The sequence below is a fragment of the Lonchura striata genome, chromosome 25, assembly GCF_046129695.1.
Source record: "Lonchura striata isolate bLonStr1 chromosome 25, bLonStr1.mat, whole genome shotgun sequence".
NCBI lineage: Eukaryota > Metazoa > Chordata > Aves > Passeriformes > Estrildidae > Lonchura > Lonchura striata.
This window is the reverse complement of record NC_134627.1, coordinates 8733762-8855123: the sequence shown is the minus strand read 5'-3', so window position 1 is coordinate 8855123 and position 121362 is coordinate 8733762. Positions and strand designations below refer to the sequence as shown.

Here is a 121362-nt window from a genome sequence, read left to right as displayed (position 1 = left end):
TGCTCTGTGTGGATCAGGATCCAAACACACTTTGAGAGTGTGTTTGGAGCATCTCAAACTTCCTTCCAGTCCTGAATGGGGCTTAGAAAAAAAGAGGGAGAGTAACCTTGTACACAGGTAGATAGAACAAGAAGGGGAACCACTTCAACCTGGGAGAGAATTAGATTAGATATTAGGAGGAAATTCTTTACTCAGAGTTTGGCAAGGCCCTGGCACAGGTGCCCAGAGCAGCCCCTGGATCCCTGGAATGTCCCAGGCCAGGCTGGATGGGTTTGGAGCAGCCTGGGCCAGTGGAAGGTGTCCCTGCCATGGCAGGGTGGCGCTGGATGGGCTCCGAGGTCCCTTCCCAGCCAAACCATTCCAGGATTCCATGATCCTCTCCCAGCCCTGCTGTCCCAAGAGTGAGCAGTGAAGGAGCTCACCTGCATTTTGGCCTGTGGGACATGGATCAAGTCTTTTATTGGAGTTATACCTGGCCCGTGACTGGATAAAAACTAAAAGACGAATTGAAAAGGCAAGAGTGGCAGCAGCTGGAGGGCTGTGCCCACAGCAGCGCTCAGGAGCAGCCATTGGGGAGTTTTCTGTGTCTAGAGGAGATGGCAGTGCGACGGCCCCGGGGTCACCGGGGACCGGGGGGCGTCCCGTGCCTCGGGGACAGGGCGAGCGGTGCCACGGCCCCGCTGCCCCGTGGGACAGGGACACGGGCCCGGTGCCACCCGCGGCCAGGGCCCGGCGGGACCGCAGCCCTCGCCACCCGTGCCGGGGCTCGCCGTCCCGGCGGGGCCTCCCGGGCCCCCGGCCGGTCCCTCCCCGCTGCGGGACCCGCGCCCCCCGGCTCCCGCCCCGGTGCCACCCGCGGGACACCGGCTCCCCGTGTCCCCCCGCCCGGTGCTCCCGCGGCCTGGCCGGACCCGCGGCCGCCCCGGGCGGGGTGGCGCGCCCGGGTCCGCCCGTGGGGGCCGGGCCCGGGGCCGGTGGCCCGGGGGGCGCGGGCGGGGGGGGCGCGGGGCAGGGGCCGAGCGGCGGCACCGCATCAATCACCGCCCGCCCCGCCCCCCGCGCTGATTGACGCGGCCGCAGCCAATGGGGCGCGCCCATGCCCCGCGCGCAGCCAATGGGCGCGGGGGAGGGCGGAAGGTGCCCGCTTGAAGGCGGCGGAGCGGCGCAGGTAGGAGCGGGCGGGGGGCGCGCGGCGGCCGCGGGCCGGGGGCGCGCACGGCCCGGGGGTCGCGGCCCCGGCCCCGCCCCGGCCCCGCCCCGGCCCCGCCGTCCCGCGACTTGGCTGCGGGGGCCGGGCCGCGGCGGGGCCGGGAGGGGCGGGCGGCTGCTCCCGCCCGGGAGCCGGGGGTCGCGGGCAGGGTCGCGGCGGGCCCGGGGCGCCGGGAGCGCTCCGCCCCGCCGCGCTGCCCCGCGGGACCGGGCCCGGTCGGCTCCGAGCGGAGCGGGGTCCCCCCGCCCGCCCCGCGCCTCCATTTTAGCCCGGGGAAGCGAGGCCGGGCCCGGGGGGCTTCTGGAAGGATCGGGGGTGGCGGCGGCCCCGGGCCCGCGCCCCGAGCGCTGCCGGGCCCGGCCCGAGCCCGCGGCGGGATGGAGCTGACGGCGGGAGGGGGCGGCGGGCCCCTTGTGACAGCCCTCTCTGTCCCCAGCTCCCGCACTTCCCCACCTCCTCGAGTAAATCGGTAAGAAACTTGCATCCCGCCGGCGGCGGCTGGAAGGATCCGGAGGCCGTCCCGGGCTGCCCACCTGGAGCGCAGGTGTGAGCGAGGATGGGCCTGGCCAGGATGCCCAGCAAGGTACGTCCCGCCTGCCCCGCTCCCCGGCTGCCCGGGGCTCCGCTCCCGGCGCCGGCCCGCTCGGTGTGCCCAGCTGCCCTGCCGGGTGCTGCCTGGGCTCCTGACCCTGCAGGGTGACGCTGGAGCCCTGCACGTAGTTTCTTGGCTGATGCACAACTTTAAAATGGAGGTTTGGTATGATGGCTGGAAGTGTGGATTCATCCTGTGCGTGCACAGGGTGCTTCTCTCTCCAAAGCCATTCCAGTGCCTGTAGTGAAGAGATGTGGAGGCTCCTCTCAGGAGCATGTGTGTGTATTTTCAGGTGTTACCTGTCCTTGTGTGCCGCAGCATCGAGACATCAAGGCATGACTTGCCCAGAAAAAGAAAGATCTCCTGCTTTTTTTTCCCCTCTCTTTATTGTTTTCATCCTTAAACCCCAGGTTTACACTCTAAGGTCCTTTATACTTCCTGATTTGATCTGGTTTATGTATGTATTTATAGTATCAAAAGAGTTTTGTGTACACCTGTCAGAGGGGCTTTGTCCTGTGGAAACCAAAGGTCTAAAGCTGGAGTTTCCTGCTCACATTTCTGTTTCTCTGGTTTCCCGGTGTGTGAAGCAGCCGTGGTGCTCCTGGGTCCAGAGTGGAGCCTGGCGAGGCTTTGCTGGTGCTTCTTCAGAAAATTGGCCTCTTGCCTTGCCGATGTTATTGCACATTACAAATGTGTCCTAAACACTCAGGTACAGGAATTGAGCTCTGTGCAGCTGAATAAAACCTGAAGAGAAGTGCTAAAGGGAAGGATATTTCCCTCTTTTCATAAATCTACAAGTCAAAGCAGCCTGACTTTAGGCCAATTATTGAGGCTGAATTTAGACAAATTCTCTTGTAATGGGAAAACCAAAAATCTTATTTCAATCCGTTCACACTGACCCTACCCAAATCTGCTGTGGTATCTGATCTTCAGTCGGCCAACACAGCAGCAAAGCTCTTGCTCTTTGTACACGGAATAACACTGAGTTGTTTTATGGGCTTTAAAAGTGGAATTAAATCTCCCTGTTGTGGGTTTTGGCAGGAAGGGCCCCGGGAGGGTGCCCTGGATCCTCTGTGCCTCCCGTGAGCTGGCAGGAGCTGGGAGAAGGAGCAGTGCCTGCGTGTGCTGCTGGGGCACTCGGCGTGTCCGGCCACCACATCCCTCGGCAGCTCTGCTGCTGAGGGGTGTTTGCTTCTGGAGGGCAGATCTTGCTGGACCTTGATTTTTGGAGTGTGTTGAGCGTGTCACAAGTTGAATTGCTTTACTGCTCTGCTAGGATCTGTCTGAGGGCCTTTCTCACTGTGACCCCCACTTGTGCTCAAGCTCCTGGCACCTGGCATTGCCACAGTCTGCAGTGTTTTACTGTCACAGTTTGCAGTGTTCTATTGCCACAGTTTGCAGTGCTTTACTGTCACAGGAGAGACCAGCTCCGTTCCAGCCCTTGAGTTCTGTGAAGCCTCCTCAGAGGGGCAGGAGGTCTGTGGGAGCAGAGGAGCAGGAAGCCCTGCCTGCTCCTTCCCAGGGGATGTGCTGCTCCAGCTCTGCCTGTGCCCTGCTCACACAACGGGGACTCGCTGCCTTCTCCGCCCCATTGCCATTCCCCTGTGGTTGCCTGGGCTCCGATTCTCCCATGCTGGACTTGTGATAGGAAGTATTGGTATTAAGAGCAGGTAGAGTCTTGTTGTTGTGTTTTTTAGTGGCCATCCATTTTTCCCACATTCAGGATGTTTCCCAAACAGAAATAGCATGGGTTTAGGCTCAAAAGTCATAAATAATAACACTTAAGAGTTATTTTATGTACTGATATGCATATAGTTACTGTATAGAGACTATTAAATTTCTGAGGCAGGTCCAATCAGAGGAAGTGAGGAGGATTAATAGGTGGAAAGATGAGGTAACAATTAGGTGTGCATAGCTGGGTACACAGCCCTCACCAGATATTGTGTTTTGGGTGTTCTGGATGCTTGGCAGAACAGGACAGTTCGAAGGATGTAAAAATGGGGCTTCACTGGGGAGAGCTGCTCTTGTTCATGGGGGCATCTCCAGATCAGGAACATCCTGTGTGAGGGACAGGTAGGTGGCTGGCCCTGGAGTGGCCAGGTGACCAGTTGTAGCACAGTTTTGAGTGGGAAACAGACTGGCAGGACCATAGAAGGTACATGTGTAATTTTACACTGCACAGCAATTTCTGCTACTCATCTCCAGGTCAGGCTGGACGATGGAAGCTGCAGCTGTGTCTGTGCTGCAGGAAGATCCAGACCTGTACTGGAATGTCAAGCTGGAATCTGGGCTCTTGGTCTGTGCCTCAGCAGAAAGTCCTGCACTGCACAGTGAACAAAAGATCAGAAGCTTTATTGCACAGGAATTTCTTTTAACTTCCTCCACAACAGATTGTCCTCACTCTTCTGTTCCAGTATAAAACCACATTTGTTGCTACTTCTGCTTTTTAGCTGAGCCCTAATTCAAGGTAGATTAAAAAAACCAATAACACCAGAGGTTCGCACGCCATCGTAGGGTCCTGTGTCCCTAAAATTCTCTCTAAGCGGGGCGAGGAGATCAGGACAGAGTGTGCAGCTGCTGAGTTCCTCATGCTGTTGTCTTTCAGAAAAGGTATTTTTGTTACCCTTAAGAATAGCTAGTGTTCACTGTGTGACCCCGCTGGGTGCTGGACGTGGGGTGCTGATAACACACTGCCCGGCTGTCCTCCTTGCCACTGTTCCATCACTGACTTAAACCCACGTTCAAGGTCTCAACACCCATTTTCTTAAGGTACTGCATGAGAGTGCTGAGCCTGGGGAGTGACCAGCACTGAGGAGACAGCTGGGACTGCAAGGGACAGCCCAGGAGTGGAGCTGGTTGTCTGCAGTTCCCTGCTAGGGCATAAAAACCCTGCATTGGTCTCACTGCTGTCCTTAGGTGAATATTTTTCTTGGAAAAACACTTGGGTATAAGCTGCGTTTTGAACATTGTTGGTCAGCAGAGACCTCTGGGGTGGCTCTGGCTGCCCTTAGAGAAATGATGAAATGTGAATTTCCCGGCCCAGAAAACCCAGCTGTAATGAGAGTGCCATGGTGTGGTTTGTTGAGCAATATACTGGATTTTAAAGAGTAACAGTAGTGCATTGACTCTGTATCTCCAAATGGTTTTTAGAGGAGGGATGCATTACTGAGGCACGTGGTGGGATTCCTGTGCAGGGCCAGGAGTGGACTCTGATCCCTCCCAGCTCTGGGTATTTTGCAGTTGCTTTTGTGGTATTGAACCGCCATGTGTGGTGCTGGGACTTGGATCACGAGGAGGAAATAATAAACTTGTGTGTGCTGCATAATCCAGTTCTGGAAAGAGGATTCCTCCTTACCTAGCTCTGCAGTCGAGCAGGACAGGTTTTGTTTTCGCTCAGCACAGCTCCCCGGGGCCGGTTCTCTCGGTGAGCACAGCTGGCACTGCTGTAGCTCCTTCCCTTTGCAGGCAAACCATGGTATAAAGCACTTTTTTCTTGCCAGAGCTGCGTTCCTGCTGTGGAGGCAGCAGAGCAGGGAAGAGCCTTCGCTGCAGGAATTTCCAGCGGGTTTGTGGCACGCCGGGCGTGCCGGGCTCTGTGCTGGGCACAGTCAGCGTCACCCGCCTGCAAGCGGCCGGGCTGAAGGTCAGAGAGGTGAAGCGGTTTCTGCGCTCCCCATGGAATGCTTCGGTGCCGCCGGCCTGGCCCGAGTGGCGGAGCTGGCCAGGAGGGGCCGGGGCAGGAGCCCCGCTGCCGGGCTGCCGGCCCTGCGTGTCCCCGGAGCCCGCAGCCCGGGCCGCGGGAGCCGGCGCGGAGCCCGGCTGGGGCTGCGGGCAGCTTTCCAGCTGGGACCGCGCAGCGAGCTCCGGGGCTGCGGGTGGGAGAGCGTGACGTGCAGTATGGCGGGGAAACGCTTAAACCGCGAGAGTTGGGGGTTTTCTTGTGTTTCCCGGGAGCTTGCGGTGGCAGAGCGGGCAGTGCCGCACATTTTGGGCAGGAATCGGTTAAAGCAGCGCCGCTCCCGCAGCGCCGCGTCCTGCGCGTCCCGGCCGCGGGGGCGGGCGGACTACAACTCCCGGCGTGCCCCGCGCGCCGCCGCGGGCTCCCCCTGGCGGCGTCCGGCAGCGGCGGGGCCGCGGCGGGCGGACAAAAGGCGGAGGGCCCGCCCCTCCCTCCCCTTCCCCGGCGGCGGTGCCGGTGCCCGCCCTCCCTCTCCCCTCCCTCTCCCCTCCCTCCCCTCCCGTTCCCCTCCCCTCCCGCACTGCAGCTCCTCCGCGCGGCCGCGGCGGGCGCTCGGCGGGGCCCCCCGGCTGCGGGAGGGCGCGGGTTGCGCTGCGCGGCGCGGCCGCCGGGGGCGCTGCGGCGGCGCCCCCCGCCCCCCCGCCTCCTCGCCGTCCTCCTCCTCCTTCCCCCCGGTGCATTCTCCGGCTGACGGGAGGGGGAGGGCAGGGAAGGAGCCCGGCCGCCATTTTCGAGCCGCGCCGCCGCCGCGCTCGCCCGGAGCAGGGGGGGACCGGGCGCGCCGACGAGAAGCGCCGCAGCGCCCGCTCCGCCCCAGCGCTCCGACCCGGGGGCGGGGGGGCCCCGCTCCCCCCCTCCCCCCCCACCCCCAGCGCTGCGGCCGCCGAGGGACACGGGCGAGCCCATCCCCCGTTCCGCCGGGGCGGGCGGGGGGGGCGCCGGGGGTGGCGGCGCCGCGGCTGCCGCCGCTCGTCCCGGGGGGGCCCGCCCGGTTTGTTTGCGAACTGCGCCCGTTTCGCCGCGGCCGAGCCCGCCCGGACCGCGCTCGCCGCTCGTCACGTGGTAGGTGCCGCTCGCCCCGCGCCCGCCGCCCCGCGCCCGCCGCGCCTCCCCCGCCGCCCCTTTGTTAGAGCCGCCGCGCCCGCCGGGCCCCGCCGCCGCCGCGCCCCAACTTCTCCGAGCCCCCCCGAGCCTGCCCTCCCCCTCCCCGGTGCGGCGGGAAGTGCGGGGGTCGCGGCAGGAGAGCCGCCCCGCACCCCCCCCCCCCCGCCCGCCGCCCCCGGTGCTGCGTCTCCCCGGGGCGGGGGGGGTTCGCCGCGGGCGGGGGGCGGCGGCGCCGCTCCACATCGAAATTCCGGCCCCGGGGGTCCCGCAGGGTCGGGCCGGGGCCTCTCACGTGGCCGCTGCCCCCGGGGAGGGGACGGGACGGACGGGAGGGAGGGAGGGGGGCCACCGTTCCCTAACCTGGTGGGAAAGGGGGGCTGCGGTGGGGGGGCACACGCGAAGTTTTAAAAGTAAACAGAAAAAAAATTAAATTGCATAACCTCAAAGCTTGCAAAACGCGTGGAGGGAGCAGGTCCCGCGGCCCCAAATCCGCCTGGAAAATAGGAGCGGAGCGGTGCCGGTAATCCCGGTGGGCTGTCACCGGCGGGAGCCGTGTCACCGGGCGGTCTCCCTGCTCCCGGCGTGCACAATAGCGTCTTTTTCCAGGTGGCTTCCAGCTCCAAAACCATTTCCCTCTATTTACTTTCCAGACGCATATTTTGTATTTTATTTATTTCGAGCTGGCCCTGCCGATCCCGGATTATTTTCCCCAAAACAAGCTGGAAGGGTCCAGCTATCCTGAAATGCTTTCCGTGATCCTTACGTGTGTTTACTTCCATCACGGGATCAGCATCTTCCAGCGCTTGGTTACGGAGAAATTTCCATCATTTTCGGTATAAGTGGGGGTTATGTAGGAGGAAAAATAAAGCAGCTAAATATATTGGGAACTAAACTTATTTTCCCCCCAAAAATCAGACCCACCTTCCAAACCGAGGTGTCATCTCTCCTCTCCTTGAATTTGTGTCCAGGTGGAGCAGAAGGCAGGCACTCCATAGATTATATTCCCTGTTATGTAAAATGCACTTGAATGACAAACTGTAGTTTTCCATGAAACCGGTCAGGATATGGGAGGAACTGCAGGTTTTTTATTTGTTTTGACTGACCATTATATTTTGAACTGGTTTGGGCCACGGCCGCGTTGGTGGTTACATCATGTCATGTGTTGTGTACAGGGTGCTTTGTGCCTGTGAAAATAAGGTGAGGAAGAAGCCCGATTCTGGGGTGGGAAGTCGGGCAGGACTCGCTGGGGGGATAAAACATTCTGGGTCTGGCTGAGGTGTGAGTGTGGCTGTGTGTGCCTCTGAACCTCTGCCGGGGCTGGCAGTCCAGGGATCTGTCTGCAATACAGACGTTTTCTCTTTAAAACCATATTTGTCCTTTTTATAGCCTTTGTTTTCATGGAGGAACCTCTGATGCTCTTCCCTGCTTTAGCGTATCCTCTTGGATTTCCATTCTGGCACGGGAACAGCGACGCTCGTCAAGCTGATTATATATTTTTTCTTTAATTGAGAAGTCAGCAGCGTTTTAAATCGGCGGAGGGGCCAGGGCAGCGGGGAGAGCCGGGGGAGCCCCGGGCCACCTGGAGCCCGGTTCCGTTGCCCGGTTCCCCTGCCCGGTTCTCCCCTGGTTCCCCTGCCCGGTTCTCCCCTGGTTCCCCTGCCCGGTTCTCCCCTGGTTCCCCTGCCCGGTTCTCCCCTGGTTCCCCTGCCCGGTTCCCCGCCCGCCCCCGGCCTGGCTTTGGCGCGGCGGGGATGGGGACGGTGTTTTTTTCCCTGTAGCCGCACTGCCAAGGTAGCACAGCTGTGTGGGGCTTAATGGATTGATATGCTGCAGGAGCAGTTAATTGTGGAACTTGGTTGTGGTACTGTTATAGCTGATTTGTAATGATTTAGCAATGAGGAATGACTTGTGTTCCCTCGTCAGAGGTGATAAAGCAGCAGATGACCAGGCAGATGTGGCTGTGGCTTTCTCTTACGCCTTTTTTCCCCTCTTTTGCCTTTAATTTATTTTTTTTTAATGCTGTATTTCAGTCCCATTTGGTCTCGCAGATCATCCGGTAACCGGAGAGCTGGTGAGAGTGTGACATCATGCAAGGCAGGGGTGAAAACTGAGCGGTGCTGTGACCAAAGTCACTTCCTTTTGCCCTGTTTATAACTCGTGTTTTGGTGAAGGCCACTGCCATTATCTAATGAACGCCTGGAACAAAGACTGTCTCTGGAGTTCAGCACTCCACCCTTCCCTGCTCGGGCTTCACTTGCTGCCTGTCCTCAGGAACCTCAAAAGGCTTTTCCAGAGAGGATGAGACTCAGTGGACAGCGAGGTAAAGATAAGGCCTGAGGATTCCCAGGTCCAGCCCAAGGGAAAGGGTAAAGCTTGGGGAGTGGGAGGAAGGGCAAGCAGTACATATTTTTATTTCTGGGCCTTTCCCCCAGCCCCTTCCATTCCATTTTCCTCTACTGGAAAATTGCTTTTTTCTGGGACCATTTTTTTAAAGTAGGTCAGTGGTATCTCAGCCTGAACCCAAACAGCACCTGATTTTGCATTTTTCTGTTAGTTTTTTTTTTTTTTTTTTTTACTGGACTGTGAGAGAAACAGGTGGGTCAACTTAGGCCTAAATGGGAATTTAATTCCTGGAAGGGTCTCAGGTGAATCACACAGTGATGAGACCAAATAATGAGTAAGTTCTGCATGCCTGCCTCTCTTCCCAGTGTTTATCCTTCCATTAAAAAGAGCTCTGAGCACTGGGCAGTTGCAGTGGCAGGTGATCTGAGAAGCAGCGTTTCCGTTGCTGCATTTTATAAATACCATGTCCCTGCTCATGACTTCCAGGAATACAATGTCTATCTGGAATGAAAAGCAGCAAAGACTCGGTTTGAAAATCCTTCCCTGTAAACAGGAGTTTAGCTGCATGTTTGAGGATGTAGTTTTCTGTGACAAATCATTTAAATTGGAATAAAAGCTTTCTGTTCTTTCTCAGCTGGGCCAGGAGTTGTCATACCCAAATCACAAGAGTCTGGGTGATGCAGAACTTGAGTAGACATAATTCCATTAAACCCTGCACATGTCCTCATCGGCCCGAGTTCAGAGCTGTGTTTTTGGAAGAGGAGAGTTTGGATAAGGTCTTGTTCAGGTTTTTTAAAGAAAGTTAGAGAACCAGTCTGGATCTCCCCTGCCACGAGGTGCAGCCAGCAGGTGACTACCAGAGTTTGGAGAGTGAGACAAGTGGAGAAATGGGAGATGTTAATAGTTGGGAAGACTTAATTCTGGAGATCTGACTGAGTATCTGAATTTAGTGATGAAACTGTGCTGTTTATCTGATAAAATGAGGGAGAAAGGTAACAAAATGGAATCTCAAGAGGGGAAATGGGGGTAGCTGTCAGCCTGAACAGGCCTCATCCTCATCTGTGCCTGAGTTAATCTCTTGCTGCAAACTTATTTTTTTCAGATTTGATGGAAAGAAAAGTTTAATTGAAATACATATTTCTGTACTGGGAGCTGCTTCAGAGGCCTTAGCAGAAGGTGGACCTTAAAGATTTCTAATTTTCAGCTCCCAAACGTTAGGAAACATCTCTCTGAAATCTTTATAACTTCCTGTCAAGGTCTGCAGCGACAGAGGGTGTGATGGGAAGGTTGCTTTGCACTAAATGAGGAAGAGCAAGCCCAGCTCAGGCTGTAATTACGGCTGAAAAAGAACCTGTGATGTGTGAGTGAACATCGCCTTTGACGAAACGAGTGTCTCTGCTCTGGAGCTGTTGTCGCCGTGTTCTGGTTGCTCGTGGGGGGCTGTGCTCTCTCCTCAGATCAGGAGCTGAGCATCCAACCTCTGAACTCCAGTCCGAATAAAGTCCTAAAACTTGTCTGCCAGCTTGGGCAGGGGTCTGGTGGTGTGGGGCACTTCGCTCTGCTCCTCTCTGGGCTGCCATTTCCTCTTGAGGACATGGCCAGTTATCCCAGGGCACTCCAAAGGACTTTTTGTAGGGACAGCCACTGCCTTCTTCTAAAATACTGAGTATAAAATATGAAGCATTAAGGTGGTGCCATTTTATGGGGTAGGGGGGTGTTAAGAGTTTTGGAAACACTTATGTACTTTTGAGCAAAGGTGGGTATGACTGTACCTAGTGAATGAAAATGTGTCTTTAAAATTAAAAGGCAATTCTGTTTTTTGTTTAACTTGCTCCCTGAGTCCTGAGTTCAGTTTTTCATATTTCCTGGGCAACTTGCCCAGATTATGTGAAAGAAAAACAAAATCTTTCTGATACTGGATGGGGGAGACCTGGATTTCACAATTACAGCTTTCTAAAATTTTATTTTATTTTTTATTTTTTGTCTCTGACAGGCTGCTGCTTTCTGCAGATGTCCCATTATTATTTTTGAACCATATATCTTGTGATTTGACTCTAAACTGCAGCTTTGTTCTGAAGAGTAGGTTAACAGCAATGTCTTTTTTTATCTCCCTCCACTTAATTTTCCAGGTGAAGGCATTCTTGCTTTTAATTATTCACTTTTCCAGATTTTTTTTGGCAGTGATGACAGTTAATCTTGCTTTGTGGCTTCTGTTTTTCTTTCTGACATCATATTGATGAAATCTCTTTTACCTCAGATGATGCAATTGGTTTGGTTTATTTCTATCCAATGAGAGTTCACAGGTGTAAGAGAGAATTATTCTTGCAGAAGGAGGTCTCAGAGTTGACCAGACCCTGCCACTCATGTGGACATGGAAACAGCAGCTTTTTGTTTAATCTTGAGGGCTTCTCTTTGGAAACAAACCAAAGTGGAGCTCAGTAATACTTCTGGTATGTTCTTACTACTAAAATTCTTACTTTCCCCTGAGAGATTAGGTGCAAGTCTGTAGTGTTAATAGCTGTGGAATGTACTCATGTGTCTGTTGTAAAAATCTCTGATTCTTCTGTATGTTCTTAACGTTTTTTTAATTAATATTTTTTTAAAAAGCGTGTTTCCGAAATGTGGGTCATTGCAAGCACACAGTCTGCACGTGATAACTGGCTTATCAATAAGGTGATCGTCCTGTACGTGCCTGTCACGTTTCCTTAATTAAAGCTTTGAGAGTTGCTTCTCATGTAAATCCCTTTCTAAATTGGTAAACACTTGTCTTACAACTACAAAACGTTGAGAGGTGATAACAAAAGGCATGTAGAGAATCTGTTGTATACAATTGTAATTTTGGTAGATGGACATTGTGGATGTGGAAAATATTTGTAGGGCTCAGGGAGTTGCTGTGTGTTGTTGCCTGCTGAGATTAGCACAGATTATGTGTTTTACTTGTAAAATGAAGTGTAGAAGGATTTTATTTTACCAAGTTTGGGGATTTTTTTGTGTGCTTTGTTTTGGTTTTTTGACTGAAACATATTTGTAACCACACGGACTCAGAGCTGGCTGCACTGTAGATTTGTAGCGGGGGAGGAGAGGGGAAGTGGGAATTGGTAAAATACTCACTTCCTTCAGGGTAACTTTGCTTCTATTGCTTCTAACAGCACCTCTGTGTTTGTCAGGAAATGGGCGTTGGGGAGGACAGAGCTTGGGGTGAAGGGGTTTTGGGGTGCAGAAGTGCAGGAATTTGGGATCATGTCAGGGAGGTAAGCCATAATCCAGGGACATAAATGGGTGAGGCAGATGTGTGTGGCCAAGCAGTGCAGGGAGGGATGGAGGGCACAGGGCATGGATCCAGGTGGGTGCCAGGGTGGGACTGATGCCTGGGAGGAGAGCAGCTGGTGGGAGAGCACGGACAGCCCTTCCAGGGGCAAACTGGAGTGAGTTCAGACATGTGCCTCCTGTGTCCAGCGCTTGGAGCTCCCCGTGTTTCTCATGACCCTCACTGGAAGCACGGTGCCTGCTTTCTCCCCAAGAAATTCCTTCCACAAAGAATTCAGAGAGCCAAAACTTCCTGTGTTTGTTTTGGGCTTATTTTCTGGGGTACTGCACAAAATCATGTGCTTGGAAACCCGGTTCTCCTTTCAATGTCTGATTGTAAAATTGGGTTTTAGAAGCAGAGGGTGTTGAATAAGTCAGCAGGCCAGGGGATTGTTTTCAGGGGTGTCATGACCCAGTGCTGCTCCGGGGTGTAGTGTGACTGGGTGTGTTCCTTAGCCCCTCTGACTTCCCAGTGCTGCCCTGGCCGTGTCCCACTGCTCCCACTGTTCCAGGGGCTGGGCTGGTGGTGAAGCCCCCTGAGGAGCCCTGGTGGCTCTGCTGCCTGGTGGCCTCCCGTGCACTCCTGGGGACCGAGGGAAGATGGGCGAGTTACGGTTACCCTGGTTTTACCTGCTCGCTGCAGCCTTTCATCTTGGCTCTGTTAATTACTGCTAAGTGCTCTGGCAGTGCTCTACTTCTGAAGGGAAAATGAAGAGCATTCATTCAGAATCAGCTTAAGACACGCCGTAAACACCAGGTTGGCCTTGCAGAGGCTGCTCCTCTTGGGTCTTCCCAAGCCAAGTCCAGCGCAGGGGTTGTGCCCTGGCTGCTGAAGGCTGGGCTGGGGCTGAGCTGTGCTGCTGGAGCTGGGACAGTGTCCAGTCACTCTGGCAGATCTCTGTCAGCAGGGCTTGTGCCAGAGCAGCGTGTGTCACCTTGAGTGCTGGGAATGAAAGACCCTTGGCGGGGAAACTGCGAAAAGAGGGACCTGGGGGTGCTCACATGGATGTGTTCATGCTGGTGGGTGACAGCAGTTTCAGTAGAACTTGCCAGCACAGTTTGGGTCCCAGGAGCAGGCAATAGATTGGGGATAATTCTTGGAATTATTGTGAGACTTAGCAGAATGCTCTGAAAGTTCCTCAGACTGTGTGAATGACCTTTCCTTTCCGTTGTGTGACCTTTTTTTTTTTCCTTTATTCTCCTTCCTCAAAGATGCCTTAACTCCTTCTCCCCTCCAATTTCCTGTTAGGAAGAAATTCCTGATAAGTGTAATACAGCTTTAATAACAACCCACGCTTATAAACAGAGGGAGGGAACATGCTTACAAGTGTTCCTTAATGTCTTTTCCAGGGGTTGCTCATAAAAGTTGAGCTCTAATTCAGTATTAGAGAAGCCAGTGCTGTCCAGCACACAGAGTTTATAAGGACTTAAATAAAATACAAAAAATAGACCAAATAATTTTTGGAGGTCATCTTTAAGCTGCTAGAACAAAGCCTTATTCTTAGGGGAGGCTTTCCCAGCTTCCAAAGTATTCTAAATGCTGTCCACTCAATGAAAGTGGAGCCAAGGTTTGTAGTAGCTTTGCAGGAGGATTTGCTGTTTTCAAGTGGGTTTGCTAACCCAGAGGAAAAAGCAGTATCAAAGTTTTGCTTCCGTTTCCCACTTCTGTTAATTTAAGTTGATGACCTACAAATTAACTCACTTCAGCCTGCATCTCCTGCGAAGTCCTGACTGGCTGCAGTGCAGTGCAGCTATGTTCATGAGGAGTCATTCAGCATCAAAGGGAGGAGTTTCTGCCCTTGTTGCAGTTGGGTGTTTCCAAAGCCACTGTAGATGTCTCGTGGTAGCTGTGGTGAGAGCCCTGAGCCAGAGTTCCCGCTGGAAGGGAAACCCACATGTTTCTGCAGAACTGGGAACCTGTTAGGGCCAGTCATTCCGAGTGTGTGTGTCTCTAGTGAAGGTCTTGGAAGGAGGCTGGAGTGGAGGAAGTCTTTATTCTGACAGTCTTCCTCCCTCCTCTCCCAAGGGTGTCTTAGTTACAAGTGGAAAGTTCCCTGCAAATTTCTTTTTCTTTCTTCCCTGAATAGGCATGTTCAGTTTTTATTTATGGACCCAAATGGTGACTAAAAGCCGTTTTCAGTGAGTGTGGCCTAAACTTTCAGCCATGCAGATCTGTTTTTAGTAAGGATAAAGTCAATGACAGAGTCCCCTAAGTTCTGTGAGTCAGGGACTTGGGAAGCCTGAACCCACCTCCTGCATCTCGATATTTCTGCTGCAGCAGCTTTTTAAAGTCAGTTCCTCTGGGGGTGTGTTCTTCCTTCCCCGTCTCCTCCGTGTGTGTCACCTAACTGGATTTTATGGAGAGCGAGTTAGAAGGACACTCAGCCAGCAGCGTGCTGTTGCTGAGTGGGGACAGCCCTCAGACCAGCACGGGTTGGAGGATGAACAGATGGAGAGCAGCCTGGGGAGAAGGACATGGGACACGACTGATCCCAGAAACACCCCTGCCCTGTGCTGGTCCCCAGGGTGGGCAGCAGGGGAGTGGGGGTGGAACAGGACGAGCTTTAGGGTGCCTTCCAACCCAAATAATTCTGGGATTCTAGCACTGCGGAGGGTTTGTATTTTGGACTAGGCAAGGGGCTGGACACTTGACCAATGTATGTACTCACCAGAAACCACACAGAGCAAATAATCTTGAGCCTTCCCTCCATAGGAATGTGGGTTTGTTTCTCTACCTCCTCCTCTCTGATGTCACAAAAATTTAGGTTCTTAGTACTTTGATTTTCAGCCTTGATGTCTTTCTGGTCCCTGTTACAGAGAAGCATCTAAATCTGATGTTGGTAGCAACTGGATGAGCCCAGAAACAAAACTGGCTGTGGAATTTTCTATGTTAAACATATTAAAACTTCAGATAGTCCTTGCTTTTCCTGTAAAGTGGTGCATTAATTTGGTCATTGGAGTGTGTTAATGAACAGCTACAACAAGCTTATGCAAATTTATGTTAAATTAGAGGATTGGCATATCAGGGAAGAGATCAGGGCAACTTTTTTTTTATTATTAAGTTGATGTGAAATATCTTATGAAGATGCTAAATAACTTCAGCAGTAAAAGGAAAATCAAGTAACTGTTTCACTAGCAGCACAGCCAGTTCTGTGGGTTATTTGAATGTAATTTAAAAAGACATTTAAAAACACTGACACTTTTAGTGGTAAGGAAAGTGGCTGAATGACCAGAGACCTGAATGTGGATGGGAAGAGGCTGCAATGTAGAGAAACGAACAGTCTTTAGTTATTTCTTATAATTTGTTTGCTGTAGTTGAATTAAACCCAGGCTTACTCCGACAATCAGTGTAGAACTCCTCCGTGCATGTGTGGGTTAATCTTTATCCATGCTCTTGAAAGAGAAATGGGAATTGCTACCACTGGAAATCACCTGGCTCATTCGGAAATGTACTTCTGGGAAAGCAGGTTTCATATACACCAGAGAAGCAACTTTCTTGAAATCCAGGTTTCAGGGAAGCAGTGGGGTTTCTTCAGCCTCTGGGAGTTTAAGCATATGGAGATTTGTTCCCCTCAAGCCCTGTCTGTGTTACATGTTATAGTCAAATCTGTCATTTTTAAGACCCCCTGAGCTGGCAGTAGAAGCACTGAAAACTGTCTCATAGGTGTAGCTCAGGATTTTAATGATGAAGTTGGTGAGCTGCTGGCATTGAAGAATAGGAGCATCCAGTGCTGGAGCTTTCCCGGAGGCCTGGTGCGCTCATGGATAAACCGAAAGATGGGGAGCAGCAGTTACAGGCAGGCACTAACTGTGGGAGATGCTGGGGTTTGGAGGGTCGTGTGTCCTGTTTCTGTTCCCTGGTGCCCGCCTGGCTCTGCTGGGGCTCCCGGGGGCAGGAGGCCGCGCTCAGCGTGGCCAAGCGCAAGCGTCGCGTCCGCACCTCGCTGCCCTTGTGCAAAGTGTTTGATTTACTTCCTCCAAGTGCAGCGCCTGACTGTGTCTTTGCCTTCCCTGTGCAGGCTGCCCTCGGGAGCGGCAGTGGGAGGCAGTGGAGCTGGCCTCGGCAGCGGGAGAGGCTGGACTTCCCGTGTCTCTGTGCTGAATGGCTGCGATGGCGCCCGCTCTCACTGACGCAGCAGCCGAAGCTCACCACATCCGATTCAAGCTGGCTCCCCCGTCCTCCACCTTGTCGCCTGGCAGTGCCGAGAGCAACGGCAACGCCAACAACATCCTCCTGGCTGCCAACGGCACCAAAAGGAAAGCCATTGCTCCGGAGGATCCCAGTCTAGATTTCCGAAGCAACGCCACGAAGGAAGAGCTGGGCAAGCTGCAGCCGCTAGTGGCCTCTTATCTCTGCTCAGATGTAACATCTGTCTCTTCAAAAGAGCCTCTGAAGCTGCAAGGAGTCTTCAACAAGCAGACAGTCCTTAAATCTCACTCTCTCTTGTCTCAGTCCTTTTTGAAAACAAGTGATCTGTTGGGGAGGCAACCAGTGTTGGAATTCACTTTGGAGAATCTAAAAACAATGAGTACTAATAGCCAGCCACCTCTCCCACAAGCGCCTGTGAATGGCTTGGCCAAGAAATTGGCCAAAAGTACCAATTCAGACCATGAAAACTCTAGTTCTCTGAATGGTGGGAAGTGTGCTTCTCCTTCTGCTGCCCTCCAGACTGTTGACTATAATACAGGAGGTTCTGAATTGGGGGACTTGAAGACCGGGTTGACCAATTGCACTCTTCCACATAGAAGCCTTGATGCAGAGCACGCAGCTCCCTTTAGCAATAATAGCACTGCAAATAAATCCTCCCTTCCCTCCGCAGAGCAGCAGTGGGTGCTCGAGGGCGGCGCTGGGGACACGCGGGTGCCCGGGGTCGCGAGCCGCTCCGACCTGGGCAGCGGTAAGCTGGAGGAGCAGAAACCTTCTGTGCTGGCTGGTCACCACAGCGCTCTGGACTCCGAGATGAGGACGAGGGCCCTGCTGCGGCGTCAGGCAGACATCGAGAGCCGAGCCCGGCGGCTGCAGAAGCGCTTGCAGGTGGTGCAGGCGAAGCAGGTGGAGAGACACATCCAGCAGCAGCTGGGCGGCTTCTTGGAGAAAACGCTGAGCAAGCTTCCAGCCTTGGACCCCCTGAGGCATCGGAGCCAGCTGATGTTGACCAGAAAAGCAGAAGCAGCCTTGAGGAAAGCTGCGAGCGAGACAGCTACTTCAGAAGGCCTGAGCAACTTCCTGAAGAGTGATTCAATATCAGAGGAACTGGAGAGATTCACGGCCAGTGGCATGGCCAATTTGAGATGCAGCGAGCAGGCCTTTGACTCGGATGTCACTGACAGCAGCTCGGGGGGAGAGTCGGACGTTGAAGAAGAGGAACTGACCAAAGCAGACCCAGAACAACCCCATGTACCACTGTAAGTAGCACTCACTTGTTTCCTTTTGGTGGTGGGGAGCAAGGTGGAAGGTGGCAGATAGAAATATGGTTTTTGTAGGAACACTAAATTTTGGATGGTCTTAGGTCAAAGAATTGTTAAAACTAGTGTGGTGTGGTTTGCAGCATGTACAGCGCTGAAGATAAAATTCCTCATGCTTACTGGAAATAATCTTTGGTGGTTTTGGAGCAGCAAGCTGTGGAAATAATGGCTGGCTGGAGTAGTGTGAACTGCAGATAGAAACCAGGAACGTCATTAGCAGTTCCCTCCAAGATGCTTTGGTCCTTTCTCCTGAAAGGAAATGCTTGTTGTTTTACAATGGGAATATTTGTAATAAACCTGTTGTGTAAAGTAAGGCCAGTCTGAATCTGTGTAGCTAACAGCATATTTATGATTGGGGAATTACTTTATTTGTTAAATGGACTGCCTGGAAAAAAGTACTCAGAAAGGATTTGGTTCAAGTGCCAGCGGAAGTGTGAAACAAGTGTGTTTTCTTCTTGAATCTGGGAAATTACTGCTGGGAATTTTCTTGTCTGTGAGTTGCATTAAATGATGACAACAGCTTCATAATTATGTTGTTAACTGGATGCTGTTTGCATAAGTATTAGGTGTCAGTTTGTGTGTGGAGGAGGAAGATCCTTCTCAAGGCAAAAGGTCTTGAGACAGGTCAGGGAAGAAGGAAAATTTTTTGTTCCAAACACAGAATTTTCCCTGGGAGTGCATACCACAGTATTTTGCAAAAATCTCTTGAAAGGCCATATTCTCTGTCTAGTCTGTGTGAAATCTTGCTTGCATCAGTAGATGGTCTCTTCTCCCCTGATGGATGTCTTGAACCTCAGTCTGTGAAGTATCACTATGGTCGACAAAAAGGTCCCTGCAGGGCCACAGGGGTCCTGGCTGGAATGCCAATGTCTTTCCCATCCAGGCTGGAAATAATCACCAGGACTTCTGCATTCCTGCACTGGCCTGGGATTCTTCAGATCTCTCTGGAGAAATCACTGTATGGATTTGGCTACCTGTCTGGACTGTGTTAGTGACCGGTCGAGGGCTGTGTGACACAGATTTTACTGAGCTGGGTGGATGTGAACATTGGGCACTTGGTAACCTCAGCATCCTCCGAGAAGATGCTCACGAGTGAGTGCTGATAACCAGATGTCACAGCTTTTGGAGACCAGATTCCAGTTAAATGTCACATTATGTTTTGGGATGGTGGCTCAGGTTGAATTTCTGCACATGAAGTTGTAAAGGTGGCTTGAGATTGGGTTTCTCCCAGTGTAAAGCTGGTAGCTAGCTGGTCATGTGATCTCTCCTGGGTGGACATAAAGGGGTTCTTGTGCTGTTAGAAAGAGGAGTTTAGTAACTTTATCCCTGTTTTATAGCATCCACAAACCTACTGTTGGGATTAGTAGTAGAATTGTATTTCTAAGTCTTGTAGTTATTGGAGGAGACATTTGATTAAAAATCTGTCCAAAATAATATTAAATTTCCCATATTGTGGGTTTCATGGCTTCACGTGTTCTCTAGCAAAGCGAAATTTTTTGCCACGCCTCTGAATCCCAAGAGGAAGTGTGGCATTCAGAGACACGGTGTGTGAAATTCTTTGCCGACTTTTCCGCCCTTTGCGTTAGTCATGCCTTCACGTTCTCAGGATACTCTTAAAAAGCCAAAGGTTCAAAAGCTAATAAAAAGGCTGATCCCTCTATTGTCTCTGGGTTCAGAAGCTGGTGTGTATGCACACTGGCATCTCGGCCAGGCCCACCAAGCCCCGTGTAAAGTTGGTGCCTGCGGGTATTCAGTAATGAGCCGCGGCGGCGCTGACTGGCCTGTTGGATGGGTGCTGTGGCACAGCCGGGGCTCAGTGCGTGTTGCTGCTTGTTAGTGGAGCTCCTCAGGTAACCCTGGGAGCTGGTACAAGCTTCTGAGCACATCTAAATACCGTTCTTGTCCAGCAGTGCTAGCAGGCAGGAAGGGAAGAGCCGAGTTTTCCGCTGGGAAGTTGCCTTGGGCCAGCTGATGGTACGAAATTGTTGTTCTACATTAGTGTGAGTGCAGAGCCTGCTCAAGGAGGGTTGGATTTTTTGTCTTTCTGAATTTACTTCTTTAGAAGGAAGACATGAACTCTGATTATTTTAACTTTGATAGTGAGACAGAATATCTGAGTGTATAATGGAGACATTCCAAACTCACCTGGATGTGTTCCTGTGTAACCTGCTCTAGGGGACCCTGCCTTGGGTGATCTCCAGAGGTCCCTTCCAACCTCAGCAATTCTGTGATTCTGTACACTTCTCATTGCTTGGTCACCATCCCTTGGTTCTGCATTGCTTCTGGATGTCCCTGCTTTTCCCCCCGGAAAATCTGCTGTTTGCTTCTAGACCTTTAGTGAGAGTTGTGCCAGTAACAGCATCTCAGAGCCTGCTGGCCCTGAGTGGCCATGTCACCGGCCACCTTGGAGATTCAAGCAGGAGCACCCAAAAGAGACTAAGACATGTTTACATCATGCTTAGATAAGAGCTGACCTTTGGGTTTTTCTGGTGTGGTGACATTCCAGAACCAGTATCTGGTCAAGGACAGACTTTGAAGCATTTGTACTATTCTGAGCTGCCTGTTCTCTGCTAAGGAGCACCATCTCCCTGAGAAATTCTTCATTCCAGTAGTGTTGGGGATGTATCAGAGCTTGGTAGGTCCTTTTAAAACACTCCCAGAGCTGCTGCCCGGCAAGGTGCTGTGATTCAGGTGCATAACCAGGCCATCGTGTAATGCATAAACAAAGCAGAGAGGGAGTTGTTACACCTTTGGGAAGGCCTGCCAGCCATGGGCTTGGTTTAACAAGGTGCTCCTTGTTCTCAGGCTGCTGATGGGGAAGGCAGGTGTGTGCAGGCGGGGTTGGGTTGTGCTGAGTCCTTTGCTTTGTGTGCATCAAGGACCACCGTGTTGGATTGGGTCTGCTGCCAGGTTAGCAATGCACAGGCCTGCTTCTCAGCTGAGATTCTCTACAGGTATGAGCAGCGCAGGGTGAGGATCAGGAGAGAGCAGCTTTGCCTTTGCTAGGAGGTGAGGAAGGCAGGTGGGAGTCTCCCCTGTGGAGAATCCAAACTTCCTTGGCTGGGTGTGACTGGAGGCAGCAGCACCTGAGAAACCTGTGTGGCTGTGAAAGGGCCCAGGTGCCCTTTGGGGGTGGGCAGGCCCTGGCACAGGTGCCCAGAGCAGCTCTGGCTGCTCCTGGGTCCCTGGAAATGCCCAAGGCCAGGCTGGATGGGGCTTGGAGCAGCCTGGGAGAGTGGAAGGTGTCCCTGCCGTGGCAAGGTGGAACTGGATGAGCTGTAAGGTCCCTTCCAACCCAAACCATTCCATGGTTTTATGTTGCTGTCAGCATGCTGGGATCAGGAACTGCTTGTGAAATGTGGTTCAGAGAAGGGCATGGAATTCATCCCAGTGCTGGAGGGCTGCTGGCTGAAATCGTTTGTGTGGCTGAGGGACGGTTTAGAAAGTCACCAAAGTCCTGTTGTTTCTGTGTCCCTGTGCTAATATATACAAATAGGAAATACTTCATGTGGCTTGTGCATCTTTATTGTAGTGTTACTGTAGCTCTTCTCAGAATGGTGGTTTCTTTGGTTGTGTTGGATTTGCCTGCAGACAGAATTTGTCAATTATTTTTGGCTGGTTGGTGAGCTATGCTATGCAGTAATGTAGACATGAGCTGGTGAGTGGTAGGTGATTTAGGGTTCTGTACCATGGAAAAATTTTCTGAAAAGGTAATGAAACCAAATATTTAACTGGGACTTATCTTTTAGCTCAGGTTTTCTTATCTGGAAAGTCACTGTTTGGTTGGCAGTTGCATTGAGCTGCTGAGAGGGAACTGAAGTTCCTAGTGACCAACTTCTCACAACGCTGGCTTCCCACAGAACCTTTCCAAGGGTCAGAGAGTCCCTACAGTATGCAGTTGTGGTTGTTAAAATGCCTATGGCCACGATGCCTGAGCACACTTTAATTATTCCCATTTACTGAAGGGAAAGCCCAGCACTTCTGCACTTTGGTGTTGCAGTGAATCATTTCACAGCCTGTGTGTGTTGTCTCCTCCCTGCACTGTGTCACATTGTGCTGCTGGGAGTTCTGAGTTGCTGGGCTTGGAGTAGTAATTAAGATTTCGCACAGCTGCTTTTCCCAGCACTGATTTCCAAGTCCTGTTGGAGATGAATGCATGGGGCACTTGGGTGGGAGGTTGCTTGAGGAGTGGCCACAGTTGGTGCATTAGCTGACTGAGAAATGGGATTTAGAGATTCTCATTTTTTTCCCTTATGCTTTTCAAGTGAGAACATGATCATGAAGCCTGTATCTCAAGGCCCATTAAATAATATTTGTCAAATCCATGACTTCATGGAACTGTGGCTCAGATTGCAGATCGCACATGTAATTCAGAAATCAAATCCCACACCATGGGGACTAAGGAAACTTTTCCTACTGGTCACAAACATATTTCACTAAATGATTTGTGCAGAACAATCCTAAAACTTTGTCTCTTACTCTTTATCACTTTTGCAGTCACCTACTTGACATTTTGGAGGGCGTTTTTTGTTGAATTTTAGCTGTGCTTGTAGGTACTGATGTCAGCAAGGTGCTTAACCATATTTTTTAGCTGTTTATGAGAACTTGCTTATGTGTTATCTGAGTTGTTAGTCTCAGCATTGATGTGTTGGTCAGGAGAGAAGTCCTGTAAGCTCTTTCAGAAAGAGAGAGCAAATCCTGAAGTGTTCTTGCTTAGCATTTGAAAGCAGAACAATAGAGCAGCTGATTGTTTAAAAATGCTTAATCAGGTATCTGAAGTAAGTAGGACACTCCAAGTCCCTCTTGCTTTTAAGGAAAGAGGGCAAACGAGAATAGTCAGTTATTTCTCAAAGAGATGCTGGTCCTAGTACACTTTTTATAGATATTACGGGTGTCTGATAAGTTATTTCTGACTTTTATTAGAAGCTTGATCCTCGCACAGGTCTCGCTGGAGGATGGCAGGGAGGTTTGGTGTGGGTCGGTGGCCATCCACAGCCCTGAGATAAGGCAGCGTGGTTGTCTTCCATCTGAGAGGGAGTTTGGTGCTTTGGTTTAAATTCACCCCTCGAGGCTGAAAGCCCCTTCCACCCCAGAGCAATCTGGGATTCTGTGAAGCAGCGCTCAGAGTTGGGTCACACGTGAGAGGAGTAGCACTTGGATCGGTGCTGTGTGGAGTTGGAATTTGGTGTGTGGGGCGTTGCATGCAGACAAAGCATTTGTGTGGCACATGCCTTTAGTGCCCCTGCAGCGTTTTGGGTTGTTCTGTTCAGAGCCAGGTCTTCTCTCCCTGTTTGTCAGGCTGGGCTGGCCTGGTGTAGGGAAGATAATGCAGAGGACTGGGAATGATTTGGTGTCTGGTACTGCCAATAAGCTGCTCTTTGTCTCTGTGGCCCTTACTCAGTGGGGCAGCGAGTAAGAACAGGCTGTAGTTCAGATATTCTAGGAGTTGTGGGTGACACTGTGAATAGGGTTATATAAATATTTACTTTACTTTTCATTGGAAAAAGCCTGTAACAACATCTGAAGCAGCAGAAAAAAATTTTTAGAAGTTTGTGAATGTGAACTGCTGTTAGAAACCCAGGGTGGTACTTATCTGCTTTGCTGCAGTCTCCTCTGAAATTGAAGTCAGTGTTTGAGTGAGGGAAAGGGGTCCTGTTTAGAGCTAATCTCCAATATTGAAGTCTAATATACCTCTGTGGTGGATGGGGATGGGGGAAGGATTTTTACACTGTGTTACACCAGCATCTGCAAGCTGACCCAGCTCAGAGCTGCGTTTCTATTCATGCTGCTGCTGACAGAAGGCAACAAATGACTGTATGGCTGAGATTACGAGTGGAACAAGGGTGAACATGGAATTCCTTAAGGAAGAGATTGTAAAGGTACTCCCAGGTGTCTTCCTCAAAGATCTGGGGTTTCATTCTGCAGTGACGTGGCTTCCCCCCCTCTTCTGTTGTCTCCTGCATATCCGTTCTGGTTCCACTCGATCAGCAGTGCCAGACTTCCAGCTGGGGGAAAATGCTTTTCTTGCTAAACTGGCACTACCCCAAGAGATTTTTCCATGGAGTATGTTTTGGGCACACCCTGGATATGGGGCGTTTTGCAAGTGTCTCGTTTCAAAGGCTTGGAGAGCTCAGTGTCTTTGCTGGGCCGTCCTCAGATAAAACGCTTTAGGTAGGAGAGAATTTAAAAAATTGACTTAGGTTTTATTTGCTGGGTTTTGAAATGAAAGGAAGGACTTAAAAATATAAATAGGTGAGGGCCTGTGCATTGACTAGGAATTCAGATGGGAAGTGGGAAGAGAAGCTTGAATTGCCGTTGGATTTGTTGCAATTGCCCTTCTCATCTCTGGAGCCAGCTGGGACTGATTCAACTCTCCAGTGCATTTGGAGTTGTCTCTGATTGTGGCTCTCTGCATTTGAAAGATTTGCTTTCACTTGAAGTACTGGAATGGTTTGCTTAAGTAAGATCCAGCTCCTTCTTTTCTTTACCTTTTCTTTTTTTTCTGTCCTATTTCTTTTCACCCCCGTCTGACCTTCCCTGGGATAAGGTTACTTTCTGGAATGCCTGCTCCAGGTTTGACCTCAGCACTGAACAAGCTATTTATGGGAAGGGTACCTGGCACAGGCATGCCGAGTTAGGGATTTGCTAAAGATGCCTGGGATTTTCCTGTAAAATGTGCTGTTTCATTGCATTGCATCAGCAGTGAGGGGCATGATGTGTTGGTGAAGAAGAATGTTTAACGGGGGACAGTCAGAGTCTTGTGCTGTTGAGACTTTCTGTTCACTGCTTTTGTTACTGGCTCAAAAATTCTGTGGCAAATTGGTCACGTGGAGGGTGTTTTCCCTTTTCCTGCTCCTCCCCAAACCAGCCTGAGCCCCGTGTGCCAGAGCGTGCTCCCCGTGTGTCAGACCGTGTCCCCCAGCGTGCCCCCCGTGTGCCAGACCGTGTCCCCCAGCGTGCCCCCCGTGTGCCAGAGCGTGCCCGCTGTGTGCCAGACCGTGTCCCCTTCTATGCCAGAGCGTGTCCCCCAGCGTGCCCTCCGTGTGCCAGAGTGTGCCCGCTGTGTGCCAGACCGTGTCCCCTTCTATGCCAGAGCATGTCCCCCAGCGTGCCCCCCGTGTGCCAGAGCATGCTCGCCATGTGCCAGAGCGTGTCCCCTTCTATGCCAGAGCGTGTCCCCCAGTGTGCCCTCCGTGTGTCAGAGCGTGCTCCCCGTGTGCCAGACCGTGTCCCCCAGCGTGCCCCCCGTGTGCCAGAGCGTGCCCGCTGTGTGCCAGACTGTCCCCTTCTATGCCAGAGCGTGTCCCCCGGCGTGCCCCCCGTGTGCCAGAGCATGCTCGCCATGTGCCAGCACTGTCCTGGCTGTGCCAGGCAGGGAGGGCAGCCCTGGGTGTGTTTGGGGCCGCCGTGGTGGCCCGGAGCTGTCGGGTTAGTGAGGTGAGCTCCTGGCAGATGGCTGTTCTCCCTCCCGACGCTCCTGTGCGACCACGATGTGTCAGCTGCAAAACGAGATGTTCCCTGCGATAGTGGTGGCCCAGCTCGGCTGGCACATCCCGTGCCGCGCCGGCTGCTGCGGCGCTTTAATTCCTGCTGCCTTATGAATGAGCACAGGGCGCTCTCCACAGCTCCGCGCCTCTCAAAGAGCCTCTGTTTGAAGGAGGTGGAGCTGCTGTCTGTTAAATCTGGGCACTCACAGAATGTTTAGGTGGGAAAGGACCTTAAAGCTCATCCAGTGCCACCCTGCCATGGCAGGGACACCTTCCACTGTCCCAGGCTGCTCCGAGCCCCGTCCAGCCTGGCCTGGGACACTGCCAGGGATGCAGGGGCAGCCCCAGCCGCTCTGCTGAGATTGGAATTCCAGAGGGTTTTGAATGTCATTTTACTGCCTCAGAAGTGTCTCCTTACAGGGTGGATTTGTGAAAAGTGGCTTCATTTGGTTGCTGGCTTAATGAAATATTCAGTAATTTAAAGCAATGCCAAAAAAGAAAAAACAAAACCCCACCACCACTATAATAGTGACTTTTTTTAATATTAGGCCCAAAATATTTGATCATCAAATTATCCAAAGAGGGAACTAAGGATGATCAGGGTTGTCCTCATGCAGCGGAGCTCTAGGCTTTTGTATTTTGTGACATTTTCACAGTTTCCATAGTAACACATAACGATGTTGTAAGAAATGTTGCAAGAATTTTATTTGTGTAAGGGAGGACTTTCAAATATTAATGGGAAGCAGTGTGAATTGGAGGGAAATGTGTATGATGGGAGGCAGAGGGGTTTGATGTAGTGCCTGGAGTGAGCAGCCATCCGTAGATTGAACTGGTCTTGGCCAGCAAACAGGAAAATAAGAGAGCTTCAGTCATCTGGGGAATGTTTGCCACAAAGTCTTTGCTCTCTGGTGCTGTAGGTGAAGCCTGGGAATATCTGCTGCTGCTCATTCTCCTGGTCCAGGTAAAGAACATTTTATCTCCAAAGTGCTTCTCATCCCAGCCCGTCTGCAGTTGGAGCTTCATCTCTTTCCATGATGTTAAAGATTTGGAGCTGTTACCCACTGGCATTTATGGCAGGCTCTAGGCTTAGTTGAGATAAAATTGGATGTCTTCATTTAGAAGCCTTTGAGGCATCTCATAGGCTCAGTCTGCATTTCCTGAATTCCCTGGTGGCTCCCCTTTAATACCCAGTGCTGAGCTATGGCTGTTCCAGGGCTGGTGGTGTTGCATTAGCAAATCCATTCCACTCGTGAGAGGGAACCAGAGAGGTTTTTTGTAGGTACCATAGACAGAAATAAAAAAAAAAAAGGATTCCTGGAGACAAAAGGTTTGGTGGGGTGTATTTGTGTGCACACATGAAGTATGTGGGTATATGTGGAATACATAAATACGGTTGTGGGTCAGCAGCTGTGCTGCCAGGCCTGTGTTTCCATCCAGCTGTGTGCCTTGGGGCAGTGCAGGGCAGTAGTAGTCCCGTAGTGCCTGGATGGAGCTCATGGGAGGCTGGAGCACAGCAGAGCGGCCTGGCCAGCCTGTGCCCGCTCAGAGCGGGCAGCCTGTGCCCGCTGTGCCGTGCCGCAGCCTGGGCAGGAGCAGAGAGCAGAGAGGAGCAGGGCACAGCGCCTGGGAGGTGCTGCAGTGCTCAGATCCTGGCCCTGCTCCGCACAACTGAGCTCTGCTCCCGTGCTGCGCTGGGAGGAGGTGCTGCCTCTTCCTGGTCCTGGTGACTTTTTTCTCCACTGGAGTCCCACAAACCAGTGGCCAGGGGGAGAACATTTCTGTTCAGCAGCCGTTGCTATTCCTAGGCTGGGACAGTTGCATGAATAAAAATCGCAGCAGCTAAATCTGCCTATTTTTGTGTGAATTGGAGCCCTTCTCCATGTGACTTCTGCTATTCCCGTGCTGGCTACTTCAAAAAAATGAGACAATCAGCCTTCTGTAGATCTGCATTTTGAATGCAGAACACTTGCAGGGCTCTTGCTCCATGTATGCAACATTTTGTGGTGTTGGCTTTTGCTGTCTCAGGCTAAAACAAGAAAATTATTCTCTCTGTGCTCCTTTCATGTCCTAGGTAGCTCTCCTGCCATTAGCAGAGATTTCTGAAAGTCAAAGGCAAGGTGCTGTTTATACTGAGACAACAGAAAATAATGTTAAGAAACTAAGCACATTAGGAAATCTCCCAAGGCATTAACCACTTTTGCTACGTCAGGGTGGATTAAATTGATACAAATTAATTTTCAAGTATTTTTCATTGTAATAGACACAGCTGAGTGTCGTGTAATGACTTCTCCAAGGTTCGTTGTGCATATACTGGTCAAAATCATCCCATTTTAAATAAAATAAATTTGCTTGAGTAGTAGCCAGCCACTTAAAGAAAATTCCTCAGTGTGGTGATTCATATTGTGCCTAAAGACAGCTTTCCATATTCAGCCCTCGCTCTCTCCCCCCTACCATCCCCCTCTCCCTGCCTCTGGAAATGGGCAGGAAGCCCAAACCAGCTTAACTCTTAGTTATTTAAGCCTACTTTTAATAAGTAATACTTGTAAAAAGTCTTACCTGAAGGCTCTGATTGACATTGTTTTGTGTATTAGATGTTAACCTGGCTTATGAAGTATGTAACTCCTGGTTTTTCTTTCTTGGCTGCCTTTTTCCTGCATTTTAAATTCTTCTCCTAACAAGCTGGAATTACATCTGTCTCCAGTTACAGAGGTTCTGTGCTGGTTCACTCTTTTGTGTGAATCTTTCACTTGTCAGACCTGCCCCAGTGCCCCTCCTCGAGTATTCATGGCCAGCTCTTTTTAATGGGAAGAGTTCTGTTTCTTTTTGCAGCTGTGTCTCCTGCATGCTACCTGGTGAGATAGTATTTATGTCAAAATGGTATCCTCTGAGGAGAGAAAATTTCATGACCCATCCTAGTTGTCAGTGGCAGAGCTCTGCCTTTGTTTTTCCCCCTTTTCTCTCTGTACCAGTCACGCTTTGGTTATGTTAAACTGAAACCAAACGCCCTTCAGGCTGGGTACAGGTAAGCCCTGATCAGATTAGCTGCTCTGCAGATCAGGTTGGTTATTGGGCCCTGTTTTCTTGTGCTTGAGCAGTGAATTTGTGTGCCAGGACAAGGTTCTTCTCTCTCAAAACTTAAAGGAAAAATTACTTGATTGAGTGTCTCAGTGGCTTTATGAAGAACTAGTGAAAATTATCGCAGAATATCTGGAGTTGGAGGAGACCACAAGGATCACCCAGTCCAACTCCTGGCTTTGCACAGACACCCCAACAATCCCACCTGGTGCTGTTTCGTTCCCAAAATGGAAAAAGATGCTCTGTGGGTGTTTTGTTCGTTGATGTCACGTCTGAGAAGATCCTGGTTGTAAATTCCCAGCTGCTTTTAGCTGTGATGCTTGGGACAAGCGATGCCTACAGGACTCCAGCAGGGAGGGAACCTCTGCAGCCCCTCACAGACTAACGAGGTGGTCCCCACTAATGAGGGTCTGTTCTGGAGCCGAGTGTTACTGGGTGAATCTGCTGGAGGAATCCTCTCTTTATTGTTTTCCTCTGATGCTGTGGCATTCCTCAAAATCCCTTTCATCTACTTCTTGTCTGCTTGTTAACAACCATCTGCATCCAGAGCACTTGGCTACTTTCAATCTTTGCCTTATATAATTGAAGTTTTCTCCCCCTCCTCCTTTTGGAGCTTTCTGGTAGCATTTTTTTTCCTCTCTGAGGTAGGTGTTTGAATTTTTCAACTAGTCAGACTAGTACATAAAGTGATCTTCCTTTTCTGGGCTTGCTGCAGTTGTCACACTGGGCAAAAGTAAAACTGGTTTTACTTAAATTTATTAGGCATGAGAGAAAACTTTGCTGCCCAGAGCAGCTGTGGCTGCCCCTGGATCCCTGGCAGTGTCCCAGGCCAGGCTGGATGGGACTTGGAGCAGTCTGGGACAGTGGAAGGTGTCCCTGCCCAGGGCAGGAGGTGGCACTGGATGGGCTTTAAGGTCCTTCCCAGCCCAAACCATTCTGTGATTCTGTAAAACTGTGTAATTTTCCTTTTTGAGAGACTGCAGCCAAAATTTTCAAGAAAGTATATCTGGAGAAGCCTTTTCTCTTTTTTCCCTTCTTTTTCTATTTCTACTGTTGGGTTCTACAGAGCTCTGCTGGAGTTTTAGAGTGAGTTGGATGCTCATTGCCCAGCGATTGGGGATTTTGTTGGATGAGGAATAGTGGGATGCCCTTGGGAACTGCTGACCTGGTACAAATGGGAGGATTAATTGAAGTAATGGAGCTCCCCTGTGTTTCACTTCATTTCTGAGAGTAGCTTGTTCAAAAGCATCTTGGTTTATTTATTTAGCTGATGGTTGGTGGGATGAAGGGGATTCTGAGAATTTGTGATTATGTTCTTAGCTGTGGCTCATGCTGCTGTCTCAGAAAGGAGACAGGTAGTTCCCCTCCTCCTCCCTGCCACAGAGAGAGCAGCAGCTACCCGCTCCCTCCAGGATTAATCATCTCCATTGAACCCCTGATCGGTTTTTGACCCACACTGGGGCAGAGAGCTGATGGGAGAGTGTTGTCTTCCTTCACAGGGAGGTCTTGGAGAATATAGAAATCCATGCAAAAATCTCTTTTCCAGTCACTGTAATTGCCTGTTAGCTCAGAGCTGGGTAGTGTCACTTCTAAAGCTGTATTTATTGCCCAAGATTGTATGATAATTTCAGAGGGACGTTTTCCCTTTTACCAAGGTTCTTTTTTTTCTTATTTAGATGGAAACATCCCACCCTCTCTAGCAGTCATGAACTCCCTGGCCCTTCAAGGGAGCTGACAGTGCAGAGCAACACTGGCTGATCGCAGTTCTAGTTCTTACCACAGCTCATTCCAGCTCCTCTAATGAAGAAAACAGTCCTGTCTTTTCCAGAGCCGGGAATCCTGTGGATCTGGGGAGGTGCAGATGTGTCATGGTTTGGCTGCAGATCCCGCTCGGCCCTCTGGACTCTTGCAGGCTGTGCAGCAATGGACTCGCAGCCACGGCTCTTTGTTCCTGGTACAATGACTTTTGTGTTGGCTGTAGTTGTGAAACTCTTGGCTTGAGAATTTGTGAATGTGCTTGGAAGCCTCCCTCGTGCTGCGGGGCAGTAAGGCTGGGTGCTCGGGAGGAGGGTGCTGTCCCGGAGCGGGGAGCACTGGGCTCGGGTGCCTGCCACGGGAGCGGCCCCGGGAGGCTCCGGGCCGGCAGCGCTGCCTGCGGCATCTTCTCGAGTCCCGTGCGTTGAGAACCTCTCTGCTCTTCTTTGTGTCAGCCTTCGTAGTTTTACCAAGCATCAAGGTCTGGACGACACCATACTCCAAACTGTTCTCACTTGCTGCCTTTCCTCATGGATTACTTGACTGAAAGTTGCTCCAGTCCAGTTTTTTTGGCTCTTGTGCCGGCTTTTAGAAATGTGAATGTGACATGCTTTGCTTCTGCTTGTAAATAAAAAAACTAAATTAAAAAGAAGGTCTAGTATTCACATCTCTAGAAAAGCCCAGATCCTAGAAAGTGGTGACTGAAGGGTGAGTAATGCTCCATTCACTCCCACTCCCTCTTCCCCCAAAAGAACAGGAAAACCCTCCTGAATACATCTTCGATAAAAAATCCTCCTGATGAGATTGATGTCTTGATTTTTTGAGAGACTGAGGAGATTTGGGATAATGATGGAAGCTCTGCTTCTTAGATGAGATGTTTCAATGGCACCCATCAAGACATCTTCTAAAAATATCCTATCTTCAAGAAGAATCCATTCTTGCAAATTGGAGCCCAGTATTAGAGAACATACTGTCAGTTGCAAAGGGTCCAAATTAAAAAAACAGATCAGTATTCCTTTCTCTTTTCTCCTTTCCCAACTCCTTATAGAATTGCTGGATATTTATGGCAGACTTCACACAGCATGAAAATAAAATTAGAGTAAGAGATGCTCCAAACTGTGGCACTTGAACTTCAGTGGAGTTTGCTCAGAAGGTAGAAAGTGTCCTGACTGCTCTACAGACACTTCTATTCTGTCTCCTGCCTTGTGTCTTGGCATGAAACAAACATTATCTAGTCCTTGTGAAAAGTCCTGGAGTAGAGCGTGTGTCTTGGCTGAACCTGACTGAAAGGGCTGGGGAAAATCTATCCAAGAAAAATAACTTTCTGGTGGAGCAGCCAACAGAGTGTGTGACATGAATCACTTCTGGAGGGATGGGGGTGGTACAGAGAGGTGGTTTTGATTTGGCTCTGGAAAATATGGATGAAATGGGGGGATAAAGACCCTTTTAAGTGTCCTTACAGGCACAATCAAGATATAACCATTTCTTTATAGCCTAAAATAATTCCATTCTTGGTGTTTTCTCAGCACTTTTTGTTCCCATGGCGTCTCTTTCTACCTTGTACCCTGAACTTTCTGATCTTCTCTAGATCTTGCAGAAGAGCTTCTCTCTTTTCTCCTGCTCTGTGGACCACGGAGTTGGGTATCTCAGGGCAGTGTTTGCTTTCATCCCACAGGGAGTTTGATGCATTGGTTTAAATTTACCTTTCTTGGGTGAGGTCTCAGCTGTTTTGGGGCAGAGCCAAAGGTCTCATCCCCAAAGTGCCAGCAGTGACAGGAGCCCCACAGAGGTGCTGTGTGGGGTTCCTGGGGCTGCCCCAACTCTGGGGTTCTTGGTTTGCAGAGGTGCCTCACAGGGGTGTTTATTTAGGGATGGAGAAGAGCTGGGAAAGCACCCCTGGGTGTCAGGGGCAGGGTTCCCCAGCTGCTGTGTGTCCTCTCCCCAGCCCGTGGGGTTGGGGTTGGCTTTCCCAGCCTGTCTGTGGCTGCCTCCTCTCCCTGTCCAGCCCTGGCTCCCGGAGGTGTGCCAGGAGCTCCCCTGTTTGCACTTACAACAGGGAGGAGCCGTGGAGCAGTGGCAAACCTGCCACGTCTGCTTGATACAGACCCGCATTGTCCTTGACAAGGAAAGAGCCTTCCAGTAACTCACCTTGCCAGCAAGAAATAGGATTTATTTTTAATTTTTTTTTATAAAGAGCAGCCGAGTTGCTTGGAATCAGAGTGGTGTTTAGTGACGCCCAAGGAGGGTGTACTTCTGTGTACAGAAAATGCTGCTTAATTGCTCAAGACAGCAGTTTATTCTTTCACGTTATGGAATTCCAGTCTGTGTGAACTCAGCAATGTGGCTCTGAAATCATTATTTTGATTTCTTGCTCGCTGCCTTGACATAGTAGAAAGCAGAATGAAATACTGAATCTTTCTGTTCTAAATGAGATTAATACTGCATTCTGGGGAGCTCTTTTACAAGGAATCAGCAGCATTCTGCTCTTCTGCAGGATTGTGTTAATCATCAGACATGACTTGTAGGACTGTGGCCACATAAAGCTGTGTAACAAACCAGCAAAAAGCTGGAAAATGCTGAAGGGATAACTCAGGTATCTCTGGGAGGAGAGGCAGGCTGCAGGAATCCCGAGTCACAGAAATAAATGTAATTGACTGTATGTTTCCCAAACAGCAGCTGAATCGGACTGTTCTAAAGTAAAAATGGTTTTGTTTTCTCTTTCACATGTGACATACAGTCCTTTTTTTAGCTGCTTGTGTTTTTTTAAGCTATAGGGAATTGTGAATGACTTGTGTTAATTTATAGTGAGTTTTGAAAGGCTTGAAAGCATTTTGGAGTGTGTGTGTACACACTCTGTGCGTGGTATACAACCAACATTTTAAAGAAGCCTCTGTATTTATTTAGATCCCAGCAGTTTGAGGCCCTTGCTCTCATTTCTGTAGTTACAGGTATGGTTTAGTTTGTTGGCTGCAAGGAGGAAATCTGCAGTCTCTTTTTCAATTAAATCTCAATATAACTTCATTAAAGCAGGTTTTAGGGCAAGCAGGAGGTGAGGTGTAGGTCACTAGGTAAAAGCAAGCGTGTTGTGAGAGCTTGAATATGAAATCTTAATGTGTGTGACAAGTTTTCATGGTACAACCACACCACCAAAAATACCACCTGCTTTATTTCATGGAATTACAGAAGGGTTTGGGTGGGAAGGGACCTCAGAGCCCACCCAGTGCCACCCTGCCAGGGCAGAATTTCATAACCTGCCCAAACTCAACTGTGCTCTTCCTCTACATGTCAATAATTTTATTGCACAGAGGATTTTTTGCAGCACAAAACTCTGTTCCTGAAACCACTTCTGTGTGCTTTGGAAGAAAACATACAAACTAAGGAGGAGGATCTGCTCTTTGTGGTAGAGTTCGTTCATGTTGGCCAGAGGTTGTTCTAAATTTTGAAACAAGATGTTTAACCTCTCTTCTAGAATTGTATCTTTATGTGGATAGCAGGATGCAAAATACTTAAATATGGTTAAATTCCTATAGCTTGGTGTCTTGTTTCTGGCTTCTGCACCACTGGTGTTTTATCTTAGTGGCAAAAGCAGAGAGCTGTTAGATAAGGAGCTTTTAAATATGCGCCTTGTCAGTAAGAAAACAGCCTGTAAGCCTTGCTTTAGTCAGCCTTTAGATGAAATTAAGTGGTTGCAAATTAATTTGTTCTTAATAAACTAAACTGAATACAGTTACCAGTTTGTCCATGACTTTGTTCATAAGGTCCAATAGACTTCTTGTAGCTTTTATTTTTGTTGTAAGTTCTATTTTTATAACAAAGGACATAAATCACGAGTTCTTTGTTGTCTTATGAAGGTCAACATCAGGATCCTCCTGTATCAGTCTGGGCTGGTTTCTCTGGGGGAGAAAGTTTCTCCAAAAGCAGCAGCTGCTGCTTTTTACCTCACATCAGCCTTACTCTCTCCTTTTTTCTTCCAAACTGGAGCCTGTGAAGGTGTCTGCTGTCACACTTCTAAATGGAAGAGGATATTTTGAAGTATTGCTTGTGTCTGTTCTGTGTCTCAAGCTGCAGTTGTAACAGCATTGCCCATTACCCCAGCTCTTCAAGGATGAGGCTTTCACAGGCTCTTTAGCGGGAATAGTTGGCATAGTTTGCATGCAAATATGAATTTTTAAAGTAAAATAAATATAAATAATCCTTGACCGAAGCCCAAGTGGGTTTTGCAGCATTTTGTTTTTTTCCTTAGGGAAGTAAGGGGAAAATGCTGCTCTGGGATGTAAGACTTTATCTATGGAGTGTGCCCAAACTTCCTGTTGTAACTCCTCCCTGGTGAACACGAAGCATCTGTGCTGTCTGTAGAGCTGTTCACACTGAGCTGAGGAAGAGCAGGACAGAGCTGGGATCAGAAGGAGCCCTGGTGGTTCTCTGAGGTTCACTGGGTCACTGTGGCCACCTCTGCTGTACTCCCTGAGCTCTCCAGCCCTAACAGGTGTCTCCCTGAAAATATGTGCCAGTGTTTGCTGTCTGCTGGGGAAGAACAGTGTTCCTTTGTTGCTGTTTTGAGAGAGGAGGGAAGCCAGCCAAGTTCAGTGCTGCTTCATGGCAGAACATATCTCAGTGCTTTGAAGTTGTGTGCTTTTTAAAATAAGACCATCTAGACTGCAGCTCTGCAGTTCTTTCTTGCATTCACTGGAATGTGCTCCAGTTAGAGACATGTTCTTCTACTAAGATTTCTTCTGTTAAAATCCTGTCCATTTTTAATCCTCTTTCTGTTACTGCTCTGGTGTCTGGAAGAGAGCTACTAGTTCTCTGTCCTTTTGGGGGACACACAACAAACCCAAAAATTCTGCTAGTCAGTCATCTTGGTCTCAAACAACACCTCTTTAAAATACCTGGGCTTTAACTTTGGGCATAAAGACTGGACATCCCTTTGACTCCTAGGAGATAAAATCAAATATCTTGATGCAAGAAATGATGCCTGTCAAAATAAGTTAATAAGGTCCTGGCAAAGGTTTTATTTCCTGGAGAGTGTTCAACTGAACTTGATAGTTTCCCCATTCCTTTTGTGGAAATCTCTGGACCTGGGTGCAGTTGGTAGTTGAAAAAGATCAGGGTTCAGGGTGTCCTGTGTGGGGCGTTTGGGAGGAGGGTGGCAGTGGCAGTTGAGTGGTTTTGTGAGGTTTTTTGTTATGGACCCTGGGAGACAGAATTCTCAGGAGATGTAACAAAACGTGGCTTCCCTTTATAGCAGTTGAGTTTTCACAGGGGGAAGATTTGTACATGTGTGTCCTGTTAAATCTCCCATTTTCACAGGGAGCTTTACTGTGGAGTTGGGAGAGGGGTACATGGTGCTCTAGGCTGCTGGAGTTGGCAGTGAACTGAATTAACAACCTCCTCCCTGCGAGCTAAAACTCCTGAGAATTGCCAGCACAGATTAAACTCCATTCACTCCATGTTAGGATTCTCTCTTCTGTGCAGCAGGAATTTGTCTCCTGCAGGAAGCACTGAGCACGTGATGGGGATGCTGCCGCTGGGAGGATGATTTCTTATGGCTGAAAGTGCTTGTGATCATTCCTGAAATAAATTGCTTTTATTTCTGCTCTTGCCTTGCCAAATACCCTAAAGCTGTGTGCTCACCTTTCCCCAGCAGTACTGGGAGCTGTTGGGAGCCAGTCCCCTGCTTCTGTTCCAGTTTCTCTGAAAGCAGAGAAAGAAAGCTTAATGGGTCGTTTTTAATTTCCTTATTAGACAGTTCAGAATCCATATGGGAGAAAGACTCTGTGATATCTGCATTCTTACTGCATGGGGAAGATTTTACTTCACATTTCTTTCCCCCTTAAACACTAAAGAGTCTGTAGTGAAGCTGTTTTACAGAGAACCATGTTTAAATTGTACCATGAGCACTTGGATATCTCTTGCATGTGAGAATGTATAAAAGCTGTTACATTCTTTGCTAGTGAACACCTTTCTGGGAAAATCAGTGTTAATCAGTAACTCTTGCAGCTGGGATTTGTGGCCTCAGCAACTATTTCTTTTTGCTGTGATTGCAAATACTTCAGCATCTTTTTATTCTCATTAGGCCAAGGATGCCTCCCGCTTGTCCATAGTAAGGGCTTGAATCGCAAACTTGGGTTTCAGACGTGCAAAACACTTGTGGTGATACAAATTGGAGTCAGGGCTGCAGCCCGCCAGCTGCCCTGGTGCATTTTGCTCGAGGGATAATCCCTTGCTGCCACTTTGGGATGGGGGTGTGAGAGGCAGGGCTGGGTGTCACCCAGCGGGGCTTGGGGCAGCCTGCTCCTGGGGAAGGGCTGGGACTGGGTGGGCTCGGAGGGTCTGGAGAGGCCAGCGGGGAGCAGCTGGGGGAGCTCAGGGGGCCCTTGTGGCTCTCACAGCTCCTGCCGGGAGGGGACAGCTGGGGGGTCGGGCTCTGCTCCAGGAACAGGGACAGGAGGAGAGGGAACGGCCTCAGGGTGGACACCAGGAGGAATTTCCCCATGGAAAGGGGGGTCAGGCCTTGGAAGTGCCCAGGGAGGTTTGGAGAGCCAGTCCCTGGCAGTGTTTGGGGAAGGTCTGGACGTGGCACTCCGTGCTCTGGGCTGGGGACACAGTGGGGATCAGGCACAGGTTAACTCTGTGGTCTTCTCCAGCCCAAATGGTTCTGTGATTCCCACACAAACTATGATCCATATTGAGCTGTTCCAGGATGAGCTCCCCTGTTCCTCTGAGCAGTCCAGAGGCTCTGGCCTGAGCAGTTCAGTTACAAGGCTGAAAGTTGGCAGAGGGATGTGCAGATATTGCTGTTTTCTACTGTTAAATGTAATCTTCCTCATGAACAGATTAATGCACAAAACCACAGGGCAGTTTCACACAGCAGCCTCTTGTGTCCCTGGCACAGATAAATAAATCCTAGTGATGGATTTTGATCTCTTACTCCCAGAAAAGTGTTCCTTCTCAGGAGAGGTTGCTGCTGTGTGGAGGCCTGCAGTCCTCCCATGGTTCTGGAAGGGCTGAAACTGCTCCCAGCTGCCACACTCGGCGTTGTGTGGTGATCAGTTTGAGAGCTGGGAGTGTGCTTAAAAGGTTCTGTAATGCAAGGTATTTATCACCTAAAAATTGGATTTGTATTTTCTGTGTTAAGATGTTTTAACTCGAAATTTAAGGCAGTATTGTTATTTTAGATGTAATTATAAGCTTCAGCAGGGCTCCTGTCTCTTTATAGAGTATTCTATAGTTATTGAAAGTATCTGAGAAGAATAGAGGGAAAGCAAAGCATGGGGAGGTAATTGATTAACACTGCTCCCTGTTGGAACAGGAATGAAGTTAAAGATATTCTAGTTGTTGGTGTTTAGTAAGAAGCTTTCTCTTTAAGGTGGCATTTTCCCATCCTGAATCTTCGCTCCTGGAGCCTGTTCCTGTCTCAGTCTGCCCACCTCTCCTTGTGCTCAGGCTCTACCTGTGGTGCTCTCAGCCCAAGGCTGGCTCTGGGTTCTGGGTTTGGAGGTGCCGGGGTTGTTTGGAGAGCTGGAGGTGTCAGGCAGGGCCAGTTTGGGTCCCCAAGGGTTCCTGCACTGCTGCAGCCCTGCTCCCTGCCTGCCCAGCTGGCCAGCCTTAGTCAGCAAAGGTCTGAGGTCTGATTTCAGCAAAGGTCTGATTTCAGCAAGGGTCTGATGTCTGATTTCAGCAAGGGTCTGATGTCTGATTCCTGCAAAGGTCCGATTCCTGATTTCAGCAAAGGTCTGATTCTTGATTTCACCAAAGCTCTGATTCCTGATTTCAGTAAAGGTCTGATTTCAGCCAAGATCTGATTTCAGCAAAGGTGTGATTTCTGATTTCCACGTGCTGGGCTCTGCCCTGCCACAGGAGCTGCCCAGTGGTGCCCTGATGCTCCTGAGGGCACCCAGAGCAGCAGCCCCATATCCCAAGGTTTGGGAATCACAGTAACAAGGACAATATTCACAACTCCAGCCAGGCTGGTTTTCATTAGGAGTAAGAAAAATGTGAAGCCCTAGGAATTTTGTCAAGGCTTTTGATATGTGAGTACTCAGTGTTCTGCAAGAGGAAAATAAACTTTGATTAAAGACTAAACTCTGTTCCAGAAACTGCCAGCACGATACAGAGAGACTTGTTCAGATAGGAGGAGGGAGACCCGAGCTGGGTGTTTGGTAGAAGCCAGTTGCTGTGGCTTTCCATGAGACTGCCTACTTTCCCTGAAACTTGTAAGTTTGATTGCTTCTTGTGTGAATCTCGTTTTGGAAGTTACTACACATAAATATTTATATAAATATTCAATGTTTATATATAATACTTTGGTAGAACCTTTTAAATCTTTCATTAAAGTTTCTCATTGAAAGGGTTTGGTGTCACACTGTGAAAGTCAAAAAAATTTTATGGGCCGAAAGTTGGGACTTTTTAAGCTGTGTGAGCATCCCATGACAAAAGTGAGGCTGCTTTTTTTTCTTGTTTTGAGGATAATCTTCTGCCATTTAGGAATGACTCTTGATATTATTTGCCTTTAGGAACTTGACTGTGCAGATTTCTGTCCCATGTCTCCAAAAAGCAGACATTTGTGGAGCTGTGTACTGACAAGCAGAAAGACAAAATCGGAGTGATCTGCTCTGGAGAGAATCCAAGTGTTTTAATTTGTGTGTATGTAATTCTAGTATCTCTCCTAGAGCCAAGTCCATCCTTCTTAGACTTGATGATAATGCTTAGCACACAGAGTGTTTTTATCTTGAAAGTACTGCACAGACATGGACTAACCCAGCGGTTAAGGCTTAGACTTTCTTTTACATGATGCTTACTCAGGTGTGCAAGACACTTATGTATTTTATACATAATAATTATATAAGTGTAAAATAGTGTTTCTATCTATCTATATATATAGATATACACACACACACACATACTGACATATATGATATAAGTCCCTCTTGTCTGATACAGAATAAATAGCTGCTGGTGGTTCCTCTGGGTGCTGGAGGAAGACTCAACTCCCTTTTGTGTGTGGATCAGCTGATGTGCTCAGCAGCCCTGTGACCGCTCCGGGCTCAGCACCGATCCATCCTCCTGGAGAGAGGCTTCAGATTTCCACGGAGCTCGGAGCTGATGTCATTGCTGTGAAGTCAGGCAGCAGTGAGCTTCCACTCCCTCCGCTTGGGAACTGGATCCCAAAGCTTTTCTGGCATAATTCCATGTTCCAGAAACCACTGCCTACCATTGCTGCTGTACTGCTGGTAATTACTTAATCTAGTCAGGCAAAGGGCAGAATCAGGTGAGCTAAATGGTTGAAGGAAACACAGTTATAGAAATCAAAAAATTCCAGACAGGTTTGGGCAGGCAGGGACCAGTGCCACCCCCTGCCCTGGGCAGGGACACCTTCCACTAGCCCAGCATGCTCCAAGCCCTGCCCAGCCTGGCATTGGACACTTGCAGGGATGGGGCAGCCACAGCTTTTTTTTTCCTTTTTCTTAATTTTATTTTTTATTATTTTTGTTTTAAAACATTTTAAATTTAAATTACTCTGCAGATACTTCTGTCAGGACCTGCAGAGGCCCTTTGCTGTTTTGTGTGGGGGGATTGGGCAGCTTTGAGCTGCTGTCATTCCCAGGGGCAGGAGGACACATCACGGGGTGTTGAGTCCTTGAGAACCATTCCTGGCTCCCTCTAGATTGAGGTGCAGCTTTAAAAACCTTTATCTTTGAGCTTTTGCTGAGGGTTATTGTTGCTTCCCTTAGTTCCCTTAGCAGAAGAGGTGGCCTTTTTTCTTTCGTGTCTTAGCAGATTTCCTCTTAAGTCTTATTTTAGTGAGTTGAAAGAGGAAGAGAGGGCACAGGGTGCTTTTTGAAGCCATATTCACTGAGGATTTATTCCAACCAGTGTTGTAAAGTCTGGAATAGTTACTCTGGAATTCTTTGCTGTTTTGAAGCAATTAGTTTCTTGGTTTCTCAATTGTGAAGTAGAAGATGTTGTCCTATAAAAGAAGAATATATCCAGGAGAAGCATTGAAACACAGAAAGAAGGGTCCCTGTTTTTTTTTCACTGCCCCAGGATTTATCCACTTTGTCTTGAGACAGGTTTTAGAGGAGCTTGTGAGGGCGTGGAAAGATGAAACAAACATGGTCAGCTCTCTTCATCATGGAATAGTAGGCGATTGAACAGAATTCCTGCGTGATGAATTTTGACATTTATTAAACCTCCCCACCCTTTCCCTCACTTTTGTCCCTTTCTGTAGCTTTGTGAAGTGAAGCCTGACCTGAAGTGCATGGAGAGCAGATGCAGAGATGCTCCACTGCTGCGATTAGATAACATTTCTGCAACATTTTCTGTAAGAACAGCTGAAGATGGGCACAGCCTGTCCTGCCCTGTGAAATCAACAGAGGCCTAATTTTGCTTTAGGGGAAAAAAAAAAAGTTATTACTAAATATGTCTTAAAAGGCTTTGGGTTTTGTCAACAGTGTGAGCAGCAGAAAGGGAGGGAGGCAGATGCTGGTGGGTTGCTCTGCGGGTGCTTGAGGGAGAACTGAGCACTGATTTTGCAGGTCTGGCTGTGTCACCTCTGTCACACTGTGTCTCTTTTTCCATTAGCTGCAGGACAATCTGAGTAATCAGATTCCCTAGTGAATGGAGGCTGGACACTTTCGTTGTTTGCTCTTGTCTCGGTGTGTGATTCAGAGTTTTGACTGGGATGTTGGGAGGGTGACTCGCCTGGAGCTGTGCTGAAGACTGGGATTGCTTATTAGGAGTAGCTGCAAGAAGAGGTGCTTCCTCCAAGTCTGTTCCACCTCCCTGTTTTCTAATTATGTGTTTGAATTTCTCCCTGCTCAGCTCACCTGTAATAAATCAGACACCCGCAGGTTACATGACCCTTATCTCTGTCTCTTCTGATAAAGGTCTTTAAATGATGTTTCCATTAAGATTTTTAGCAAATATGTGATGGAGGATTACTTTTAAGGACCTAGCTGTGTTTGAATTCAGTTTTCTTTCAAGTGTAGCCAGCCCAGATATTTTAGGATGCCCTGTGCAGGTGACTGTAGGGCTGTAACCCTGACCTCCTTGAAGCTCTCCTGGTAACAAATTTGATGCCTTGCTGTAAATAACTAGTGACTTTCCAAACATCATTAATTTCTCTATTGTCCACTGAATAATGTGTGAAGCAGGTGTGAGCTCTACATCCCCTTCCAGCAGGATTTCCAGTGTCAAGGGGCAGGTGCACGTTCTGGCTGTGCCTGAGCATCCCTTGTTTTTAAAAGGTGTTTTGGTCCAGAGCCTCCCTCCTGCCAGGTGTGGGTGCAGAGCTGAGCCCAGACACTGTTGTCACAATGGGGCTGATTCCATGAAGCGATCCAGGCACTTGGCTCTGTCTTTCAGCCCCAGCAAAATCAGCAGGGCTGAGAGTTTGAATGCTGTAAGTACTTGCTGGGTACTGGTGCTTGGGACACTTCGCTGGGACTGAAAAGGTTTTGTGCTTCAGTTCTCCTGAACGAGCACCTGGTGTGTGTGGACAGTGTGTCTTGATCTTCCAGCTGCTGGCCTGGAAGGAGCAGGACACGACTGACATGGATGGAGTGGGGCAGTGCCTTGGGGACAGAAATGCTGCTGGGAGAAGACAGAATGATCCTGAGAGAACTGGCAGGAAAAGAAGGAAAGCAAGCTCAGAGAACTGCTGTCAAGAGTACTTGTTTTTGCCTTGGATCATAAGGCCAGATGAGATCATTTATGCGAGAAGACATCGCTGTGGAGGCTGATTTAGCTGAGTAAAGGCTTGTTTGCTTGAGCTGGAATGGATTTTCAAAACCGTTCTTGTCCTGCTTAGGTTGATCTTGTAGGCATCAATTCTTGTTTCCTCCCTTGCCTGTTGGGTTGGGAAGCCATGGAGAAAATACAGGTACTTTTGGGTGTGATCTTGTAGCCTCTTGCCATCTGAACAGAGCCTGAATTTGAACAGGAGATGTGATGGCTTTTTAAATCTGTTCTCATTTACTTAAAACTCCACTTAAAATTTTCTGGCTTGTTGATGGATCATTTATCACCCTTCCCTTCTTTTTTTAAGAAGGCTTCTTAGTGGTCTAATCCAACAGTGCTTTTTCCTCAGTGATCCAAACTCACTTTTCTCTCCATCTTTTAAAAAAACCATAAATTCCAATACTGTAATTCTGCCCTATATTCTTTGTGTCAGCTGCATACAGTCAGAAGTGTTAAGTATGTTTTCATTCTCTCTTTTGCTGTCAGTATCAGTGAACCATCTTGCTGTCAGTGATGGGTCTCACTACTTTTTGTTCCTTCAATCAAGGTTTATTTAGATTTTTGTTTTGTAGAAACTACTCAAAATGCCTCCTGTTCTGGTCTGTCCTTTCAGTTGCTCGTCATCTGGGACATGGTTTGTGTGCTCTGTGGGTGAGAACCATGCTGATGGCTTGGTCAAGAACCTGTCGAGTACCAAAGATTTTTTCAGAGAGTTATCTTTAAGCATTTAAACACAATTTTTGTTACATATGTGGAGTTTTAGACTTGGAGAAATTTAATGTGTGCAGAAAATACTGAAGTGTGTTGCAGTTCTGACATGTCTGGTTCTGCCATGAGAGGAGTTTATTGTGCTTTGCCCAGAGCAGCTGGGGCTGCTCCTGGATCCCTGGCAGTGCCCAAGGCCAGGCTGGACGGGTTTGGAGCATCCGGGACAGTGGAGGGGTCCTTGCCCATGGCAGGGGTGGCACTGGATGGGCTTTAAGCCTTCCAACCCAAACCATTCTGGGATTCTGTGATTCATCTGGGGATATGTCAGCAGATGAGCTGAAGTCTGAGGCCTCCCTTTTTCTGATGGATCACTAAATGTTCTGGTACAATAATTTCCTTTAACACACACCAGGTGATCGTTTTCTTGTAAAGTTGATACAAAGGTTGTGTTGGTGCCAGTGGGAGCTTTGCTAGCATGGAAGCTGGTGTGCCCAAAATTCATGATGTCCTTTAGACCCTAATTACCAGTGCACTTCTGCTCCATTCCCAGGAATGGCCTGGATTTGAGGTGCTGGAAGGTGAATACATCTGCTGCTCGGAGAAGTGATTTCCAGGTACAGGGGTCCTTGTCCAAAATAAAGTGGACTTCTATTTGTGTTTCACCTCTTGTAAAGTTTGGAGCGTGGAGCTGATTAAACAAGCTGGGATCATTGAAGAATTCCTTGGCTGCTTCTCTCTTGGCTCAGATGTTTTTGCCCCCTTCTTCCTCCTTGTCTCCTTTCGCTGTGCCATCTGTCTGTCATCTGCTTTCTCATTTCTCTGACCTATTTATGAAATGCATTTGCACAACCCCTTTTGCAATGGCTGCAGAGGAGTGTTGGAGTTGTGACCAGACTTACTTCCTGTTCCTCTTTGTTCGGTTTGCCAGCTCCAACCCATTGGAATTGGTGGGTGCCTCTGGTCTTGTCCTAAATGACACCTCAGTTCTTTCAAACCAGGGCTGTGCAGAGAATTTTCTGGTCCTGGCAAGGCAGGACACGGCAGCAGCATAAACTTCAGAGGTTGGGATTTGTCTGAGTCCTGGCAGGAGGTGGAGTCGGGTTTGGGTTGCAGCTCTTGCTTGTCAGAGTTCAACTCTCACAAAGAGGAACTTTATTTCCGAGGCTTTGGACAGAGATTCCATTGTCCCAGAACTGCGGGGCATGAAGGGGCGCATTGAGGCCCTGTCACCAGTCCAGGTTCTGGGTCCACACCTGTCGAGGGCCAGCAGCGGCCTCGGCTCCTGCCGCCGTGGTTCTCTCCTTTCTCATGTGCAAGGATTAAGGCTTGGATTTGCTGCAGCTGCTCTCGAGCTCGGCCCAAGAGCAGGCTCTGGAAGCAGCGGGATGGCTGTTGGCACACACGGGATGAGACACGGCGTGGGTGGCCTCCTTTTGGAGAATTCTGGAATGGTTTGGGCTGAAGGAGCTTAAAGATCATCCCTTCCACCCCCGGCCGTGGCAAGGACACCATCCCCACTAGACCAGGCTGCTCCTGCCCAGCCTCATGTATTTTGCCCAGAATTGAGTGCTCCATAGGCAGAAGTGGCTGTGAAGGGATGGCAGCATTTCGTAAACCTCCTCAACTTCCCTGGTGCCCCTGAGTAGAGGCTTTCTCAGCAGATACATCTAGGAAATTTTGGCACTTCCTTTGGAACTGTTTGTCCAGTCTGAACTGCTGTAAAATCAGAGCTTTGGGGGAAGGGTGGATTTTAAAAACAAAACAATAAAAAGGCAAAATAACGCTTGATGCAGGCTTCTGTAGATCAGGTCATGTTTTCTTTTGTAGGTCAGACATGATAATAAATATATTCAGGATTACTAAAGAGGAGAAATAGCTGTATCTTTTTGACTTTTATTTGTGGTTTTTTTTTTTTTTTTTTGAGACATTGAAGAAAGAAAATGGAGCACAAGGGGACAAAAAAGAGTTGCTGAACACAGTGTGTCCTTTCCCCAGCTTTAGGGAATAGCCAGAGTCTTTGGGAAGAGCCTGAGCTGCAGGGGGAGAAGGATGAAGCATTCAGAAGGGTGTAACAGTTGTAACAGGGGGACAGCTGCTCAGTCCTGCTCCCCAAATTCACGTTGAAGATGCCTCATGTAGCTGAACTAATAAAAAGCCCAAACAACAGAGTTACTACATGAGTGGATTGTTAACCTGCAGCTGACCCCTCCCTTTTAATCTCAAAAAATGAAATTAAGCCCATATAATCACTCCTAAATTTGTGTGTGTATCTGTGACACATATTTTGCTCCAGAAGAGCCTGGCAATGGGAGGGGAGGGCAGTTATAGGATCAGAGATGCCACAAGGTGAAAACCCTCCCTTTGTTCTGCTTTTCTTCACCCACCTCCCCAGTGCCTAGGAGGGAGTGTGGGCCTGATTAGAGGGAGCCTTTTTGGCAAGTGTTTAATTAATTAAAAGAGAGAAGGTAGTAAATTGATGGTTACAGTGGAATGTCTTCTGTGATTCTAAAACCATTCCACTCTGAAGTGATCTTGTGCCTGGGACAATAAATACCCCACAGATAACAGAGCCTCTTGACCGTGAGCCAGAACTCCTCTGGCCATTTAATAGATGAGAAAAAGATGTCAAGTACCATGGCCAGGATCAAACAGCAAATCTGCGATGGAGCACAGAATTAGCAGAGTGGGACTGGGGCCCCAGCTTTGAGCCTTTTAAACTGTAAGAATTTATTCTTCCCCTCCTGCTCTGCCACGTGGCAGAAGATGGATGAGAGCCCTCAATCATGATTCCACCTCAGCAGTGTCCAATTCCCTAAGGGAAAGTCTTCGTTTGTGATGTAGGAAATAAGTATTAGATTCCCACCACAGATACACAAACATGGACTCTGCTGTCAGTTTCTTGCTTTTCTCCCTGGTCAGATGTGGATTTTCTCCTTGGAGCCTACCTGGAGTTAATCCTCAACTCTGCCCTCAGTGATAGTTCCTGTGTTCTCTCTTTCGGTTCTGTGGGAGAAATGCACGTGCACACGTGTGCCTTTATGTATTTGGACTCTGCAGAGTTCACTGTCCAGAGTGGTTGTGTAAGCTGCTCCGCACGGCTCCGTGAGGGCCGGCCGGACCCCAACATTCAGTGCGCCTTCGGCCACCTCAGCTCTGCAGCTCATCCAGACCCGCTTCCTTCCCCTCCAGCGCTCCTGTGCTCTCAGGGTTTCAGTTACTCCCTGCCCTCTTTCAGCAGAGTAAATAGGGTATCTGTAAGTTTAAACATTAAGTCCTTTGTCAGCCCACAGCGAGGAGCAGAGGCCTCCTGTGGCTGCAGCTCTGTTTGGGGAGGCCCTTGTTTCGCAGGGCACCGAGTTGAGCTGAGGGATGGTTTGGCAGCATGGCAGCAGAGCAGGGCCCAGGTGGAGCTCTGGCAGGAGCCAGGCTCCCCTTGTCCTCCCCCAGCCACTCGAAGTGTCCCGTCCTTGTCCCAAAGGCAGCGCCGCTGCCAGGGTGGACGGGAGGATGCGACCCGCAGGACTCAGCCCTCAGAGGAGCTGCCAAGATCCTTTTTGGCTCCTTTTTGTCCCCATCGCTTCCCAAGGTTTGTTGTTAGCTCCAGCCTCCAGTATGTGCCACCTCTGTTGTGTGTTAGGTGAAATACTCCTCCTTTCTACTGTCCAGAAACTGGGGTTTAAAATTGTTTCTGGGAAACATGTTCAGAAGATAGTATGGGCCGAAATAGCAGCTCTTAAACTGTGTTCTGTGGGACCATGCAGAGGGATTTGCAGATTCATTAAATGAGATTCATTAAATGATGGAAAACTTGATAAAGGAGCCAGGAATGCCGAGAAATTCATGGGTGTTGACAGACATGCATTGGTGCCAAAGCTGTGATGAGGGAAGTGACACGATGTGTTGGTGGTTGAATGCAGATGAGATGGGAAGCTCCCTCAAAACCCTTCATTAGTGGCCGGAGTTGCTCTTCTGGAAGATTCTTCGACCTGGTCAGAGCTCAGTCCTTTCTTGGAAAGCAGAGATGCTCTTTTGTGTCTGCCATTTGATGTTTGAATACAGTGTTTCTTCAGTCCTTTGTGTGCCAGAGCATCACTGATAAAAGGGGGTTTCACGTGGCCGAACAATGCAGATTGTTCCTTTCTTCTCATGGAAATACAACTGGATTTTCACAGCCTTATTTTGGCCATCTCCAGCCACCCCAGCACAGCTCTGCCCAGAGCTCCTTTCTCTTGTGCCCTCAGTTTACCTACCCCAAACCAGCAGCTCCCCTTGCATCCCCGGGGATGTTTGTGTCAGATTTGATTCAGTGCCATGAAACCTTTCTGCATCTTTGCTGTGGAGCACAATTGCTAAGTCCATCACTTATGCCTTCTGATGTGCTGCCTGTCCACAGTTGAGTGGCTGGAAGCAGCTGCCCTTCTCCCTGCCCGTGCCATCCCGATGCTCCATGGCCCCTTTCCACCGTGCTTCTCTGGCTTCAGGCAAAACCCAGCACAGCGTGACTCACATCAGTCTCCTGTTCTCCCTCTCCCTTTACATTTCTCTCTGGACTTTTTCCATGTTCCTGTACTATACAGCAGTCCTTCAGCCAGGATTATATTATCCCATTTCTTAGATAAAGGGCTTGGAAGCCAGAAATGTGTTATTTCTGTGTTAACTGGAAGGACTCTTTGGGTTGAGAGAGGAAACTTTCCTTGGATTGGTGCCAGAAATAGCACGCCTGACCCTTCCCTTGTCTAAATGACCTTCAGATTTAATATTGATGTGCAGCTTTATTCTTGCTCTGATACAGACTGAAGAGGTGATTTTTGCTGGGACCAGCGTAGGGTGAGGCCTGGGTAGGGATCTATGCTAGGAGGGGCTGAGCAGAGCACCACAGAGAATATTCTGTGTCCAGTGGGTGTTCTCTTTCCCTAAAAGACATGGTGTTCCTGTTGCTTTGAACAGGGGTCATCTCCCCATGCTTCAGGCCAAAAAAGAAAAGGAAATCTCATTTTTCCTACGACTCTGAAGCTACTGGGACTGAAGGCTTAGAAATCAGGGCAAGCCCCTGAGTGAGAGGGTGTGAGCTGGGATTGCATTCGTGGAACTTGCTCCCAGCTCTCTCCTGAAGGCTGGGAAGCAGGCTGCTGCTGCCCTGGAAGGCAGAGAGCCTTGGGACTGCACCTGCTTGGTGAATTCATACCACTGATGCAGCTCTTTATTGATGCATCTGTGCTGCTTCAGTGTCCTCCAAAATCCAGTGTGTATTCTCGCTCACTCCAAGCCCAGCCCATTCAGCCATGTTTGGCCCTGCTGAGATCTTCTGCTCCTGCTGGAAATCTTCTGGCTTCTACCTTGTTTGTCCTGATGTCATTACATGTTCAAACAAATGTATTTTTTAGAATCATAGGATGGTTTGGGTTGAAAGGAACCTTAAATCTTATCCAGTCTCACCCCCTGCCATGGGCAGGGACACCTCCCACTAGACCAGGTTGCTCCAAGCCCCAGGCCTTGAACATTTCCAGAGATGGGGAGTCAGAAATTCTCCGGACTTCTCAGCTGATGCCTTTGTGTGAGCGTAAAATCTTCCTTGCTCTAATGTACTGTGAGGAAAACTAAAAAAAACCAAAACTTTATAGGAGACTTTTGTGAGGAGGGTTCAGAGCTTTTGTGTTCCAGGTACAGAGCAGAGTGTAGTTTTGTGATCTCAGAGCTGTGTTCAGGAACACGATGTCAGAATTCTGCATTTGGAGACGTGTTTGCAGAGCCCTCTCCTCTTCCTCCCAGGACATGAAAGAGCAGATAAGGAGGGTGAGGTCATCCCAGCAGTGCAGAAATTTCCCAGGCCTCTAGCTGAGCCTGTTTCAGTGTAATCACTTATCCTGAAGTTTCATTTTGATCTTGGGCTGCGGAACCTGTGGAGTTAAACAAAAGCCCCCCTGGTCCCCATGAGCCATGACAAAACACCCTTTGACCTCAGGTTTAACGGCTGCATAATGAGAAGTGAAGAGGCTGAAGCTGCTTTTTCATGCCTGGAGAGATGGGAGTATCCAGTGCTGCTCACTCTGTCAGTGTTTACTGGGTGCACTGGGTGGGGGTGAAGAGGAAGACTATCTCCTGTGAGATAAACCAAGAGGAAAATGAAAGCAGGTTTTATTTGTTGCCCTGCTCATTTCCATCCTGGAGTGACAGGGCTCAGAAGTGGCTGAGTTGAAAACAAGTTTCTGCATCCTGTGTCAGTGTGTAGTGAGCTCTGTCATTGGGAAGTTTGGTAAATACTGAAGGAATGGTCAGTTCCCCTCTTGCAAGAAAGAGTTCTTTGCTTTGAGATTAACTCCACTTTTTTCTTGGGTATCTCATTGTGAGATTGTTTTGCTGGTGCTGCCCAAGTGGGGAAGCTTCAGTACACTGAGACAACTGTAGTGGCACTTGTTCAGATCAAGCTGAGAGCAGCACAGTCAGGAAATGCCTTTGTTGGTGCCATTTGCCTCATGGCATGAGCTGGAAGGTTTTGACATCCTGGAGAATCATTCCATAAATTCTGCCTTCGGGAGCTCTCCTGAACAATGAAAACAGGTCCCAAATAAGTTCTGTTCTGACACGAGGTTGTGTTGGTGCTGCTAACCAAAGCTCAGGGCTGCCGTCCTCACCCTGGCTATAATTTCATGTAGTTTCTGTCTTATGGAGTATTGATTTACTGTGGAGCATAAAAATGTGCCATACTCAGCAGAAGGGCCTCTCCAATTGTTATGCTCCAGGAACACTGCTGCTCAGGAATGTGAAATAAATTTTCCCTTTTAACAATGGATCCTGATTTGCATAGTCTCTATTCTTGTTCCCCGGGGACTGTGGCACTAATGGGCTGCAGCCAGCGCTCCCCCACTTGGACACCAAACCCCTCTCTTGCTGCATACAAAGGGCTTTGCTGTGGAACAAGTGTAATAACTTCTCAAACAGTTTACTCTGTGCCGTAATTGTCTCCTCTCTGTTGTGCTCTCAGTTTTGTTTGAAGAGCTTAGAACACTGAACACCCCCTTCCTTCTCTTCTTTGATGTTTTAACTGCGTTATTCTCAGGGAAGCTTGTTTTCCAGCAATCCAGAAAGTGCCATGCTGCCAAGTGAGGTGATCTCATGGTGCTGCAGGGAGACAGGAGCTAGGAATGGCTGGTTTGCTCTGCTGGGGCTTCAATTTGGCAGCAAGCAGAGCTTTAGGATAGAAGTGCAGTATTCCAGATTATGGCTTGTGGTTGTTGCTGGTTGTGCTCATGATGTGTTAGGGAAGATGTCAAACCTCTGTCATTGCTTGCTGTATCCTCCTAGTGAACAGGAGGCACCAGCCCTCAGCTCTTGAGTTTGCCAGAAGAAAGTTACAAATCTCTTGGTGAGATCCCACCTTTAATGTGAAGAGGAGAAAAAAAACAAAGAACACAATTTCCATTTGCTTTGTGCTTCTGCCACTTCATGCTTTCTTGCAGAAGAATTTTAACTCCTAGTGAAAAATCTGGGTCTAAGAAAGGTAATGATTCTCCTGTGCAACCCAGACCTGCTGGGAAGCTGCTATAAGCAAAATTACAATATTGATAAAAGTCCTTACTCAGCAGAAAGAAGGATATGCTCCTGGAACATGTTTGTTGTAAGCTTGAGGAATTGTATTTTAGGCATTTTGAGGGAAAAGTGGGCATTCTTGTTTCATAGTTTGTAATGTTGAGAATGGCATCTTAACCACAGCTTTAAGGGAAAAATTCCCAATGAATTGAATGTAGTCAGAGCAAACTTTGGTGCCTTGTGTAGTGTCACCTTCTCATTCCTGGATTTAGCTGCAAGGGACTAAGAAACTGCCTTAATTTCTGGAGTGATGGTGATCAGGCAGAATCTGCACACAGACAGTTCAGGCTGCTCTGCTCTGCTTGCCTCAGTGCTCATGAACGTGTGAAGAACTCTACTAAAAAATGGGTCCAATAAATTTCCTTAAAACATGGTATTTTTCAGCTGACTGCTCTGCTGAGCCTCTGGAGAGTTGGATTTCTTTCTTTTTTGGCTGTAACAGGCAGCTTGTGGTGACCACACTTCTGATCCAACCTCCTGTCCTGCGCTTTGCTCCCCCACATTCCCCTTCTCACACCTTTGTCCGTGGGTGCTAAGCAGGGTTCAGACGCAGCCCAAAGTACTCACATTGGCATAGCTAGAAGAATAAAATCCTCCTTTTTGGCTATTGTCACAGAACAATTGTTGCTGCTGAGGGCTCAAGAGCAGCTAGAGCTGGGAATGGCTGTTTTTTGGACAGTCAGCTGAATAAGTGCTTGGGGCAGTGCATAAATGTCCTGGTGTAAAGATCTGGGGCGCTTGGGTTTGAAACAGTGTGGAAGCACTTCTGAGACAGCGTTCTGCCCTTGGCAGGCCCTGGTGGGAGCTGCTGCTGTTCTCTCGAGGTTCCAGGTTTGCACAGGGATGGTGGACGGGCTGGAAGGCCAGCACAGGCAGGAGTGACTCAGTGTCCCCGTGAGTCACCCTTGGTGCTCCAGCAGGATCCCGACCCCGAGGGTGTGAGTTAGGTAGGGATGGGATGCTGTGTCACCAGCCTCTGTAGCACCTGGGGCTGTGGAGTTTCTCCTTCACAGAAGCCTGGAATCCTTTCAGTTAGAAAAGCCCTCTGAGTCCATCCTGGGCAGCCTTGGACAGTGCTCTGGAGCTGCTCTGCTCGGGACTGGAACTCCATCCCTGCAGGGGCCAGAGCTGCGCGGGGAGCGAGGGCTGGTGGCACAGGTCCTGCAGGTGCTGCGGGTGCTGACCCACAGCCAGCACTGCTGCTCTGAGCTAAAAACGGCAGCTAAACACAGCGGTGACTTCCAGTTCACTGCTGAGAAACCGGGCGCTTCGGCCTTGGGGCAGGAGCTTGGTTAGCCCTGCTCATGCTTTAGGATTTGTCCTCCCAAGTTTTCCCTGAGCAGTGGGGGCTTTTTTCAGTGGAAATAAGTCTTTACTCCCAGCCTGTGGAGGTCCTGGGTTTGTGTGAATATGGGAATGAATGAGTCGAGGGGAGCTTGGAAGGAGATTCAGCAGAGTGCCGAGCACATGCTGGGAATAAAGAGCCCTTCAAAGCTGATGGTTCTGTCCAGGGGTGGGGGCGGGTGTTCAGCTGAACAAATTGTTCACTTTGGCTTCTTTGCAGGCAGAAATGTTACGATCAGCTAATGAGATTGTTCTCGAGCCTTGTGGGGTTTTCTCTTCCTCCCTCAGAGTCATCAAGAGAGTGGGTTTGGCAGAGCTTTAACTCTTGCTCTGCACACTGATCTGGTTTTGCATTGATCCAATAATAATAATAATAATAATAATAATAATAATAATAATAATAATAATAATAATAATAATAATAATAATAATAAGGTAAAAGCTTGGTGAGGTGAAGAATGAATGTGAAGAATATACAGGGACAGAAGCAAAGTGGAAAATAGCAACTGAATTGGTTGTCTTACTGAAGAAAAGTCCCATCCTGCATCTCCTGGGCTCTGTCCCAGGGCCATGGTGATGATCCTCTGTGAGAGGGGCTGAAACATTCCCAGTTTTCCTCTGGAAGGTGAGGGAGACTGAGCTGGGTGTCCCTGGAGGAAAGTCTCAAACCCCAGAGCTTTGAATCACTCTGACGTGATTTCTGCTGTCCAAAGCTGTGCAGGAAAGAGGAGAGTCGATCCAGCACTGGAAGGTGACTTCATTCCAGGGGACAGCAAAGCCCCTGGGAATACGCAGAGTGGAGGAGGGGAGCCATATGGAAAGTGCCTGGAAAGCTGGAGCTTATTGCCTCATCTTGTGGCATTAATCTGTGAGCATCCAGGCTCTGGGAGCTGCTGGTGCCCTGGGCTGTGCCGCCTCCTGGCATCAGTGCCAAAGGCATTCTCTGGTTCCCAGTGAACCCCTCCCATGGCTGTTCTAGCTCCCAGCCTGCTTGGCTGCCTGCAGAGCTTCTCAGTGTTTCTGTGTTGTGTTTCTCTTTCTTCTGGCATCGACTCTTTCTTCCAGCGTGACCTGTTATTCCTCATTTAATATCAAGATGGTTTGGGTTTGCTCAAGTGCTTGGAGTGGCAGAAACAATCTCCCTCCAGACCCCAGTGGCTGTTTCTCATTCATTCTGCTGATTCCTAGAAGTGGATCTGATAACGTAGCTCCCCTCCAGCCTGTAACTCTCCGATCTGAAATCAGTTCTAGCTCCATTTTTCTGTGCTGCTCCATGTCATTACCACGCTGCTTTAGCAGCAGCTGGTGGGTCTGCTCTGCTCACTTTGCAGCTGGGCCTTTACTAGGGCAGTCTCCTGGTGAAAAATAAGTCTGCTAATCTCTAATTCCCTCCGTTTGTTGGGGCTGTCTCTGTCTGCCTGGTTGGAATTCAGCTGCACGAACTCAGCAGAAAGCAGAATGGACTGGTGGGTGGATGGGCTGATGGAGGGACTTGAAACTGAGACTGAGATTGGATATTGGGAAGAAATCCTGTCCATGGGGTGCCCAGGGCAGCTGCCCCTGGATCCCTGCAAGTGTCCCGGGCCAGGCTGGGTGGGGCTTGGAGCAGCCTGGGACCGTGGAAGGTGTCCCTGCCCACGGCAGGGGATGGAGCTAAGTCATCCCTGTGTCAGGGCATAACCACCCTCACAGGGAGGAATTTCTTCCCAGTATCCAATCTAACCCTTCCCTCTGTCACGTTGAAGCCGTTCCCCCTTGTCCTGTCGCTCCATACCCTTGTGAAAAGTCCCTCTCCATTTTCCTTGTAGATTCTCTTCAGGTTTTGAAAGAAAGGGGAGGGTTTTCCTCTCCCCCGGAGCAAGTGGAGGTTTCAGATCCCCAGTAGTCACCGCAGGACATCACTCTGTGTTGGGCGTGGTTGCTCCTTTCTAATGCTAGACGAGCAGAGAATCATTTTCACAAAAAGCTTGTGGAGGCATTAAAGCTGAGGAATATCCGTAGGTCCTTGTCCCAGAGCTGATCCCCATGAGGGAACATCCATCCCATGATGTTGCTGCCAGCACCTCGCAGGGAAGGGTGGGACCGAGCTGGGAAAGGCTCAGTTCTAAATATAGGAACGCTACGCTGGTGCTGTTTTGGAAAGTGTGGCTGAGCCATCATTCTGTTCTTCCCCTCCTCCACTGCTGCCGCAGGGTGTCAGAGGATGAAGTGTACATTACCGTGTTTCACTTTCTTGAGTTATTTTTGGTTCAAATCCAGTGGGTTTTTCTGGGGTAGGATGTGTCCTGATTTTAAGGTGAAGAGCAGGTCTGCTGCTGCTTGTGCTGCCATGTTACTTAAAAAACGAAATGGATTGAGAACTATTCTTTCAATACTTAATCTCAGTTTCTTTGTAATCTGAGTGAAAGAATAGGCTGTATTTATCAGCACAGACCAGTGTTCCAGCAGGCAGAGGTGCTTTGTAATGTTGGGAGAGGCAAACTTAGGGAATTGGCACTTCAGATGTACTCTCAACACCATTTGATTATAAAACTTATTTCTAAAAATTCCCAGGGCTCTGTGGCTCCCCAAAGAGCAGACTGCTGAAATCTGGTTTTACACGGGGCAGTATTCCAGAGGGAAGGACCTGAACCCCTGTGTTTTGGAGAAGGCTGGGAGGGCAGAAGGCAGTGGGTGCTTTTGCCTGTTTTGTGGGAACGTGGCCTCATCTACATTGGCTCTGCAGGGACAGCCAGAGGTCCAGCAGGAATATGGATAATGTTTCTTGTTCTAAATGCAGGTGTTTCACTTGCAGTTTGAAGCAGCAACTCCTTCTTTTCAGGGTATTTCTATTAGTTGATTTGAAACTTGTAATAACCCTGGGACTTTTTTGTATTTATTTCATTTTTAGGCAAGTGCATTTGGTAGCAGTTATGCCTAAATCAGGGCAGAGGCCCAAGAGGTGCAGATTTTTTGAAGAACTTGATGATTTCTGCTCCTTCCCATCTCTGCAGCTGGGGCTGCCTCAGTACAGAACCTCATTGACCACGTGCTGCTTCTGCTGTCGTGGCTGGTTTCAGCTCTGAAATGGGTTAATCTCAGCAGAAGACTTTCTGGTTTGATTTTGGAGGAAACATCTGGACATTGCTGTGGCTCCCCTGCCCCACATGCTTTGGCTGGTTCAAAATTCCTACACAGAAGGAGGGGGAGAGAAGGGCATAGGGAATTATTTTGTGATTAATTTCTTAATTGCTAAGCATCCAGATGTGGCAAAGGCTTTGTGCAGAAACACTGGATTTGTCAGCACTTTCTGCTGATGCTTTGTTTGCACACCATGTCAGGGTTTCTTCCTTTCTCGGAAGCCGTAATATTTATCCACAGGAATCAGTATGCTTAGGGTATGTTTTCATGATACTGTGGCTTTTAACGTGGAGAGTGGAGCTGTGGATTTATCCATTCCTTACCATCTCTGTGTTCCTGTCCACCGTGGAGTGCAGCAGTAAGGATTGAGGGTGCTTTGATGACAGTTGATGTTATTTCCTGGCTTCTTTATTTGCTTGGTCCATCCATCAGCTGCAGAAATCAGGTTTGCTTTGCTGTGCCTGCTCTGTCCTGTGCAACACGTCATTGCAGGGGAGCAGCTTGTGCTAAATTGGCCTTGTTGGTCCTCTCCACCTGGCAGTGGTGGTTGTGAAACTTGTCACTGGGGTTTAATTGTGGCCACGTGGTGTCAGCTGCGTTCAGGTGGATTTGGGGACTGATGCCAGAGACTTTTTTTAAAGACTTCAGTCACTGGGTGCCAGCAGATGTTGGAATATTGCTCTGCAGAGACATGGCCCTTGCAGCACATCTGTAATTTCCTTGGTAATTATTAGCAGGGGTGAGATGGTATCAGTCCTGCCATCCAGGATGCAGCTTTTGATCTGTCTTGGATTTCTGTGGCCTGTGTAATGAAAATCACACTGACAATACTGCTGTGTGCCTTGCAGGAGGCGGAGGGCAGAGTGGAGGTGGGCAGCAGACCGCGCCGCCATCGTCAGCCGCTGGAACTGGCTCCAAGCCCACGTGTCGGACCTGGAGTACCGCATCCGGCAGCAGACGGACATCTACAAGCAGATCAGAGCCAACAAGGTGAGGGGCAGCGGGGACAGGAGGGGGCAGGAATGGAGTGGGATGGGGCAGGGATGGGGAAGGATGGGACAGGACGGGGCAAGATGGAGCAGGATGGAGTGTGGTGGAGCAGGATGGGGCAGGGATGGGGCAGGATGGAGCAGGATGCAGCAGATGGAGCAGGATGGAGTGTGGTGGAGCGAGATGGGGCAGGAATCGAGCAGGGATGGGGCAGGATGGGACAGGATGCAGCAGATGGAGCAGGAGGCCTTCGGGCACCATGCTTCTGCTTTGCCTCCTGATGGCTCCCTCTGACACTGGAGAGTGTGGATGTGAAGTCTGATGCTTTTTCCCTCCTGCCTCTCTCCCAGAGCAGATTGCAAAGCTGTGACTAATTGTAATGCAATTTGGCATGGGCTGAGTGTAATTCCTGTCCCTGGTTCAGCATGATAACGTGAAGGGAGCGATACCTTGCTTCAGAGTCAGTCTTTGGTGCTGAGCAGAGCTGGTGCTGTTGCATGTGTAATGCTGTTCCCCATCACTCAAGCCTTTCTCTTTAATATTTTTTTTAAACCTTCCCATTCTTTCTTTTTGGGAGTAGCTGAAGATGGGGGTAAAAACAACTGAGATTTAGTGGAAAAGGGAGTGGTCTGTGGAGGAAGTTAGTTCAGATGCTATCTCAACAGGCTTAAAATTGAGCCTGTTCCGTAAAAAAAGATAATTTTTTTGTGCTGACCTTTCTCTGTGGAAGTAATTTTTTTTTAGCATTGCTCTCAGATGGTGGGAGAATGGGGGTGAGCAGAGAAGGGATGAGGAAGGGATTGTTACGGAGACTTGTTCAGGCATGCACATCTAAATGTCAGGCCTTGGAGGAAGGAATGTCTGGAGTTTGTGGCAAGAAGGTTCCTGGTATTGCATCAACTGAGAGATCCTCAGGAATTCAGTCTGGCAAACGCCTTTCCCAAGATGTGTGCTGCTCTGGGGGTGGTGGGGAGAGGCTTCCAGGGGGTAGAAAGCAGGGGAGGGAGACTGGACTTTGATGCAGCTGTGCAGAAAAAACAGGCTTAATTGAGTGAGTGAGGGCTCTAAATGAGTAGGTGGAAGAGCACGGCTTGTGAGCAGAATCCATTACTGAGATTAGGGCAGAAGGCTTCTGGGAAGTGGGCAAATGAATGATTCTTCAGAAAGAATCATCCTCCTTCTGTCTTAAAGCTGATGGTGCAGCATGGTTTTAAGTACAAAATACAGAATAGCTGAATATTTATATGCTAAAAGTTAAGTAATGGAAGAAACAAGAAAACTCACGTAATGATGTGGAAGGTTCAGGGCTTTCACCAGGTGATGGCAACTTGACAGGCTCATGAAGTGGCATGGTAATGGTCACAAACATCCCTGTGTTTTTATAACATAGCCACAAGCTCTGAAAGGAGGGTCTGGCCAATAGGATCATCCTCTTTGATTTGTTCAAACCAAAACTCAACTGTGATACCCCAGTACATGACTTGAAGATAAAACATGTTGCTTAAGGTGCAGGGCATTCAGAACTTGAGTGTTTTGGGTAGTGGCTGTTCTGCCTGAAGAAGAAAAAACCAGAACCACGAGTTCTCTGATGAGGCTTGCTGGAGATTATTCTTGCACCCAGCTGTCGTTATCTTGATGTCATTGAGCTCTGGGATGGTTGTAAAACAGATTCTGTTTGCACCAGTGAAAAACTAGAGACTGTCTTAAAAGGGCTTGGAACAAGAATAGGAGACTAGAGAAACAACCCTGTGTTTCAGTAACACACGAGCTTGTTGGAATGGATTTGGCTTCAAATTGTACAAGGAAAACAGTTAAAGAATTTGGGAACACCTTGTTTTTTCTATCAATATAACTCTAACTCCAGCTTATTGGGCCACAAGGAGGTTAAAATGTAGCTGCTGCAGGAATTCAGAGTTCTACAAGTTCTAAAGTTCAAAGAAATTTGATTTCATTCTTTTTTAGTTTAATTACCTTTATATGTTAGAGTTTACAGCCCAGTGTACCCTTCAAGAAAGACACATTGCTGTGTCAGATCAAAGCAAGGGAAGGACGAGGCAGTCAAAAATAACCCTGTGTTTTGAGGGTAAACTGCTGCCTGGGAGCCTCAGCAGGAATTGTGCTCTCAGCACATCCGGATCAGCTCAGTGGGAGCCTGCTGAGAAGTGGAGGAAAACACCAAATCAGGGAGCGTGTGCTCGAAGCTGGTTGTAAAATATCCTGTTTGCAGGCACTTAAAAATAGCAGGCTGTTGAGGGAAGCCTTGTGGCTCTGTCCTCTCTCCAGATAATGTGCCCAGGTTCCCTCCAGGCTCACTTTGCTGTGACACACTGTGCAACCTCCAGAATTGTTTTCAGGTGACTGATCTGCTTGTTCCTGATCTGAGCAGCCCCTTCACAGTTCCTTGTTTGACCAAATGCTGCTCACTGGGGCTTGTCTTTGTCCTGAGCTGTGTTCATAGTCTGTAGGTTCCATCAACTCCATAATCCCTTGTATATTTTGCTCTCCTTTGTTATAATATAGCCCAAAATATGCATAATTACGGTGTTTTTATTTCACTTTGCGTTGTTCTGAGAGCAAAGCAGCCCTGCCTTTAGGTTAAGCTCAGTTAAACAGGAACAGGACAGCATATGTTAAACCTGATAAAACAGTGCTCAGCCACTGTGCTAAGTTCATAGCAATGTCTTTCTTTCCTCTCCTGTTGCAGGGCAGGGGGAAATCTCAGAGTAACAAGTTGGTAGATTTTTGTCACCTGCTCAGGACTGCTTGCTTGGCTGTGGTGGTGAGCTCACTGCAGGATTTGGGAGTTCCAAGGGCAGCTGCTGCTGCTCTGTGCTCCTGCAGGAAGCTCCTCTGCCTTGGCTGGCACTGGGGAGGAGGGCAGGGCTGGCAGGTGGCACAGGCAGGGTTCAGAGGCCTGTGAGCTGCTCCAGCTCTGTCCTTCCCTCCCTGAGTTCAGCTGGGGTGTCAGGGAAAGCCAGCCAGCAGGGGCCTGGGTTTGGCGTCGCGTCAGGAAGCCGTGGTGGGAATGCAGGGCCTGCCTGCTGTGCAGCATGGGCTGTGGGGACGGTGGGTGTGCAGTGTCCCTGTGCAGCCCAAAGCATCTGCAGTTAATTCCTGTTCTCTCTTCCAGGGGCTGATAGTTCTTGGTGAAGCGTCGCCCCCTGACCCTGCAGTAGATGATTCGTCCCGTCCCGTTAGAGCTGAAGTTAAGCTGGAGCCTGGGGCCGACCGGCTGGTGAGTGCCAGTGTGGGAGTGACTGCTCCAGGGAGTTTTGGGGAGGAAAGGCTCATCCCTGAAGCTGGGAGCAGAGGGATGCTCAGACCATGGGAATGGGACTGGCCTCGTGGAGCAGCTCCTCGCTGTGACTCCAGGTGGGAATCACTGATCTTGGTCTGCAGCTCATCCCCTCCTGCGTTGTTTTGGGGTAATAAACAAAGGGATTTAAACACCTTTTAGAACAGAGTTCCTGGAGGCACCTTTGTAATATGCATTAGCATTTTGTGAAGCTTTAAAATCCTAACTAATCCTTTCCCTTCAGCAAGAAAAGTACCTCAAACTGAGAGCAGCATGATTAGCAAAGGCTGCTAAAGATGTGCCTATTTAATATCTGCCTGAGCATTCCCCCTTGGAAAGGGCACTAATAATTGCAGCGAGATGTACTGGAAACTGTGCAGAGTGCCAGGTATTTATTATTTAATGCAGAAATGTAGGGCACAGACTGAAGGCTTGATTGTACTGTTCATCCTGCCTGTGATTGCTTTGGATCCTGGGGGATGCATCAATGTATTAAAATGGAGGGTTTGCAAGTTGTGCTGGAGCAGGAGGAGAAGGGTGGTCCCTGAAACTTCTGCAGGTTCTACTTGGTGCTTTGTTGTGGCCACTCCTGCAGCACTGTGTGTCTTCTTGGCCTGCTCCTGGAAGGATGTTCGTTCCCCTTCCACAGGGACTCACTCCCACATCACTGCACACTCCCAGCCTCCCTGTGACAGGGCTGGAAGTGTCACCCCTGGAACCGCCGCCTCCGGCAGCCAGCCCCTGGGTTTGTGCTTAATTAGGGCTGCTCATTAGGGCGGGGTGTTGAGTCAGAGCCCTGATCTGCTCCGAGCCAGAGATTACCCAGAGACGTTCCCGTGCCGTGGGGGCTCTTACTGGAAAGGGATCTCTTGGGCCCTTCCTGGAGGGGTGCTTATCATTTTGGCACCCTCCAGGCCTTGTCCCCCCGAACTGGCAGAGTAAGAGACACGTGTACTACGTGGAGCAAAGGGAGGAATCCATCCTGTCTCATCCCCAGCTCCCCTGGATCTCCTCCTCTTGTGAGTGCCTCCTTTGGCCGGACCCGTGTCCTTGGGCATCGGCTTCCTACGTGGGATGGGGCTGATAATCCCCAGGAGGAATTAATCCTGTCACCAGTAGAGGGAAGGGCTTTGCAAATAAGGCCTGGGAATATCTTCTGGGAAATGCAAGCTCAGTAGGTGAAGAAACATTTTTGTCTGAAGGTGGAAGTGACATGAAGCCCTGAAGACATTACTTGGCTGTTGATTTTGGTTCCTTGGATTGCTTGTGTAGTCAGGGGCTGCACTTGATATTGCCCCCTAATTAAATATTTCTAGTAACAGGTGAAGGTCTGAACCTGCCTGCTTTTGTTAGGGTTTTTTGGGAATACAGGGGACATTCCTGGTGTTGTCTCATGACTGCCTGTCCACATGCAGCTGTTTTGCTGCCCTGATGTGCAACAGCAGTGTCTACAACTGAATCTTCACCCCCCAAGATTTCCAGGGATCCTAAGGACCTGGACTTGCAGACCCAAAGCACAAAGAAGAGCTCAGTCAGGAGCAGGGCTGTGATCCTGGTGCTGTGGAAGCTGCTCTGGATGCCAGCCTGGCTGCCCAGGCAGCCCTGGAGGACAGCACAGCCTTGGGAGGAGCTCCAGGGGCTGGTGTGAGAGTGAGAGCACAGGAGGTGTTGGCTGTGCTCGTGTGCCGGGGTACACCCACCTCAGGGTGATAAAGGGAGTCTGGGCTGCTCCTGATAAATGCACGTTGGATTGATGCTCCCAGCTTCTCCACAGGAAGCAGCTGAGCCCCTCTGTTCCTATCTTGAACCACCGAGACAGAGCAAGCTCTTGGAGAAGAAGTTCCTCCTTTAAGACCCTTTCTGTAGAAGAAAAGAAAGGGTTTCAAAAGAGCCTGTGAGTCATGAGTACCCGCCCTGCTGCACCAGGGGTGCCTCTGGCGGGTGTCACGTGGAGCTCAGCCTTGCCAAGCCTCTGGAAAGCAGAGGGAATGTGTTCAGCTCCTGCATGAGTTCACCTGGCTGGGGTGCTGAGTTTACCTGATGTCTCAGGTGTGACCTGATCTTGCTCTTCCATCTCTCTGTGGGGCAGAGATGGTCTCATCCTGTCTTTGCTCCCCCACAGGAGAAACATCTCTTTTAGCAGAAGTGCAAAAACCCCTACGAAGTTCCTCAAACAGGCCCAGGCAGAAGTTGTGTGGGTCGTTGAAATTGCCCTTCCCTGGGTGACTCAGGTGTCTCCTCTTCTGGAAACCGTTAATCCAGCACTGCCATGGCCTGCTTTTGTGTTTATTGAGTTGGGGGTGTTTGCTGGGAAGATTTAATCACCACAATCCAGATTGTGTGTTGGGGATGGAGTCCGGGCCAAGCAGGGGCCTTGGCTGACCATCTGTGTGGTTTCAGAGCTCTGCTTTTGCCTTTTTTCTTGGTACTTGAGCCACATCACCACTGTGTGTGCTCAAAGGGGGAACCCCAGCGAGAGACAGGGCAGGGAGTGTAGGAAGTGCCACACAAAGGAAGAAATAAAGTTTAACCCCGGGGAGGAGCATGGCTGACAGCAAAACCAGGGGACTGCACGAGAGAGGCTGAAGGTGATGAATGCTGGAGGTATGGACGCACTGGTGGGCTGCACCAGGATCCAGAGCAGGAATGTCACTGGTGGGAGGTACAAAGCCAGTGTGTCCTTGGAGGCTTGGTGGCAATCCTGCTGCTCCCTTTAGAGCCAGCGGGTTTGTGTTTCAGACCTCAGGCAGAAGGGGTTGGGGAGCACAGTGTTTGTAACTCAGTTTTTACTCACTTTGCTCTACCAAAAAGGTGTTTCCAGCTTTGTGTTTATGCAGCACTTGGAGCATTACAGACTTGCTCTGCTCCCATCCCAACTCCACAGCCTGAGTTCACACTCACTTAAAACACTCCCTAAAATACTGTTTGGACTCTGTTTGCACAGGTAGTAAGTTAAAATGCAAATTCAGTTTTGCAAGTCAGTTCCCCTCTCCCTCCCTCTGTTTTCCCCCAAAGTGCTTCGGCAGGAGCTTTCAGCCACATGGCTCAGAACAGAAACCAAACTGCAGGAGAGACTGCAGAGGTTTACAGGTGGTGATGAACTTGTTTGCACCATGGAGACAAAATGCTAAAATCTCCTTAAAACCCTGAGCCTTTCATGCTCCTGGTTGCCTGAGGGGAATTAAAGTCCCTTGGATCTTGGAATGAAAGAGCTGCCATGTATCCATCCTCTTGCTGTCCCTAAGATCTCCTTTATGTCCCTGGTCTCCTGTTCATACAGTGACTTCTGAACCCTGGTTCGAACCTGTGTGGAAATCCATGGCTACAGTACAGAATCCTCAACTAGAACCCAGTAATAATAATTTTGGCTATTTAAGAAGCTTTTACTTATTTGTATTTTTCTCACCCTTCCTTAGAGTGTGTCTGGATCCCAGCCCCTAGAAAGCTTGGGTATTTCTGCTGCAAATACTCCTGAATCCCATCCCACCAAGCCCTGTGGAGCACCAAGACCCGTCAATGGAGTTATTAACACGTAAGCTCTTGGGTATTCTAGAAGAGTTTATTTTTATGATCTTTGCAATGTCCCATTGGAAACCAGGCTGAAACTGGGTTGTGACTGGGTTGGTAATGGTACAGATGGGGTCTTTTTACAAAAAAGTACAGTAGTAGATCATGCCTGGAAACATTTTGGAGGAGATTGCTTGCTTGAGGTTTTCTGCTGCATTGTTTTGCTGAAAATGGAATTAAACAGAGCTGTGTTTATATGAACAAGCCCTGCAGGCAGCTGTGCGCTGAGCATGGGCAAAACTTGTTTCTTTATGAGTAGTTTTAATACATCTGCAAACTGTGTGATTCAAAGGTACTAATGCCCTGCTCATGAAATTGTCTGTAACCACTGACCCACTTTATTGGAGTAACAGAGGAATCCCACTGATTTGGGGAGTGAAACTTCCTAAATTCTTTATTTCTTCAGGCTGCTTTTGTTGACAAAGTCTCAAAGTGGGTAAATGAAAACAAGTGAAAGACATTCCCTGATGCTACAGGGTTGAACCACTTGAAAACCCTTGAAAAACATTGCACTTGTTCAGTGCCTTGAGGAGGCAGGGGAAAAGAGGGGAAAAGGGAAGGAGGAAGGGAGGAATGGATGGATCCTGCACCAATATAATGCGAGCAGATCAAGGAGCCCATGGCTGCAGCTGGAACACTGCAGGCTGTAACAGAGCCCTTTGTATCCCTGTAGCCTTTGAACTGCACAGCCTTAGACCACAGGGCTTTAATGTTTTGCATTTTTAGAAATGAAACACTTGTAGAACAGACATGAAAAGGTTCCGTAGATGAGGCACTGCTGCGCTGGGATCTGCTCAGGGCACAGGGTATTGATGCCAGGGCTGCTGCAGCCTTTGTGCCTAGGAGAGGCTGATGTTAACTCTGCACCTTTCTGGGGTCACTGCTGGGAGCTGGCACAGGTAGAGACCTCAAATATCCATCAGAGCCAAGTTTACATCAGGGCTAAATATTTTTTCTATAAAATTATGTGCTCTCTGGCTTTTAGACTCATGAAAACCACTGGTCTTAAGATTCCTCAAACTCTCATTCTGGAGGAAGCTGAATTCTAGGGTTAAACCTGTTAAGGTCTAGAGTGGCTTTTGCTCTGTGGCTTTCAGTGCTGTTTTTTTGTTCAGAGCTTCCAAAGGTATTGTGTCAGAGGTTCAGTCCTGGGAGAGTGGACTGTGACTGAAGTAAAAGCAAAAAATGGAGTTGGTTTAATAAAACCTGTTGTGCCATGGACTGCAGAGCTTTAAACTCAACTTGGAGTGTTTGCTCAGGTGCGAACCACGAACCTGCTGGAAGTGCTGCATCAATAACTGGGGTTTTCTTGTTCTCCTGTCGCCTGGGGCAGTCTGCAGCCTGGCCTGGCAGAACACGCTCAGGGAGATGGCCAGGAGGCCGAGGAGCTCCTCCACAAGAAGCAGCGGCTGTCCCTGGTCCCCGCGGACGCGACGTGCGTGGCCGCTCGCACCCGCCCCGTCCTCAGCTGCAAGAAGCGGCGGCTCGTCCGACCCAGCACCATCATGCCCCTTTCCAAAAAGGTGAGTTGGCTCTTCTCTGCTCTTATTTTTCTCGTAAAGATGGAAAAAAACAACAGGAAGGAAGAGCAGGACAGCAGGGCTGTAAAGGCTGTTGGAAAAACAAAGGAGAAAGGAAGGAGAAGGTTGTAACGGGTTGGAAGATTTTTCTTAGCTGTCGCTGGGGAGGGAAGATGCTGAACTCGTGAGTTTTCTTAAGCCAACCAACCTGAGGTGAACTCAAGGCCAGGTAGGTCAGTGTGGCACAGTCAGAGCAGGAGAAAGAAGCCCTGAGAAGTCAAGTATCAGGAAACCTTAACTCTGAGACAGGAATTAGCAAAGCCCCAGGCACTCACTGCTGCTCCTCAAAGGAAAAGCACAGCTGTTTGCCCGGGCACACATGGGATGAATGCCCTGTCTCTTCCTGTTTTGTTTTCTTTATTACTATTTTTTTTACTCCTCTCCCTAATGCAGAATTCATTCAATGGAAATGCAGTTTATTGCCTGTATGAGGAAGGGCCATGTTTAATTCTTTTTATTTTCTCTTAGGAATACCATAAACTGTCAGTTAGAGGGAAAATTGTGAAAAATGAAGGAAATAAGGGTCTTTATTTGTGCATGCAGAACCGTAATGGCAGAAATCCACTTACCTTTGAGACCAAGTGTTTCAAGTCTAACTTTCCCACAAGAGTTGGGGGGCTTTCACTCTGTATATAGAGAAGCTCCAAAAGCAGCATTTTTCTGAGCAAAATAGATTCTTCCTCAGCTGAGTCAGCTTTAACTGATCACTTATCTGCAGTTTTATCTGGGGTATTTCTGGGAGAGCTCTGCAGTGATTACCTGCAAGATCTTCAGTGATTTGGAAGTTGCTGAACTTAGCTGTGGTGGGTGCTGCCTTGTGCACTCAGTGCCCGAAGAATTGGCTGTAAATTCTGTGTTGGATCTTTGTTGTTGTCATCAAACACATTTGGTAATCAGAGATGGTTCAGAAGAGCAGTTCCAGGGATGAAAGTACCAGAGAGCAGGGGATTTCTGAGCCCTCCTCCAGTCATTCCAGAGACAGCTGAGTCATGGCCAAGTCCTGCTCCAGAAATACCAGGTCCAGTTGCCTCCACTCCCCTGCCCAGCACTAAGTGGCTGTGGATTGAGCCTTGCACATGCATTGTTTTGATCTTGTAATGTTTTTATTGTTTTCCTCACAATTCAGTGCAAACATTTATGGGAATTTGTGCTCAAAGCTAGGGGCAGCCCTTCAGCTCACACGTGGGCAGAGTGGCAGGATTGCCTCTCTCCTTGCACAGCCATCCTGGTTAGAAAGCCCTGTGGGCTTAATCTTTATTATTTTTTATTAATTAATTAGTTCCCAGCAGTGGTACAGCACTGCTGATTCATGCTCATTTTTGGATCCATCACAACCTCCACATCCTCTGGGCAGAACTTCCAGAGGTGGCAACGTCATTGCTCCTCTTCTCTGGGGACTGCATTTACTTCTTGCATTTGCCCTCAGTGAATTACTTTTGATTTATTTTAGATAATTTCTCTTACCTTGTAACCAGGAGTGAGTTTCCAGCTCTTTGCTTCAAGCAGCCCTTCCCAATGTAGTGTTATTTGCAGTGGATATTCTCTCCCATCCCTCAAGTCATTCATGGAAATTACTTGAATAATTCTGACTGAGAGCATGCTTCTGCAGGATCCAGTTTGATCCATTCTTCCATTTTGGTGGGGAATCAGGGGTTGTTTTCTCTGCATGGGGTTTATATGCAGTTGTGTGTCTGCTTGCAGTGGTTTCACACAAATGAAGTCTGTATCAAATCTATAAATGTGTGAATTGTGACTCTGTCCTGGATTAAGGAACAAAGTTGAGAACCACCTTTGTCACTCTGTAGATGTCCTGCAAGTGTCAGCTCCTGGCATATAATGATGGCTCTGACCCACTGGAACTAAAAATGGCTTCTCTGCCCCTTCTATGACAGCAGAATTGTGCTGCCTCATGGTTTTTATAAATGAGGTTTCAACCTAGATAAAATTAAACACTTTTAGTCAAATTTAGCAGCTGTTAAACTGTCTGTGCTGGTAAGTTGCAGTTTTCAGTTGTGTTTATGCAAAGTGAAAGCATCCTCTCGTGAGGCCAGACTAAATTATCAGGTTCTGTACAAGGTAGAGAAAAGAAAGGGGGGGGTGTATGTGTGCATATAGATAGATATATATACACATTAAATTATATATTAGATAGAATTAACATTGAATATACTATACATATATATTATGCACAATAAGTATAATTTTATAACAATATTTATGAAGATCACGTAACAGCTATTTAATATAATAAATTATATAGAAATAAGTTGACTTTATCGTACATTAATCGATAATAAAATGTAGCTATAATGTGTAAAATGCAGGTTTGATTTTAGATATTTTATATACATATACAGCATGTATTTATGTGTGTGTACCTATGTATGTAGAAGGAGCAGTACAAAGTACAGCTGCTTTTGGGGTGTTTTCCTTGACGTGTCCCTGTGTCCGCAGGCGCACCGCGGCAGCCTGGCGCGCTGCAGCTGCGACGTGAACCCCGCGTGCGCCCTGTGCGGCGCCCGCAGCTCCGCGCTGGACATCCAGTACGACGCCCCGCTGCTGGAGCGCCTCTCCCAGCTGGACTCCTGCATCCATCCCGTGCTGTCATTCCCAGACGGTGAGCGCGGCTCCTGCTGCCTCCTGGGGCTGCCAGGGACGTGCAGATCTGCTTGGCCGCAGCCAAACCTGCTCGTCTGCGTTTTGAGATCAGAGCCGTCACTGGGGCAGGAGGGTCTGGGAAAGCGTTGCACCTGGGCTCTGCTGCGTTTTGGGAACCTCAGCCTGCAGCCTCGCTCACGGAGGGCAAGGTCCTTCCTGGGACCTGGCTCTGGGGTCTTTGGGGCTCTAAGCCACTTTAGAAATATTTGCTGTCATGAGTTTGTCCATCTGTATAAAGTGATTTGTGGATCGGTTTGTCGCAGGAAATCCTTTTGATCTTGTGAGGAATTGAAAATGATCTTCCATGGTTTGGTGGGCTCAGCAAGAAGGGATGTTCCTGTTAGGACACTCAATTTCCTGTGTTACAGCTTCAGGGTTAATCATCATTAAGAGAGGAATAATTAACCAGCCCTGATCATGGGCTATTCACAAATTCCTGTAGGGACTTTTCCCAAGGGAAGCGTAGTGTCCAGAGTCTTCTTCAACTGGTTGGGAAGTGGTTCCTTCCCCTGGTGGGAGTTCATGGCTGCTTGAGGTGTAAAACTGTGGCTGCTCCATCCTTAGAAGTGTCCAAGGCCAGGCTGGTCGGGGCTTGGAGCAAGCTGGGGAGTGGAAGGTGTCCCTGCTCAAGCTGTTCTGGGATTCTCATGCTGAGAGGAACCTGTGGCCTGGCTTCCCATGGTGGTATCAGGTCTGGGATAAGTCACTGGGCTAATGTGTGTGCTTGGGTTTAAATTCCAGCTTTTCACAAACTTCATGTGACAGTAGGAAATGCAGGGAGTGTCTGGGAGCAATTAGTGTGGCCTCTTTCATTAGCACTATATTTAAACCAGACTAAAATAGTAAATTGGTGCTATTTTTAGGTAGATCCCTCCCAAAGACACAGCTCTGATCAGGAGTGCTCAAGGAACTTAATGAACTCCTGAAGCAGGAATTTATTTTCTGATTTCACAGCACTTGTGATCCTCTGTAGTGCTAAATCAAATATCCTGGGAAATGGGGAGACAACCTGTTGGGTGCTATTGCAGCAGGGGCACCAGGCAAATTATCCCATATTCTTTCCATTTTCAGGGCTCCCTGCAGCTGGCTTACAAGGTAGAAGATAGTTCTGCCTGCATGAGATTAAAAAACATTGGATTTAAAACTAGTTTGTGTAAAGCTTAAAACACCTGTGCAGGAATACCCATTTTCCAGTGCTGGTGAACTTTATTTATTCACTGATGCTTAAAGCAGTTGGCTGGGGCTGATTCTTGGGATGGGGGTGGTTCCTATCACAGAGCAAAGCCAGGTAACGTTCAGGTGGGGAAATCGCTGCCCCTGGTGCTGTTGGTGTGTGCTGAGGTGTCTCTGCACTCCTGTGAGCACAAATCCAGGTGCTGCTGGGCTGGCGCAGGGCAGGGCTCGCTGAGGATTCCTGGTGGCCGGGGCACAGCTGTGAGCATGTGCTGACTTTCACTTTGAGCCCTCTCGGTGCCAGCCGGGATCTCCAGAGCAGTTTGCCAAGGGCAGAACTGCCAGGCACTGCAGGAGGAAAAGATCATTTATTCACTTGTTCCCCTGGCAAGCAGGACGCAGCCAGCGAGCCTTTAACCCCCGCGCTTGTGCTCCGCCAGAGCTTTGTCCCCTTGGTCCCCTTCATTTCAGGGTGCTGTGGGGTGTTTTGGGTTTTTGTCTGGTTTGATTCCTCGCTGGGAATTTTTGGATGATGTAATAACCTTGGAGGGAGGATGAGCGCTGGGCTCACTGTGGTTGCCATCTGCCGGTCCCTGGGAGCCCTGCACTGCTTCCCCGGGAGCAGGGGGAGGAGGGATGGTGTCACTGCTGCCAGCAGGGCAGTGCCAAACGGCACAGAACTCACTTAGCCTGTCCCCTCCTTGCACAGATGGTGTGGGATGTGAACTGGGAGGAGAAAGCAAAAGATGAGCAGAGAGCAGAGGCCATTTTCCCCAAGTCTGACCACTCCAGTGGATGGCAGCATCCCTGAAGGACTGGCCTGGCCTCCCTCTCTTTTCTGGGACATGTTCCCACAGGCCAGCAGTGATGGCCAAAGAATTGCCATCACCCTATGACTACCCTTCCTTAGCAAGGGGCTGGGGGAGAGCTTTAGCCACCACGGTACTTGGAATTAAGCTGTCCTGGCTTTTTCCAGGGAGCCAAGTCCCCACCAGCTCCAGCCCATGCTCTGCCAGCTCCATCCTCTGTCCCTGCCTGGATCTGCTGGGGCTTTCCAATCCCTGAAATTGGGAGGAAATACTGGACAGGAGTTCCTCCGGCGCCCTTGGGGCCTCTCAGGTGTGGTCACACACAACTTCTCATGGTTGAGGTGCCACATCAGGCAGATTAACATGCTGCAGTGCCTGGTTGGCTTCTGGCTTGACTTGAGATTGAGGATTTAGGCTGAATTTCTCTCTGCCAGCCTAGATTTGGTGCTGAGATACCTCAGATTCTTGGAAGTCAGATCTGAGGTAGCACCACAGGAGATACCTACAGAGGTGAAGACATAGGAGTTTTCTGACTAAGAAAACTTTGTTCTTCTGCCAGTGCTTGCGTGTTCATTGAGGGCTGTTCTTACTGGGGGCACTGGGGCAGGCTACTGGGACCACAGCTCTGTGTTGCATGATTAACTTGGATTCCACGTTCTGTACCTCCTGCAGATGTGCCGACGAGCCTGCACTTCCAGAGCATGTTGAAATCCCAGTGGCAGAACAAGCCCTACGAGAAAACTAAAGCTCCCAAGAAGCTGTCGCTGAAGCACAGAGCCCCCGTGCCCCCCAGCCTGGCTGACCCCGTGCGCAAGGACCGCCACAAGCTGGTCAACTCCTTCTTCACCACGGCCAGTAAGTGCTGCCCCTGCCCCAGCAGCAGCAGGAGGAGGAGGAGGAGGATGGCCTTCAAGTCCTGCTCCCGGGGGTGAGGCAGGGCTAGGGCAGGGCTGCAGTCGAGGTGTGTGCAGGTGCAGCTCAGGTGTGCAGGGACCTTCCCGTGCTCGGTGCCAGCCATGCCCACAGCAGTGCCACAGGTCTGAGCATGCCTCCCCAGCACCCCCGTGGTGGGGACAGTTTGTGCAGCTGGAAAACTCTGCCCGAGTCTCCTGTGCCAGCAGAAAGAGAGGTGAAAGCAGGCATTTCATAGCTCTTTCTCTGTTCCCCTCCTCAGAGCGCTCCCATCAAAAAGCCCAAGCAGACAAGGCACACAGGCCGCCTTTAGACGATTTTTCGGCCGTGTCCAAGGCCGAGAGAGCGCCAGAGCGCTCTGCCCAGCCTCCTGCCTTTGACAAAAAGCGATTGCGAGACTGCTCATCTGAGAGGAGTGAAGGTAGGCCCCCAGGGGCAGGTGTCTCGGGGGGAGCTTGGGCTTTGCTGCATCCCCAGCCGCTCTGCCCCAGAGAAGGGGGCACGCACTGCTTCGGGCCCAGCCGCCACCACAGCAACGCCTCGTGTGCTCTAAACTGCTTCTTCCCCAGGGCAGCCCCCTCGAAGGTGCTTCTCTTTGCTGCAAAGTGCTCCTCAGCACCAGCCGTCTCTGGTGCACATGGTCCTGTCCTCTCCACCGCCGCCCCTTGGGTGGGCTGGGTTTTTTTGCTAATGCTGTTGTTCATGTTCTCCCCTCCCTGTGCAGTGCTGAAGCATCACACGGACGTCGGCGGCCCGAGCTACCTGTCAGCAGCTGTGACCCCCACCCCTCACAGCCCCATAGCTCGGCAGCTCTCCACCTCCTCCGAGGGCTCCGCTCCCGCCAGCTCCGCTTCCCAGGGCGCCTCGGGCACCGCCGTGAGTACTGCTGCCTTCCCTGGGGTTCTGGGCTCAGCCCACGCTGGGGGCTCCGCTGGTGCTCGGGTTTTGGGCTGGGCGAGGCTCAGTGTTTCTCTGGCCACACTGGACCCGCTGGTTCAGCTGCTGCTGGGGCTGCTGGGTGGGTGTTGGATATGGCAGCTGCAATTCCAGGCTCGCCATCGGCTCAGCAGCTGCTGCTGAATGTTCCCGTTCCCAGCAGTCCCTTGGCTTTGGTCCACACCCAGATTTTGCTTTCTGAAGCAGTGTGGGGCTGCCAGGAGAAGAGCTGAGCCCCAGCAGTGTCCCAGCAGTTGGATGGGGACAGCTCCTCTCGTGGCCTCGGGGTCACCGGGCTGTGAATGGGCTCGGGGTCACGGGCCGGGGCACTGCAGTGGTGGTGGAGATCTTCCACCTGTGCTCAATTCCAGCAGTCACTGAGCTCTGGCCATCTTCTGAGACACACTCAGACTGCCACAGTGCTTGAGGGTGGCAGGGTGTGGGATCTTCATGAGCTGTGTGAGTGAGCAGCACCAAAACTCCCTCCCACCCTGCTCTGGGACAGGGCACAGCTCCTCCACCAGACACTGTCATCCTCCCAGGCCCACGTTAGCAGAAGCCCTTCAGAGAAAGAATGAATTCTCCTGAGCTCACAGGTGTCCAAGTGAGGAATTTGGCTTCTGTCTGGCCCCCCATTTGGTGGTTTGGGCCAAAGCCTGAGCTGGATGTGACCCAGGGAAGCAGAGCAGAACTCCTTGAGCCCCCTGCTCCAGGCTTGTTGCCACGGGGTTCTGGGTTCCACTGGGTTCCTTCGCTGCAGAATTCAGTTGTTCCATCACCAGCTGTGACGTCACGGTGTCACAAGAACCCAGTGGTGGTTCAGCTTGAGTGTGCTTGGTGTTTTGGAGGAGAGGACAGCCCATCTCAGCAGCTGACGCCTCAAGGAGGCCTTTCCTTGGCTCTACACACCCACCCTGGTTTTCTCTTGCTGCTTTTCCTGCTGTGCTTTCACAAGCGTGTTCAGAAATGCAAGATGAAGAGGTTTCCCTCCCCCAGCAAGAGGATTCCAGGCTCTGGGCTCAGGGGTGGAGCTCCTGTGTTCAAGCGTCCCAGGCAGCTGCGGGTCTGTGTGGGCTCCCCAACCAAAGGGTCAATCCTCGCTCTGGGCAGCCACCCAAACCTTGGGATTTGGGTTTCCTTGCCTGCTGGGACAGTAGATTTTGGGTTGAGAAGAGGACTTGGAGCAAGCAGTAGGGGAACTCTGGTCTGATGCAAACTGATGTTGGCTCTGAAGTGTCCGTAGGTCAGACAAGGCCATTCTGTCCTCTTTCCATCCATGACTTCCTCTGATGACTTTCCCACACGCCAGACCCCACAGCCCTTTCTCACATGGTTCTCCCTGTTGCAGCAGCCGAGGAGGAGGAGGGGTGAGAGCTCCTTTGACATAAACAACATCGTCATCCCCATGTCCGTGGCTGCCACCACCCGCGTGGAGAAGCTGCAGTACAAGGAGATCCTCACCCCCAGGTACTGCCCCAGCCCCAGAGGGAAAGCAAGGTGCTTTGCTTCTTCCTTGGGAATAAGGAAAAGATTGGAAAACTGATCATACAATTGCTGGAGACTGGCTAAATGAGGGAGTATTTTCTCTGAGGAGCTCTTGGCCATCAAAGCCAACTGCTCAGCTCAGTGTCTGTTCAATTGAAAGTCAGTCCTGGTTGTCGCGTTGTCTTGCTGCTAAGTCAAAGTGGTTTCCCAGCTCTGCAGGTGCCTGGGCTGGGTTAACCTTGCAGTTCTGCATCTTCCCAGCTTCCCTCTTCTTCCTGGTCATCTGTGCTCTTCCCTGGCCCATTTTGGAGCAGGGCAGGGGGGAGCCTGTGTGAGGAAGAGAAGGAAATGCAGCAGCCTCTGCTCTGCTTTCTCTGCCCTTGGGAAGCCCCAGCTGAGCTAGCAGACCACCAAGGAGGTCTGAGAGTGTTGCTCCTCATGGCAGGGTGGAATTTCCCCTTTCCCAAAAGCCAGTGCTGGGAGGGGAGGGTGATGTGCAGCTGGTTCTAGCTGTGCCCTGAGTGATGCCCGTGGTGGTTGTGTTGCAGCTGGCGTGAAGTTGATGTCAGTGCTCTGAAAGCCAGCCCTGAGGAGGACAACGAGGAGGTAAGAAGGATTTTATTTCCCAGTTAATGTGGGATGAGGCTGATGGTAAATGAACAATGTCTGTGGAGGGAACAGAGGCAGGGAGCCCACAGCTAGGGTGGATCCTTTGCAGGGCTGTCAGAGCTCCAGGAGCATTTGGACAAGCTCTCGGGCCCAGGGTGGGATTGTGCAGGGCCAGGAGCTGCACTGGATGATCCCTGTGGGTCCCTCCCCACTCAGGACATTCTACAGTCCAATGATAAACATTTAAATTCTCACTGCAACTATTGCTGGCAAAACTACAAAGATGGTTGTTTTGAGGAGGAAAGCTCTGACCGAGCCCTCTGCCCTTCCCTGTCCAGGTTGAGGACCTGTCAGACTCGGCCTTCGCTGCTCGGCACGGGAAGTGTGAGGAGATGGAGCGGGCGCGGTGGCTCTGGAGCACGAGTGTCCCCCCGCAGCGCCGGGGCAGCAGGTACAGCCCTGCCCAGGGGCCACAGTCCAGCACTGGGCTGCCCCTGGGAGCCCGTGGGGATCCTGGTTGAGAGGGTTGAAAGCTGGTGCTGGTGTTGAAAGGTGTGGCATCATCCAGCTTCAGGAGCCCATGTGGGAGCAGGGCACGGGCTTGCTTAGGTGGGGGTGAAGCTACAGCCCAGTTTGGCTGCAGACAGCTGCACCATCTGCTTTCTCAAGCATCTCCACTGCTCCAGAAGCGTGGGAGATGCTGTGCCAGCCCGGGAGTCCAGGGCAGGCACAGGGCTTGCAGTGGCAATGTTCCTGCAGGATCAGGGACACTGTCACTAGGCACTCAGTTCCCTTTCTGCTGTGTCTTTATGAGTGGGTGTCTAAACCCACTACTGTTTCCAGCTGTTGATCTCATCATAAACCTGCACAAGAATAGATTTGCTCTCCTTGGTTCCACCACTGAGGGTTTGGTCGCCTGGAGTCTTTGTTCTGGGGCAGAGCCGCTGCTGAGCCACAGCTCTGTCCCTGCCCTGGACGCTGCTTTGGTTTCGGTGCCTGCCTTGGTGGGGGTTCCTGCAGGAGCTTCTGCAGGTGCAGACCTGGCCTGTGTCAAACCCCCTCGTGCTGCTGCTGCTGCCCTGTTTCCTCTGCAGCTGCAGTTCCCAGTGCTCCTGGGGAGTGGGATGTTTTGCTGTTTCTTTAGCCCATTTCTTACATCTGATGGCCACTTGCTGTTGCAGTTCATCTTGGAGAGTTGCACGTGGATTTGGGAACTCAGGTTTCTGTGCTTGTAGCCTGCGGGTTTTTATCTGAACTCTGTTGGGGCTCAGACTTTGGTAATTCCTGGTTGAAATCTGAGGTCTCGGGGTTTCACTGTGCTCCCCTCACTCCAAGCTGCTGAAATTGCTGCATTTCCAGCATTGCTGATTTCCTGCACTCAGTTCCTGAGCTGCTGCCAGGGTCACCTGGTGTGGGGAGGGGGAGACACTTGGAAGTGCCTTGATTCCATAGGGAGCTGGGTTTGTCTCTGGAACGTGGCATTCCCTGCTCATGTTCCCATCAGGGCCAAAGGATCCTGGGTAGGGTCAGGCAGCAGAGGGGAGCATGGCTGGGCTCTCAAATCTGCTCCTGTCTCAGGTCCTACAGATCAACAGACGGACGGACGACCCCCCAGCTGGGGAACCCCTCGACTCCCCAGCCAGCATCGCCTGAGGTGGGCAGCTACCACTCCCACTTGGAGCTGTCCCACAGCCACTCACCACGCAGCCCCATCAGCCCCGAACTGCTCTGTGCCCCCCTGACCCCCCTGTCCCGGGACTCCCTGCGCCTCCTGTCCAGCGAGGACACGCGCTGCTCCACGCCCGAGGCCGGCCTGGACGAGCAGGTGGGTGCTGCTGGGCCGGGCAGGTGGGGACACGGGGTGGGGACACGGGGGACATGGCGTGGGGACACAGAGGTGGGGACACAGGGGTGGCACTGCAGGGGACACAGGGGTGGCACTGCAGGGGACCCCGGTGTGGGGAGGCAGGCTGAAGCTGCCTGTGGTGGTGCTGGAGCTCTGGCCCGGGGGGTCAGGGCGGTGGGAAGCGCTGCCAGCGCTGGCTCCGTGCGGAGCTGCCGCGTCCTCTCCACGTGTCCTGGGCTGCTCCGAGCTGGGGCTCTGCACTGGGAGCAGCTCTGAGCTCCGGATCTGCAGGCAGCGAGCACGGGAGGCTTTGGCAGGAGTTGGAGGGCACGGGAGGCTTTGGCAGGAGTTTGAGGGCACAGGAGGCTGTGGCAGGGGTTGTGGGCACAGGAGGCTGTGGCAGGAGTTTGTGGGCACAGGAGGCTGTGTCTGGGGTTGTGGGCACAGGAGGCTGTGGCAGGGGTGTGGGCACAAGAGGCTTTGGTTGTGGGCGCAGGAGGCTGTGTCTGGGGTTGTGGGCACAGGAGGCTTTGGCAGGAGTTTGAGGGCACAGGAGGCTTTGGCAGGGGTTAGCGGGCACAGGAGGCTGTGGCAGGAGTTTGAGGGCACAGGAGGCTGTGGCAGGAGTTTGAGGGCACAGGAGGCTGTGGCAGGAGTTTGTGGGCACAGGAGGCTGTGGCAGGGGTTTGAGGGCACAGGAGGCTGTGGCAGGGGTTGTGGGCACAGGAGGCTTTGGTTGTGGGCACAGGAGGCTGTGGCAGGGGTTGTGGGCACAGGAGGCTGTGGCAGGGGTTTGAGGGCACGGGAGGCTGTGGCAGGGGTTGTGGGCACAGGAGGCTGTGGCAGGAGTTTGTGGGCACAGGAGGCTTTGGCAGGGGTTGTGGGCACAGGAGGCTGTGGCAGGAGTTTGAGGGCACAGGAGGCTGTGTCTGGGGTTGTGGGCACAGGAGGCTGTGTCAGGGCAGTTCCGTGACCGTCTCTCCGCAGGCTGTGCCGCCCTGGGAGCGCCGCACCTTCCCGCTCTCCTACGACCCCCGGACGGAGTGCGAGGACCAGCCCGACCCCCAGGACCGGCTCTCGCGCTGCACCCGCCGCACGTCGGGCAGCAAATCCTCCCGCGAGTGCGATGGCACTTCGGCTTCGCCCAGCCTGCCCAGCCTCAAGAGCCGAGCCCCGCTGGCCCCCCCCTCCTCCTCCTCTTCCTCCTCCTCTTCCTCCTCCTCCTCCTCCTCCTGCTCCGCAGTCCTGCGGCCAGCGCACAGATAGAGACACACGGGGAGACATGAGCAAACCAACACACAGAACTAACTCTTGGCATTAAAGCTTCCAAAATCTGCGTTTGATATTCAAACATCCTGCCGGGAATTTTCACAGTTTTTAGTGAATTTAAGGAGTTTAGAAACTGTTTTTTGTTTTCTTTTTTTTTTCCTTTTTTTTTTTTTTTCTTGTTTTCTTTTTTTTTTTTTTTTTTCCTTCTCCATGTTTCCTCGTCACATGAATGAGCCCCCAGATTACTCCCAGCGGAGTGAAGCCTCGGGAGGGGAGCAGCCCACCAGACCCCCTCCCCTTTCCTCCCTCCTTTAGGTGTATAAAACTAGAGCACAGGATTTAGCTGACTAGCAGATTTCGGGGATAGTTTTTCCCACCAAAAGGGTGTCGTTTTCTCTTAACCCACTCCCCCCACCCTGAAAGGTTTTAGTGGAGTGAAATTAGTGGTGAAAAGTGATGTCTTGGGATTGCAACCTTCACCGTCTGGCTGTCCTCACCTGCAGAGTGCCCACCTGCACTTCACCCTCCTGCGTTTTCCTGCCCCAGGTTGTAGTTCAGGTATCCAAAGGGGGAATTCTGTCCCCTGATCCTCGCTCTGCCCCTGGGGACACCTCTCCCTTCCTTCTCCCCTGGCTCAGATCAGCCGTGCTTCTGGCTGCATTCTGGGCAGGGGGAAAGGAGGGACCTTGTGGCTGCTCCACTCAGCTTGGCATGGCAGGGGTGGGAGTTGGGAAGCACCTTGTGCACGGCCGGTGTGTGGCGAGGGCAGGGAGGGGAGGAGTCCCCGATGCTTTCAGCAGGAGCAGAATTCCCGGAGTACTTGGATGCCCTTTGGGCTGAGGCTGGAGCTCTGGCCCGGCTGCGGGGCCGGGGGTCCCGCGGGTGGGCTTGTGTCAGAGCGGGGAGCAGAGAGGGAAGGATGGAGGCAGGAGCAGCTCCTGGGGGATCGGGGTCACCGCAGCTTCGCTCCGCTCCCGCACCGTCCCAGCCCCGGTGCCGGTTCCGTTTCATTTCGGGGCGCCCGCCGTGCCCCCTCCTGACCGGTATTTGAGTTTGAAGCCCAGTTCGTTCTCCCCGTGCCGCACCCGCAGCGATCCCGGACCCCGCGCACCGTCCCCATCGTGACGCTTCCCGGTCCTGACGGTGTGGCTCCTGGGCCCTGTCCTGTTGCTAGCATTGTGCCTGTCTTATGTATAATCACATCACCAAAAAAAACGGGAAAAAATACAAAGGACTTTTTTTTTTTTCCATTTTGTAATCGTAAAGAAATAGTCGCTGAACTGCTTCATGGTCGGGGTTTTCACAATTTTCAACATGATCTTGTGGTTTTGGTTCTGTTCTAGTTTAAAGGATCCGTCATCGTTTCTTTCAAACAAAAACCCAACAAACAACGGCGCTACCATATCCCTCTGCAGAAGTGCTTTTCTATTTATAAGGTTGAAAATTCTGAATAACCCTTTTAGCATTATAAAAACCACACAAAAAAAAAAACCCACCTTGTATTTTGTAAATATTTTCTTTTCCTGCTTTGAGCTGTGTAATGTCCTTGTTATATAGAAATGCTTTTCTTCCGAGAAGCTGATCTTTGTTAATGTCTTGATTCTGTTGGCAAAGCACAAATGTGCTTATAAAAAAAAAAAAAAGAAGAAAATATTAAAAAAAAAATTAAAACGTAATATTCCATTTGATGAGTGTGAAACGCTGGGCTGGGACAGGGAAGGGGCCCTCAGTGCACTCGGATCAGCTGCTTCCCTCCCGCGTTCCCGTGGCCTCTTTTCCTGTGTGATGTTATTTTCCAGCAGTTAATGTCAGCAAGAGGAGGAACCTCCGGGCTGGGAGTTATTTTATTTTACATTTCCGGGGTTAACTGGGTGCTGCTGGTTCTCATCCGGGGACTGCTGTGTGCACCCCTGTGTGCCCCAGGCAGAAGTGTGGGGGCTTAAAAAGTAACAGGAAAACTGCAGACCAGTCCCTGTCCCCGTGTGCTGCCCCAGTCAATGATCCTGTGGATGGGCCCCCCACCCCACGTCCCCCCATGCAAAAGAGGTGCCAATTACCATTATCGTAGTAATGACTTTATTTCCAAATTCACTTTTACGGCAACAGTGTAAACCAGTTGTTAAACACACGATACACTATGGACACCCACAGACAGAAGCTAAGCTAGAATGATACACTGAGATCAAACCTTCCCTCCCCGGCGCGGTGCGGGGCTGCCAACGCCACACAGGCTGGCACCGACCTTTGCTAACACGCAGAATCTTTTGGAGTGCAGAAATACGATTTTTTTTTTCTTTTTTTTTTTTTTTTTTTTTTTTTTTGTTAATCAGTGCCGGTTTTAACCCTTTTCAGACCCAAGATGTGTGTGGAGTAAAGGAAGAGCCGGGGCTCAGGCTGTCCGGCTGCTCACCGGAGCCTCAGGCCTGGGTCTGAACACGGGGTCGGGGCAGGGGACGTGGCTCGGGCTGCTGGAGGGGACAGCGGTGACGTGGGGGATGTAAAGGGCTGTCCTGGCTCCCCACAGCCCCCGGGGGGACCAGGGCTGAGGACACTCGGAGTAGGAAGGGGCTGCTCACCGGAGCTCCGAGCGCACCAAGGGCAGCCCACCCCGGGTGCTGCTGTCCCTCAGGGGCTGCACGGAGGGGACAGGGTGGCACAGGACGGGCGAGCTCAGCTGCCCCGTCCTGCAGCCCGGGGGGGTACGGAGGTGATGCTTTGAGGGTTCTCCCAACTTGCTCGTTCTACAAAGGACAAAAAGCGCGGTGGCTCCTACAGCGCTACAGAGTCGGGGACGGAGCACAGAGCCTTACAATCATGGAGTCAAGTGAACGGAGCGAGTGACAAGCTGGACATGATGGTGGTGCTGGACCAGCCTCTCCCCAGCCATAAAGCAGCTCCTGGGGCTGCAGAGAGAAGGGTTGGGCTCCCCCAGACCATCTCCATCCATAGCCAGGCCTGCTGCAGCCCAGCCCCACAGAGGGACAGCGGTGACAGCGGGTTCACAGCTCCCACGGGATGGGAGCAGGTCCTGCCCAGGGAAAAACTGCTGCTCTGCCCGGGAACAGCTGCTCTGACAGCCTTGGTGGCACCCAGCCACCACCCCAAGGACAACCAGGGGCCTGACCCCCTGCCAGCCCTGTTGGACCAGGATTCCATACCTTGCTGGGAAAGCACGGCTTTCCCTGCAGCCCCACCGGGGCCCCTCTGCCCTCCCACCTCCAGCTGAACCCCCAGAGCTCGGCTGGGGCCCTGGGGGAGACAGGGCAGGAGGACACGCAGCTGCACTGGTGGCATCTCGGCCTCTTTGGTTGTAGAGGGAAGGGGCAGGCGGGGACAGCCCCGGGACCCCCTCGTGCTCCCCAGGGAGCCGCAGGAACAGAAGCAGCCAAAGCAAAAGCTGGACTGGCTCCTGTCCCCGAGTGGTGCTGGGGTGGTCAGTGCTGTGTGGGGGGTGAGATGCTGCCAACTCACACCGGGGAGCGCCCGGAAAGGGGCTTCAGTGCCAGGGAGCAGCCGCTGGCCCCGGGCTGGGGGAGCTGCTGCCGCCTCCCCCGCGTCCTGCCGGGGTCTCACCGCTGCCACCGGCACAGCAGAGCCATGGAGCTGCCACCTCCGCCATCGCTGAGCTGACCTTGCAGGGAAAGAAAAAGAACAACCCAAAAATGTCACAAGCTGCACCCAAATCCAGGAGCCATCCCAGCCCTGGAGCTGTGAGTGCCCCTCCTGCAGGCTCCTGCTGCGGCACCGCACCGGGGCTGGGCCGCGGAGCCGGCGTGGGGCAGCTCAAAACTACTTACAGCATTTATTTTTCAAACACATGCTCGTTTATGAAAACAATCACCCTGGCACGGTCCAAGCATATACAGACAAATCTACTCTACGACACGAGGGGCTGCCAAAGGAATGGGGAAAAGCCTCTACTCATCCACTCAGCGGTTCCAGCACAGCCACGGGAGGGGAACGGCCGCCCGGGCCCCTCGGAGCGGGCACCCGGCGTCGCCGGAACTCCAGCTGCCGGAGCTGAGAGCGGGTTAGGGGGTACCTGGCCGTTATCTTCATACACATCTCGGCTTTCGGAAATAAAAACAAAAGGTTTCTTCCAAATCAGCAGGCAAATTTAACGCGGGGAGGGAGGGCGCCTCCCCGCAGCCCTGGCTGCGCACCCGGGACGCGGCAGGACACGAGCTGGGCGAGGTCACAGCCCCTTCCCGAGAGGGCCACCGGCTGCCCCGTGCTGCTGCGGGGGCTCGGGTCGCCGTCGTGCTGCGGCCGCCCCTCGCCCCTCCCCGCCTTGCCGGCGGCCCGGGCAGGGACAGCGAGGGATGCGGGGCCGGGACGGGCTGTGCGCTCCGAGGAGCGGGGGAGAGGAGGTTTTGTACCTCATAGTGTCACTGATTTTGAAGTCCTGGAGCTAGAGCTGAATGAACAGTAAAAGCAGGTTAAATCATTAACCAGTTAGGGACGGGGAAGCAGCTGTAAAAGGAACAGAGGAAGAAGGCCAGATTATTATTTTTGTTTCTTTTCTTTTTCGTTTCCTTTCCTTGTCTTCTCTCCTGGTGGCCGCCGTGCCGCGATCACAAGCCCTGCTTGGCCAGCGAGGCGGACACCTCGTCGGCTAGCGTGGCCAGCTGGGGGGAGTCCACCAGGTTGATGCTGCCGGTGGAGGAGACGTTGCTAAGGCGGCGCGGGGAGGCATCTCCGGAGATGGTGGGGGACTTGTAGACGATTTCGGCGCCGTGGTCGGTCTTGGCTTTGGCGTTCTCGCGGAAGGTCAGCTTGTGAGTCTCAATCTGTGAGGGAGAGGAGGGTCAGGGCCACGGCGGGGACAGGGGCCCTGCCAGAGCTGGGAGCAGAGCTCGGAGCAGCGGACCAGCGTCCCCAGTGCCCCAGGCCTGGGCACGTCCCAGGCTCCAGAGGGGACAGCAGCACCTGAGCATCTGGATGCTGCCAAATCCTCCCCAGGCGAGGTCCTGGGTCCCAGAGCGCAGAGGGCACAGCCTGGGCTGCTGCTACTCCCCTGGCAGCGATTATGGGGGCACAGGGCACGTGAAGCTGCCCCTCAGCCCCCGGAGCTGCTCCCCGGGGCCAAACCCCTCTCCCGGTGAACTGGATCTGCTTTGCTACTTACAGGTGCCCTCCCCAGCCGAGTGCAAGGCCGGGGGCTGGCTCTCCGTGGGGGTGAGTGGCTCCAGCACCAGGGCCTGGAGCCCAGCGGGGTCTGGGCTCGGGGTCCAGGTCTTGTCTTCCTTGCCTTTCTCTCTCTACGGGTGAAGAAACCCACCCAGGGCAGTGGGGGGCAAAAAATGCATCAGCAATAAAAATCACAATCCAAGAAATGTCAGCCAGAAGGAAAAAGACAAAAAATATAGAAAAGAAATAGAAAACTGGGCAGAAAAAGATCTGAAAAACAGGGCCATTCACTGACTCATAGAAAGAAGATTGGCTGCCTTTGGAGCCAGGGAGGAAAACTCTCCAGAACGGCACGGGAGAGCACAGGGACTTGGGCAGAGCACGGAGCACCCAGCTCCCCACGGCAGAGCAGGTGCAGGAACCAGAGCTCAGCCTAAAGAGCTGTGGGCTGGGAGTCCCAGTGTGGATCTGAGTGTCACAGAGCAAGGAGGGGGCTTGGGGACACGGGAAAGGGGCAGCAGAGCTGCACCTGGGCTCAGCTACACCCACGGCCTCCTCCAGCCTGGGCTTAGGCAGGAAGGCTGAGGTGGTGATGCCGCTGCTGGGTCAAAGCCTTGCAAAGAAACTCCCCTGCAGAGGACAAGTTCTTCAAACTATGGCCCAGTGAATGTGCCAGGACGTGACAGAGCCATCACTGGAATCACAAAACCGATGGCAAAAGGCTCAATGAAGCACAGGGGAGGCTGATGCACGGCAGAGAGAAGGGTAAGGAAGTCAAGTGGTCCCGCAGTCAGAGGCCAGCTGGAGGTGAGAGCTGGAGCTGCACAGAGAACACGTGGCCAAGAACAAAGTGCCAAAATACAGGAGCTGAAACAGAACCTTCCCCTCCCATTGAGACAAAGTGCTGCAAAAGCAAGCAAGATAAAACCCGCTTTTCCCTGGGGGAGCTGAACCCTGCGAGTCGCCAGGCTGGAGTCTCAGCTCTGTGCTTACCTGCTGTTCTCACCCCCCTACCTGCTGGGGACGTGGTGGCCTTGAAGCCCAGCTGTGGGGCTGTTTTATTTGGCCAAGACTCACTGAAGTCACCATCAAAGCCTCGGTGGGAACAGCTCAGCCCCAGCTCACTTCCCTGACCCTTTTGTCTTTCAATTTAGACCCCCCAAACGCTCCCCTCCCTCCACAGAGGCCTCGGTCAGGAAGGAGACATCACCTTCAGGAGGGCCAGTTTGCTGCCAAGTCACCGGTTCTAACTCAAGCTGAGCCTTTAAAGCTCTGCAGCTGCCCAGCTGGCAGCGCTGAGGCCCAGCAGGGCGGTGGCACTGGCTCTGGGAAGGGTCTGAGACACAGAACACTTGAGAGGCAGCAGCAGGAGCAGGAAACCACAGCAGAGGCCGTCACTGGCTCCTGCTCACTCAGCTGGCGCAGAGGAGGGACCCGGGGACATCCTGGCAGCAGGGCCACAGCTCTGTCCCCCTCTGTCCCCTCACACCCCCAGCAGCACAGCCGTCCCCAGGGCGCCTTTACCTTTTTATTGCCTCCTCCAGGGACGTGGCTGATGTTATCTAGGGACCCGATTTTCGACTGCACCTTATCTTTGAAGTCCAGTTTCTCAGATTTCACCTCCACCTGGCCACCACCTGGAAGAGGCGAGTGAGAGGGGGGTCAGGAGCTGGGAACAGCACCCAGCACCGCGGGGCTCACTGGGGTGCCCCCGCACCCCCTGCCCCTCTCCACACCCCCCCGAGGCCGAAGGGTACCTGGCTTGTGGTGGATGTTGCCCAGGGAACCACATTTGGATGTGACGTGGCTCAGGTCGACTGGCTTGTAAACGATTTGCACCTGCCCAGAGGAGAGAGAAGGGGATGAGCTGGGGCCAGCACGGGCAGCTGGGGAGGGGGAGCACAACACACAGCAGCACCTGAGCCGGGCTGGAGGGAAAGGACAGCTCCAGCCCCAGGAGGATTAATGACACCAAAGAAACTGCCATCAGAAATGGGAGATCATTAATGCCCGTGTGCAGGAGCCTCTTAACATGTCAGCATGCACAAGATCACCTCTCCACAGAGCGGGGAGCAGAGGCAATTTTAAAGTGCTCGAGTGAGAGAGAAAGTGGAGTGGTGATTAATTAAGATTTGCATACACATCATCCAAAAGGAGGAAATATACCAGAGAGAAAACGTAAAAAATAAATACCTTTTCTGGTGTAAAACATAAAGCTTATGTCCACAAAAACTGAAAGAACAGAAATGATCAATGTGCACAGAAATTTCAAAAGAGTGACCAAAATATGCATTTCTGAAAAATGCTGTAACAGAAATAAGGGTTAAATAAAAAAAAAACCAAAGCAAAGTCTAAATATCTGGAGTTGACATCATAGAAATTAAAATGGCAATTATAAAGTATTGAACCGCAACAGCATTTTGTGATTTTAAGCTCTGTTTTGATGTGCTTTGCCCATGATGTCTCTCAAGGTGGGCTCCAGAAACTCCACAGATCCCCCAGTCCCCAGAGCCTCGTGGCACGGACACGGGGACAGGGACACACACGGGGACACCGGGAGCTGCAGTGCTGCACACACCAGGGAGGACCTGGGAGCAGGCACACACACGAGCAGCAGACAAGGGGGAGAAAACGTCCCCAGAGCCCCACAGGTCACCCTGGGGCAGCCAAAATGCCTCTGGCATCGCCCACGCCTCGAGGCTGCCCTGGGGACAGCAGAGCAGGGGGGATGCTCTCACAGCCCCAGGAGATGTGCCACACCAAAGGGAGCCGTGCAGAGGAGCCGCCTCCTTGCAGCAGCCCCCGAGCAGCACCAAGGCTCCACTGCACCTCTGCCCCGTCGGAGCACCTGGGCTCACCCAAAAGCCCCAGGGGAAGGTGCATCCTTCTCTCCCCACGTTGGCCCCAACACCCTCAGTGACCGTCACAGCCCTGAGAAACATCCCTCACCCCAGCCAGGAGCCAGGAAAAGGAGGAAAACTCCAGGCACAGAGCCCTGCTGACCTGCCTTGTCTCTGCTGCTCACACAGACCAGGAGGCACATTTGACAGGAGACAGAGAGGGAGAAAAGCAACCCCTCGGGGTCTGGGAGACACCGTGGACACAGACGTGGAGACAGCGCAGGGAAAGGTCACACGTTCAATGCACTCGGGCAGGAGAGGAGCTGGGTTTGGTTGGAAAGCAGGAAGCAGACCCAGAAAGGGCAGCTGGTGCCTCTCCAAGCCCAGCTGTGACCCTGAAGGGTCTTTCAGCAATTCAGGTACCACTGAGACCTGGGACTGAACGTCCTCCCGTTTCCAGAACACGCGGTCATCAATTGGAACTTTCTGCTCTCATTCCCAGCCCCTTTTTTGACAGGGCTCTGCCGTCCCTTCCCATCCTGCCGGGGAGCAGAGAAGGATCCTCCCCACTTGAGCAAGAAAGGAAAAGGGGAAACAGAGTTGTTTTCCTGGGAAAGCAGTGCCAGAGACCTGGGGATCCCACCCCTCAGCATCAGCAATGCCAAGGCCAGCTCCTGCCTAAGGCACCCCCTGGGCAGAGCATCCACAGCCCTCAGAATCCAGGCCCCAGCCCCAGGGAGTGGCAGCTCCCTCTGGAAGCAGGGATGGCTGGGCAGGGGGTGCTGCTGCCACAGGGGAAAGTGCCTGGGGTCTCTTGTTGCCCCTGCCCAGCTCACCCTCCTGACACTCTGCCCCTGGCAGGCTTTGCTCCCAGAGCTGCCAGAGCCAGGCAGAGCTCACGGGGTCTTCAGTTCTGGCAGGGCCTGGGGAGGGATCACCACCCCCAGGTGAAAACTCGGGTCATTCTTAGCCCAGTGCAGCTGCCAAGGCCCACGGGGAGAGCTCTGTGAGGAAGGGACGAGCCCATCACCAGCCACAGCACCGAGGTGGGCAGCCAGCAACAGCCCCTGGTGCACCACACCCTGGGCAGCCCGGGCAGGGCAGGAGCCCAGGGTGAGGAAGAGGAACAGCCATGGAACTGCTTCACAGGGCTCTGACTCTGCAGAGCAGCTCCTCTGGCCCGTGCAGTAACTGCAGAGCGACGCCGAATTTATCCAGAGGCTGCAAAGCTCTGTCAGCTGCCAAGCTTCTGCAAGGCTCCGTTTCTCAGGGACATGAAGGAAAATCCACGGGGAACATCTCAGACCAGGCCCCGCAGACCCCAGGACACAGTCTGGGGTCTCAGGGATGTGCCTGCCTCGGCCCAGCATCCTTCCTGGAGCCAAACTGCCTCCAGCTGTAAATCCACCAACCTCTGTGGAGTGTCTCCAGGTTTCTGGCACAGTAACTGAAAGCTGAGCCTGGTGTTTGTGTGGGAACAGCTGGAAATGCCAGTGTTCAAATCAATTAACTCAACAACCCTCAGGCTCAGCCTCCGTGGGCGCTGCCGGACACTTTCGTTAGCAAGGAGAATCTGAATATTTTGCATGGATCATACTTGCCTGATGGGAACGGGCACGTGTGGGGCAGGATCGTGTCCAATTTAGCAGCACACTGAGCAAGGAGGACTGGGTCTGCTCAGAAATGGACCCATCTCCTGCATCACCGTGTGCCTGAGGCCCCTCCTGCAGACCAGGAGGCTTTTTCCAGGCAGTGCAGAGCCCTGGAGTTACTGGGATGGTTTGTTACAGACGTGGTTTGGACACGGGGCAGTTAGTTCTGTCCATGTCAGGCATGTCCAGGACTCGTTAGGGTTCATTTTTGGGTTAACGGGGTTAAATGACAGCACGTCCCCAATGGCTATGTGACAGCAGCGTGGCTGCAGATAGCATTGGTGATTAGTGTAACAACATGCCACTGAAATCAGGATTATCACAGTGCATTCAAAGTGTGAAGGTACTCACACTGCCTCCGCCCGGGATGTGTTTGATATTATCCTTTGAGCCACACCTGGATTGAACGCTGCTAAAGTCCAGCTTCTTATTAATTATCTGCACCTTTGGTAGCCAGAAAAGAGTCATTGCACGTCACCAATAGCTATCTGATGGCAGGGTCGCTGCAGATAGCATTGGCAGTTTAGTGTACACAACATGCCACTTATTATAAGAACCATAGAGCATTGAAAGTGTGAAGGTACTCACACTGCCTCCGCCCGGGATGTGTTTGATATTATCCTTTGAGCCACACTTGGATTGAACGCTGCTAAAGTCCAGCTTCTTATTAATTATCTGCACCTTTGGTAGCCAGAAAAGAGCGTGAGAAACAACATGACCATCTGCAGCTCGACCATGTGTTATAGCCCTAAAACCAGGAACCTGCCTTCCAGTGCCAGCAGCAAACAGGAAAATCTCTGGCTTGCTGCACAGATTTGCCTCTTGCTGGGCTGGAAAGGGAAGATGGAGGTGGGCAGGTCATAGCTCTAGCCTGGGCAGGCCTGGGCAGTGATGCAGCTCTGGCCACAAACACCAGCCGAAAAGCCAGCTCAGCCTGGATCCTTCCACTGAACAAAACGGGGACCTGGCTGGGCAGCAACCCCGCTGGGAGGCAGGGCTGAGGCACCACCAGGGCTCAGCAACAGCTCCTGCAGAGCCAGGGGAATGAGGAGGGGTGGGGCTGAGGGAAAAATGCCTGCCCAGCTCCGTGGAGCCAGGACCACAGTCCCCTCTGGGCCGGGCAAACAGGAGCAGGAGCTGCGTGTCCAGCTCTGGGAGAGGACACCCAGCTCTGCTCTGCGCGGGGCTCACGCTCCCTGCACAGCTGCCAGCAGAAAGCCAAGGCTGCCAGGGATGCTCCCCACCCCGGATGCAGCCCCGGCCCCATCCCACCCCAGTGGTGTGGCAAAGGAGCCCCTGGTGGGTGGCAGCGGGGCTGGGAAGGGCCGGGGCCCCGTGGAAGCACTGCCAGGCACAGCCCGCAGCCCCGGCCCTGTGCCCACGCAGCTGGCTCCACTCAGGGGTCGCTTCCCCCCGGCTGCCCTGGAGCCCCCTCAGGCACCCCAGCAGCTCTTCCAGGCAGCCCTGGGCTGAAGAGGATCCCTGCTCCTTGCCCACCCAGCCCGGAGTGGCTTTGCAGCCCCCTCGGGTGTAAATGCAGGTGCCAAGGCAGAGGTGTGAGCCGTGAGGCACAGCCTGTGACAGGGCCCACGAGAGCCCCAGCAGGGTCCCCTCCTGGCACAGGAACCATCCCGGGGCTGAGCAGGGCTCCAGCCCAGCCTGCTGCTCCCTGCAGGAGCTCCCTGCAGCGCCTGGATGCTCCAGGGCTGGCCTGTGCCTCCAGCAGCCTTCCCAGCTCATCCCACACGTCAGGACCCAGCTCTGCCAGAGCAGCACTCGTGGTGCAGCCACAAGAGGAGAGCTGAGGCCACCAGGAGCTCACAGGGCCGTGGCCTGGCTGCCCCTGCCCTGTGCCCCTCTGCTTGCCCAGGCTGGGGTCCAGAATCTGCTCCAAACCCATTTCTGAGCAGCCTGAAATCAAACATCTGGGATCAGCCCCTTCTGCTCCAGCTGCAACCATCCTGCTGGGAGCAGCCTGGTGTCTACAGAGCCCCAGCAGAGCATCCAGCCATCCTCCCCTGCAAAGAGCAAGGAATTGTCCCAGATTCAGCTGTTCTTACTCTTTCAGCAACAACAACAAACAGAGAGGGGAAAAAAAACAACTTGGAAAAGCTGGATTAAAAAAGAACAAACAAATAATTTAACTATTTTCCAGTAAACAAGGGTTCCTTCCAAAATCCCTGGAGAACAGGGTTTGTGGGGGTGGGAAGAAAAACCCATGTCTTGTGCTAAGTGGGCAGGAGGGCTGAGCCCCCCCAAAAAGGACTCTGTGCTCATGTGCTGCTGTCTCATGACCAAGAGCCCTGCCCAGGCTCCAGAGCCCCCCTGGATGGTGGCACAAAGCCAGAAAATCGCCAGCCACGGTGGAAAACGCCTGGGAAGGCCATGGAGCAGCAGGCTGCCATTCCACAGGATGCAGGGGAGCCAGCTCAAAGCCTCCCCCCATGCCAAGGGGAACATTCAGAGCCACCGAGGTACCTGCTCACAGAAAACGTCATGCACAGCACTCAGGGAACGTTTCTTAGGGCTCTGCAAGGGCTGAAGCCAGGCAGTGCCACCAGTGCCACCCTAGGACAGGCCGTGCCACCCTAGGACAGGCAGTGCCACCCCAGCACAGGCAGTGCCACCCCAGCACAGGCAGTGTCACCCCGGGACAGGCAGTGCCACCAATGTCACCCCGGGACAGGCAGTGCCACCCCGGGACAGACAGTGTCACCCCGGGACAGACAGTGCCACCCCGGGACAGGCAGTGCCACCCTAGGACAGACAGTGTCACCCCAGCACAGGCAGTGCCACCCTAGGACAGGCAGTGTCACCAGTGTCACCCCAGGACAGGCAATGCCACCCCAGCACAGGCAGTGCCACCCCAGCACAGGCAGTGTTCCCTGCCAGGCTTGCAGAATTTAACCCAAGAGCCTCATTCCCAAGCACCTGGAGCCCAGAGGTCACTTTGCTTGTGAAACAGCTTTTCTGGGAGTGCAAAGCGTTTGAAAGGACAGAAATGCCACCAGTTGTGGCCGTGCCCCCCTGCACTGTGTGGCCAGACAGCACCTGGTGGCACAACACGACCCAAAACCTCGCCACCAGAGCTGGATCCACACCCCAGTGTGTGGCAACACGTGGGGTGGGAGCCGAGACCCTCAGGAGGAGGAGACAGACCCTGCTGTGCCCTCCTGCCCCGGGCACAGGGCGGGACTCAGGAGCACAGCCTGAGCCTGCCTCTCCTGCGGGCTGCAGCTCAGCTCCCCACGCAGCTCCCCACGCAGACACCAGCACAGAGCATCACTGCAGCCACGAGTTCCTGCACCCTGGGACACCTGAGCTGCACCCTGGGACACCTGAGCTGCACCAGGCCAGCAAGGAATCCAGGCCGGGCATCCGAGCCCAAACCCTGCGGGTGAGCCAGAGTCGGGTGCAGCCCTGCCCGCTGCCCGGCTGCTGCTCCAGGCAGGTCCTGCCAGCCCAAGGCAGTGCCCAGCGCCCCTGTGCCCACAGGCAGGACAGAGCCCGTGCTTACCTTGCCGCCTCCGGGCTGGTGCTTCAGGTTGTCGGTGGAGCCGATTTTGGACTTGACGTTCTTCAGGTCGGGCATGGGCGCGGCCGAGGGCTGCACGCGGGTCTTGGCCGAGGCGGGAGATTTCGGGGGGGTGCGAACCACTGCCACCTTCTTGGGCTCCCTGGCTGGTGGGGTGGGCAGAGAGGGGGTGCGGGAACGGCTGCCCGGGGTCCCGGGGGAGCCGGGACTGCTGTAGCCGCTCCTGTCTCCAGACCTGGGCTGCTCACCTGCGCACACAGCAGAGCCCGCTCAGCGCCCCGCGCCGCTCCGCTCGCCCCGGAGCCCGCCCCAGCCCCGCGCCCGCACCTCCTGCCACGCCTTTGGGAAGGAAAAACTGGGATCCAAAGGCAGCTTCCCGACATCCCGGCAGGAAGGTGGTCTCCACTGCCTGGATCGTCAGTAAGGCTCCCCACCCGAGCGTGGCACGACGAATTACAGACAAAAGACACTCAGAACCACTTTTCTATCAGAAATTTGGAAGCACTTTGACAGAACCATTTTCTGTAATTAACTAAGGCTGATTGCTGAGCAGCTTAGCACTGTCCCCAGTTTGAAAAGGAAACGAAAGAAGAAAAGAAGACCCTTAAACATCACCTTTCTCAGTCTTTGCTGCTGCAGGAGGTGGCTTTTTCTGCTCCTTTCTGCCTGTTTAGTGAATGAGAAAGATGCTTAAACATAATAAAGCTGGAAAATTAATTGATTTAAGGTTTAATGCAGCTCTGGTTAAGTATGAAATATATGTATATATCCAGTGAAATGCACCATTTTAATGGAAATTCACAATGCCTGATGCTTTCTGGGGTTTTCTTCTGAGCATAGTGGGCTAATCTCCATTCCTGTAATCGAAGAATTGATCCTCTTGCCCCTGGTCTTTGTGAAATATCACCAGAGAGAAAACGAGTAGATGGATTAAAAAAATGGAGCTGCCTAAATCTTCCAGATTTGAGGAAATCCCACCGGATGAAGCAACTGGCCTCTCCTACTCAGTGGAGACTGTATGAACACAGGGCACGAGCGGCTCGACCCAGCGGGAAGGAGCCCCAGGAGGGCTGGGTTCGGTCTTGAACCCCTGGCACTGCCCAGCAGCACCACCCAGCCACCAGCACGCGGCTGCCACCGTCACCTACCGGAGCTGGGAGGGGTCTTGGGGGCCGTGGGGGTCTTGGCCGGGATGCGGGTGGCGTTGGTGGAGTTCCTCTGCGCCTGCCCCGCGCGCGCCGCGCCCGTCTTGGAGCCAGCCCTCGCCTCCGGGCCCTGGGGACACAGCGGGGACGTCAGGGACAGGCTGCCAGCCCTCCGAGCGGGCACCTGAGAGCCTCGACGCCTCCATTCCCCACCCCTGGGCTGTGCCTGCTCACACCGTGTGTCCCAAGTGCACAGGAGGGGCACAGGAAAGGCTGGGACCTTCCCCAGGTGGCTTCAGCGACCGCGCCCTCACGCCTGCCTTAGCCACACCTCTGCTCCCCGCATTTCATCCTTTGCTTTCCCTTGTTCTGCCAAAATTTTGTACAGAAGATAAATCAATCCCAGCATCTGAGACTGGCACAGGGTGCCCAGAGCAGCCCGGGCAGTGCCCAAGGCTGGACAGGGTTTGAGCAGCTGGGACAGGGGAAGTGTCCCTGCCACGGCTGGGGAGTCACTGGGTGGACTTTAAGGTCATTTCTGGCCCAAACCATGCCAGGATTGTGTGTGACCTGCACTCCCTGTGCTTTCCCTCACCGTGGGTGTGTTTGTGTGCCTGAATGCCACAAAGGGACGAAGCTCCGAGGCTCTGCTCCCCCTCAGGACCGGCCATGGAGGTGCTGCACGCCCTCCTCCCCGCGCAGCACCCGCAGCCCTGGCACGGCCAAACCGAGAGCAAGGAAGGGCTGGAAGGGCCCGGCCAGGGGCACGGTCACAGCTGCAGCAGCACAGACAGCCTGGGTGCCCCAGGCACGGCTCCGGCTCCAGCCCTGGCTCCGGCCCTGGCAGGGCGGCCGGGCAGCGTGCGGCCCTGCAGGGACAGGGAGTGCCCGCAGAGCCTGGAGCACCCGCAGAGCCCGCAGAGCCCGCAGAGCCTGCAGCAGCTGGGAGCGCCCGCAGAGCCCGCAGAGCCTGCAGAGCCAGCAGTGCCCACAGTGCCTGCAGCAGCCAGGAACACCGCAGTGCCTGTAGTACGCAGTGCCTGCAGCGCCCGCAGTGCCTGCAATGCCTGCAGTGCCCGCAGTGCCTGCAATGCCTGCAGCGCCCGCAGTGCCTGCAATGCCTGCAGCGCCCGCAGTGCCCACAGCAGCTGGGAGCGCCCACAATGCCTGCAGTGCCTGCAATGCCCGCAGTGCCTGCAGTGCTGTCAGTGCCCGCAGCACCCTCAGTGCCCGCAGCAGCTGGGAGCACCCGCAGTGCCCCAGTGCCCGCAGCACCCGCAGCACCCGCAGTGCCGCAGCACCCGCAGCACCCGCAGCACCCGCAGCGCCCACAGCACCCGCAGCCTGCCTCTCCCAGCCCGTCCCCAGCGTGGGCTGTGCTCCCTGCACGGCTGCACTGCGGGCAGAGGCAGGGCTGGACGGGGCTTTCGGAGTGATGGGGGCACAGAGCCGGGGGGGAGGCAGGGCAAGGTGAGGATTTCTTGGAAATTAAATAAAATGGGAACAAAACCAAAAGAAAATCAGCGTGGGAGGGAAATAAAATGGGGTCAGCGACATTAAATAGGATTAGAAGGTGCAATACAGAGCTGGGTGTGGGGTAGACAGCCAGGGCTGTATATAAAGAAATAACCAACTTTGGTGTTAGAAAATAATTCAATTCCTCATCTCTTACTCTTCACCCACTGCATTTCCCTTCAGCTTGTCCATTATCCCTCTCAGGCACTAACCAGGATAATGGCCAGCTGAGCTAAACCTCCTCCAAATTACCAGTGTGACAGATATTGTTTAACTTCTGGGATTTACCCATTATTAAACTCTATTCCTCACCCAGAGCACAACACAGCATCCTTTCTGGGGGTTGTCCTGTGCAAGCCAGGAGCTGGATTTGATGATTCTTGTGGATCCCTTCCAACTCAGGATATTCTATGACCTGCAAGGCCTAGGTTATTTAATTTAATGTTTTAATTACATGTTTTGCTCTTTTCATAGTTATGCTTGTCCCTGGTGCAGTTTTGAGTCTGCTCCAAGGTCAGCTGCTGCTTTTCAGTCCTGGGCTGATAAAATGATTTCTCCAACCTCCCACCCAACCCCGTGAGCCACGTGCTTGATTTAGATTTGGACCATTTCCTCACCCTTAAAGAACCCATGGATTGCACCATCCAAACCCAGGGGAGGGAAGAAAACATAAAAACACTCTTGAAAACAAATGGAAAAATGGAACATAATGGGCAGGTTTCCTAAGAGGAACAACAGCAGGGCAGCAGAGGAGCCAGGAACACGGACAGGTGTCACCCCTGGTTCTGGTTTTTAGCTTACCTTGGGTTTCTTTTCATCAGCTTCAGTCCCTTCCTTGTCAACACGACCTGACAGACGGAAACAAACAGTTACACCTCTTGTCCTGGTCAAAAACTCCCGAGGTGAGAACACAGTGCTGGGGGTGTTCCCTGTCCCTACTCTGCCTTAGTACTGTTCTTAGAAATGTGACAAAGTCACCACCTCTTGCAGAAATCCTTCCACCACTCCACAAACACATTCCTTCTGTGTTAGCAGATGATGCTGTGTTAGTCAGCACTGGGGACCAGACACACCAGGGAGGTTTGGGAGAGAGCGTTTTGCCCAGATTTCCACCCAGCTCCTGCAGGATCCATCCAGCCCAGGACAGTTCCCTTCAGCCCTACACACGAGTCTCTGAAACACCCACTTGTTCTAACACCCAAACTGAAGGAAGCCCCAGCCCAGCAGCACTATAATCTCGTTTAAGGGGCTCTTCAGTCGGCCCTGCAGAGCACTTTTATCCCTGCTGTTGTTAATTCCCATCTCTCCTGACAGGCTGCTCCCTGCCTCCCAGCACGGTGCCCCTTCCACCTGGGTCAGTCTAATTAGGAGATTAGAAATGGGGAGGAGATAAAGTTTGTACTCCAAGGCACTTATAACAAAGCCCTTTTCCCCCCATCTTCAGCTAATTGGGAGGAGAAGCTGCTGATATTCTCCCCAGTGTTGGGAAACTTGTCCTGGGGGATCAGCCCTTTCCTGACATGGACAATGCTGCAAATCCAGCACTGACCCCTCCCAGATCCAGCTGAGCTGCACACTGGAGCAAGGCTGGAGCCAAACCAGCTTTGAAGGGAGAGACCATTAAATAATTAAAGTTCTCCCACTGAATCAGAAGCTGGCTGGCTCTGGGCAGTGCATCCCCACCCCGCCGTGGTTGCAGGCTCCAGTGCAAGCCATGCCAGTGCCCTGCAGCACACGAGCGAAGCTTCCCGCTGCTGATCCCACAGGGAACAACGAGAAACATCTTCTGAGCTTTGGCTCCAGCGGGAAAAGCTCCATCAGCAATTCCTGCCTGAGCCCCGCGCAGCAGAGCCGCAAGCCCAGCAGCATTCCCAGGCCAGTGGGAGCAGCCAAGCCAGCCCTTGGAGGTGGAGCTGGGGAGAAGGCAGAGCTTCCCCCAGGACCTGCCCCGGGGAGCCAGAGCTGAGGTCCGAGCGGTGAGACCAGCCCGAGCCCTGCTGCCCTGGCTCCTTAGCCAGCCCACAGCAGCACCTGCCTTCGGCCGCTGGGCCGGGCCCCTGGCACCGTCCTGAGCCCAGGGGGGGTGGAAAGCAGAAAGGAAAGGCCTAAGGGATGCTCGAGCACTTCGTGGTGAGCTCCGAGCTTTCCCAAGGCTGCCCTCCCAGCCCAGCCCAGCCCCACACGCTGTTTAGGTGCCCCCAGACAGGCAGGCAGCTCCTCTGAGCCCCCAGAGCACCGTGCTGGCACACCCAGGGATGCCCATCCAGAGCTGGCATGGCAGCAGGATGCTTGGGAAGAGCAATGGACATGCCTGGCAGTGGGGAAAGGTCCTGCTGGCTGCAGCCCTGCCTCCAGCAGCAGCCCCAGCGGGTCTTTAAGGGGAAAGTACAAGGAACAGGATCAGCGTGGGGGCTTTTCCAGGTTAGACCTGCCATCCTTGCCTTTTTCCTCCTCCCTCCTCTTTAGGAAAGGCAGTTCCAGGAGTTACTGGACCAGACTCCAAGAGTTCCTGGCCGTGCAAGCCAGAAGGCACGTGTCCTGCTGGAACAAGCTGCACAGGCCAGGTGAGCCCACACCAACGTGCCAGAGCCACCTCCAGGTCCTCGTCTTCTCGGGGAAGGGGCCAGGTGGGAGTTAAGGCGCCCACCCAACAGATCCAAAGAAATCAAAACAAAAACGGGTGAGAAAAGCACGATTAGGGACACACCAGCACCATGCAAGGGACGCAGAACCGCAGCACAAGGCTCTGTCAATCCAGTCCAGGACTGAATTGGGAGGGCAGGGAGGGAGCAGCAGCTGTGCATCAGTCCCAGCACAGGTCCAGGCCATTTCCAAGCAGCAGGAGCCGAGGTGGCAGCAAGCTGCAGTGCTGGGGCACACACCTTTGAGCAGGGGCACACGACTGGCCTTGTCTGCAGCCAGCCCGCCCGGCTTCCTCCGGGGCGTCCGGCGGCCCCCTGCATCCGGCACGGCCTCTCCCACAGGAGCACCTTCATCCACCTTCTTCACACCGTCCTCTCCCTCAGCAGGGAGTTCGGCTCTTTCTAGCACAGAATCTTCTCCCTCCCTGGGCTCAGCCTGTTTTTGGGAGACACTTCCAGCAGGCTCTGACAGGGTGCTGCCTGGACCTCCTTCTCCCCCCAGCAGCTCTTGCTTCTCCTCTTGGTCCTCTCCTGCTTTATGTGACTCAGCTTCAACCAGAAGTGCCTCTCCTGGGCTGTCTCTGAGGACAGCTTTGGACTTGTTTTCTCCATCATATTCTTCACGAGTCTCCTGGGCAGCTGCTGGGCACGAGCCCTTTTCAGGTGCCAGAGAAACACGCTGATCCGTGAGGGAAGGCAAACCCTGCCCAGAAGTTTCATCGATATCCCGGTCCTCATCCCTCTGGGAATCTTCTTTTATCGGGGCTCTGGCACACAGAGGAGATGGTCCATCTTTGTGGCCACCTGTGCCACCTGCTCGGGCCAGGCCTTCTGTGCCTCCCTGGTGCCACAGGTCCCCGCTGCCTTCGGGGGCTCCGGAGCCTTGGTACATGTCCAGGGGGATGGGGATGGTGACCTCGATTCTGGTGGGGGCTGCTGCCGGAGCCGTGGTTTCACGGGACTGAGGTGGCTGCTGAGGCCCCAGGCCCTGCTCTGGGGGCTGGCTGCCACTTTTTACTGCAGCTCCCACACGCTCTCGAGGGCCAGGCTGGAGCCTTGGAGAGCTCGGCTCGCCTGGAGTTGAAGTCGTGGGGTGTGAAGCATGGGCAAGAAATTAGCACAGGCATGTCAAACATCACGTAAGGTGAGAGAGAGTCAGCATTTCTACTGGCAATCGAGAGACAAAAGCAAGTCCCACCCCACCCCACTGAACAGACAACTCGCTCCTGCAGTGGCTTTTGCCTTTAAAGAACTCTGAGCCCCGCGGGGATCAGCACCAGCACCTGGGAGATCTGATTCCTGCCTGGACCTGGCTCGGAGGGGCCGGGTTTGCCCTGCACTCCATGAGCTGGTTCAGCTGTAGAGGTCTCCAGAAGCCAAGAACATTCCCATTTTCCCTAACACCACCACTGGACCACCAGTCTGCTGGTCAGTGCCCACCTCTTCTTGCCTCAAGGGCCTGAACAAGGGCCAGAGCCCTGTCCTCCTTCCTGTCCTCACAGAGCCCTGCTGGCCTTCCCTCCCCTCGGGAGGTGCTCGGGCACACACAGCACTGGCTTCAGAGCTCAAGCCACCTCTGCTTTGCTCTTTGACTGTTCCCACTGCCCAGGAGCTTGGGAAGAGCACTGCCATGCCATGCCAGAGCAGGGAAAGGACTGTGGAGAAGAACGTGGCTGTAGCCACAGGGCCACGGTTTGGGACCGTGCACTCCCTGAGAGCTCCGGTGCTGCTGCTCTGCCAGCATTTGGGCTGAGTGACATCTGAACCCCTCAAGCTGAGGCCACAGAGACAAAGATTTGTCTGCTTCTCTTTTCTTTTTTGGCACCTGTGTGTGTAAGAGGGGAATCTGTTCTGTCACTGTCCTGTGCATGACACAGACCTTTACAATTCCACCCGACAATTAATGCATGAAGCCAGATCTTCCAGCTGAGCTGGAGCTTTTCTGCTGGAAATGCCTTCAGCTGAAGGAAAGATGCCCTGAGCAATGGGGGATTCACCTGGACTTGGGTACATTGCTCTGGAGTCAGCCAGCCCAGGAACAATGTGCCTCCTGTATGATGAGCTGGCTCAGCTTCAAGGACACTTTGGTCTCTTTGAGCACTGACCAGGTGAAGAGCCTAAATCAGAGCCCTGAGACCACAACTGTGGCTTTGGCAGATCAACAAACAAGACTCAAGAAAAGATAGTCAAGACCAACTTGGTCATTCGTCAGTGCGCTCCCCATTTTAAGAGAATATCACAGTTAAGTGAAACAACCACACAAAGACCTCGGATGTGACAGCTGAAAGATCCCGGGACAAGGCAGAAAGGGCTTAGTAAAAACCTGGTGAGAAACAGCACTAGAACCAGAGCAGAGAGAACTTCAACCCCCTCCACCAACAATCCTGATTTCTTTTTTATAGGGGTGCCACTATTTCATGTTTAGAAGAGCTGACAGTCCAAAAACACTGGCCAGGCCAGTAAAGGTTTTATTCTAATGGCAGAATTGTGCTCATCTGTGTGTGGAAAGCAACAACGACCTGAATTCTGCCCTGAGCTGAGAAGGCAAAACCTACTTACTTCTGTAAAAGACATGGATGTCTAAATGCACTAATGGAGCCGTGGAAATGAAAGACACTGCTCAGCTGGAGGGATTTGTTATGTTTACTGCACAGAAAACTGCTTCACAAAATGGCTTTTGACTCAGATTTTAAACAGCACACTCAATTAGTGCTGTGGTGTGCAGTGCAGGCAGGACAGAAGCATCACAGGGAGTCTCAAGCCCCAAGTCTGCCCCATGGAATTAAGCCAGCACTGGGGGCTTTGGGGAACCAATTTTCCATCAAGTCTGAACTAAGGCGAGTCAAGAGAAACTTTCCAGGTAGCCAGATGGTCCCTGGATAATTTTCAGCCCTTCGAAGCAGACACAAAATGAATGCTGTGAGAACACTCGCTGCCCACTGTGTCTGGCTTCCTCACTCACATTCCCCAAGACTGGGATGAGGAGGAAAATCCCTTAGTGTTGAAGTCAGGGTATGAGTGAGTAGGTTTGAGTCCTGTTTTACTTTAGAAAGTCACAGCAATTAAAGAATTTGCTGGTTTCATGTGTGAGCACAAGGCCTGCACTGCCTCTGCTCAAGCTGAGCAGTTCCTCTGGCCACAGCACATCCCAGCTCTGTCCAGCAGCTTTTCCAGCCTGGAGAACACACTGGTTTTGCAGCTGGACAAACAAGCACCGTGACTTTGGCCATCTGAGAGGGAAATCTGGTGCACGAGGAGCTGCAGCTCCCTGTAAAGAGCATGTTGGAACAGCCCAGGAGTGCATGGCCCTCCTCTGCCAGGAACAGGGAGAGCTGCTGAGCAGGGCAGAGCGTTTCCTCACAGAACAAACCTCCCCAGCCACCACCAGCCCTCTGCAAGCGTGGGCAGCAGCAGCTGGTCCCAGTGAGAGACGATTCACCCACCTTGAGTGGCATCTCCTGCAGCGTGGTCCTCCAGGTTGGGAGTGGCTCCTACGCCCGCCTCTTCAGCTGCTCAGGCAGAGAAAGAAGGGGAAAAACATCATCAAAATAAGAGCTGAGTTCAAGCACGTGCCTGGAGAATGAATTTACCTCCCTGCCGAGGCTGCCCAGCAGAACGGGCAGGATCTCTGCAGCAGGGCAGAAATCTCCCCACACTGATGAAGGACCCGGGTGGATCTGCTCAGCCCCTGCTCTACAGACCAGAGCAGTGTTTCACCAGCTTCCACATCCTAAATGGCAGGTTAGCACAAGCTCTTCCAGGCAGAAAACAGGCTGTTAAGGAGCAAGGCAACTTGCGGATGTAGATCCTCTTCTACCCCCACGTGGCCTTTACACGGCCAGCAGCACGCCCATGGACGTCTCTTACCTGAGCTCACTTCTTGTGTCTGTGACCAACCTGTGAGCCCTGCCAAGGCTGGCTGAGACCAGTAACTCCAAGCCTGATACAAATCTATAGAGAAATCCTGAACTTCAGGACTACAGGTACATCAGAGAAGCATAAGAGAAGGTTTTCTTCACAGTGATGGTGGTTTGTCTTCCTCAGCATTTCTTCAGTTTATTCTATGACTATTTTCAAACTAGCTTAAATAATTCTATTGGTATGCCTCAGTTCTCCAGTCAAACTAGGACTTCTTCTCTGTTTTCCTCATTTTTATCCAAGCAGTTCAGGATACACTGGCTCCCTGGGACAGTCTGATCTTGCACCAGAGGCTCTGTGCTTCAGTCCAGGGCTCCACCAGCAGCTCAGGGACCAGATGCAGCACAGAAATTCCACTGCTGTGAGTTTGTTTCAGTGCTTGGCACTGGCAGAAGCCCTTTTCTACCCGCTGCTTTTCTCAGGTCCTGCCTGATGCTTCCAGGGAAAGCCACTGGCTATGGCACAGGGGACACATCCTCATTTTTCAGACACATCCTGCTCTCCCACACACAGCACTGCCACAGTCACTCCCTGCTCTGCCTCTGGAAGGCCCCATCCTTCCCTGGAAAACCAGGCCCAGGTGCAGTGGCTGCCCACAGGGCATTCAGGCTGAATTAGTCACTTCACTGGCTCTGCATCACCCTTAAAAGCACTGCTGCAGTGGCCTGGTTTCCACCTGCCACTCCAAAGACACCGCCAGGGCTGGGCAGAGCCCGGGGGCTGCAGGAGGCACCCAGGGGCTGCAGGAGGCACCCAGGGGCTGCTGGCACGGGAAGGACCCGGATCTGCAGAGAGGAGCCTGGAGGTGGGAGCCAAAGCCACCACAGAGACACCAGACAGAAGGATGGTCAGGTGTGGAGCAGAGAAAGAGAGAAGAAAAGGCTGCGAGTTCCCCCCAGGACGGGGAAGGCAAGAGGACAGCTCTGAGAGAGGAATTCTCCAGAGAAGAAGGAAGCAGGGCTGGGAGCAGCGTCCCTGCGAGAGGTTTCGTGGTGTTGCCTCACAACACCGACCAGTCCAGCTCTCTGCTCTGTCTGCAGCAAGAGATGAAGCTGCACCTTGGTCTCCCTCACCTGTGGTTCCTTCTGGGATCTCCCCGTGCTGTTCCGCACCACCCTGATCCTCGTGGTCTCCTTCCTCCACTAAAGGTGCTGTGGCATCTGCAAAACAACACGGCTTTCACACAGCTGCTGGGAGGCAAAGCCCTCTGCAGGCCTGGAGAACTTCCTGCCCGGAGAAGCCCTCGGCTCCCTCACGGCCAAGCACGGCTCCAAAGCCAGAGCCACAGGGACACCACGAGCTGGCCCCTGCCACACAACGCTCCCTACGCTTCTGCCCAAAAATCCACCACTAAATCCTGCACGGGGACACGGCTGCTGTGGAGCAGCACGCAGCAGCTCCCCTGGAGCTGCACGGAGCACCCCAAGTGGCTGCACCGTGCTCTGGGACGCAGGGACACCCAGCTCCACCTACCAGAGGGGTGGCTGCTCATCCTGCAGCCCCAGCCCGGCTGGAAAGCAGGACAAAATCCCCTCCTGCACCAGACAGGTTTTATGTCCTGATTTCTTGAGGCACTTTCCTGACAATCGCTCAGCCCACACCTCCAGCGGGACAGGGCTGGGACTGCTCAGCATCTCTGCCCACCCTTCCTTCCTTTCAGAACAATTTTGCAAGCTAAAGCCTCTACCTCAAGTCTCCAAAGGCAGATTCCTGGGATTAAAGCAGCCAGAGGAAGGCAAAAAGTGAAGGTAATTACAACAGTGAACAAGTCTCTAGACCACTCTGGAGTTAGAGCCTTTCTACCCACGAGGCAGTCAGGACCTGGGGAGCACAGACACAAACCTGTGCCACTCAACACAGCAGCTCCTGGCTGCTCTGCCAGGGCCCTGCAGTGCCCCTGTAAAGGCTGCAGGAAGCAAACCACCAGCAGCTTCCTGAGCTGCAAGGAACAATTCACCTTTCCTGCTTTGCAGCCCACTCTGCACCTCTGGGGCTCATTATCTCATTCTGCAGCACAGCCAACACCACTAGTGATGAGACTAACAAAGGGGTTCTCCTCCTGAGAAACCCCCAGGACACGGCACGGGGAGTCTGTGGCGAGGTTTACCACGACCCCGTCCAGCATGGTCCCAAAGCAGAAAGTCAAAGAGCTCCCACCTTCCGTAGTTGGGGTGCTCTTAGCGTCAGATGTTTCAGAAACAGGCTCATCCGATCCATCATCGACTGGTATCTGAAGGGGATAGCCTGGAAAACATTCACATACTTACAACAGGTCCTTGGCTAAGAGCTGGGGCCTGGGGGTTACCAGCTGTGATCCACAGCTGCAAGAAGCTGCAGCTGGAGAGTAAAACCACCTGAGCCAAGAGCAAGCAAAGCGTGGAAATGCCAACCAAAAGCACCAGTGTGAGCGCCGAAAGGAACAAATGGAAACCCACCAGCAAAAGAAAAGCCCAGTGAACCGGGCAGGCAGAAACAGCAAAGCATGGCACAAGCAGGCAAGGAGATCTCGGCAACGTAAGGAGGAAAGATGTGCAGCTTCTGAGCCCCTGTTGTCCTCTCCCTCCCAGAGCAGGCTGAGCACTCCCAGGACTGCAAACCAGCCCGTGTTTGTGACGGGGCTGCTGCAGGACAGCATTCTGTGCCAAGAAACCGTGGCAAAAGTCTTCTGGAAGAGCAGGGCAAGAGGCACAAGTCTCCTCTCAGCAAGGGTGCAGGCAAATCAAATAATGAGAGCTGGAAAAACTGATTTGGAAAAGAAGAAGTGAGATCCCTGAGAACCTGTGATGTTTCACAAGCTGAGAGGAGCTGCCGGACCGCAATGCGCTACTGGATGAATGGATGCTCTGGATTCTCTCCAGGACAGAGGCCATCCATTTATCTGCTTGAAGAGGTGTCCAAAGCACCTCAAGAAAAGGAAATTAAGATGATGTTTATATGGAGCACAGCCAGGAGTGAGTCCCCCCAGGTCTGCTGGGCGGTGCGGGTTTCCAAGCTCAGCTGTGGAGCACGGTGGAATGAGAAAGGAAAAGCTTCTGAAGAAATGCAGGTCTGAAATATGGTGAGGAAGACTCTAGCATGGCCCCCACGCCCAGAGCTCTCTGTTCAGTTCTCCCCAGGTCCCTGTGCAGGTGAGGAAGGCAGGCAGCAAGCAGCACCCTCGAGCTGTGACCCCAAATAAAAAGAAGTGCTGTGCTTTCTTAGCAAACTGAGGAGTGAACACAAACACACACTTGCAAAGCTGCAGCAGTGGGATCGCCCCTGGTCTGGGGTTCTTCTGCTCAGTGGGCAGCGAGATCCACGAGCAGCATTTCGCTGCCACCGTGCACGTGGAGCACCCCGTGGGCTCCCCGTGGTGCCCTGGCTGCAGCCAGCTGACCACAGTGTCCCTGCCAGGAGCCCTGGCACCACCAGCACCCCTGGCTGCTCTGCCTCTCCCCCTGCCTCAGCAGGGGCCCAGGCAGGTCCTCCACCCCGTCCTGGACGTGCTCACCTGATGAGAAGTGCTTTTCCTGGCCAGGTGCGTGATCCTCCATCATGGTGGTGTCCTGAGGCTGCTCTGCCACCTCTCAGCAAAGGTACCTGGAAAGGAGAGTAAAAACTAACACCCATTAGGCAAAACCTGTCACAGCAGCAGCAAAGGGAAGGTCTGGCCATTCCTGCACAGGCAAAAGCATGTGCCAGTCACTGCATCCCTCACAACAAACACAGAGGCACCTCCTGCCAGCTGCACTGAAATTCCACGGGTGTTTAAGATGTCCCAAGGAAAAAGAGCACCCTGGTGCACCCAGGACACTGCCCTGACACAGCTTCACCCCAGGAGCTCCCTGCGAGCAGCAGGCTGTGCTGACTGGCTCCTGGTGCTCCAAACTCTGCATTTCCCAGTTTAACCAGTCCCCCAAGAGATGCATTTGCTGGGGAGGTGTGATGCTGCTGTGGGAAGGGATCCTCCCCTCCCTGTGGAGACACCCAGCAGGGACACACATCTTCAAAGCCATCCGAAAGCGGCAGAGGGGGGACACCAGGCCTATCCACAGATGGATTTTGGACTCTCAGAGGAGAGGGTCTCGCTCAGCTGTGGCTGAGAGGGGACAGCACAGCCCCTGCTTTAACCCCAAACCCTTCCTGCAGGCTCAGAGAGCCTCACCACAGCACAGAGCCAAGCAAACAGGTCTGGGGTGGGAGCAGAAAGGTGCCAAACCTCCCAGCTGATTCTGCGAACTGCCTTGATCTGCGAGAGGAAATGAAGTCTCCAACAACCATTACCTGCCCCTGCTCCGCGCCGGGTGGACAGACAGTGCTTTCAGCTGCCTTCCTAAGAGCTGGTATGATTACAGCCATTGGCAGTGATTAATAATCAGCTTTTAGTGTGATCACATGCTTGCCGTGACCCTCAGGGCCCGCTGAATCCAGCAGTGGAGCTCAGGTTACCAGCAGCAAGGAGGAAACTTGTGGTTTTGTGTGCTGGCAATAAATTAACTGGATGTATGGAACCACACAAGAGAAACTCCAGGGCCAGTAACCAGATCTCTCAGCCAGCTTTTTTTAAGCCTTAGCAAGATGACTCTGCAATTTAATTACTGCCTTAGACAGCTACAAAGCCATTTGACAGCACTGGAGAACCAAGGAGGCTGGAGAGCTTGCACTGGAATGAAATCACCCACAAAAATGGAGGTATAAAATAAGAAAGAATTAAATACCTAATTTTTGCTCTAATTAGTGGGCCCTAATTATTTGGACATATGGCTGCCTTCCTCCTAGTGCTCAAAGGGTCATATTGATTACGTCAGGCCTTGCATTTCTCCGGGCATGCAGGGCTGCAGCCTGGGGAAGTCCCTGCATTTCTCCAGGATGCAGCCTGGGAAAGTCCCTGCATTTCTCTGGGCATGCAGGGCTGCAGCCTGGGAAAGTCCCTGCATTTCTCCGGGCATGCAGGGCTGCAGCCTGGGGTAGTCCCTGCATTTCTCCGGGATGCAGCCTGGGGTAGTCCCTGCATTTCTCCAGGATGCAGCCTGGGAAAGTCCCTGCATTTCTCCAGGATGCAGCCTGGGGAAGTCCCTGCATTTCTCCAGGATGCAGCCTGGGGTAGTCCCTGCATTTCTCCGGGATGCAGCCTGGGGTAGTCCCTGCATTTCTCCAGGATGCAGCCTGGGGTAGTCCCTGCATTTCTCCAGGATGCAGCGCTGCAGCCCCTGCGCTGCAGCAGTGCTGGGTTCAGCAGAGGCTGCTGCGGGCAGGGCTGCTGCTCACCTGCCTGCACTGCCAGCCAGTGCCAGGCTCTCCAGCACGAAGGAAGGGCCAGGGCTGTGCAGAGCACTGGGGTGCTGTGCCCTGCCCGTGCTGCCCAGGGACAGGCAGGGCCAGCCCCCACCCCCCCATGGCACCGCACGATGCAGCTCGGGGGGCTCGGGGGGATGCAGCCATCAATTTTTCAGAGACAGAGAGGAAGAGCTGCCTTCCTCTTACAGGGAAAAAAGCACGGCCAAAACATGGAGGTCCATCACTGAGACACTCAGGGGACCCTGGATCGCTCTGGAGAGCAGAAACATCTCCCAGCAGATGGAGCACAGCGTCCTCCTGCTGCTCCACGAGTGCCCTGGTGGGGAACAAAACCACCTGGCACCAGAGCCAAGAGACAGGGAGGGAGGAAAGCCTCAGCTTGGCCTTGGGTTTTCACTCAGGTCATGAATTCATGTGACCAAAGAGAATTTAAATCTTATTAAAATGACAGATTCTAGATTCGAATTCTCAAGGATGGAATGAAAATTCTGAAAGAAGTCCATAATGGTAATCCTCTTTGTTTTTCCTTTTGAGTGGGGGAAGGGGAAATCCCTCTCAGAGAAAAACATAACATCAAGGGGAAAAAAAAAATTCTAAAATATGCTTAAAAGTGTAAAACCAGCCCCGCCTTTAAGCAGTGGCTCAGTGATGCATAATTAGAGCAAAGAAAGCTGCACAGAGATAAACTTGAACAGCACCCTCTGCATGGCAGATAAAGCACAAACCCCCCAAAGAACCTTATCCATCCCCAGCAGAACTATTCTCCTTAACCAGGGACACTATCTAAAAAGCAACAGCCTATCCCATCATTAACAGCTCCTCCAAACCTCTCGTTTTCCAGACCTGAAGCCCTCCTGGTGTTGGGAGGGACCTCAAAGCCCATCCAGTGCCACCCTGCCGTGGCAGCAACGCCTCCCACTGTCCCAGAAAGTTGGGACAAGCCCCATCCAGCCTGGCCTTGGGCACTGCCAGGGATCCAGGGCAGCTGTGCCAGGGCCTGCCCGCCCTCCCAGGGAAGAGCATCCTCCTAATATCTACTCCAAACCTCCTCTCTCAGTTGGAATCCATTCCCCTGTCCCGTCGCTGCAGGTCCTTGGAAGTATTTCCCAGTGTTTCCCATTTTCTGCAGATGCTGGAAGGCCACACAAGGTCACCCCAGAGCTGCTCTTCGTCCCCAGCCCCACGTCCAGTCTGCAGCAGCGATTCCTGCCCGGCCACCAAAGAGGCACCAGGACTGGGCACAGCCAGAACAGCCCAGCAGCACAGCAGAGCCACCACCCTGCAGCCCCTGGGAACCCAAAAAACCCCACAGAAAGCCCCCAGCACCCTCTGCCCGGCAGGGCTCCGAGCCCACGCTAAGGCAGGCAGCCCAAACTCGCACACCTTTGGCCAAAAGTTTCTCTGCAGTGGAAGGGAGATAAACCCCAGGTGCAGCCCAGCTGAGAGCAAGGTGCCCCACGGAGGGCAGGGGCAGAGGGCAGAGCTGGGAGCACCCAGATGTGTAACCTGTGCCAGACATCTGGAACAGCCTCCCCCAGCCCTCCGTGCCAGGCTCCGAGTGGGGCACGGCGGGCACGGCCCCGGGAGCAGAGCAGGGACCAGCCCGGGGTCACAAGGCTGGAGCAGAGGCTCGATTTACACAGCCCAGCCCAAAATAAACCCGGCCTTGGCAGCAAACACAAAAAGGAACACTGCAGCAGGACAGTGCAGGCCTGCAGAGATGCTGGCTGGGTTTGGGACCCAGCGAGCCCAACCGAGCAGCTCCACCCTTCATGCCAGCCACAGGATAACCCCAAAATACCCAAATGATCACCCAGGTAACTCCCAAGCCTCCTGGCTATTGTCTCCTGCTCAGCATCTTCCTTCCCCGTTATTTAATCAGAAAGGGCACAAAGCACTCGCTCTTGTTGTTAAAAATGAAAATTCAACAAACACGAGCTAAGTGTTACCTCTGAAAGGTGATCAAACACAACCAGGGCTTTAAAAAAGCATCATTCCATCTGAATTGCATAATTAAAACAGAGTGACAGCACCGTGAAACAACATCAGCCTGAAAGGCTCTTCATAATTCATGAGCAACTTCCTTTTCATCTCCTTTGTGTACTTCTCCAAGTAGTGTTTTTCCCAGAAGTTGACAGAGGAAGGAATATGGACGATGATCTCATTAATTGCAGGCACTAATATGCAGCGAGCTGAGAAATTACATGGAATTTCAGGCTATCTAGTCAAGAGGACAGAAAACTTCTTTGAGGTTCAAAGACAGATAAATGCCTCTTGGAGCAATAGGACAGAGTTGCAAAAGAAACTGCCTCCAAAATGCATGCTTCCTTTTTTCTTTTTATGATTTTCCTATATTTATTATAGTTTAAGTAACTCCTTGAAGGTCTAAACTTTTGCCCCTTTCCCCAAGAGCTGGACACTGTTCAGAGAGACATGAGATGGGTTTGGGCTCAGAGCAGAGCAGCTTTTGGGGCACAGGAGTCTCATCACTCACGCTGGACATCCATTCCTCAGAGTCCCTCTCAGACCCTGCAGAACCTGCCCACGGCCAGGGGACACCACGGGGATCTCCAGAGCAGGCTCCCGGCCAGAGAAAACCCAAGGAACACTCACTTGCATCCTGCTAAGTTCCTCAGGGTTGCTGAGAATTAAACTAACAGAATTTGCCATCCCAAATCAGCTTAGGCCCAGTTCAGCAGCTGCCTCGGAGCAGGGCAGCAATTAGAGACCAGATTATCCAGCACAAAACCCCAGCCCACGGCCTGAGCTGCAGGAGTGGGGAGTGCGTTTGTCTGCAAGATAAAATAACTGTGCCCAAATAAAACAACTGTGACCTGCTCCACCTTCACCTCACCCGAAACCTGAGCAGCTCCATTCCCTCCTGCAGCATCTCCAGGCACGAAATGGATCTTCCTTCCTTGATTTTCTTCTTCATTTCCTCCTCACTTCTGGCCAGGCTCACCCCACGAGGCCAGCGCAGACCCCAGCCCTCCCCGTGAGCTCTCGGAGGGCGTTTCAGGGTGCCCACAGCCAGGGAGGTGCTGCCCCCCAGATCACCCAGCTCATTCCATAACATGATGCAAAACTCAGGCTGCCCCTAAGTCCACTAACTTCAGCCAGATTAGGGCTCTGAGCAGAGGGGCTTAGGTGGCAGCAGAAGAGGAAGCAGCAGCGGTTTGAAAGGCTGCCCTGAGTGCTCAGCAGGCTCTTTGCAGAGAGGGGAGAGAAGCCTCTTTGGCAGGGATTTGCCAGGCTGCCTTCGGATTTCTTCCCACCCCCTGCTACAGCATCTTGCAGTCGCGCGTTTCACTGAGCCCCGAGATGGTCGGTGGGGGGATAAATTCTTCCTCCCCAAAATCCTGCTTGCTTGGGAAGCCTTTAAGCAGTTGAACACGTAGAGCGGATCAAAGAGAAGGCAGATCTTATTTACCAGCTAATTCTCTTTGACTCTTCCCATCCCAGGCTGAGCCCAACCTGCTGCAAATCAGAGCATCCCCCCTGCTGCTGCAGCTTTTAAGGCGGGCTCGACAGCTCTCAGGCTTGTAGCAGTCATTATTTACCTAACAGAAAATGCTGAAATATTCCCCCAGCACTGCCTTTCCAAGGCTGGGCTTATGCCCAGATGTGGCTGCAACACCAGGCACGGCAGAGGCCAGGACAGACTCTGCTCTCCCAGCCTGCCCACTGCCACCAGAAATGAGGGGAGAGGGAAAAGAGGGAAAAGAAGTTCCCAAAAATGCCCCCGGAGTCTTAATGCATTGGGACAATCGATGGCACAGCAGCTGTTCTGCCCCATCAAGGGACTGCTTCACCCGGGCTGGCGAGGATGCCGTGAGGAGGCAGAAATGGCTTTTCTGAGAGATTGCATTGCCTGAAGAAGGAAAAGCAGGCTCCCATCCCCGCTGGCTGACGGTGCCACGCGCCCCTGAGTGGCTCCGTGGAACTGTGGGGGATGTGGCCAGGATGAGCAGAGCACAGACCTGGCAGAGCAGAGCGGGCACAGGAGCCTGCCAGGGCTCACCTGCCACCCAACAAACACAGAGCACTTCGTGTGGCCAGCAGTGTCTCATGGCTATCGCAGTTTCCTCCATTCATATGAGGCCAGGAACAAGCTGACAGAACTTATTTCCTGCTCCAGCAGGTACCAATCCACTCCCAAGGCAGGGACGGGCTGGTGGACACAGAATCCCCCCCATCTCCCCCAGCACAGCCCCGCTGGGAGGACTCTGAGCACTGCTACACCCGTCCTGAGCTCCCTGCAATGAAATTCAGCCCAGCAAAGAGCTGAGGAACACCCCAAAAGTCACTCTGTCAGCCAGCCACACATGAAACAGCCCCAGGAGCACGAGGGTGAGAATCCCCACGCTGGGCAGAGCTGAGCCCCAGGGTGATCGATCCACGGGTGTCGGAGACAGGCTGTGATCCTCAGCTCTGCTCTTGCTCCTCCCGTGGGCTCCAAAGCCAGAGCTGGGCAGCAGAGCCCAGCCCTGGGCCCAGCAGGAGCAGCACGGCTCTGCCTGCCTGGCTGCAGCAGAGCAGCACCCAGGGGTGCCCAGAGCCAGGGCTGGGACACCCTGCAGCCTGCTGTGAGCCCTGGACACTGCACCACCGAGGCTAGGTGAAGTGGTCTGCATTTGATGCAAAAATTGCCAGGCCGGTGCTGTGCCAGCACCAGCCACCACCCAGCTGCACCTGAGCCCCACCGAGTTTTGCCTCGGGCTGGAGAAAGACACTGTGAGACACAAGGTATGTGTTTATTGCTTGCTTTGATCTCAGCTGCTCCTCTTTCTTTGATTTCACAGTGCTGACAATATTTGCTGCACCCTGACAGAAGTTCTGGGAATATTCAATGCTGCCACAGTAATGAAGATATTAAATATGAAAGATTCTTCATGCCACAGCTCCAATCTAGTGAGCGATCCCAGCCAGGGCAGATGAGACAAAACCAGGAGAGCCTTGTGGCCACTGTTGCAGGAGATTTTCTCAGGGCCAGGAAAACATTCTTCATGGATTGGGCCACCATTTCTAAAGTTATTTTGAGCTGTTTCAGTGCATTTTATAGAAAATAAAATGATGACAACGGCACCATCTGCTCCAGCTACCGTCACGCCAGCATGGCTGGCGTCGCTGTGGCAGCGACAGAAAGGCAGGCAGGGGAAGCCAAGGCAGGTGAGGCTGCCCGGGGAGCCCTGCTCCCCTCCTGCAGAGCCCAGCCCGGCTGCAGGAGCGCATTCCAGGGCGCCAGGGCACGGCAGGGCCAGGCCGGGTGTCCAGCAGCAGCACCAGGCGTCCCCAGCCTGGACAAGCCCAGCTGCCCCCTGGCACCCCCAGCCTCCCGCGCCCTGCTCGTCCCAGCAAGCCGCCACTGCCAGCCCCCTGGCACCCAGGCTGGGCACCAGCGTCCCCGGCCCCGCAGCGCCCAGCTCCAGCTCCAGGAAGGCCGCGGGAGCCTCTCCAGGACACTCCACAAATACAGAGAAACACAAATACAGAGCAATGACTCCCGACACGCCGGGCCCTCAGCCTAGAAAGCAGCAAACACATCGGGTCTCACCAGCTTGCGGGGCTCCAGCAGGACCTGTCCTCCCCCAGCAGCCACCCCGCAGCCAGAGCTGCGATGCCTCTTTTAGCTTCTGTCTGGCTCTGCTGAATTATTTTTGTTTTTCGTGACTCAGAGGCTCTTCAGATGAGGTCAAAAGTCACAGTGTGTTTCCTGAACATCATCTTTCATTCTTTAATGCCGAAAGACAACAAACAATAGGACATTCATCAAGTGTTTCTGCTTTGCTTTCATGTTGTTGTGTAACAGCAGAAAAACACTGTCCCCTGAAATGTTCACAACTGTATTTACTAATATGAAAAGCTCCATTTTTAAGATTAAATCTGTATCAGGTCAGTAAGAAGATAAATGCAGGGTGGGGGGAAAAAGCCTAATCTGGAAAATCTCAAGAGAGAAAACAAACAAGCATCAGCAGGAGAGCTGAGCGCAGGGATGAGAGAATCCTTCATTTCCCGACAGGGAGGGGGGGACTGGGACTCGCCAGCCCAGGGGAAGCAGGTGGGCACCCCAAAAGCAGCCGGGAGCTCCAGCCCTGCTCCAGGAGGAGCTGATCCCACTGCCCGGGGCTGGCCAGGCACCAGCGGTCGCGTCTCCCACCCCCTGCGCAAGCTCACAGAATTCCAGCGCCAGAGCTCTTCCTTCTAACACAAAACCCCAACAGGAGCTGCATTTGTACCTTTATTCCTCCTAACAAGGGAGCACAGTTCGTGCTGAGGCACAAGACAAACGAGGATTTTACAGTAAGGATGAACAGCAAATAAAAACCTTTATACCAAAACATCCCTACTGAGCTCTCGGATGTCTCTCCCCAGCTGGTCTTTGCCCAGTTTCGGCCACTTGGGATGACAATCAAGCAGCAATCTGTCTTGTCTTGATTTTAGTTTTATGGGGCCGATGAGCAGATTCGCAGCACAAGCAGATGCAGGCAGTGTGACTAAGTGACAATCCACATGGGAACACGGACCATAAATTCAGCCAAAGAGTTGTAAAACCATTATTTCTCCTCTTAACCCAAAGGCTAAAGGAAGAAAAAGTTTAAAAAAAATCCATAATCCACATGCATTTCATCTTCCCCAGGAATTGGCCCATTTGGTGCCAATCTTCCTTCTCACAGGGATGAGGGAAATTGTCCGAATTTAAGCCTGCCCCAAGTCTCGGAATTCCAGCTCAATCTTCCCCAGTACATTTGTTAAAAATAAACGAGGTGCAATCAGCCTCCTCGGGGATTTCATCCTCTTGCAGCTCTAAATGCAGCTCTGTGTCACATGTACGGAGGGAGCGCCTGCCTGCAGCCTCTCGTCTGCCCTAAAATAATCTGGCTCGGCTCTCGGGTTCCGAGGGCTCCGTTCATGTGGCGGGGTCAGGGCTCTGTCTGCAGCACTAAAACAAAGGCCGGAGGACACGGTGTGTCAGCGCCTTGTTTGCAGCGTGCATGGATGGAGCCAGCCCCTCCGGAGAGGCTCCGAGCACACCTAAAGCGCGGCTTTGTCATCCCCGACCGAGGCGGGCAGGAGCCCTCTGCTCCCCCCAGCAAGCCCAAAAGCGTCACCCGCCTCCCACCCTGCCCCTCTGCACTGATGAGAACCATTCACGCCTTTTCCCCGGCTGCAGCACCCCATTGCCCAGCAATCCTTACTCAAAAAGTCACTTTACACCCGCCCAGCTCCCTCCCAAGCCTGCTTCCCCCCGGCTCTTCCCCCGGGCAGGTGCTGCTCGCTGGACACAAACACCACAACCCTGAGCAGGATTTTCCCATTTAAGAATTAAGCACCGGGAGGCTCCTGGATGCTGACAGAGCAAACGGGCTCCAAAACTCCTCTACGAGCAACAGCGGCTGATGAAACCTGCTCTGGAGCTGGGCACGGCCTCAGACAGCCGTGACAATAAGCCCTGTTATTAGACACAAAAGCAGTGACATATTTGAGAGATTAAGCATTAATAAGTGCCTTCCCATTAAAGAGTATTCATTCTTCACCTCCTGCCCGGAGGGGCCCGGGGGAAGGGAGGAGCTGGCAAAGTAACCCAGCTACCACTGAAATGGGGCAAAAAGCAGAATTCCTGCAAAGTAAGCTCCAAAACCACGAAATGAGGATGCAGCTCAGCAATTCCCGGTGCTGGAATTCCACATCCTGCAGGCAGCTGGGTCCCCACCTTGCTCTCAGCAGGCCGGGTCACTGAGCTCCTGCCCAAGGCAGGGGCCAGGCAAGCACCAGCACGGAGCTGGGGCTGCCAGGCAGGTTTCATCTGGAACGGGGAGAGGGAGAACAGGAGAGAGGGACAAGCCAGGAGAGCAGACAGGACAGGACAGGACAGGACAGGAGAGAGGGACGAGCCAGGGGAGCAGACAGGACAGGACAGGAGAGAGGGACGAGCCAGGGGAGCAGACAGGACAGGACAGGAGAGAGGGACGAGCCAGGGGAGCAGACAGGACAGGACAGGAGAGAGGGACGAGCCAGGGGAGCAGACAGGACAGGACAGGAGAGAGGGACGAGCCAGGAGAGCAGACAGGACAGGACAGGAGAGAGGGACGAGCCAGGAGAGCAGACAGGACAGGACAGGAGAGAGGGACGAGCCAGGGGAGCAGACAGGACAGGACAGGAGACAGGGACGAGCCAGGGGAGCAGACAGGACAGGACAGGACAGGACAGGAGAGAGGGACAAGCCAGGGGAGCAGACAGGACAGGACAGGAGAGAGGGACGAGCCAGGAGAGCAGACAGGACAGGACAGGAGAGAGGGATGAGCCAGGAGAGCAGACAGGACAGGACAGGAGAGAGGGATGAGCCAGGAGAGCAGACAGGACAGGACAGGAGACAGGGACGAGCCAGGAGAGCAGACAGGACAGGACAGGAGAGAGGGACAAGCCAGTGGAGCAGACAGGACAGGACAGGACAGGGCAGGAGACAGGGATGAGCAAGGGGAGCAGACAGAACGTGCCCAGGGGTGCACAGGGTGCTCGGAGCTGGCACCTGCCCGAGCTGCTGCTCGGGATGAGAACAGAACCAGGGAGCACCACGGATCCTCCTGCTCACAGCTGCCCTTTTTGGATCACCCACCACCACCACAACCCCGCAGGGTTCCACAAACCCCAGAGTCACTCCCTTTGTCCAGTGTCCTCATTTTGGTTCCAATGCCCTCATTCTGGTCCCATCCTCTCTAAATCTGTTCTCCCAGGCAGTGACTCCAAGCCATGCCACAGCCTGAACAGATTTTACCTGCTTTCCTTTTTGCTCCCAACAGCAACATGTCTTACTTCTTCCTATTCACGCCTGCCAGGCTCCCCATTATTACACCGGGAAATGCTGAGGGAAAACCGTGTAGTTTTCTGTCCAATTTGGAGACGTCCATTGTTAAAAGCTTCTAGTACAAATCCCTCCAGGCAGCTCCAGGCAGCACCCTTTGTCATGCTGATGAGGCAGGAGGTAAAACCACATATAAGTAGAAACTTCAGAGGGCAGAATTTGCTCAGGGTAGAGGCTGCCCTTGAATTCAGTCAGTGGGAGCTGAAAATCAACCACAAAAGGCAATTCTGACTTTGGATTAAATCCCAGCTTTGGGCTCACTAACGCCACAAACTACAGCTACCAGCAGAGAGCAGGAGAAGCTCCAGCCCTGCCACATCACCCAGCTTCCTCTCGGGTCTCACCTTGAAGCGCACAGGTAACTCAATGCCAGCATCACACCAGGATCTGAGGAGGGAAATGGACACTCGGCTCCTGCAGGGAGGAGTCAGCACTTTGTACCAGGTGGGTCAGCACTAGGGCAGGAACACGAGCCACATTTCCAAATCTTACATTTCTTCTCTTCTGACCCTACCAAAGTCAAGTACAGCTGCAGATGTAAATGTCATCTTCATACAAGGGCTCCTCGCATAACCCCGAGGGGACACAAACACGGACCAATCCCTCCAGATTATCCCTTCTCCTGGGACAGTCTCTCTGGCAGCCAAACTAACACAAAGAGCAGGAGCAGCCCCTTCTCCCTCTGCCCATCCTGACACCAGCCAGGACGAGCCTCGGTGGCCCCTCATCCCGAGTGTGACAGCCCTGCCTGCCAGCGGTTTGGCTGGGGAGGTGCACAGCTGGCCAGATGTGCTCCCTGCCCCAGGAAGCTCAGGCGAAGTGACCTGTCACTTCTCAGAGAAGGAGCGGAGCTGCTGCTGAGCACCGCTCACACCCCGCTCCGAGGCCGCGCCAAGGCAGCCAGGATTCAAGTAACCTTTAATCAAAGCACAGATAAAGTGTTTCCTGGGACAGGGAACAATTTTACCATCTGAACATCTCCGCTACAATTTCGGCTTCAAAAGTGCAGCCCTGCAAAGACTTCCAAGTGCGCAGAAAACGGTTTATCTCAAAAGTGAATCTCCAGCCCTGCACAAACAGGCTGAGCTGGATGGCCTCAGGAGACACAGGAGAGGCTTCTTTAGATTTTTTGAGTCATTTACAAACACCTCCTGGAATTTCATTCTGCAGCAACTGACTCGAGACACTGATGAAATCCATCTGAAATTACATCTGGCACTTCCAGGCAGCCAGCCCGGGGCAGGAGCTGGGGGGAGCCACAGAGAGCAGCGCTGAGAAGTGGCAGAAAGCCCTTGGAAGTCTCAGCGTGCTATTCAAACCCCTCAACAGGAGTGGTTTCATCACCTCCCTTGAAGTGCTGAAGAGTTAAGGCAGCCCTTCCTGCCCCTTAGGACTGCGCCTCATCCCTCCACGTCCCCTCCAGCCTCCGTCCTTGCCATCCCAGAGCTGAGCCCCAGCTCCCTGGGGATCGTGGAATATCCCCACTTAAAAGGGACCACAACGATCATCCACCCCCACAGTCCCACCCTGTGCCTGAGGGCATCGTCCGAGCTCCTGGGGACAAATCCCTCTGCCTCCCCAGGGAGGAACAGCCCCTGCTCGGGAGGACAGCGCTGAGGGAAGGCAGAGAGGCAAGGACACACAGGCAGTGACACCAGACCTGCTCGAGGAACAGAGGTCAGGGCAGGTAGAGCGCAGAGGCTGCAAAGATGGAAATAATTAGCCCAAGTGCAGCAATAATCCTTTTAGCTGCACAGAAGGTATCCCCTGGTGCTCCCTTGCCTCGGATATTTAAAGAAGAGACACTGGAAACAGGAGCCACGCTGTGTGCTATGACCACCTTTACTAATTGGTCTGCTAGGAAAGAAAAGGGACAAACCAGTGGATTGATTTCTGAAGAGCAACAAGCTCATTAGACTTGCAAAGAAAACCCACTCAAGTCTAAAGGCACAGATACTTCTCCTCCAGACTCCAGTGTAAACCACACATGCTTTCCACAGGCGCTTAAAAAAACCCAGCCTACAACCAGCAGATTTCAGTGTAAAACAAAGCTCCAGCTCACAGATGGAGGAGGGAGATCCATCCTGCTGCAAGAGACACTCAGATTCACCCAGTGCCTCACAGCAGAGCTGCACCCAACTTAAACACCCCAGAGGGGTTTACCTAAAGGGCCACAATTCTGCTGCATCCAGCACCTCCGGGGGTGACCTGCAAAGACAGCTTGGGACTGAGGGCTGCTCATGCCAAAAAGGCAGCTGGGAACAGCACTGCACAGAGCAGGAGCTCCACATCTCCACGAAGGAGCAGTGAGGTGCTCAGTGAGGTTTCCCCAAACCCACCCCCTCTGCCCCAGACCTCTCACCCTAATCCTCCTCCCAGGAGTGCTGCCGGGTGAGTGGGAACATCTCTGTGCTGCTCTGCACGATCAGCAGCCCGAGCAGCTGCTGCAATTGCTTCCTTCTCCATCTCCACGGGCAGGCAGAGCCCCGCGGGTCCAGCCCTACCCAGTTCAATGACGAGCACCCCCAACCCCAAGGATGTGCCCCTGGGGCGAGCCCCAGGCTCCATCAGCCGGCTCTGGAGTTGGAGCACCACAGCGAAGCCAGCAGAGCCCCTGAGGAAGAAAGAGATTACACTGCATTGGCAGAAAAACCCAGAAAGGCAGCCCAGCTCTGCTGCCACGGCAGCAGCAGGGAGAGGCCTCAGAGAGCTGCTGCTGCTCTCAGCTGAGGCTGGAGCAGGCAGGATGCTCAGCTGGGGCTCCCCTGCACCCAGCCACAGGACAGGTACCCCAGGGGAGCGATCCCCCCGGGGCTTGACAGCCTCAGCTACTCCAAGGCAGCCAGAGAGGCCCGTTCTGCCTCAGGAAAGGGCTCTCAGTGCTTTTCCACAGACTCGTGGGTTTGCAGACCTCAGAAGGAGCCAGGCAGCATCAGCCACGACCATTTTGCTCAGGGTCGGCAGCTTTATCCGTGTGCAGAACCACGACCCCCCCAAATTCCTGCTGCCAATTCCAGCAGCCCCAACGCCCTGCCAGCATCACCCAGGAGTGCCACAAGCCCAAGGCACTGCACTGCAGGCTCCCACCTCTCAGTCCAGCCCCACAGGAGTCACCCGGCCAGCCTACAAGCCGACCGACCTCGCCAGCCAGCAAGCTGAGCAAACTGGAAAATACTGGGAGCCAGGTGGAAACCAGTGCCCTGGCTCTTCCCTGACTCATTCATCAAGTGTCAGAGCATTCCTACAGCTAAATTAGCAGCACTGCCCCAGAGGACACCAACACCACAGCCAAGCCTCAACAAAATAAGATTATTCTGCTCAAGACAAACTCAAATCCACAGCTTTCTTCCAGCTTTTGAATAATCTTGCTTTCGGGAAGAAAGGGACCGGCCACCCTGAGCATTTCCCCTTAGACAGTGCCTGGTGATCCCATTTTCCACGCTCTGCCAGCCAGGAGGGATGTGTGGGGAGCCTGGGGTGGGCACACCCAGCGTGGATGGCTCCGGCGGGATCGCAGCCACGGCAGGACGTGTCAGGACGATTTGCCACTCCCGTGCTGATGAAGGCAGGCTTTCAGGAGCTCCAAAACATCCCCAGCGTGGCTCCCCCAGCAGCCCCGCAGTGCTGCGGAGCCCGAATTCCACGTGGGGACACAAAGGTAAGAGGGAGCAACGTGCTCCATCCCTGCTGCTGCAGCCCCAGGACTGCTCAGCCAAGCCCAGCAAGGGGCTGCCCAAACGCTGCCAAATCCCACGCCTGGAAAACGCTGGAAAAAAGCCTCCGGTGCTACACAGACCAACGAGCACTGCACGAGGAGCACGGTTCTCCGAAATGCAGCAGAGGAACACAAAAGGCAGAAGATGAAACACCCACCTCGCCAGCATGCTACGAGCATCCCTGACTGGCTACACCCAGCTCTTCCTCACGGAGAAAGGGCAGCTACAGTGTCACATTTTCCTCGTTTTTATCCTGTGAGGTCTGGCCAGGGGAGCAGAATTTCCCATGGCTTTCGGGAAGGAAACTACAAAGCTACAGCACTCCCTTTTCATATCTAAAATACATTAAATAAATACATTTGCTTGGTCCTCCTGAAGCCGCAGTCCTTCGAGCACAGAGGGAAAGGGACAATTTGCATGGAACACCTTGGGAAGGCAGAGGCTGGAAGCAGAGGGCAGCAAGGGGATACAGAGTGGGAAGCGTGAGCAAGACCAAATTAGAAGCCTGACCTGTAAATAATTAACACAGTGCTGGACAGAGGGAGACACGCAAAACCTGCACTCGCCACCTGCAGGGACTGGGCCCATCCCCTCCTCACCAGCTCCCACCACTGCTCTCCCCAGTTAATCCCCTGATGCAGGATAAACATCCCTCTCTGATCTGTGACACCATCTGTGGGGTGGGCATCGCATTCCCAGGTCTCAAAACACGAGCCCTACCTGCATCTCACGCAAAGAATGAGAAAATGCAGTACTTTAATCAGCTGTGACCCATCTGCCAGTGGATTCCCATCCCTGGAAGCTTGCAGGGCAGGCTGCAGGAATCTGGTCTAATGGAAGATGTCCCTGCCCACGGCGGGGGGGTGGAACGAGATGGTCTGTAAGGCTCCCTGCAACCCAAACCATCCATGGCTCTATGTTCAAATCCTCTACAAACTACAGGCGAATCAGCCAACACTTCGCTTTTCTCCTTAAGTCGCTTATCTTGGGGTGAAAACCAAGCATTTAGTGTATCAAGAGGGAACAAAGCATAACTGGGTTAGGCAATTTCTTACTCCTAGAGAGAATGTTTCCATTTTTCTCCCCTCAAAAGCAGTCTGCAAACACCCAACTGAGACCTGTTTTGATTGACCACCCTGAGAAAAATAAAGCCAAGAAAACTGAACCCCACAAGGAAAGCCATTGAACAGCCCAAATGTGAGATACTGGCAGCAGAGCCAAAACCCTTCCACGATGGAATCGGGCAGCCACGGCTCGACAAGACAAATTAACGATTGTCAGCGGCAGATTTTGTTCCACTGATTCAGACACGCATCCAACATCTGCCCACATCCACGCCGGGGAAGCTCGGGAATACTCTGCATACAAATGGTGACAGCTTAGCTCATCTCAGCTGCTCCTTCCAGCACGCTTCCAGGCAAGAGCAGCCTCTCGCTGCAAATGGAGCTGCACCTCGCGTGGTGGTACCACAGCAAATGGAAGGAGAAACTCCCTCTAAAGTGATGGCAGCTGCCCTCTGCGAGCAGCAGCAGGATTGCGCTGCTAGGTGGTCAGAAACACCAGGAAAAATCATCTTTCCTAAGCCAATCCTCCCTTGTGCTCATGTGGCAGCCAGGGATGCAGGCAGAACTCTCCATCCCTCGTCTGAAAGGAGCTGTTTCTGCTCTTTGCAGGTTGAATTGCTCCAAGGCAGGAGGGCAGGTGTGTGCTCCTGGAAACACCTGGCCAGGAAACTTCCCTTTTCCCAGCTAAGTTAAGACTTAGAATCAAGAAATACCCAACAACCACAGGTAAAAAAGGCAAAACCCAGAAAGAAGGGCAGCTCCACGCCCCACCTGGTGGGATTTTGGGACAAGAAAGAAGAGACAGCAGATGGGGAAGAGGCAGATGGAAGGGACAAGGGGGCAATTCCAGCACGACAAGGGCAATCCCAGCATGGAACTGGGATGCTTGGGGAGCACCACCCCAGCCCCAAACCCACGAGGATGGGCATTCCCATCCGGGGCTGGAAAACAGCCGGGATTCAACAGGATGGGACCCACCTCGCCCACGTTAAACACCACACCCCTCGATATGGGCACCGGGGGGTGCAACAAAGCCGGGCAGCGCCGGGGTGCCGTGACCTCAATAATGCTTCCCCCCACGCAAAATTAGGGGCTGGGCGTGTGCAGCTCCTTTTTTCCTTTTTTTTTTTTTTTTTTTTAATTCGAAACGCTTTTTCGTTACGGTTTCCCATTACTGATCAATGTACCGTTTTTAATCACCGCTGCCTCCCGCCTCGAGGCGGCTGCAGAACATGGCCCCGCTTCTGCCGCCCCTCCTGCCGCAGCCCCGGCCCCACCTGCCGGGAGGAACGGGGCCGAAACGGGCGCAAAGCGGGAAGGAAGCCCCAAACCCGCCCTCCTCCATTCCTCCATCCCTCCATCCATCCCTCCATCCATCCCTCCATCCCTCCATCCATCCATCGCTCCATCCTCCGCCGCCGCCGCTCCCCGCCCGCCGCACCTGCCCCGGGCGCCCGCGCTGCCGCAGGGGCCGCGCCTGGCGCTGCCGCAGCCCCGGGGCGCCGGCACCGGGACACGCCCCTCCCGCCGCTTTTGGGTTCAAACGGCCGCATTTTGCTTCTCGGGCCTTGATTGATTTTTTCCCCCCCCCTCCCCACCTCCGTTCTCCGCGCGGCGAAGGGAGAGCGCGCCCGGGGGCTCGGCGCAGCGCCCCAGCCCACCGCGGCCGCCGGTCGCCGTACCTGCCGCTGGCTGCGCGGGGTGTCCGCACCGGGGCCGGGTGGCGGTGGCAGCGGCGGTGCCGGTGGCAGCGGCGCGGTGGCGGCGGCGCGGGCGGGGCGGGGGCGCGCGCGGGCTCCGGAACCTTCGCCGCGCCGGCGGGGCGGGAGCGCGCGCGCGCGTGCGCGGAGCCGCCGCCGCCGAGCCCCCCCCCCCTTCCCCCTCCCCCGCGCGCCCCCGCCTCCCGCGGGCCGCGCGCGCCCCCGCCGCCGCCGCCGCCCCATTGTCTGCGGGAGCGGGGGCGCGCACGGCCCGGCCGGCAGGGGGCGCCGCCGCGATGCCCCCAACACCACCACGGCCCGCCCGGAGCCGCGGCGGGACCGGGGCACGCACCGGCCCCGGGGCACGCACCGATCCCGGGGCACGGACCGACCCCGGGGCACTCACCGACCCCGGGGCACGCACCGATCCCGGGGCACTCACCGACCCCGGAGCACTCACCGACCCCGGGGCACTCACCGATCCCGGGGCACGAGCCGATCCCGGGGCACTCACCGATCCCGGGGCACGGACCGACCCCGGGGCACGGACCGGCCCCGGGGCACTCACCGACCCCGGGGCACTCACCGATCCCGGGGCACGCACCGGCCCCGGGGCATGCACCGATCCCGGGGCACGGACCGGGCCCGGGGCACGCACCGATCCCGCCCCGCACCGACCCCGGGGCACTCACCGATCCCGCCCCGCACCCGCACCGATCCCGGGCCACGCACCGATCCCGCACCGGGCCCGGGGCACGCACCGATCCCGCCCCGCACCCGAGGGACGCGGGACAGCGCCTCGCCCAGCCCTGCCGCCCGCGTCCATCCCGGTTTCTGCCCGGCCGCGCAGCCCGCACACGCTCCGGCCGCTGCTGCGCCCGTGGCGGCGGCGGCGGCGCGGCCCGGGTGGGAGCGGCGTCCCCTCCGCAGCCTCGGGGCAGCCGCTCCGGTGCCGCTCCGGTGCCGCTCCGGTGCCGCTCCGGTGCCGCTCGGTCCTGGCGAGCTGCGGCTGCCAGAGGGACCGCAGCCGCCTCCCGCACACGGCGGCAGCTCCGCAGCAGCGCCTGCGGCGACAGGGACGGGGCGCAGGGACCGCGGAGGGACGCGGCCGGGGCTCCCCTCGGGAGGAGCAGCAGGTGACAGGAGAGGGGCCCCGAGCCGCTGGGCAGCGTCGGGGATCCCTCGGCACCGGCCTGAAGCTCCGCAAAGCCGAGGGAGAGGCTGAGGAAACAGATCCGGATCCCAAAAGATCCCTCGCGACCTTGCCTGCTTCATCTGGAGCAGCAGGGAGCTCCTTTGCTCGGCCTGGAAGTGGTGCGGACCCAGTGGAGGTCGCTCGATGGAATTACTACCTTGTGTTAAGAGGGTTACTATCCCTAATAATTGGATGTAATAGAGAAACTGTAGGAGGCCAGGATCCAGTTTTCAGTTTTTCCTGACAAACACTGAGGTGCAAATCAAGGACAAACATCCAGTTTATGAATGGGCTTTTTGTGAGAGAAACAGATGAGAAACCTGCAGCACCAGGTTCTTCTTAAAGCCTTTTTCACCTGTAGTTGCTGGGTATCTCTTTATTTTAAGTCTAACTTAGATGGGAAAAGGGAATTTCCTCACCAGGTCTTTCCAGGAGCACACTCGTGCAGCACCAGTCTGCTTTTTAAAGCAGACCAGACTGGGAATGGTCCGTCTTGGTTTGGAATAAAGGTTTATGGAGTGTCAAACCTATTCTCTTACTGCAGTATCAATAACTGCAGACTTCAGATTAGAGCTGTACCAAAAAAAAAAAAATATTTATGATCACAGCTTTGGGAATTGTAAAATAAACACTACAATGCTACAAGAGGATCCGTCCTTGTGATGCCACAGAAAAGAAGAGTTGCTCAGCATGCCAACACCCGTCTTCTGAAGCCACCTCAACTTACACCTGCCTGAGATCTCAGCAGCAAATCCTGTCTGGAGCCAAGAAATCCTGGGCTGGGCAGAGGCCTCATTAGCCAGTGCCAGCCAGTGTTCAGGCACAGCCACCTCCAGGCCATTTAGGAGATCTGCTGGCAGAGGTTGGTCAAGAGTGGAATGCATCAATTGCTGCAGCAACACCGAGATGTTTCCAGAACTGCTGGAGCAGCCCAAGTCCCAGAGTGCAGCCCGAGGTGGGAAGAGCTGACGGTGACCAGCAGATCCTGCCCCGGCTGGGAGGAGCTGCAGAGAAGTTCTCTAAGGACACATCTCTCACCTGCATGTGCAGCAGGCTGGCAGCTGATGTAGAGTTTAATTACCGCACTGAGCTCTTCTGGCTCTTCTTCGTGTTCACAGGAGTTTCATTTATTGGAAAAGGGATCTGGGAATTTTTCCTACTGTTCTCAGGCCAGGTTCATCTTTCCTCTGCACTCCTGGCCCATACTGCTGCTAGGTGTGTACTATTTTAACACAAAATTATAAAGGAATCCTTTGGCGAGGAGACCATCGGGTCTTTATCTTCCATACCTGTTTCTTCAGCCCTAGGACCAGGTTTATTTTCCTCCCAGGTAAGGTTTGTCCCCTGTTTAGTAACTGCCAAGGTTTTCCCTGGCAGGTGCTACAGAAGGCAGAACACCATTTTCCAGGTCTCACCTGCAGTGGGAATTGACCTGCAGAGCTGCAGCTGCGTTAGAAATTCTGGGT

At 52.7% G+C, this 121362-nt stretch overlaps 2 protein-coding genes across 16 annotated transcripts; one reads left to right on the top strand and one right to left on the bottom strand.

Annotated features, from left to right (window-relative positions):
* Window positions 1–1635: 1635 nt before the first annotated feature.
* KANSL1 (KAT8 regulatory NSL complex subunit 1) lies at window positions 1636–75774 on the top strand. 3 transcript variants are annotated; one of them, XM_077788353.1, is made up of 15 exons: window positions 1636–1793; window positions 16314–17700; window positions 55427–55568; window positions 58699–58803; window positions 62280–62395; window positions 63764–63953; window positions 66465–66627; window positions 69323–69505; window positions 69825–69983; window positions 70287–70438; window positions 71847–71965; window positions 72532–72589; window positions 72931–73043; window positions 74171–74417; window positions 75426–75774. In XM_077788353.1, the coding sequence occupies exons 2-15, from the start codon at window positions 16397–16399 to the stop codon at window positions 75702–75704; spliced, it is 3330 nt and encodes a 1109-aa protein (XP_077644479.1). In that variant the 5' UTR covers window positions 1636–1793; window positions 16314–16396; the 3' UTR covers window positions 75705–75774. The 3 variants fall into 3 exon arrangements, with proteins under 3 accessions (XP_077644479.1, XP_077644478.1, XP_077644480.1); XM_077788352.1 differs by lacking the exon at window positions 1636–1793 and adding an exon at window positions 6516–6603; XM_077788354.1 differs by lacking the exons at window positions 1636–1793; window positions 69825–69983 and adding an exon at window positions 6516–6603.
* A 1992-nt stretch (window positions 75775–77766) lies between these two features.
* MAPT (microtubule associated protein tau) lies at window positions 77767–118784 on the bottom strand. Of its 13 annotated transcripts, none has more exons than XM_077788361.1 (14): window positions 118684–118784; window positions 101575–101663; window positions 100242–100328; window positions 99158–99244; window positions 97610–97675; window positions 92326–92372; window positions 90013–90139; window positions 89480–89530; window positions 88847–89112; window positions 85918–86010; window positions 85681–85773; window positions 82595–82676; window positions 82362–82474; window positions 77767–80497 (listed from the first exon to the last, which is right to left on the bottom strand). In XM_077788361.1, the coding sequence occupies exons 2-14, from the start codon at window positions 101618–101620 to the stop codon at window positions 80282–80284; spliced, it is 1374 nt and encodes a 457-aa protein (XP_077644487.1). In that variant the 5' UTR covers window positions 101621–101663; window positions 118684–118784; the 3' UTR covers window positions 77767–80281. The 13 variants fall into 13 exon arrangements, with proteins under 13 accessions (XP_077644487.1, XP_021394200.1, XP_021394199.1 ...); XM_021538525.3 differs by lacking the exon at window positions 118684–118784 and adding an exon at window positions 116658–116680; XM_021538524.3 differs by lacking the exon at window positions 118684–118784 and adding an exon at window positions 108916–109003.
* Between the last annotated feature and the right edge of the window lie 2578 nt (window positions 118785–121362).

Excerpts from the sequence above, each read along its gene's own strand:
- KANSL1 (XM_077788353.1), top strand. The coding sequence starts at position 16,397 with ATGGCTGCGATGGCGCCCGCTCTCACTGACGCAGCAGCCGAAGCTCAC. Across the intron at positions 62,396-63,763 it reads GTCAATGGAGTTATTAACAC|TCTGCAGCCTGGCCTGGCAG; the intron begins GTAAGCTCTTGG and ends CGCCTGGGGCAG. Across the intron at positions 72,590-72,930 it reads CTGAGGAGGACAACGAGGAG|GTTGAGGACCTGTCAGACTC; the intron begins GTAAGAAGGATT and ends TTCCCTGTCCAG.
- MAPT (XM_077788371.1), bottom strand. The coding sequence starts at position 101,620 with ATGATGGAGGATCACGCACCTGGCCAGGAAAAGCACTTCTCATCAG. Across the intron at positions 99,245-100,241 it reads GAGCACCCCAACTACGGAAG|ATGCCACAGCACCTTTAGTG; the intron begins GTGGGAGCTCTT and ends GTTGTTTTGCAG. Across the intron at positions 92,373-94,406 it reads TCGTGTGCCCCTGCTCAAAG|GTCGTGTTGACAAGGAAGGG; the intron begins GTGTGTGCCCCA and ends TCCGTCTGTCAG.